This window comes from Panthera tigris, chromosome X (genome assembly GCF_018350195.1).
Source record: "Panthera tigris isolate Pti1 chromosome X, P.tigris_Pti1_mat1.1, whole genome shotgun sequence".
Taxonomy (NCBI): domain Eukaryota; kingdom Metazoa; phylum Chordata; class Mammalia; order Carnivora; family Felidae; genus Panthera; species Panthera tigris.
This window is the reverse complement of record NC_056677.1, coordinates 93988510-94132688: the sequence shown is the minus strand read 5'-3', so window position 1 is coordinate 94132688 and position 144179 is coordinate 93988510. Positions and strand designations below refer to the sequence as shown.

The 144179-nt window shown below is 38.7% G+C and overlaps 2 protein-coding genes and 1 non-coding gene across 4 annotated transcripts; 2 read left to right on the top strand and 1 right to left on the bottom strand.

Moving 5' to 3' along the window:
* The first annotated feature begins 29895 nt into the window (after positions 1-29895).
* On the top strand, positions 29896-129411 carry LRCH2 (leucine rich repeats and calponin homology domain containing 2). 2 transcript variants are annotated; one of them, XM_042974814.1, is made up of 21 exons: positions 29896-30247; positions 60919-61063; positions 65001-65127; positions 69950-70055; positions 70144-70280; positions 74412-74545; positions 81990-82077; positions 82387-82498; positions 82962-83059; positions 83157-83215; positions 85026-85133; positions 91025-91090; positions 98419-98467; positions 98546-98662; positions 105928-105972; positions 108239-108289; positions 110751-110808; positions 111572-111684; positions 111869-112006; positions 112153-112230; positions 126612-129411. In XM_042974814.1, the coding sequence occupies exons 1-21, from the start codon at positions 29896-29898 to the stop codon at positions 126729-126731; spliced, it is 2301 nt and encodes a 766-aa protein (XP_042830748.1). In that variant the 3' UTR covers positions 126732-129411. The 2 variants fall into 2 exon arrangements, with proteins under 2 accessions (XP_042830748.1, XP_042830749.1); XM_042974815.1 differs by lacking the exon at positions 108239-108289.
* LOC102966721 (protein SET-like) lies at positions 79690-80956 on the bottom strand. Its single transcript, XM_042974816.1, has 2 exons — positions 79915-80956; positions 79690-79728 (listed from the first exon to the last, which is right to left on the bottom strand). Exons 1-2 carry the CDS (start codon positions 80789-80791, stop codon positions 79700-79702), a joined length of 906 nt encoding a protein of 301 aa, XP_042830750.1. The 5' UTR covers positions 80792-80956; the 3' UTR covers positions 79690-79699.
* On the top strand, positions 108615-108743 carry LOC122235619. The gene has a single exon (XR_006213660.1). It is a non-coding gene; the product is annotated as a small nucleolar RNA SNORA35 (small nucleolar RNA).
* Positions 129412-144179: the final 14768 nt, after the last annotated feature.

Below are 144179 nucleotides of genomic sequence, written 5' to 3'. Positions count from 1 at the left end.
TATATATGTATACGTATACATATGTATATGTATACGTATACATGTATGTATACGTATACATATATATACGTATACATATATACGTATACATATATATACGTATACGTATACGTATATATATGTATACGTATATACGTATAATACGTACATATATGTATATATATGTGTATATATGTATATATACATATATATGTATATATGTGTATATATGTATATATATGTGTATATGTATATATACATATATATGTATATATATGTGTATATGTATATATACACATATATGTATATGTATATATACACATATATATGTATATATATGTGTATATGTATATATACACATATATATATGTCATTGAGTTTTCTCAAATCAGGATATACCCCATTTTTCATCAAATGCAAGATCCAGTTATTTTTCTCTAGCTTTACTGAGGTATGATGGACCAAAATTGTATATATTTAGGTTGTACAATGTGGTTTTTAAAAAGATAATACAACACGATGATTTAATATACATACACATTGTGAAGTGGTTACCACAATGATGTTAACTGATACATCCATCACTTCATAGAGTTATCATTTTTTTTGTCTGTGTGGGGAGAATACTTAATTAAGATCTGTTTACTTATCAAATTTCTGGTATACAGTGTGGTATTGTAAACTAGAGTCAGCATACTGTACATTAGATCTTGAAACCATTCATCGTGTAAGTGGACATTTGTAGCCTTTGACTCACATCTTCCTATATCCCGCACTCCCCAGACTCTGGCATCCACCGTTCTACTGTCTGGTTCCACGAGTTCAACTTTTTAAAGTTCCACATATAAGTAAGATTGTACGATATTTGTCTTTGTGTGTCAGACTTAACTTTACTTCGCATAATGCCCTCCAGCTTCACCCATGCAGTAGCATAAGTCAGAATTTCCTTCTTTTTGTATCGTTGAATAATATTCCATTTTTTACATATATTACACTTTCATGATCTCTTCCTCCATTGACAAACATTTAGGTTCTTTTCAGGTCTTGGCTCTTGTGAATAATTCTTTAGTGAATGTGGGTGTGTAGATATCTCTTAGAGATTTTTTAAAAAAATTTTTAAAGGGGGCGCCTGGGTGGCTCAGTCGGTTAAGTGGCTGACTTCGGCTCAGGTCATGATCTCGAGGTCCGTGAGTTCGAGCCCCGTGTCGGGCTCTGTGCTGACAGCTCAGAGCCTGGGGCCTGTTTCAGATTCTGTGTCTCCCTCTCTCTCTGACCCTCTCCCATTCACGCTCTGTCTCTCCCTGTCTCTAAAATAAATAAACGTTAAAAAAAAAAAAATTTTTTTTTTAACGTTTATTTATGAAAAAAACATTTTTTTCTAATGTTTCTTTAGTTTTGAGACAGAGAAAGACAGAGCATGAACGGGGGAGGGGCAGAGAGAGAGGGAGACACAGAATCTGAAACAGGCCCCAGGCTCTGAGCTGTCTGCACAGAGCCCCACGCGGGGCTCGAACTCACGGACTGTGAGATCGTGACCCGAGCCGCTTAACTGATTGAGCCACCCAGGCACCCTGTTGTTTATTTATTTTTGAGAGAGAGACAGAGAGAGAGACAGAGCATGAGTGGGGGAGGGGCAGAGAGACAGGGACACAGAATCCTAAGCAGGCTCCAGGCCCTGAGCTGTCAGCACAGAGCCTGACGCAGAGCTTGAACTCCTCGTGAGATCATGACCCGAGCCAAAGTCGGACGTAACCGACTGAGCCACCCACGCACCCCATCTTTCAGATGGTGATTTTATTTCCTTTGGATATTAACCCAGATGGGGGATTCCTAGATCATATGGTAGTTTTCTTGTTAAGTTTTTGAGGAACTTCCTTACTGCTTTCATAATGGCTGTACCAATGTAAGGTGCCTTTTCTTTTTTTTTTTTTGGAAGTTTATTTATTTTTTTACAGAGAGAGACAGCACGAGTGGGGGGAGTGGCAGAGGGTGAAGGGGAGACAGAATCCCAAACAGGCTCCACACTGTCAGCGCAGAGCCCAATGCGGGACTTGAACTCACAAACCATGATCGTGACCCAAGCTGAAATCAAAAGTTGGAGGCTTAACCCACTGAGCCACCCAGGTGCCGCAGCGTAAGGTACTAATTTTTCAATACGTTTTGAAAATAAGGAATATTTTTCTTTTTTTAAATTAAAAAAATTTTTTTTTTTTTTTTTACTGTTTATTTATTTTTGAAAGAGAGACAGAGCTTGAGCAGGGGAGGGGCAGAGAGAGAGGGAGGCACAGAATCCGAGGCAGGCTCCGGGCTCTGACCTGTCAGCACAGAGCTGCATGTGGGGCTGGAACCCACGAACTGTGAGATCATGACCTGAGCCGAAGTCGGACCCTTAACCGACTGAGCCACCCAGGTGCCCCAAGAATATTTTTCTCGAATGGAGTTATAGAAGTCTGTTCCCAACAGCAGAGCATCAATTCAAGCATATCCACGTTTTCCGTAAGATGGCACAGAGGGAGTCTAGCTGGCTGCTTCGCACGTCTATTCATGGTGGGGGGGAGGAGGGAGAACCACAATGCATTACAGCGTCTACTTATCGGGGGCTTGAGGGGTAATGTTCACAGTGAAATATGTGGTAGATAAAAGTCTCTTTTGGTATAAAGGAAGCATAAAGGATTGAATTATCTTAATGGCTAGGGTAATCCAGTTATAAAATCAGATGCATCCCCTGCTTTTACAGGGATAGGGCTGTAAAGAAAAACTGCGATGAATCACGGGAATCTACCCCCGAGACCAAGAGCACACTCTTATACACCGTATGCTAGCCAACTTGACAATAAATTATATTAAAGCAAAGAAAAATAAAGAAAAGAAAAATAAAGAAAAACTGAATGGCACCAGAGAAATGGACATACGGCTACAAACTGAATCTCTTACTTTATTATATCTCTTTATCAATTATCACAACTTTCATCCATTTTAATTTTTCCTTATGAGAGACATGTTGTACATGGCCTTGATTATAGCTCATTGTTACATTTTAACTTGACACCGTCTTTTAAATGGGGTGTTTCCGACTTAAGAACCCCCTGGTCCAATTATAAACATACTCAGAAATCACCTCTTACGTGGGTTATTTTCCTGAAAATATTTTCCCAAACGATTAATTTTATCCATTTGGTTTTGATTCTTTTATGTTTATTTTTTTTAATGTTTATTTTTTTTTAGAGAGAGAGAGACAGAGCGTGAGCAGAGGAGGGGCAGAGAGAGAGGGAGACACAGAATCTGAAACAGGCTCCAGGCTCTGAGCTGTCAGCACAGAGATCCTGATGCGGGGCTCAAACTCACGAACTGCGAGATCATGACCTGAGCCGAAGTCAGAGGCTTCACCGACTGAGCCACCCAGGCACCCCAAGGAGATATCTATTTTTAAAAAATATAGAATGCAGGGAGGCCCAGTGGCTCAGTCGGTGAAGCCTCCGACTTTTGATCTAGGCTCAGGTCATGATCTAAAGATTTGTGAGATCGATACCCGCATCTGGTTGTGTGCTGATAGCTCGGAGCCTGCTTGGGATTTTGTCTCTCTTTCTCTCTGCAACTCCCCCGCTTGTGCTCTCTCTCTCTCTCAAAGTAAATAAATAAACTTAAAAAAAAAAGAAATATATATATATATACTGAATATAAAATACTTATATAATAAGTACTATACTATATATACTATATATAAATATATACTAAATATATAAAAAGCATATATACTTTTTTTAAGTTTATATATACATATATATATATATAGAGAGAGAGAGAGAGAGAAAGCATTTCAAACCACTAAAAGATTAACATTTTATATTCTTAATTTCAATTTCAGCTAAATACATCCCGAGTTCCTGCCAGGTTTTACTCACACTAAGGTATATTCAAAAGCTGTTTCTCTGGGATTAGTCACATCTCACTGACTTCACTCACTGATTAACAGGCCGGGTAAAGGTCAGTTGCTTTCAAGCAGACCAATGAAGTATTTCCATGCATTTAACCAATTTCTCAAATTGTAATATGAAACCTGTCAAGGAAGGGTTATAGGTGGGAACCAAGACAGATTTCTTTAGTTTCAACCCACTACATTAAATTTTGCCTTACTTCAATTTAGTTAGCTTCTTAATGCTGAAAGAATAACCAAAAAAATGTTAGAAGTTTTGGAGTTGGAAATAGTCACTTTTAGGGGTGACTGGCTGGCTCAGTCGGTAGAGCATGAGACTCTTGGTATCGGGGTTGTGAGTTTGAGCCCCGCGTTGGGTGTAGAGATCACTTAAAAAAATAAAAAATTAAAGGGGTGCCTGGGTGGCTCAGTCAGTGAAGTATACTACTTCAGCTCAGGTCATGATCTCACAGTCCGTGAGTTCAAGCCCCGCGTCGGGCTCTGTGCTGACAGCTCAGAGCCTGGAGCCTGCTTCCGATTCTGTGTCTCCCTCTCTCTCTGCCCCTCCCTTGCTCCCGCTCTGTCTCTCTGTCTCTCTCTCTCTCTCTCTCTCTCTCTCAAGATAAATAAACATTAAATAAAAAAATATAAAATAAATGAAATAAAGAACACAAACAAAAAAGCCAGTTGAGGACATTAATAGAAGTTCTCCTATTCCTTCATTAACATTTCTATGATTACAGCTTCTATATACATTTTGTATTTTGTGAGCCTATTTTTTAAGACAATGTTTCTGAAGCCTTTATTTTTATATTAAGAAAACATTTCTGAAGGCTTTATTTTTATTTATTTTTTTTAAGGAAACAGGAGACTAGATTTCCAAACACGCTCCTATTTTTATCCTTTCTATATTACAAAGCTATATACTTTGTAATACTTGAAAAATCATTTTGCTGTGGACTTTAAAAATTGGCTAGTTTTTATATACGGATTCGGCTGATCATATGTTCCTAAAGGTATAGAATGGTTTAAATTTGTTTTGAAGTTCAGAAACTGAACATTACCTAAGGACTGTGGCTGACCCATTATATTTTAATGTGCAAGCCTTTTAATGATAAATTTCCAAACCACTCTAGGGGAGTTACCATGGACACTAAGAGGCACTCCACTGCCAAATCAGATGGATAGGAAAATGGTTCTTTTAATACATTTCAGGTATCTGTAGACTTCCAGAACTGGTTCTGTTACAAATAAATGGGACTTCGCTTGAATTTATCAGAGATTTTCTGACAGCGTTTCAGCTACACATTTTTGTCTTTCTCTCTTCTGCGCTCTACCTCAGTCTATATTTTATCTTTGTGAGAGACCTTAGAGTGAAGACACAAGATCATTTCCTGAATGTTAGTTAGCTTTGACAACAAGGCCTGTGTTCAGGATTGGACCGGCAGATGAGGGAAGGAGAGATTTGCTTAGTCGGTCTCCTCTACAGGGAGGGCTACCACATCTTGGGGAGACATCTTTCCGCCTATAACCTTTCATTTGGTAAGTGTAATCCTGCATGCGTTCTTGTTGTTGTGTTTTTGTGATTGTTGCTATACCTACTCTAAAATAATGAATTTACAATCTATTTATGCTCTTGGGAGGATCTTCTTTGATAGGAATTACAATGTCATCCAGTTGGTAGACTTATGAAGCCGGTTCTACTCTGAAAAGGTTTGACATGTTGAGGGAATATCATTATGCCATGTATTTTGCTTTCTAAAATCTCTTTTAATAAAATGTTATCAAATGAGTTTGGGGCAAAATAGGGTTGGCTCTCTCCTGATTATACAACAATTAGACATTTTTATGTATCATCAACTACGTCGGAAATATAATTAGATAAATTTACATTCACGTATTACAATGTTGCTTCCGTAAGAGTGTTCTAAACCTGATCTCTGGTGTTGACCTAACCAACGGACAGTCAAAAATGTCTATGTTTTCCTCATTCTAGTCATTTACTTTTACCTTCAGACAATTTAATTTTTTTCCCCAAACTTTTATTGCTATGAGGCCTACACAAATTCACATCCATTTCTATCAACCACCCCGTGGTCTCTTCTTAGAGGTTAAGCCATTAAATATACATAATCCAGGGAAGTGTTATATAACATTATTCTTTGTCTCACCACACCAATTACCTTTATTTAGGTCACTTGTTCAGAATTTCACCTATATCGGCAAGACTTTTGTTTGTTTTCCTCTCTACAGCAAATGCCCGACAGATACATTAGGAAAATAGGCAGACAGCTGGTAAACAGAACCATTCCCTGCCTCAGGGCTGAGAAAGCAATTGGCCAAATCCATCTTTCCCTAGTTTGATTCACGTCATCACTATTTCCAAATCTTCTGCTTTTGTTCTTTACGGATTTGAGCATCCCTAGTGTATACAAGTAGCTGAAACCAAACTTGTACTTCACCAGTTTCGATATTAGTTGAAAGGGTTCTCTTTTACTAATGTCTAAGGCATGGTTTCTTGGTTTGGATTGATTCATCTTCCTTTTATTTTTATTTTGTTTTTATAAAGTTTAAAAAAAAGTGTTTTTGAGAGAGAGAGAGAGAGAGAGGGGAGGAGGGGCAGAGAGAGGGGGACAAAGGATCCTAAGCGGACACTCACAGCAGGGGGCCATGAGGGGCTCAGACTCAGGAAATGGAGGTCATGACCTGAACCGATGTCCTATGCTCAACGGACTGAGCCACACAGACGCCCCTTTTCCCTTTATTTTTAATTACATCATATAACTCCAATTTAAAAGATTATTATGGGGCGCCTGGCTGGCTCCTGACCTCAGGGTTGTGAGTTTGAGCCCCATGTTGGATGTAGAGATTATTTAAAAATAAAATCTTTTAAAAAATAGATAAAGAAAAAGAAAAGATTATTATTATAAAGACTGTAAACAATGTATTTCCTAATATGCTGAATCATGAATTTTCAGCATCGGTCTTAATATAATATTAGACTTTTCAAAATAAAATTGCTATTAATTTTTTTGGTTTCGATGAAGTTAGAATCGCAGTTATGGAAATACAATACCCAGTTACGGAAATCTTTACCAGGTGTTGAGGAAACTGGCAATCTCAAGCAAAAGGGGAGAAAAGCCAGGGTCAGCCGTGTCCAGCCATGACGGTAAATTACATTAGACTCGGGTGATAAGGTGATGTTCCAGAGTCAAGAGCGGCAAGACATCATGATGGCAGTGACAACCATTATTCCTGGACCCTCACTATGTTTCGGGCTTTATATTTGTAGCGTAGTTCTCCCTTTCAATACTAATGACAACAACGGGATAGGTATGTGCCCAAATCCACATTTTATGGATTTGTTATTCAATCAACAAATATTAACAGAGTAATAATAATGTACCAGGCCCTGGGGCTGTCATAGTAAACAAGATTCTTGTCTTCATGGCGCTTATGATCTGGTGGTCATGAGCCACTTACCTGAGTCTTAGAGAGGTTGCATAAGTACTCAAGATCAGTCTGTGTGGCTGCGCATCCACACATTTACCTTCTACTTTATATGAATGATGGCGGTGAGGTAGTAATCAGAAAGTAGGTAATAGTCATAGGAAACATTGTGCCAGAGATCAAAGCCAGCTGGGCACTAGGTAAGCAAGTAGGGTTCCAGAACATTATTGCTGAAAGTCAGAGCAAGAGACTGTTCTGTGTACTAAGGAAATGATCAGAAAACCAAGTAGTCAAATGGGACAATGAGTGTATTTTTTTAAAAAAATGTTTTTAATCTTTATTTATTTTTAAGAGAGAGAGAGAGAGTCAAAGTGCAAGCAGGGGAGGAACAGAGAGAGAAGGAGACACAGAATCTGAAGCAGGCTCCAGGCTCCGAGCTATCAGCACAGAGCCTGAGGTGGGGCTTAAACTCGCAAACTGCAAGTTCATGGCCTGAGCTGAAGTCGGACACTTAACCGACTGAGCCACCTTGGCTCCCCGATAGAGAGTGCATTTTAACGTATACCAAACCATTATTAGAGTTCAGTGGTTCACAACTGGAGATAAAAAACAATACAAATGCATGAATAAAAAATCTGGACATTCTCAGTGCTCCTTGTAGGCTGTTTTCTCTCTCTCTTTTTTAATGTTTATTTCTGAGAGAGAGAGAAAGACAGAGTGTGAGCGGGGGAGGGGCAGAGACAGAGGGAGACACAGAACCCGAAGCAGGCTCCAGGCTCTGAACCGTCTGCACAGGGCCTGGAGGCGGAGCTCCAACTCACCAACTGTGAGATCATGACTTGAGCTGAAGTCGAGCGCTTAACCAACGAAGCCACCCAGGTGCTCTGTCTCTCTCTCTTTCTCTCTCTCTTTTAATCTTTATTTTAAGTAGGCTCCACACCCAGCATGGGGCTTGAACTCACAACCCTGAGATCGGGCTCTACCAACTGAGCCAGCCAGGTGTCCTGGCTCTTTGTTCTGTCATCTGTAGCTTAATTGTTAGTTTTCATAGGGATTTCTCCTAGATCTTCTCACTTTCTATACTCTCCCTGGGTGATTCTGTCTATTTCATGTGGTTTCAAAAGCTGATGACTTTCAAACCTAATCTCTGGCTCAGATCCCTCTCCTTCTTCAACATATCCAATTGCCTATTTTCTATCTTTATGTGGATACCTTATAGGCTGCTCAAATTCTCCATGTTCCAAACTGACCTCATCGTGTCCACCTTCTCTGCATAGAACCTATGGCCCTTATTTCTCTGTCTCACTGAGCAATGCTACCATCCATTCAGCTGCTCAAGCCATAAACCTAAGAACTGTCCTTGGTTCCTGCTTCTCCAGTCATCAACTCCTATCAAAGATAACTTATAGGGGCGCCTGGGTGGCTCAGTCAGTTAAGCGGCCGACTTCGGCTCAGGTCATGATCTCGCGGTCCGTGAGTTCGAGCCCCGCGTCGGGCTCTGTGCTGACAGCTCAGAGCCTGGAGCCTGTTTCCGATTCTGTGTCTCCCTCTCCCTGACCCTCCCCCGTTCATGCTTTGTCTCTCTCTGTCTCAAAAATAAATAAACGTTAAAAAAATAAAAAGATAACTTATAATCTTTCTCAAATAATTCACATCTCTTCATCTCCAATATCTTCTCACTGGTCTAAGCAATGTTGTCTTTCTTCCAAACTACTGAAGAAAGCCTTTTGTAACTGGTGTCCAGGCCTTTAGTCTTGCCTGCTCTCCAATATTTTCTGGGCACTAAAAAATATTTTTTGGTAAACTAAAAATTTGATCCTATTATTTTCTTTCTTAAAACCCTTCAATGGTTCCACATTGCCTTTTGGGATAAAATCCAAAGTCTTTATTATGATCTACATGGCCCAGAGAGATTTGGACCCCCTAGACTATTTTAGTCTCATTCAGATTTGGACCCCATATACCGTTTCAGTGCCAGTGCCCCCTGGCACTTTTATTCTAGCCATTCTGAATTGCCTTCATTTCCCTGAGTGGGTTTGCTATCTTCTGCCTCCTGCCCTTTGCATAGGCTCTTCTGTCTCTGGGCCTCGTTAAGGCCTGCCAATTGTTGAGCTCTTAGCTTAGATATTATGTCCTCCAGAGAGCATTCCCGGACTCCCAAATCCAGTGAGGTGCACCTTCTTTATGTTCCCTTACCACTTTGTATTTCCTCCATCACAGCACTTACTGCTCTGTAATTGTACCTTTACCCTGTTTTCTCACTACACTGTACATTCCATGAAGACAGGAACATTGCTGCCTGTTGACCATCGTATCTCTACAAACTAACACAGTGTTCAATTCATACCAGTTGCTCACAAGCAAATGCTAAATAAAGGAAAGATCAAAGAGGGGCACGCGGGTGGCTCAGTCAGTTAAGCTTCTGTATCCCCCTCTTGATTTCAGCTCAGGTCGTGATCTCATGGTTCATGGGATCTAGCCCAGCATCAGGCTCTGCACTGACAGCAAGGAACCTGCTTGGGAGTCTCTATCTCTCCCTCTCTCTCTGCCCCTCCCCTGCTCACTCTCTCTTCCTCAAAATAAACAAATAAACTTAAAAAAAAAAAAAAAAGGAGGGGCGCCTGGGTGGCTCAGTCGGTTAAGCGTCCGACTTCAGCTCAGGTCATGATCGCACAGTTCGTGGGTTCGAGCCCCGCATCGGGCTCTGTGCTGACAGCTCGGAGCCTGGATCCTGCTTCGGATTCTGTGTCTCCCTCTCTCTCTGCCCTTCCCCCATTCACACGCTGTCTCTGTGTCTCTCAAAAATGAATAAACGTTAAAAAAATTTTTTTAAAAATTAAAATTAAAAAAAATTTAAAAATAAAAAAAGGAAAGATCAAAGAAATCAGCATTATCAATTTTGGAGGCCATGGCATAATCTCACTAGTTTGAAGCTTTTTGCATAAATTTATCAAGTGCATGAGTTAGAAGGGGTTCAAGAAATCACTTTGTTCAACTTCCCACTCAATGTAAAAACCCTACGACATCGTGCCTTAAAGACAGCCCTTTATCCCCTCTATATGAACACTTCTAGAGGTGAAGAATACACTGATTTTCAAGAAAGTTACTCCTATTGATGACTAATTGTTTTTTTTTTAATTTTCCTCATTGTAAGCACTTCCCTATTACAGCTTCCATCCATAGTTTAAGTTCTGCCTTCTTGAGCAGCACAAAACTAATCTTTTCCTTTCTTGAGCAACTCAAAATTAATCTTTTCCTTTTTCCATATAAGAACCCTTCCAAGTAGGTGAAGGTCATCATTATGTACTTTCTAAACCATTAATTTTCAAGATTTAATGTACAACAGAATTGCCTGGGGAACATGCAAAAAATGTAGATCTCCTGGTCCTATCCCCAGAGACTCTGAGTCAATAGGTCTGGGATTGAGCTCAGGAATCTGAAATTTTAACAAGTATCCCAGAGAATTCTGATACGGATAGTCCATAGACTACTTGTCAAGAGACACTGCCTAGGAAAATGTATTTTTAAAAATTTCCAATAAATGGTGTTTATAAGACTTGGTCTTCAAAGTCACTAGATATTTGTGTCTATTCTCTTCAAGTGTAGCCCCCATGCTAGAACCAAATATTCAGGTATATTTTTTAATTTTTTTTACACTTATTTATTTTTGAGAGAGAGAGAGAGAGAGAGAGTGGGGGAGGGGCAGAGAGAGAGGGAGCCACAGAATCCAAAGCAGGCTCCAGGCTCCGAGCTGTCAGCCCAGAGCCCGACGCGGGGCTCGAACCCACGAACTGTGAGATCACGACCTGAGCCGAAGTCGGACGCCCAACCGACTGAGCCACCCGGGCGCCCCGGGTGTTTTTTGATTAATTAGAAGTGGAGCGAAGATATTATCTCCATTAACCTGCTTTATGTACCTTCTGAAACTGTACACGTGTCACATTATTGACTGTGGTTTTGTTGTTAGCTAAAACCTGTTAGGGCAGGAATGGATTACAGGGAATGGATAACCTGAAGGTCACAGATGAGAAAGAAAGAGAAAGGGGCACCTGGATGGCTCAGCCGGTCAAACGTCTGCATCTGGCTCTCGATTTCAGCTCAGGTCATGATCTTAAGGTTTGTGGGATCGAGCCCCGCGTTGGGCTCCACGCTGACAGTGAGGCGCTGGCTTGGGGATTCGCTCTCCTTCTCTGCACCTCCTCTGCTCACTCTCTTTCCTTCAAAAACAAACACGTAAACGTTAACAAAAAATGACAGAGGGAATGGGGTGAGATGACAGTAGATAAAGGCATATCCTGAAGAGGGGCAGCCATATATAGTATCCCGATAAAGGTGGCACACTGACTTCTCAGTAAGTCCACTTCCCCTGAGCCCCTGAGATTTCCCCCTGCCAGCCTTTTGCAGGAACTGCTGCCCCCGGTCACCTCCTGATCCTCTCTCTGGAGTCTCAGCAGATTAACAATCTGCTTTACGTCTTATGAGAAAGCTGTCCTTCTTGTCCGGCTGCCCAACCTCTTAACCCACAATAAGGATCACTATTCTGTAAGCAGCCCTGCCACATCAGAAGGAACTGGAACCTTGGCACACTTCTTCGGAAACATTTTTGATATCTCACAGACTACCGAGGGTACCTTGGCATATTTGTAAAAGATGATCTAAAACTCTAAATATAGCTATGAGCACAATTCTCCCACATGCATACAATTTGAATAGGTCTGGCAAGATGCTTTTAAGCTCATAAAAGTGTCATAGAATGTTATGAATTGGCTTTACATGCTTCAGTACACCCGGTGTACAGATTAGCACTTTCTGTTATGACACCCAGGCTCTGTGCTCTCTACTCCAGACAGCAGGAAAAATTTATGAGCCAGAAAACCTTTCTCGGATTTGGCCTTAGGGCAGTAAGCAGTGGAATTTAGCTGCTCACAAGGCTGGAGTCTGAGGCTCCCAGAAATCCAGGGGGGAACAGTCACATTGGGTGAAATTAGTTGTTAGCGTCTTCAGATAGAACTGGAAGGCTGAAAGGGACTTGGGGTTGCAAGCAACAAAACTTTGAAACATGGCAGCTTTGTGGAGAATGCAAGGATGGGGACATGATCTCAACTATGATGTGAAGAGAGGCGAGTTTAGAATGTGAGTCTGAGAAAAAAAAGATCTTTCTTTCTTTTTTTTTTTTTTTTTAACATTTATTTATTTTTGAGCTACAGAGAGAGACAAAGCGCGAGCGGGAGCAGAGAGAGAGGGAGACACAGAATCCGAAGCAGGCTCCAGGCTCCGAGCTCTCAGCACAGAGCCTGAGGCGGGGCTCGAACCCACGAATCGTGAGATCATGACCTGAGCTGAAGTCGGAAGCCCAACCGACTGAGCCACCCAGGCGCCCCCAAAAGATCTTTCTACTGCAGATGTTAGGATGAAGTGATTTCAATTCTCACATGCATATATGCATACCTCAAAAAGAGTTGGGACGGGGCGCCTGGGTGGCTCAGTCGGTTAAGCGGCCAACTTCGGCTCAGGTCATGATCTCGCAGTCCGTGAGTTCGAACCCCGCGTCGGGCTCTGTGCTGACAGCTCGGAGCCTGGAACCTGTTTCAGATTCTGTGTCTCCCTCTCTCTGACCCTCCCCCGTTCATGCTCTGTCTCTCTCTGTCTCAAAAATAAATAAACATTAAAAAAAAAATTAAAAAAAACAAAAAAGAGTTGGGACCAGACTCTTTTAATTTTTGAAAATTTGTTTTGAGAGAGAGAGCAAGGGCGAGTGGGGGAGACAGGCAGAGGGAGAGAGAGAATCTCCAACAGGCTCCAGGCTCAGCATGGAGCCCACTGTGGGGCTCGATCTTACGACCCTGGGATCACGACCCGAGCTGACATCAAGAGTTGGATGCTCAACCGACGGAGCCACCCAGGTGCCCCTGGACCAGAACTCGGTAATAACCAATTAGAGAAAAGCCCAGAACGTATTGAGAACAAAGTGAGCCGGAGGGAAGGCAGCTGATGAGAAGTTGAATAAAGGCTTTTTGGAAAAGCGATGCCTCAACTGAATCCTGAAAGATGAGTAGGCGTTACCCAGAGGAAAGAGTTCGGGGAGTTCAACTCAGTCAAGGGGAGCGGCATGGTATGTGGCAGGAAATTTAGGTAACCGAGGAGGACTAGACCAGAGCATGAAGTACAAAGCCAGTGAGTGGTGAGAGATGAAGCTGGAAAGATAGGCAGGAGCCAAATCATGAAAGGCCCTGTATGCTACGCTAAGTCTGCTGGACTTTCTTCTGTACACCGTAGGGGAGCTGGTAAGTGACCTTTTTGATAAGATGCTCTGGCTTCAGTGTAGAGAATGGAAAGGACCAGAGAGAGGCAAGACCAGAAGGAGGGCGACTAGTTAGGAGGCTGCTGTAATAGCTCAGGATGTTGTGACTAGGGTCTGAACGAAGAGGAAGCACTGGGGATGGCAGGAAGGGAATGGGTTTGAGTCTGAGAGAGACTGTTCAGACAGAGTTGTGCTGTCCTCGTTTTGTGTTGATCCACGCCTTAGTTTGACCCTGAGGTCAAAGTGGTGGATGTGGTGGCAGTAGAGAGAGGGTATGAAAATCATTCTGAAAACGTCCTTTTCAAAAGAAAAATATTCTCTTCTCTGCTCAGCCTGCAAGGGTAATCATTTGCCGACGATTGGTCGCTTAGCCTATCGTGGAGGGTTAATAACTAATGTGGTTCAGCCTGCTCTGGGCCATTGTGCAATGGGAATAAAGCAAGCTAAGGTCAGAGCAGGGGAGAAAGGTTCTGCCAGCTGTCTTTTCCTCTCTCCAAGTGCCCAAATACCCTCTGTGCAATCCCACAAAAAAAGAAACTTTCTGGGCCAGAAATCTGTTTATTTTACAAAGGAAGAGTCCGGAAGATGTATGGAATGCATTTGACAATGATATTGACTTCAGTACATACAGGAACAGTCACAAGAAATAACTAGGATAAATGTTAAATTATTAGGACAGTTATCACAGAAATTAAGTTTAAAACACCAGAGGAAGTTTTAGGGGCACCTGGCTAGCTCAGTCGACAGAGCATGCAACTCTTAATCTCAGGGTTGTGAGTTCAAGCCCCAAGTTGGGTGTGGGGCCTACTTTAAAAAAAAATACTAAAGTAAGTTTTAAAAATTATAGTCCAAAAGTTTAAAAAATTATAGTTCAATATATCCATTTAAAAATGAATCTTGTGGGGTGCCTGGCTGGCTCAGCCCTTGGAGCATGCGACACTTTTTTTTTTTAATGTTTATTTATGTTGAGAGAGAGAGAGAAAGAGAGAGAGAGAGAGATTGAGAGAATGGGGGAGGGGTAGAGACAGAGGGAGCAGAGAATCCGAGGCAGGCTCCACACTGCCCCTCAGAGCCAGATTTGGGGCTTGAACCCACCAACCTTGAGATCACAACCTGAGCCAAAGTTGGACATTTTACCAACCGAGCCACTCAGGAGCCCTAAGTATGGGACTCTTGATATCAGTGTTATGAGTTCAAGCCCCGTGCTGGACATAGGGCTTACTTAAAAAATAAATGAAAAAAATAAAAATGAATCTTGTTGTAAAAAAAAAAAAAAAAGAATAAACAGAATAAACAGTATATCAGATTATGAAGTGAGGTTACAATAAAACCATCATATAAAGCATGTTAATAAAACTGAACTCAGAATGCTTAATACTGAATAAATTAATCAGGAAGAGTTAGATGATAGATTATGCTTGAACAAGAATAGAAAAGATCCCAGGCTTAGATTATATACATGTGACTATGTAATTATTCTTAACTATGGATGTGAAAGGAGACTTAAATATTAGATCAACACTAGATATCAATCAAATATCAAGGAAACAAGGAATAGAACGGATGATGTGATGGAAATAAATGTCTAATATGTCTCCAAGTCTTGTTGAGTCCTCCTATAAAATCTCTCTTAAATTTGTCTCCTAAACATTTCTGACTACCTTAGTCTTCCAGAATAGTTAAATCTCTCTATACCAATTTTTTCCTGTTTAAACTCATCCAGTGTAATGATATCATATCCTCTTTGAGACATTTGTCTAATAAATCCAACCAAAACTGGGGCGCCTGGGTGGCGCAGTCGGTTAAGCGTCCGACTTCAGCCAGGTCACGATCTCGCGGTCCGTGAGTTCGAGCCCCGCGTCAGGCTCTGGGCTGACGGCTCGGAGCCTGGAGCCTGTTTCCCATTCTGTGTCTCCCTCTCTCTCTGCCCCTCCCCCATTCATGCTCTGTCTCTCTCTGTCCCAAAAAAAAAAAAAAAAAAAAGTTGAGAAAAAAAAAAAAAGAAATTAAAAAAAAAAATCCAACCAAAACATCTCTTTCTGACCTGAAGATCTTTTATAATCTAGTTCCATGCTACCTATGCAAGCTTATCTTTCATTCATTCCAACGTGCCCCCTATGGTCAGGCCACGCTGCGGCCTGTTCCTAAAACACGACATGCTCTTTTCTGTCTCTGTCCCTTCCTGAGGTGTAATACTCTGTCTGCTCTGTCTGCCCCACTGTCCTTCATGGCTCAGATCAAATTCCAACCCTGCCATGAAGATTTCCTTAACTTTCTTAGTTCTTTGATTTCCCATTATGATTATAAATGGAAACATATACCCTATAGATAATTTAACTATTATTTAACAGTGTATTATATGCAAGTCTTACTTCTTCAGCTACATTGTAAACTCATCAAGGGATATAATTCAATATTACTTCAATTATCCCAATTGGGTCCAGGCCATTTTCATTCTAACATTTTCACCGATTTTGCTACAGTACATATTTGAACTCTAAGAACATGTTGATTTCTTTCCTTTCCTTTCCTTTCCTTTCCTTTCCTTTCCTTTCCTTTCCTTTCCTTTCCTTTTCCTTCCTCCCTCCCTCCCTCCCTCTCTCTTCTTTCTTTCTTTTTTTCTTTCTTTCTTTCTTTCTTTCTTTCTTTCTTTCTTTCTTTCTTTCTTTCTTTCTTTCTTTCTTTCTTTCTTTCTTTTTTCTTTCTAGTAGGCTCCACGCCCAACATGGGGCTTGAACTCACAACCTTGAGATCAAGAGTCACTCTCTCCACTGGACTGAGCCAGCCAGGCACCCCCAAACATGTTGATTTCTTCCTTGTATGTACAAACATTTGATTCAGAATTACATTTCACTGACTGTTTTTGTTGAGAAAGCATATTAAGAGTGAATTCAATGAACCCAGTTTAAATCTTTGATCAATTTTCTATTAAATGCTATTAAAACATTTTAATATTTTTTGTATTTTTATTTTACTGAAATTTTAATCTTAAGCACTTTTTTCCATGTTCATTTTACAATGAACATTTATCAATTTTCACATTTTTATAGAGACATAATTGACATACAGTGAAGTACACATAATGAAAGTGTGCAACTTGATAAGTTTGGACATATGTACACACCCATGCAGCCATCACCATGATGAACTTGGTGAATATACCATTCTCTCATTCTGTGCTTCCTCTTTTCATTCCCTCAACAAGAATCTTTGTCTTTCAAAGAGCAGAGATTTATAATCTAGATAAGTTCAAATTCGTTAATTTTTTAATGGATTGTGTTATTGGTGTCACATTTAAGAAATCTTTCCCTAAAATCAAGGCCACAAATATTTCCTCCTATGTATTATTTCAAGTTTTAGGTTTTACATTTAGGTCTGTGATTCACTGTTGGTTAGCGTTTATATGTGATGTGAAGTGTGGATCTATGTTTGTCTTTTTTGCATATGAATATTATTTATTTATTTATTTATTTATTTATTTATTTATTTATTTATTTTTTAAGTTTATTTTTGAGAGAGGGAGAGAGACAGATGCGAGTGGGGGAGGGGCAGAGAGGGAGGGACAGGGAGAATCCCAAGCAGGCTCCGCACTGTCAGCACAGAGCCTGATGTGGGGCTCAAACCCAGGAACTTCGATATTATGACCTGAGTGAAGTCAGATGCTTATCTGAATGAGCCACCCACGTGCCCCCGCATATGAATATTTAATTGTGCTAGCAGCATTTGTTGGAACTGTCTTGTTTTCCACTTATTTGCCTTTATACCATTGTCAAACGTCATTTGTCCGTATATATGAGTTTATTTCTGGACTTTCTATTCTGTGCCATTAATCTATTTCTCTGTTTTTAAACGAGTACCACACTGCCTTGATTAGTATAGCTTTGTTTTGAATTTTGTTCTTCTTTTTCCAAATTGTGATTACTATTCTAGATCCTTTGCATCTTCGTATGAATTTGAGAATTGGCTTGCCAATTTCTACAAAAATGCCTTCTGAGGCTTTGGGGAGAATTGACATCATAGCAGTATTGTCTTCCAACCCTTGGAGTTGATATGTATCCATTTATGACGTATTTAATTTGTTTTAGCAGTAGTTTGTAGTTTTCTGTGTACAGGTCTTTCACATCTTTGTCAGATTTTCTATTCTGCAACTGTGTCAAACTCATGTATTTGTTCTTGTAGCTGTTTTGTAGACTCCATTGGATTTTCTGCATTGATGATCATATCATCTACGAATAAAGACTCCTTTCCAATCCAGATGCTTATCTGCCTCAAACTCTCCCTCTCTCTCTCCCTCCCTTCCTCCCTCTCTTCCTCCTTTCTTCCCTTCCAGCTTGTCTCCCACCCTCCTACCTTCCTGTCCTCTTTTCTCTCTCTCCTTCTCTTCTTTCTTCCTTCCTTTCTTTCTTTCTCTCTCTCTCCCCTCTTTCTTTCTTTCTTTCTTTCTTTCTTTCTTTCTTTCTTTTTTTTTTTTTTGAGAAAGAGAGAGAGTGCACATGAGCAGGGGAGGGACAGAAGGAGAGGGAGAGAGAGAATCTCAAGTAGGCTCTGTGCCCAGTGCTGAGCCAGACGTGGGACTAGGGGCTCCATCTCACCACTGAGATCATGACCTGAGTCAAAATCAAGAATCAGGCTCAACTGACTGAGCCACCCAGGCATGCCTCTTTCCTTTCCTTTCCTTTCCTTTCCTTTCCTTTCCTTTCCTTTCCTTTCCTTTCCTTTCCTCTTTTCTTTTCTTCTCTCTTCTCTTCTCTTCTCTTCTTTCTCCTTTCCTCTCTTTTCCTCTCCTCTCCTCTCTTCTCTTCTTTTCTTTTCTTTCCTTCTTTTGCCGTCTTACTCTGTCTAGAAATTTCAGTACAATGTTCAATGAGTTGGTGAGAGTGGGCATCCTTTTCTTGTTCCTGATCTTAGAAACAAAGCCTTCTTTCACCATCAAGTTTATTGTTAGTTGTAGGTGTTTCATAGATTTTCTTTATTCCAGTCGAGGAAGTTTCTGGAAATTCTCTCAAAGCAATAAAATTGAGCATTTGCAGGTCTTACTTCATTTGTGTCTCATACCTCATGTATTACTGTTTTTTGTTGACTGATATTCAGTGTCTTGAAAACTGTAGTTTCATATACTTTGTTCAAGTTTTTGGCTATTTCAGGTAGGACAATAAATCTGGTGTCTTTAGGCTATGTTGGCTTTAAGCAGAAGAACTAAGACTCTTTTTTCTTTTTTGCCATATATAATATAGTAAAGATATTTAAAAAAACTGAACATTCCCAGTACTGGCAAAATAATCTTACTTATATTGTTTTGACAATGTAAATAGGTACAACCTTTTGGGAAGCAACTTGTCAATATTTATTAAGAGACTTAAAATACTTCTACCCTACCATTAAGTAACTGAGTTTCTTGGAATCTAGTGTAAGGAAAAAATACATAAGAAAAGCACTTTATTAGTAATAATCTTAATAGCAAGGTTATGCATAATAAAGGAATATTGGTAAGAACCTAACATGCAATAACAGATGTACAGATCAAGCAGTATATGGTTATATAATATAGAGAAATATATAATATGCAGTATATAGTTATATCTGTAAAGAGGGGTGCCTGGCTGGATCAGTCAGAAAAGCATGCAACTCTTGATCTGGGGGCTGTGAGTTCAAGCCCCACATTGAATGTGGAGATTACTTAAATAAATAAATTAACATTTAAAATAATATCTGTAAAGAGTATATAATAATAAAAATGCTTATATCAATTTATAAAATAAATAAATACTATAGATATTTATATGTATCATAACTAATAAATAAAATAAAAATTTATGCCTACAGGAAAACCTGGAATCAAATGTATAAAAATATTATCACCAAATACATACCTTTGGTTGTCTCTGTGAACCAGGGCTAGGGGTAAATTTTCTTAATAATAATAATAATAATAATAAAACCTTTAACAAATCTGTTGTGATAATCTTGGGTTTATAGGATTTCAAAAGAGAAGACAGTCAATATAAGTCCATATAAGAAAGTTGGTTGATTTGAAAATTGATGGAAATTGTTAATGAGTAAACTTAATGATTTGATATAAATTAACCAGGCAGTACTTAGCAACTGGTAGTAACTGTTACGTGGAGATAACTTTGAAGGACTTAAGTAGCCAAAATTTTTTGGACTGAGAAGAGACACTAATGCAGATATTTTTCTGCCAGAAGTTGCAGTGGTTAAGAACTTAGGGTTAGGGGCACCTAGTGGCTCAGTTGGTTAAGTGTCCGACTTCAGCTCAGGTCACGATCTCGCAGTCTTTGGGTTCGAGCCCCGTGTCTGGCTCTGTGCTGACAGCTCAGAGCCTGGAGCCTGTTTCAGATTCTGTGTCTCCCTCTCTCTCTGCCCCTCCCCGACTCATGCTCTGTCTTTCTCAAAAATAAAATAAAACATTTAAAAAATTTTTTTAAAAAAGTGAACCTAGGGTTAGGAGTCAATCATATTCCAGTTCAAATTTTTGCTTTGCCACTTTTCAACTGAAACCTTGAACAAGTTACTTAATTTCTCTGAACCAGTTTCCTCACTTATAAAATGGGGATGATTTGGGCGCCTGGGTGGCTCAGTCGGTTAAATGTCAGACTTCAGCTTGGGTCAAGATCTCACAGTTCGTGAGCTTGAACCCCATGTCAGGCTTGCTGCTGTTAGTGCAGACCCCACTCCGGAGCCTGCTTCAGAGCCTGCTGTCTCCCTCTCTCTGCCCCACCCCTTCTCTCTGCCCCTCCCCCTGCTCATGTGCTCTTTCTCTCTCTCTCTCTCTCTCTCTCTCTCTCTCTCAACAATAAATAAGTAAGTAAGTAAGTAAATAAATACAATGGGTTTAATAAGAATGCCTACTCCACAGGACCCTTGTGCAATTAAGAGAGATCATTTACTAGGTATTACTAGCAAGCAGAGTATGTTAATGATAATGGCAATTATACTAGCAAATGTTGTTTGAGGACTTACTATGTGCTAGATACTCTTCTCGATGCTCTACATGTATTAAATAATTCTAATCCTCACAGTATCCCTGTAAGGTAGGTGGGATTATCATACCTGTTTTTCAGATAAGAAAAAGGGGACACAAAGAAGCTAAGGTACTTGCCCAAGACCACATAATTATTATTAATTAAAAAATTTTTTGTTAACATTTATTTATTTCCAAGAGACAGAGAGAGACACGGTGTGAGGGGGGAGGTGCAGAGAGAACCAACTGAGCCACCCAGCTGAGCCACCTGGGCGCCCTTACGTAATTACTAAGTTGTAGAGGAGTAGAAGCAGAAAGGCCAGTGTGAGGAGACTACTATAGAGAAAATAATGACTTGAACGAAGTTTATGGCGGTAGAGACGATGTTAGTATTCACGTAGTATGGTGCATTTATGGTTTTGCCAACCTATCAAAAGGCTATTGTTTATGACCGGTAGGAGAAGCCATTGCCAGCTCAGAAAATCTTATTTTATTATTTTATTATTATTATTATTATGTAGCTAAGAAAATTTTAAAAGCCTCTGGAACTGTATGTCTGTATCCTAAAAAAAAAAAAAAGGTTTTAATCTAAGTAGAAGTATTTAAGGTGAAGAGTTTATTAAGGAGTGTTCAACTTGCACAAAATAGAGAAGTCAATGAAGCCATCAAGGATAACCTAGCTGTTTATTCAGTAGTACCTTAGAATTATCTACTCCGTTATTGAATGACTATGGCTAGCTGTTTCGATAAAGAGACCTTTACAACCACAAAAGAGTGGGAAAGTGTGTTAGTTTTCTACATTAAGTACTCGTGTTAAAGACAGGAAGTGTAAAACATGAGGTCATCGCAACCAATATATTTTCTCCTACTTTGTGGAATCATACCATAATTGTAGACAAAGTACTTAAGCAGAAATAAATAGCTCTTGAGGGTTAGCACTGCCAACCTAAACCTATAATGTTAGTGAAGACTGAAATTTCTGACTGCCTCACCAAAACGAGACACGTCTAAGATAACTTGCAATATTTGATCATACCCTCTCTTGTTCAGGGAACACAGCTTTGACGCTTCCTTCCGACAACTTACAAGTAGGCTAACTGGGGTCATGATTATGGCAGTGGCCAAGAAGAAAGAGTCTTGGTGCCACATGGAGAGGAAAAACTGGAATTTAGGGTCATTTGTGACCCAGTTCTCACTTTAGAGCTTTAGGTTTATCAGATTTTAATTAATCTTTTAAGTAATCTCTACACCCAATGTGGAGCTCGAACTCATAACCCTGACTGAAGTCAAGAGTCACATTCTCTACCAACCAAGCCAGCCAGGCAACCCTAGAAATTTAGGTTTGTAGACTTAGTCTTTAAGAGGAATTTTGGGGTGCCTGGGTGGCTCAGTCGGTTAAGCGTCCAACTCTTGATATCAGCTCAAGTCATGATTTCACGGCCATGAGATTGAGCCCTGCATTGGGCTACACACTGAGCATGGAGTCTGCTTGGGATTCTCTCTCCCTTTCTCTGTGCCCCTCCCCTACTCTCTCATGCACGCACATGTGCTCTCTCTCGCTCTCTCTCAAAATAAATAAACTCAAAAAAAATAAAAGGAATTTCATCATCAAACCAAACCCCCCGCCCCCAACAAAAAAGCAAAAAACCCATGTAGTTTGGGTATACCGTCACCAGGTGATACCTCAGTCACAGTCCCAGAGAGATTTATGTCCTACATTTACGTGATCGAGAGAGAGGGAACCAAAAAACATAAACCCGTAAACCAGCCACTCTTCACATGAAATAAATGCTATGTATAATAATGAAGATTTGAACCCCCTCCCCCCCAATTTTTTTTAATGTTTGTTTATTGTTGAGAGAGAGACAGACAGAGCATGAGTTGGGGAGGGGCAGAAAGAGAGGGAGACATAGAATCTGAAGCAGGCTCCAGGCTCTGAGCTGTCAGCAAAGAGCCTGACATGGGGCTGGAACCCACGAACTATGGGATAATGTCCTGAGCCGAAGTCGGACGCTCAACCGACTGAGCCACCCAGGCACTCTTGAACCAAAAAATTTTTTGAGCCAAATTTTAAGGTAAACAAATGTAATTAGACTTTCGTAGATGTGTAGATGTCCAACTTGATTCTTCATCATTTCATCACAACCTTTTTTTTTTTTTTTTTTTTAAGTAATCTCCATGCCCATCGTGGGGCTCAAACTCATGATCTGGAAATCCCCACCTAATGCTGCACCGACTGAGACAGCGACCCAGCCAGGCGCCCCACAAGCTTCATTTAATACACAGATTTTGGGCCAAATGTGTCTATCTTATTCTATTTAAGGACATAAAGAATCTAAACCCTGCTGGCATTTATATTTTCTCCTGAGGTTTTAATCTAGCTTGATATCATAATTCCTTTAATATGCTTTACAGAAATGCCACTAATGTCTGTTTTTCTCTATCACAGGTATAGCCTACTTATAGGTAGCATGATTGTTGCCTAGGTTTTACTATTAGGAATTTGGATTTTGCTCAAAAAGGCCCTACTTCATCATTCTCTTTCACATAGTGCAAGAAGAAGAAGAAAATTATACAAGACAAGATTACCCAAAAGGCATATGGCATGTTTCCATGTTTATATATAAAGAGGAGACTTTCCAATGTAATACTAAAGAAGACTAAAAAAAAAAAAAAAAATCTTCCTCAACCTTATGTTTTCTTTTATTTTTTTTTTAAATTTTTTTTAATGTTTATTTATTTTTGACAGAGAGAGAGACAGGGCATGAGTGGGGGAGGGGCAGAGAGAGAGGAAGACACAGAATCTGAAACAGGCTCCAGGCTCTGAGCTGTCAGCTCAGAGCCCGACGCGGGGCTCGAACTCATGGACTGCGAGATCATGACCTGAGCCGAAGTCAGATGCTCAACCGACCGAGCCACCCAGGCGCCCCCCTTATGTTTTTTAATTACAGTTTTAATAATCTAGTGTGATGCTTTATATACTTTCTTTCGGCCAAGCTAAAGTAGCAAAATTCTGTGCTCTATGCTCTGTAGCTTTTACATGCTCCTCTAATAAGAAAGCTCTTCAGGATGTTTAACAGACTTGTGTCGCTTACACAAAACAAAATAAAACAAAACAAACAAATATATATATATATATATACAGAAAATATATATATACCAAAAAAAAAATATATATAGGCTTTTTATTTTTATTTATTTATTTTTTAATTTTTTTGTAATCTTATTATTTTTTAAAATAATGTATTGTCAGATTGGCTTTCATAAAACACCCAGTGCTCATCCCATCAAGTGCCCTCCTCAATGCCCATCGCCCATTTTCCCCTCTCCCCCCCCACCCCGCGTCCACCTTCAGTTTGTTCTCTGTATTTAAGAGTCTCTTGTGGTTTGCCTCCCTCCCTCTCTGTTTGTGTTGGTTTTTTATTTTTGAGTAAATTCTACCCCCAATGTGGGGCTCGAACTCACAATTCCAAGATCAAGATCAAGAGTCACATGCTCTATTCACTGAGCTGCATTTTAAGGTATATTTTTGAGAAGGATTTGGAACAGATATTTAAACTTTTTTTTTTTTTTTTTTTTTTTTTTTTTTTTTAAGAGGGAGAGAACGCGAGGGGCACCTGGGTGGCTCAGTTGGTTAAGTGTCTGGCTTTTGGTTTCAGCTCAGGTCATGAACTCAGTTTTGTGGGTTTGAGTCCCACATCCGGCTCTGTGCTGGCCTCGTGGAGCCTGCTTGGGATTCTTCCTCTCTCTCTGCCTCTCCCCTGCTCAGGCTCTCTCTGTCTCTCTCAAAATAAATAAATAAACTTAAAAAAAAAAAAGAGAGAGAATGAGTGGGTGGGGGAGAGGAGCAGAGGGAGAGAGAAAGACTCTGAACCAGGCTCCATGCTTAGCACAGAAGTCGATGTGGGGCTCGATCTCACGACCCTGGGATCATGACCTGAGGTGAAATCAAGAGTTGGGCCACCCAGGCACCCCTGGGACAGATATTTAAATGGATTTCATGATATCAGGTTAACATACTAGAAACCTAGAGGTCAAAATCTGGAGTTGCATTAGAGACATTAAACAGGAATTGGAATCAGGTTAAGGGATCATAGTGGTGACACAAAAGTTAGGAGAGGCAGAAATTTGGAGTGAGTTAACAAGGATATAACTTCAACAGCAGCACAGAGGAAAATGTCTGTTAGTGCTGGTGGCACAATAATACAGAAGAATTTAAGAATTGCCATGCTGGTAATTCATGGTTCACTCAATTCAGTGTTCTATTGGCAAAGTGAACCTAGAAAAAAGATAATAATAACCTTTATAATATGGTAGGTGTTTTATGTAATTTTCTCATGTAATCCTCACTACAATCCTATGAAACAGCTAATAATGTTATGATTTCTGGTCCTTAGATGAGGAGTCTGAAGCTTGAGAGGTAAGACTTGTCTATCTCATACCTTGTAAGTGTCATAGCAGGGATTCTGACCACGACAGAATAAAATAGTGCTTGTTGATGTCGACACTGAAGATCAGGTATGCAATAGCTTCTTTTAAGTAATAATGATCACTGATGCATTTGTCAAAATCTCTTTTGAGTTAATAAATATTAACTTTGGGATTAGAGAGTTTGTCAAGATCGGTTAAAGCAGTGCAAAGGGTTAGCTGCAAGGGTAGAAGCAGGGACAGAGAGGCAAAGGAGGATCAAGGATGTTGTAAATAGTGTGCTCTAAATTATGCTGAAATAAGTTAACGTATAGTCTTCTGAAAGTCCCTTACCAGAACAGGGATTTTGGAAGGGACTAAAGATCAAGTTACTAGAGAGAGGAGGACCAAGTGAGTTTCCCCTTTCCCCAAGTCGCCAATCATTTTAAGTGCACTTCTCAGGGCTTTCTCTAATTCAAGAGTTGTGCTGAGATTGGAGTGAGCAGAACTGCACATCTCGTTCTAGCTGCAGCTGTGAAGTAGTTCAGTACAGAGTATATTAATGGCTTTTCCAGGGGTGCCTGGCTGGCTCAGTCAGTAGAGCACGTGACCCTTGATCTTGGGGCTATAAGTTTGAGCCCCGTGTTGGGTGTAGAGATTACTTAAAAGTAAAATCTTAAAAAATATATCTTTGTTGATTTAAAAAATAGGTTGTTTTTTAAAAAAACTTTTTTAAACGTTTATTTATTTCTGAGAGAGAGAGAGACAGAGTGTGAGCGGGGGAGGGCCAGCAAAAGGGAGACACAGAATCCGAAGCAGGCTCCAGGCTCTGAGCTCTCAGCACAGAGCCCAACGCGCGTCTCGAACCACGAACAGTGAGAACATGACCTGAGCTAAAGCCGGACGCCTAACCGACTGAGCCACCCAGGCACCCCAAAAATAGGTTTTTTTTAGGGCTTCTGGTATATATCTTGATGATACCCGCCATTTCTTATTTTCCCTGAATTTGTCTATTTATTTATTTTAAGTAAGCCTTATGCCCCATGCAGGCTTGAATTCACAACCCGGGGATCAAGAGTCACATGCTCTCCCAATAGAGCCAGCTAGCCCCCTGCACCCCCTTCCCCCGAAATTAGCATGTAATTGACCTGATGTTTTCAGGGAACAAACTGCAGAGACTCACAGGGCTTTTTCTTGGCTTCTGATCAAGATTAAAAAAAAATTCATACTATAGTTTGGTCCATTTAATCCCCAGGTTCGTTGACTTGCTCTAGATCCTGAGATAAAACATATCTCACTTTTGATTCATTTGCAGACTGGTTAAGAACATCCCGTAGTCTATCGCAATGATCTTGTTCTCTAATAGAAGAATTTGGAGTTTTGGACTGTGCCTTTCCTCCTCCATACTGTTTGGAGATGTTGAGTAACTACCAATTTGTTTGGAATAGCAGTGACTCTAAACGGGCCTGGAATTTCAGAAGGTCCCTTTAGACTTCTCTTGAATACAATCACATTTGTCATTTGCCAGTGCTTTATTTGATAGAGGCTGCATATTTTGTTCAAAATCCCTTGTTTTCCTTCTGTAATCTTTGATATGTGTCATCTAGTCCTGGTGATTTATCAACATTTGTTTTCTTTTTTTTTTTTTTTTTAAGTTTATTTATTTGTTTTGAGAGAGACAGAGCTCAAGCTGGGAAGGGGCAGAGAGAGAGAGAGACAGAGAGAGAGAGAGAAAGAGAGAGAATCCCAAGCCGACTCTGCAGTCGGTGCAGAGCCGGATGTGGGGCTCGAACTCAGGAATCCCTGAGGACCACGACCTGAGCAGAAATCAAGAGTCAGACACTAACTGACTGAGCCGCCCACGTGTCCCTATCAACATTTGTTTTCTCAGTTTGGCTTGGATAATGCTGACCATTGACTGCAATTTAACCAATGGCTAACATGTCCATATCAGAAATAACACTGAAGTGGTAATCATTGTAAAATATTCTCTAGTGTAGACTGATACAAAAAAAAAAAAAAAAAAAATCATGCAACATGTCAAGTATCTCTTTGCCCACAATTATCAACAAATTAACTGATTTCTCCCTTGGCTCCTGTATTTGTATATTCCTTGTTATCTAGTTTTCTTTTTTGAGAGGGGCAAGGATATAATAAAGAGATTAACAGTTATTGAGTACCTAATGCTATACTATTACTTGCAGAGAAGAGTTGCTGGAAAAGCGTAATAGCTCTTAAGTAACCTTATTTATTCCTAGAACAATCCTATGTAAAGCACAGACTGTTTTATCTCATCCATAAAATGGAAGAATAATAGGGCTTATTTTACAGGATCGTTATGAGGGCTGAAGGGCTTTGTATATGTAAAGGAATGAGACCAGTTCCTGGTAAATAGTAAGCACCACTTTAAATTTCCTTCTCCTTGTTCTTCTTGTTGTCATTTTTTAGTGTCATTTTGCGGAAACTGAAGTACAGAGATTTTAAGTCACTTTTCTGAGTATTCCAGAGGCAGCTAAGTGGTTGGAACGAATTTCTAAATTTCATATTCTTTCCTCTAAACCTTCTCTCTCCTGTTAAATTAATGAAACAAGGAGGCCATCAGACTGAGGTGGCTCTAGTGTTAAGGCGACTTACTTAAGCCAGAATTTAAGCCTATAAATGCCTCAAGGTTATGAAATCAAAATGCTAAGGACAACCAATCACAAACAGCCAAGGAAGTTTTAAGTCACAGGCAATCAGATAATTTCCCTTCTCTGCTTCCGCATTTTTTCTACTTGTCTTTTCCCTGGCTCCTGTTGGCCGAGATACTTCTGGTGTGGTACTCTGCCTAATTTAAGTCGATGAGTGCTCAGATCAACTTTTAACATTTTAAAGTATGCCTCAGTTTACCTTTTAACACTCCTTATGGCCTTGATATTTGTGTGAAAGAGCTCTGGAATGTGTTATTTTGTCCGATTGTCTTGTATATCTAGCCAACTTTGCAGGCTTCCTGCTTTTTGTACTTAGACTCTCTTTTAATTCTTTGAAAGATAGTTCTTTTTTAAGAATTAATTTTTATTTATTTTTGAGAGAGAGAGAGAGAGAGAATGAGCGAGCATGAGTGGGGGAGGGGCAGAGAGCGAGGGAGACACAGAATCCAAAGTAGGCTCCAGGCTCTGAGCTGTCAGCATAGAGCCTGATGCAGATCTTGAGCCCATGAACCGTGAGATCATGACTTGAGCTGAAGTCAGAGGCTTAAGTGACTGAACCACCCAGGCGCCCCAAAAGATTATTTTACTTCTAAATTTGGTTGTACATGGCCATTTTCACTTGATGGGTATCCTGATCCTGAAGACCTATTTTTCCTGGAGTCCAATACATTGTTTTAAATAATGTCAAAATTCTTATTGGCTGATTATTAAGAGTTCCTTTCCTAATCTTTTCTCTGACTAATGACTTTAGTTTCTCCTCCTACCCTTCTTGATTCTGGAAGTTCTCAATTAATACTTGATTTGAATTGTGATATAAAGATGAGATATAAGGTACAGCATCCCTTTTGGACACCAGTGGGTTTAAATAATTTGATTTCACTCGCTAATTCATCGTAGGGTCTGATTCTCAGTTCTCTTCCTTCTGTGGGTCATGCATATGGCAAATGTAATTTCTGACAACATAGTTTTAATTAGCCTGTATGGCCACAAAGCAATTTAGACAAGTTGTTAATTTCTCCTGCATTTTTCCCCAAAGTAGAGCCAATGGCAGATAAACTTTTGTGGAGATAGCTCTAAGAAAATGAGATTGTTAGCAGATTGCTCAGATTGAAATGGATGTAAAAGATTTGCATTGGATATTCAAATTAATGATAACCGAATATGTCCAAACATTCTGATAGGGTTTTTTTTTTTTTTTTTTTTTTTTTGGTAACTTTACTGACTATTCATGAGAAAGACTTGAATACTCTGAGTGCAGGTAGAGAGTGGCCTGAATGGTTGGGTTCAGGTTCTAAGAATGACCTCCTAAAATCCAAGATTGATTAGCTTGTTATCTTCAGTGTTAAACCTACAGAATTCCACCTAAAACCAAAACCTTCATTTCAAAAATAAACTTTAAGGTTGTTTAACGATCAAAGAGTTTTCCATCAGCCATACTGACATGATGAGAAGAAACCTGAGATATTTTGGAGATCTTGGCACAACTTCAAAGAGTGATAGAACAGCATGCAGAGAACTTTTCCAAGTTTTGGAAGGCAGCAGTTTGGCTGGGACCCACACATACTTGAAAACATTTAAAAAGCCGTTTCCTATTTTGGAAGTCTAAATTATATGGCAAAATTCATATATGCTTAAAACTCAATTCTGCACCAGTTTTCCTCCCCAAATGCCCCTCCGCCGTTTCTCTCCGTGTCAACACTGGTAAACAATTCCTGAGGCATGTGCGGTAAGCGTTTCAATAAGGTGGCTGAGAGCCCTTCTGAATGCTGTTTCAATATATTCTGAAACGAATCCCTTTCACCCCGATCTGATATATTTGCCTTTGTTTTGCAGAGGGAGAAAGGTGAAGCAATTTCCAGATTTGGAGACCTACTGCTAACTGACCCGTGTTTAAGCTGGTGTCGCTTCGCAAGATTTTGGTACCCAAAGCAGCGGAACCGAGATTTAGCATCCTTCCTCTGAGCACACATTTCTTACAGCAAGCCTTCTGCACGTTTGAACACCGTCTCTTCTCTACCCAACACCTCCTCCCAGCCCGCCCCCTGGTTCCTTCCCACCCTCAACCTCGCCCCCCCCCAGCCGCCACCCCCCCAGCCTGCGCATGCGTCCTAAGAATCCCCTACACTCGCGGCACAAGCTGAGAGTATTGTCGGGGGCTATTCTCTCTCCCAGGAACATGGCGGCGAGTCAGGGAGGTGGTGTTAACAGTGGGGGCGGCGGTTGTGGTGGAGGTGGAAGTAGCGGTGGCGGTGGCGCAGCCGGAGGGGGAGGTGGCGGAGCCGGAGGGGGGGGAGGCGGCGGCGGCGGCGGGACCCTGGTGGTGCCCATCCCGGTACCGACTCTTTTCGGTCAGCCGTTCCCCAACGGGCCGCAGTGGAACCCGGGGAGCCTGCAGCCTCAACACACGGTGAGGAGCCTGGACCGGGCCCTGGAGGAGGCGGGCAACTCCGGCATCCTGAGCCTCAGCGGTAGGAAACTCCGAGACTTCCCCGGCAGCGGCTACGACCTGACGGACACCACCCAAGCAGGTGACAGGACGGGGTGGGGGGCGGGGAGGGGAAGCTGGGCTCGGATGGAGGAGGTGGGGGGAGTAGGTGGCTGCGTGGCTGCGTTGTTGGACTCTGCTGGTCTGGGCGGGTTCGCGGGGGCGGCGAGACTGACAAAGTCGGAGCAGCCTGTTCTCCTGAATGTGAGGGGGAGAGGAGGGAATGGTGGCGGGTGTGTGTGTGTGTGTGTGTGTGTGTGTGTGTGTGCGCGCGCGCGCGTGCGTGTGTGCTGATTGAAGGATGTATGGAAACCGGGCGGGATGTGAGGGGTGAAAGAGCATTATTGTTAAAGCGACTTTGTCCAGTAAGGAGTAGGGAGGGAGGTATTGACACCTTCCTTAATGCACTTCTTCCAACTCTCCTGGATGTTCCCATCTTTCCCCGGACGGGTTAAAAAAAAAAAAAAAAAGACAATACATAAAATCACAATTGTTACATATTCTTTAAAGGCATACGTGCCTGTAAGAATGGCATATTCCTTTTCGTAGTACAGCGACAGCAGCATTGCCACGGTTTTCTTGTGTTCTTATTTTGTGTGTGTGTGTGTGTGTGTGTGTGTGTTAATCATCCGAGAATATTCTTGCCTTCTTGTCACGTATGCCTGTAAAGACTGAGATTTTTCATTTTCCTGGTGTTGAGAAGGTAGTGGTGGTTAAATTAGTATTTGCTGCAGTGGCAAATGAAATCATCAATCACTAACGTGTCTGGTTACTAGGGGAAAGGATCCTTCTTTTGAGTTATGTTAAGAGTCCTAATTTTTATAGCAGAAATAGCCAAAACATTGAAGGGCATTTTTGAGAGACAGAATGAACTCTGTTCTTCAGGGAGTTGTGGGCTAATGGCTTATCATTTTGGTTGAGAAATTGGCTATTGTAATGTTCTTCGTACACTCTCTGGTACTCTTTGTTGTGGATGGCATTTTTTGTTATGAACATACTCTCTCTCCCCTCTGTCTTATAAATCAGTGCTGATTATTTTAAATGTGTTTTGGTTTGATGAAGGGTTTTTTGCTTTTCATAACCTTTACATTTGTTAGCTATTTTTGCTTTGCTGAAAGAGATCATGGATAAAATTATTTTAATAGATGTAATTTTGAAACAGTACAGCAAGTAAATTCGCCCATAATGAGAGGTAATAAAAGGCCTCTTATTTTCGGAGTAACACTATTTCAGTGTGTTCAGTTTCTGGATATTAAATTTAGATATGTGTTTGGAGGAGGGTGCAGAGAGGAGGAAAACCTAAAATTGAAGCCTTCCGCCCAGTGTTCTCTTAGGAATTACCCTAAGAACTCTGAATGCGTAATCGATCGCTGATTCTGTATTTTGGAAAGCATGTTTGAGTATTTACTCCTTCACTCTGAACACATTTCATAAACAATATGTTCACATATTCATGAATATATTGGCAAACTATTATAGTACTTGGTATGTTCTTCAAAGGCTTCAAGAAAAATGGTTTCAGACTGCATCATTATGAGGCTACACTGTTTTGCTTATTGTGCTTTATAACCTGTAAAGGATCTATCTGTAGGACAAAGTTGGAGCATCCTGGCTTGGCGTTCAGGGCTTTCACTGTCTGCTGCAGTTTATTGTTGCAACCTTATTACCCCAAACACTCCTACATAGAACCCTCTGTTCCGACCAAGTCAACTCCCTGTTCCTCAAATGTATTTAATGAATTTTCTGCCTCATGTTTGTTGAAGGTCACCCACATGCTTGGGATTTCTTCCTTTACTCCACCTATTTAGTTTTGTTCAAGCCCCAGCTTTTCCAAGAAGCTGTCTGTGACTCCCTGAGTCCATAGCAGTCTCCCTGTTTTTGAGTCTTTATGGTACTTACTGTCTTTACCACATACTTGCTAGTGCTGGCCTTAGTTTCTTTTTATGTTTGTGTCATGTGGTCTCTGAGAAGATGGGGAGCTACTTAAAGGCAGGGGATAGGTCATTTCCTTGTTTCGTCTTCTCTTTATATATTGCTTATATCGTACTTGATAATATTTTTCATACGCATCAGTATCATCTTGTGTGCTTATAATCTTTAGCTTTTAAGCCTTCAGTTGGTTTTCTTGAGGCGAGCTTTTAACACAAAGCAGAACCGTATTTGTCGTTGGCAAGCATTCATTTGTCATAAACTTTATTGGTGTCTACTGTAACACAGAGGGTTTGAGATGATTCCACCTCATTGTACTTTTTTTTTCAGTCGAATGCGTGTTCCTTGTGGGAACCCTTCCAGATTTAAATGAGAAATTTGTGAGTGACTCATTTGCCATTCATTTTTGACAAAATTCAGTCATGAACTATTTAGGGGCAATATTTTTGTATGTTAGGGGACTAGTATTCATTATGTATAAATGAAGGCGGGTACACTGAAACTGAAGAAGAATAGAGCACGTTTGAGATGATACATACACACATACACACGCTCATACATACACATATGTATACATACAGTATCCTCCGTTTGATGAAAACAGTTCTGTTTGTTGGTATTGTTACACTTGAAATGACTCTCAGTGGGATAATGTTTCAGAACCAAACTCATTAGTTAGGCAAGCATATCATGGTTTATTGGATTGGGAGGAGACTGGAGGAAGGGAAAATAGGTAGGAAGGTATTCTGTTAATCTAGGCGTGAGGTGGTGAGAATCTGGGGGTAAAACTAAATTGGATAAGAAGGGAAAATTGATAAATTTCAAAGAAAGCAGGGAAGGCTTTTTGTATCATTTTGCTGTTTCTCGCATATACATCCACAAGACAAGATAGACCTGTGGTTCTTCACCTGGGCTGCACGTTAAAATCACAAGAGAGTGTTTTTTAAAAACCCTGGGCCCCACCCCAGACCAATTAAATCAGAATCTCAGGGGCCAAGAGGCTCGTTTTTTGTTTTGTTTTTAAAGTCTTCCCAGATGATCCTAAAGTGTAGTCAAGGTCCCGAGAAACTCTAAAATAGCTCATTTTTAAGGTACTCAAGAAATTCTGTTTAAGTGAATGAGAACATGGATAAGAATGTAGTGACTAAACCAAAGTCACTTGTCAAGAGGGTCAAAATCAAAAGTAGGAGCTATGTATTCAAGATCTAGTTCAGTATTCTTTGCATTTTATTTTATTAGTTTTTAAATACCTAGGAATAAACTTTTCTTAATGTTTATTTATTTACTTGGGGGGCGGAGAGTGCGAGGGAATGAGTGGGGGAGGGGCAGAGAGAGAGAGAGACAGAGAGAGACAGAGAGAGAGAGAGAGAGAGAGAGAGAGAGAGAATCTCAAACAGGCTCCATCCCTGCTGTCAGCGCCGAGCTGCCTCAGGGCTTCATCTCACCTTGAGATCAGGACCAGAGCCGAAATCCTGAGCCGAAATCAAGAGTCTGATGCTTATATATGACTGAGCCACCCAGGCGCCCCTCAGTATTATTTTTATTAGACTTGGTGAAGCAGAGACACATTTTTTTCCCATTATATCATGCCTCTAATGAGTAGAAACTTACAAGAAGCTGTAGTTTCTTCAGTTTATATTTGCACTGGTTTATATTTAATACTGTTCAATAACTTTGCGTTAAGAAAATAGTGCCCCCAAAACACGTAGCGGCAAAATCTTGTTTTCTCTATTAATAGTCTTGCTGTGAGGGAAGATGGATAGTTGGTAGCCATTGACCAAGTTTGTTTTTGATGTTTCACTACCTTTTTTGCATTTCTGGTGTGTGTTCTTCACCTGGCCCTGCCCGCCTGCTCTCCTTGTTTCTTTTCCCCTCTTTAGCTCACTCCCCTTCTTCTGCTCTGATGTAGCCCAAAGCTAACTAATTATGCAGCCTTGTCAGGAGATGAATATTTAAAAGGGAGAGTTTGCTAATTTACTTGAATCTTCAATTGGTGGTTTGTGCTCCTGACCTTTTTGAATATGTCTGCCTTTGAGATTCTTCTTGGTTAAAGTCCTCGTCTATATAAAGACATAAAAACAGGGATGAGAAAGCTGGTAATCCATTTCAGGAAAGTAGCTGACTCTTGTTGTAATGTCTTGTCTTCCACGGTCTATAGGTAGACTTGGCAAGGCACAGGGAAATTACCTAGAACTTTTTCGTCTCTGTGGATACTGTGATAATTTGTTGACCTTAAGACAGCTTGAAAATTATTTAATAGCCACCCAAACAAATCTTGAAGCTCTTCATCTTTGACTTTGTCACCAGTGCTACAAATAAGTCTCAGCCTACTTGCAGCTGCTCCCCCTGCTTCTTCCTACCCCTTTATGTCCATAAACAATAGGTCTGTGAAACAGAGTTAGGAATTCTTACACGCATCAGATCGTGCTGTGTCCCGGTTGATCACATGTTTTCCTGTAAACCTGGAGTCAACTGTACTATTTCCTACATGTGCTGGTTCACCCCTTCAACTGCGGGGCATGTGGTGCATTGTATCAGGTTGTACCATGGAGCCAGATAAACTCTGCAGCATCTGATTGTAGATGAAGGTCCTGTCAGTGCATCCAGTGGAATGGACCTGCGATGGTGATTTTGTGGACTGATTCAGATATCTACTTCGCTTTATGTAATACGTGTCTTCCTGGAAAATTGGACGTGAAGCACATTTTTGACAGTTAACTCATCGCTTACTTGCTCTAGATTGAATTTGAGTTGCTGCGCCTTGCAGCGATTTATTTTATTCAGTGATGAATTCTTCTACAGCATAAATAGGTGCCCCTAATTGCTCTCTTTTGTAAGTTCACATTTTAAAATAAAATGTCATCTTAAATTGGAGGGTATGTTCGTCATTAAAATATTACCATTTATATAGTTCTTTATAAATTTCTAAGCGCTTTCATGTACATTATACTATTGTATCCTAATAATAACCCTGTGAGCTCGGCAGAGTATACATAGTAATTACTCCTTGTTGTAGTGAGAGGTTAAGTGATTTGCCCAAAGCGAAATGGCCAGCGTATGACAAAGTGTGGGTCAGAGCCTAGGTTTTCCGCCGGTAGCACTCACCATTCCAGTGTCATTTCCGTTGTGACACATTCTGCCTTTATAATAAAGCTCTCGTTCAACTAAACACTCTACTAATAGAGTATTTATTCTGGACAATGCTTACCTAACTTCATAGGTTATATAATTTTCGCTCGTGGAGCAGTGTGTTTTGTTCTGTGTCGCGTGATAGTTGCTTAGCTTGTCGCCATGCTTCTCTTTCTGACGGTTTTAGAAGAGATTCATTCAGAAAGCCTTTATTGAACTCCAACTTTGGAAACATGACTAGCCGGTACAAAAGAAAAAGACGTGGTTCTTGTCCTTGAAGGGTTTGTAACATAGTAGTTGAATGTGTACAGGACTATGTGTGACAATTATAAAAGAATAGGTGTGCCTGGCTGGCTCAGCTGGAGCTCCATGTTAGGTGTAGAGATTACTAAAAAATAAATAAATAAATAAATAAATAAACAAACAAACAAATAAACAAACTTAAAAAAGAAACTTACTAAAATATTCATAAAAAGGAAAAGAATTATATGAGAATATTCAAAATTGTATGCTTTTATAAAATCTACAAATAAGTGATGTGAAACTGTGTCATAAGGCTTCCTTTTAGTGGGGGTGAAGTTAGTTTGAGAAAGCTTCCTTTAAAGTTAGATGTATGCTGAATCTTGCGATAAACAATCAGCATGGGATCAAGTTATGGTTAGGTAGGAAGGGCAGTTGCAGAATTTCAGGGGACAAACTGTTATGAACACGGAGTTGAGAATAGACACTGCGTGTTAAGGGCAGATGTTAACCGAAGGTTTACTCTGTATTTTCGCAAACATACTAAGAGGCCGAGAGGAGGAAACTGGTGGAGAGTTCGGTGTTAAAATGCAGGAGGAGGAGGAGAGAGGACCTTTATTTGAGGGCGAGGGAAGCAAGAACAGGGTGGGGAGCTGTTAGCCATGGATCGGAGAAGTAGCCTGACTAAGGTGCAAGTGAAGTTAGATGTCTGGGGACGCTAATGTCTTAACTTTTAATCGTAAAGAACTGAGGCAGTGTCATCAGGGAAAAAGGTTGATGAGCGTAGGAAAAGGTGTTCAGTAGAGCATAGTGCTTTAAGGAATCAATTTGGAGAAGAAGCCACAGTTTAGAATTAGGACTGTGTGGTAAGCAGCTAAATTAGTAGCTTTTGGAAAATATGAGCTTATCATATTTTATGAAAAAATATATATACTCTGTGGCAGGTAAAAGAACAGAAGTGGTTGATCGGGATATTTCGGAATTGGATTTATAGGGACACTTTGCTTAAAGTTTAAAATTTAATACTTGGATTTAGATGATCTGTAATACAAACTCTGAAGCATTTATTTGTCATCAAAGCATAAAGTGGGACAAGATCCAGAAGTGTACGGACAAAATAAAAGATGATGCTAGGAATACTTTTCACAAATAAAATATATTTCACCAATGGAAATAATTGAAGACTTGCAGCTTATTGATTCCCTGGTACGTAGTGTTTGTTTAATTTCCAAGGCACTGTGAAACTGTGCAGAAGGGCATATCATTCTCCTAGATCATCCCAACAGCTCACTCTAAGGGATGCTTAAACTGTGTGATACCCACCCTTTATTCTACAAGGTTTTTATTTTTTTAATTTTAATTTTAATTTTTTTGATGTTTTATTTATTTTTGAGAGAGACAGAGACAGAACGCGAGTGGGTTGGGGCAGAGAGAGAGGGGGGCACAGAATCTGAAGCAGGCCGCAGGCTCTGAGCTGTCAGCACAGAGCCCGACGCGGGGCTCAAACTCACGAGCTGTGAGATCATGACCTCAGCCGAAGTCGGACGCTCAACTGACCGAGTCACCCAGGCGCCCCCAAAGTTTTTCATCATGACCTAGAGGGGAAATCTTTTAGTTCTCTCTGTTTTGTTACACTCTGGTATATTTGGGTACTTCTTGAATCATTTTAATACTGTGGAAAGTTTCAGAAAGTTTTGTCTGCTTCCCTTTATAGAAAGGAACACCTTACATTCCAGGGAACCATTTAATATAATAAAAGCTGTACCAGTCAGTTTTATTTTATTTTTTAAAAATGTTTATTTATTTATTTTGAGAGAGAAATAGAGGGAGTATGAGCAGGGGAAGGGCAGAGAAGGAGAGAGAGAGAGAGACAGAGAGAGACAGAGAGAGAGAGAGAGAGAGAGAGAGTGTGAGTGTATCCCAGGCAGGCTCTGTGCTGTCAGTGCAGAGCTGGACACGGGGCTCGAACTCAGGAACTGTGAGATCATGGCCTGAGCTGAAATCAAGAGCCGGATGCTTTAACTGACTGAGCCACTTAGATGCCCCTGTACAAGACAGTTTTATAATTGTAATTTAAGTTTATGTTTAGTCTCACTTAAAAACTAGTGCACTCAACTCTTCTAAAGGTCAAGTTTTAAATTTTAATCTTTACATTTCTCCTGTTTCAAATAAATTGTAAGTTGACAGCATTCCACTTACAGAATATCAGTGTCCTGTAATGGGTAAACAATGGCTGTTTTCTAATGTATTTTTTGATACGAAAAATTTTAAAAGTTGTTTTTTTCCAAGTAAGGACGTAAATCTAATTTTATGTACTCTTGTATGATTTTTGACAGAGATTTTTGTCACTTTACCTTTAAATTGATCACTTCAGTCTTTTTCAGTAGAATTTTATGCATAATATTAGGGATTCAAGATGGCAAAAGACAGAAATAAAATAACTGCATCATAAACTTTTATTTGAACTCTACGGAGACTAACCAGTTCTAGAACATTTGTGAATTTGGATTGCATTCAAAAATCACTTCATTAGATGGTTATGCCCCAAAGAGGCTCTAGAATGCACAGCCTAGAATTCTTCCTTTCTCTTTTTTTTTTAATCTTTATTTTTGAGAGACAGAGAGAGACAGAGCATGAGCGGGGGAGGGGCAGAGGGAGAGGGAGACACAGAATCTGAAGCAGGCTCCAGGCACAGAGCCTGACGTGGGGCTCGAACTCACGAAACGTGAGATCATGACCTGAGCCGAAGTCAGACACTTAACCGACTGAGCCACCCAGGCACCCCTAGAATTCTTCCTCTCTTAAAAAAGTAATTACAATATGTAAATCCTTAATACTTTGAGCTATTTGGTTGGGGATGTCTGTGTCAGTGGGAAATCAATTGCTTTTAGGGGTACCTGCCTGGCTCACTCACAAGAGCATGTGACTTTTCATTTTGGGGTGAGAGTTCGATCCCCATGTTTGGTGTAGTTAAATAAATAAAATAAATAAATAAAAACTTAAAAAGAAATCAATTACTTTTAAAGATATTTATAAATTAAAAATAGTAAATTGGACATAGATAACTTTTTTTTAAAGTTTATTTATTTATTTTGAGAGAGAGAGAGAGCTCAAGCCGGGGTGAGGCAGAGAGAGAGGGAGAGAGAGAATCTCAAGCAGGCTCTGTGCTGTCAGCGTAGAGCCTGATGCAGGACTTGAACTCACAAACTGTGAGATGACCTGAACTGAAATCAAGAGCCAGATGCTCAATCAACTGAGCTACCCAGGCACCCTGTGAACATAGATAACTTAACCTGCCTTAATATGTAAGAATGGATTTGTCATGGGGTACCTGGGTGGCTCAGTCAGTTAAGTGCAGACTTTGGCTCAGCTCATGATCTTGCGATTTGTGAGTTCGTGCCCCGCGTCGGGCTCTGTGCTGATGGCTCGGAGCCTGGAGCCTGCTTCCGATTCTGTGTCTCCCTCTCTCTCTTCCCATCCCCTGCTTGCACTCTGTATCTCTCTCTCTCAAAACTAAATAAACTTAAAAAAATAACATTTGTTTTTTTTTATTTAAAAAAAATTTTTTAAGTTTATTTTTTGAGAAAGAGAGCACACAAGTGAGGGAGGGGGCAGAGAGAGGGAGAGAGGGAATTCAAAGCAGGCTGTCAGCACAGAGCCCAATGCGGGGCTCGAACCCAAACTGAGACATCATGACCTGAGCCAAAACCAAGAGTTGGACACCCAACCAACTGAGCCACCCAGGTGCCCCAAAGGAACATTTGTTTAAGAAAAAAAAGAATGGGGTTTTCATATCTATTTTACCTATATGGACAAGATTGTAAAGTTGCTGCCTTAAAGGAATTTATGATTTCATAGTGCTATGAAATAAATACTTATTTGTACTCACGTATCTACTGTATAGGCTAGATCAATTGTTCTCAACCAGGGAAGATTTGCGGTAGAGTATATTTAGTAATATCTGGAGATGTTTTGATTGCCACAACTTTGGAATGCTACTGACATCTAGTGGGTAGAGGCCTGGAATCCCCTAGAGATCCTGTAGTGTATAGAGAGGACTGCCACAGTGCAGGTTCAAAGAGGGAGAGGTGACATCTGATTGCATTGGTAGAACATCAGAGAGGGCTTTATAGAGGATATTGGAGGTAGGGGAAAGGATCAGATTCTATAGTTACTCATGAAGAGGGAAACTACATAAATATTGACATCTTAGAGTCTCTTCAAACTCAAAATATATTTGAAAAATCAGCTCCTGGGGTGCCTGTGTGGCTCAGTTGGTTAGGCCTCTGACTCTTGATTTCAGCTCAGGTCAGGATCTCCTGGTTCGTGAGATCAAGCCCTGCTATTGGCACAGATCCCGCTTGGGATTCTCCCTCTCCCTCTTTTTCTGCCTCTGCCTCCCTCGTGTGCACGTTCTCTCTCCAAATAAATAAATAAACTTAAAAAAATAAGTTAAAATACCAACTCTTGCTATTGACCTTAGGCCCCCTGGTCACCCAGACCATAAACTTGGGAATGATTTTCGACTCTTCCCTTTCCCTTCTATATCTAGTTAGGAACTAAGGCCTGTTGGGCATGGTCCTTTGAATAGCTTTCAGATCTCTTTCCTTCCTGTCTATTTTCACCGCTATTGTTGTAATTCAGGTCCTCCTCCCCTCACCTTTAACTGGACTTATCAGCACTTTTCCTGAATGATCTCTCTCTGCCTCCTATATGCTTCAAATCCAATTCTTCACACTGTAGCCACAGCACTCTTTCGAATATGCAGATCTGATTGTCACTCGTAGCTGCTAACACACCTTGGAGCCAGTAAGCTGGCTCCGTAACAATACCTTGCTTATTCCTTGTCTTGAATATTTAAAAAAACGTTTAAAAAAGCTAACGCATACACTATGCTCTGTATGACTGGTAATTTTTGTATTACTTAATATTTATCTTTCATTGTGTGACTATACTATACTTTATTCACTTTCTCTCTGATGGCCATTTGGGTTGTTGCCACGTTTTTGCTCTTGTGAACAGTGCTGCTGTAAGTATTATTATGTCTCCTGTGGTGCACGTGCAAGAATTTCTCTTGCGTATACACTTGGTAGTGGAATTTCGGGGTTATGTGGCATGCCAGCGTTCGACTTGAGACACTGCCAGATTGGTGTAAAATTTACATTTCTTTTGGGGCTCCTGGGTTGCTCAGTTGGTTGAGCATCCAGACTCATGATTCAGCTCAGGTCATGATGCCAGGGGCCTGGGATCGAGCACTGTGTCGGTCTCCACGCTGAACGAGGAACCTGCTTAGCATTCCCTATTCTCTCCCTCGCTCCCTCTGCCCCTCTCCCCTGTGCATGCGGTCTCTTTCTCTCTCTCTCTGAAATGAAAAAAAATTACATTTCCTTCATCATGTATGAGAGAGCCTACGAATCCAGATCTCCAGCACATAGTATTGTCAGATCTACACATTTTGGCCAAATGAGTTTAAAATGGTGTTTCAGTGAAGTGTTTCTTGGTATACATTTTTCTGATCACGAGTGATGTTAACATACCTTCAAATGTCTTTTTGGCCATAGGTGTTTCCTGTACTGTGAAATAACTTTTTGTGTATTTTGCCCCATTTCTATTGGTTGTTTGTCCTTTTCTTACAGAATTCTATGAGTTAAAAAGAGTATTCCTTACACTACTCATTTGTCAACTTTGCATATTGTGAGTATTTTCTCCTAGTTGATCACTTGTCTTTTTGCTATTTTTTTAAATTGTTTTTTTAAAATTTTTAGAAAAGATTTGCTTATTTATTTATTTTGAGAGACAGAGAGAAACAGAACACAAGCAGGGGAGGGGCAGAGAGAGAGGGAGACACAGAATCCAAAGCAGGCTGCAGGCTCTGGGCTGTCAGCACAGAGCCCGACGCGGGGCTTCAACTCACGGACCGCGAGATCATGACCTGAGGTGAAGTCGGACGCTTAACCGACTGAGCCATCCAGGCGCCCCTCTTTTTGCTTTTTAAGAAGTCTTTTCATGAGCAAATGTTCAAAATTTTAATACAGTCAACTTTGTCAGTGCTTTATAGTTATTGCTTTTTGCGTCTTGTTTTAAGAATGTGTGAAATATATTCATCTACCTTTTTTACTAAGAGTTTTAAAGTGTTGTTTTGGATGTTTAAGTTCCTAATCAATATGGAATTGATTTTTATATAATAGAATGAGGTCCAGTTTCATATTTTAAGACACAGATCTTTTTTTCCAGATCTATCTCTGCTTACTCCTTTTCTTTTTAACATTTTCTTGAGTTATAAGTCACATAACAAAAATTCACCCATTTAAAGTATATAGATAGTATAAGGGCACCTGGATGGCTCAGTTGGTTGAGGGTCTCTTTTTTGTTTGTTTGTTTTTTAGTTTATTTATTCTTAGAGAGAGAGAGAGAGAGAGAGAGAGCACAGTAGGGGACAAGAAGAGAGAGGGAGACACAGAATCTGAAGCAGGCTCCAGGCTCTGAGCTGTGGGGCTCAAACCCAGGAACTGTGAGATCATGACCTGAGCCGAAGTCTGACACTTAACCAACTGAGCCACCCAGGCACCCTGAGCGTCCAACTCTTGATTTCAGCTCAGGTCATGATCCCCGGGTCATGGGGTTGAGCCCCGCATTGGGCTCTATGCTGAGCAAGGAGCCTGCTTAAGATTCTCTCTCTCCCTCTCCCTCCACCCCGCCACCACCCCTGCATGCACGTGTGTGTGCCTGCAAGCTCTCTTAAATTAAAAAAAAAACAAAATAAAAAAAATTACAGTGTATAGTTTATTGATTATTAGTTCTGCACCCATCACTACAGTGTAATTTTCGAATATTTCCATTGTGTTCCCCCAAAGCCCCATAACTATAAGCAGTCCCTCCCCATTACCCTCTCATTCCCCTCATCCAGACTTAGTTAACCGCCTATCTCTTTTCTGTCTCTATAGAATTAGCCCATTCTGGACATTTCATATAGATTGATTCATAAAGTATCTGGCCTTTTGTGACAGATTTATTTACCATAATGTTTTCAAAGTTCGTTTATGTTGTAGCATGTATCAGTACTTCATTCCTTTTTAAATCTGAATAATATTCCATTGTACATTTTATTTATCCATTCATCAGTAGATAGACAATTGGATTGTTTCCACTCTGGCTGTTTATTATAAATAATACTGCTGTGAACACTGATGTACACGTTTTTGTGTACATGTCTGTTGTCACTTTCTCGTGTATATAGGTAGGAGTGGAATTCCTGAATCCCATGGTAATTCTATGTTTAACAATCTGAGGAAATGTTAAATTGTTTCCAAAGTGCTAGCACCACCATTTTACATCGTGAGGGTTCTAATTCCTCCACCTCCTGGACAACACTTGTTATTACCTGTATTTTTGTTGACAGCCATCTTAGGGTGTGAAGTATAATCTCCTCATGGTTTCGATTTGCATTTCCCTAATAACTAATGCTGTTAAGCATCTCCTCGTGTGTATATCTTCCTAATGGAAATATCTATTCAGACTTTTTGCCCGTTTTCTAATTGGGCTGTCTTATCTTTACTGAGTTATAAGAGTTTTTATTTTTTTAATTCCGTACATAAATCCCTTAACAGATATATGGTTTGCAAATATTTTTTTCCTATTCTGTGGGATCTCTACTTTGAAACACAAAATTTTGAAATTTTGACAAAGCACATTTTATCTATTTTTAGTTATGTTACTTGTGCTTTTGGTGCCATACCTGAGAAACCATTGCCTAACCCAAGGTTATGAAGATTTACCCTTATGTTTTTGTTTGAATTTCATAGCTTTAGCTTTTACATTTAGGTGTATTGTCCATTTTTAGTTTTTTGTGTATGGTGTGAGATCAGGGTCCACCTTTATCCTTTTGCATGTGGATATTTGGTTGTCCTAGCACCATTTCTCGATAATAAATTTCTTTCCTCATCCACTTGTCTTGTCACCTTTGTTGAAAATCAGTTGATTGTAAATGTAAATGTTTATTTCTGGACTCTCAATTCTACTCCATTGATCTTTATTTCTGTTTTATGTATATATATATATATATATATATATATATATATATATATATATATATATTTCTGTCCTTATCCCAGTACCACGCTCTCTTGATTTCTGTAGCTGTGTAGTAAGCTGTGTCTGAAGTTTTATAACCAGGAGGTGTGAGTCTTCCAGCATTGTTCTTTTCCAAGATTGCTTTGGCCGTTCTGAGACCCTTGCCTTCTTGTATAAATTTTAGGATCAGCCTGTCCATTTCTTTAGAAAATGCAAGTTGGGATTTTGATAGGAATTGTGTTGAATTTCTAGATCACTTTGGGGGAGTTTTACTGTCTTAATATTAGATTGTCCAACCTGTGAATATTCATGTCTGTAAAAAATTAAAAAAAATTTTTTTCCTAAAACGTTCATTTATTTTTGAGAGAAAGACACACGGCATGAGTAGGGGAGGGGCCGAGAGAGAGGGAGACACAGAATCCCAAGTGAGCTCCAGGCTCTGAGCTGTCAATACAGCTTGAACTCACAAACCACAAGATCATGACCTGAGCTGAATTCGGACCCTTAACCGACTGAGCCACCCGGGTGTCTCAGATGTTCATGTCTTTTGACTTATTTATAGTTTTCATTTCTTTCAACATTCCTAAGTTTTTATTTTTTTTGGATTTTACTGTAAAGAGAATTTTTCTTTTTTAAAGTGTACTTGTCATAGAATATTAGATTAGTTTCAATTCTACAGTGTACTGATTTGACATTAATAAACATTACAAAATGATTACCATGATGTGTAGTTATCATCTGTCACCCTACAAAGTTATTACAGTACTATTGACTATATTCCCTATGCCACACTTTACATTCCCGTGACTTATTTATTTCATAACTGGAAATTTGTTCCTCTTAATCCCCATCACCTATTCTGCCCATCCCTCCTCCCACCACCAGTTTGTTCTCTGTATTTATGTTTGTTTTATTTGTTTTGTTTTTTAGATTCCAAATATAAGTGAAATCACAAGGTATTTATCTTTTTCTGCTGACTTATTTCACTTACCATAATACCATCTGGTTTCATCCAAATTGTTTCATATGGCAAGATTTTTTTTATGGCTGAGTAAATATGGAAATTTTTCTTAATTTTGTTGTGGGGATACTCATTGCTAGTGCATAGAAATATAATTGGTTTTTATATACTGACCTTTTATCTTGCAACCTTGCTGAACTAGTGTCTTCATTCTAATAGTTTTTTAATGGTTCAGTAGGTTTTTCTGTATACAAGATCATGTCATCTGCAAATAGAAATGTTTTACTTCTTTTTTTTTTTTTTTTTTTTTTAATCTGGATGCTTTTTACTTGTTTCTGACTTAATTGTCCTGGCTAGAACTTCTGGTAGTACAATGTTGAGTAGAAATGGTAAGAGTGGAAATTCTTGCCTTGTTCCTGAATTTAAGAGGAATGCAGTCAGTCTTTCACCATTGAATATGGTGTTAGCTCTGTTTTTTTCATAGATGCCCTTTATTAAGTTGAAGAAAGTGCCTTTTATACCGAAGTTTTTGAAAAATTTTTTAAATCACAGTAGGGTGTTGGATTTTTCAGATGCTTTTTCTGTGTCTGTTGAGATGATCACATGGGTTTTGTCTTTTACTGCATTAATATGGTATACTTACATTGATTGTTTTTTTGTCTATTATACCCCCCTTGCATTCCTGGCTTACTGCTCTTCAAGTTAGTCTTTTTTTTTTTTTTTAATATTTATTTATTTTTGAAAGAGAGAGAGAGAGAGTGTGAATGGGGGAGGGGCAGAGAGAGAGGGAGACACAGAACCGGAAGCTGGCTCGGATCTGTCAGCACAGAGCCCAACATGGGGCTTGAACTCACAAACCGTGAGGTCATGACCTGAGGTGAAGTCAGTCGCTTAACCGACCGAGCCACCCAGGTGCCCCTCAAGTTAGTCTTATACTGCCCCCAGACTCCACAGTGCAGTCTCCCAAACTACATGCTGTTCCCTGACGGTATCATGCACTTCTTCTTCTTTTTTTTTTCTTTTTAAGTTTCTTTTGAGAAAGAGCACGAGCGGGGGAGGGGAAGAGAAAGAGGGAGAGAGAGAATCCCAAGCAGGCTCCACGCTGCCAGCACGTTAGCCCGGTGTGGGGCTCAAAGTCACAAAACTGAGATCGTGACCTGAGCTGAAACCAAGAGCTGGACACTAAACTGACTGAGCCACCCTGGTGCCCCATATCACAAGCTTCTAGGTTTCCGTGTTTTTACCACCTACTGTTAAATGTCCTTCTCCTTCTTTTCTACCTTGTGAATTCCTATTGATCTTTTGTATCCCAGATCAGGTCTTTATTTGTTTCCTGTCCTCTCATCTTCCACATATAGTGATTAATCTATACTTCTGTTATAACAGGTGTGATCCTTTATTGCAATTAATATATTTCCTTTGTTGTAGCATTCACCATCAATTTAATAACTTTTCTGGAAAGAAAACTTCCACAATAAGCACACACGTGGATTTCAGAAATGTTAACATTAGAACAAAACGGGCATTATAAAATCAAAGAAATACGGCATTTGTTTACATTTCCTTTTACTGATTTTGGAGTTATTTGAATGTAGTTACTTTGCTGCCACTCCAGCACTAAAGTAGAGTGTGTGGTGCATAGTAGGTGTTTAACACATTTGTTCAATTAAGCATACTTCTTACCCTGAATGCCTTTTCAGTTCTCCCATAATTTGTCTCTTTCTTTTTCCTCTATATTTCCCACTACGCATCTGTGTACCCTGTTCTCCAGTCAGATTGGACTTCTCATTGTCTCTCTGATGTTGTTTTAATTATTTTGTTATTGAGGTACCTGGGTAGCTCAGTTGGTTAAGTGTCCGACTTCGGCTCGGGTCATGATCTCGAAGTTCGTGAGTTCAAGCCCCGCGTCAGGCTCTGTGCTGACAGCTCAGAGCCTGGAGCCTGCTTCAGATTCTGTGTCTCCCTCTCTCTCTGCCCCTCCTCCAGTCACGCTCTGTCTAAAAAAATAATTGCTTTGTTATTATTAAAAAAAATGAAAAACTATTAGAAGAAAAGAAATATGTTTATTTTTTATTTTAGTTTTTGAAAGTAGGCTCCATGCCCAGCGTTGGGCTTGAACTCACCACCCTAAGATCATGAGTTGTGTGCTCTGCCGGCTGAGCCAGGCAGTCACTACAAAAATAAGTTTATTATTGCTTCATACGCAGAAATATGATTATTTAATTTTTAACTATTGAATATTAGCTATAGTTTTTTTAAAGTTTATTTCTTTATGTTTTTAATAACCTCTAGACCCAGTGTGGAGCTTGAACTCATGATCCTGAGATCAAGAGTCATGCTCTTCCTAAAAAAAAAAAAGTGTATTTATTTTATCTATAGTTTTTGTATATTGTTATATTGTAGCATGGGATATGTTTTTATTTTATAATAATTGACTGCTTTTATTTGTTTGTTTGTTTGTTTGTTTGTTTGTTTATAGACTGTATGACCAACATAGGGCTTGAACCCACGATCCCGAGATCAAGAGTTGCATGTTCTACCAAATGAGCCAGCCAGGTGCTCCACAGAATAGTTGACTACTTTTAAATATTTAGGTTAACTAATAAAATTGATTTCTGAAAACTGTGGTAGACTCTAAGTCTAAAGTTCTCTTTTGGTCAGCAAAAGAGCGGGATGCAGGATTAAAGTGAGAGATGGCTAATGTCTGGAAAAAGACAAGAGCCCCAAATAAGGGTCCTTGCTCTGTATTTATTCAGATCAGAAGGCTTACAAACGTGATGGGCGTGCACAAAGAGACAAAGGAACAGTGAACATTAACTTGGGGACATGAGGGAAAAGGGGGGTTTTGAAGATACACGGTGTTTGGGGTTTGGGTCAGTTACAAAACAAAATCCTGGTGCCCGGCAGATGGGCAGATGGTTGTTGAGGGCAGACAGGTGGTGCTGTGCTTGTTTATCTTAGCTAGCCTAGGGGATGAGACAGATAGGGGGAATAACCTCAGGGTTAACAAGGCACCTTTTCTTTTGTTAACCATCTCTTCTCTTTGGGATGCTTCGCCTGCAGCACAGCGGTCCATAGTCCAGTTCATCAGTTTACCTAACTTGGCCCTTCCCTCCTGTGAAAGCAGTAGTACTAAATTGCTATAGTACTAAATTGGGGGGCATTTTGGCCCCGCATGCCTGATCTGGTTTACGTCATATACCTTTGTATTGGGAACCTTTGCGCCTGTTCCTATTTTGGGTTTTTGCCCCTCTCTCTATTCTGGGGGCTCTGCATCCCCTCTCTATTTTGGGGTGCCTTTACACCTCCCTGTTCTTAGTGTGCCAATCCGGTTTGCCCAAACTCGGGTGTGAGCATCCTATGGCTTTGTATTTCTTTGTGCCTTGTTAACCCATTGGTGTTAGCCCGGGGGATTCCTAAGCCCAGCCCCCACAGAAAATATTGAATTATAAAATGTTTTGAGGATTATTATGTTGGTTTAACAAATTCTGTTTTGGAAATTATATTGGTAGATGAAGTCCCGTAAAAATTGGGAGATAAATGCACATTTTATGATTGGATTTAGCAGTTTTCTTGGTAGTATAGCTCTAAATTGTTTAAAACTATATTTTTTGCATGTCGTGGTCTAGTACTCTGTTCTTACATGATTCGTCTGTCGTCTTCCATTGGCCTTAGGCAAAGCTAAGGTCTACACTTACGAGTTGCAAAGTTTATCATCCTCAGTAGGATCAGAGCTTAAAGGCCCTCATAAACAAGTCTTTATATGTTCAGTGCTTCTCTTGTAAAAAGCCTCATCACCTCATCGTTGAATTTTCTCAACGTTTATCTGTGTGATGTTGCCATAAAAGTCTTCCCATTATAGTCTATTGTACAGTCTTCTTCCAAATTGTTCTTCCTGAGTCTTCCTTATGCCAGTGTTCATTGAAGAAAAAATTTTATAACATTTTTTATGACGGCCTAATAGTCTATTGTATGAATGTACCGTATTTTATTTAACCATCTTCTACTGTTAGAATTTTAAGTGACTATTTAATGTGAGTAGACAGCCAGGTGCAATTGTATTTTTGGCTTTAAATTGCTTGCCCCGAGAGGAATTTAAATGCTTTGAGGGCAGATACAAAAATTCCCTATAGTGTTTGGTTCGGTGTTGTGCTTCTCTGCAATGTTGTCAGATTTCTGGATTTATAATCGTGGGAGGAGCGCGTCATGGTATATTCTTTTATGTACGGACTTCTTGTTCTTTTTTACTAAAAACTAGTGGATTGGCTCTGCCACGGTACCTTGGTGATCTTGCACGTTTCCTCATAGTCCACATAGGCCGGGCTCAACCACGGTCTGACCCATATCTTGGGGGAAGACTCCTCCCCGGTACAGGGCACAGAGACAGATGACGTGAGGTCATTTCTTATCCACCTCCCTATCTCGTGGGAGTTTATTATCTTCTTCTCTCATTTTGGGACGTTGGACATCCAGGTATAGCTGTGAGCATAAAAGTGCAGAGCTGCAATCCAGGCTAGAATTGACATCTCGAGAACGGGCGGCCCACTGTGCCTGTGGTCTGTCACTTGGTCCCTCCCTCCAGTTTGGTTGTGTCCTGTAGGACTTGAGACGTGGGGGACTGATAGCGTTTCTACGATGCTTTCTCTGTTAGCAATAAACTGCCTGTGAATTCACTCGGTCTTACTGGTAGCTGCCAGTGTGCTGCTCTGTAGGCGTTGCTTGACCACTTACCACGAACGGATGGAGTCTTCTTTGGCCTGGTTTGTGGAATTTGTCATTACTTTGTAATTAATGTGCTGTAACTTGCTTTTAATTTCCGCATGCAGGGGTGCCTGGGTGGCTCAGTCGGTTGAGTGTCCGACTTCGGCTCAGGTCATGATCTCACGGTCTGTGAGTTCGAGCCCTGCGTCGGGCTCTGGGCTGACAGCTCAGAGCCTGGAGCCTGCTTCCGATTCTGCGTCTCCCTCTCTCTCTCTGACCCTCCCCTGTTCATGCTCTGTCTCTCTCTGTCTCAAAAATAAATAAAAAAAAAAAAAAAATTAAAAAAAAATTTCAGCATCCGATATTTTAGTGCTTTGTTGTGAAACAGCTCAAGTAAGCATGATCTTTGCTCTCTAAATATAGTACTTTTTCTTAAAGAGCACAGTATACTGCCTGTAAAATTCCTCATAATCTGGATTCATCAAAGATGAAGCAGTTAGTTTTATTTAGGATGGTTTTGTATCTATTTAGCTTGCTCTTGGATTTGTTGTTGTTGTTGTTGTTGTTTTTAACCCTCCTCAAAGACTACCTTTTTTAAAAAAGATAATTCATTAGCCATTCTTTTGACACTTGATCTTAATCAAAAGGCTGAGAAGCGGTCATTAGCCTCTTTTTTTTAAGTTTATTTATTTATTTTGAGAGAGACAGAGTGTGAACAGGGGAAGGGCAGAGAGAGGGAAAGAGGGAGAATCCCAAGTAGGCCCCGCGTGGTCAGTGAGCAGCGCCCGACATGGGGCTCGAACCGGTGAAACCGTGAGATCATAACCTGAGCTGAAATCAGGAGTTGGTCCACTTACGGGGCACATGGGTGGCTCGGTCAGTTGAGCCTCTGCCTCTTGATTTTGGCTCAGGTCATGGTCTCGTGGTTCATGAGTTTGAGCTTTGCATCTGGTTGCATGTTGGCGGTGTGGAGTCTGCTTGGGATTCTCTCTCTCTCCCTTTCTCTCTCTCTGTCCCCACCCCTGATCTCTCTTTCTCTCAAAATAAAAAGATTAAAAAAAAATTAACAAAGAGTCAGATGCCTAACTGACTGAGCCACCCAGGTGCCCTTAGGACTACTTTTTTTTTTAAGTTCATTTATTTATTTTGAGAGAGAAAGTGCAAGTCAGGGAGGGGCAGAGAGAGAGAGAATCCCAAGCTGGCTCTGCATTGTCAGCACGCAGCCTGTTGCCAGGCTTGAACCCATGAACCGTGAGATCACAACCTGAGCCGAAGTCAGAGGCTTAACCAGCTAAGCCACCCAGGTGTCCCCCCCCCGCCCCACCACCCCAGGACTGCTTTTTGAAAGTAAGCTCTACTTTATGAGTACTTTTTGAGCCCAATGTGGGGCTCAAACTCATGACCCTTTTTAGATCAAGAGTCACATGCTCTACCTACTGAGCCAGCCAGGTGACCTCCCCCGCCTCTTTTTTTAAAGAACTACTTTTGTTTTGGAATCCAAAGCCTACTCTTCTGGGGAGTCCATTTGATGCAGACTGTTCTCTTATTACATTAGATTTTTCTTTTCTCATGCAGTAGGAAGCTACTAAGGTGTCTAAATTAAGACAAATAAAAAGTATACTGTATAAACATATCCTATCTCTCTGTCTCTCAAAAATAAATACACTTAAAAAAACAAAAGAAAAGAATTGACATGAAAGCATGATTTTGCCATTAAAAGTTGCATACTTCCCTGGTAATTTAATAAATTATGATGTTTAGTAGAGTGTCAGTATAACATGACTCAGCGTCATGTTATAGATGATAACGTGTGATAGATGCTTTGTAGGAGGTTGTGGTAGCAGGACCAAGTTGTGTCCCATCAAAAGAGAAGATTATATATAATACCAGCCTACCAAGCCTGTAACTGTCTGCACATACCATTTTAATGAGTGGGATGTATATGGTTAGAATTCAGTTTACCTTGTGTAGTCAGTCGAATACCTTTAAAATAGTATAATGTTGTGTTTTTCTTATAACAGAAACGTTTATTTATTGTAGAAAACCTGGAAAATAAAAGCATAGGGAAGAAAATACAAAATACTCCGCATTCCACCAACCTTGAATAAATATTAACATTTTGGTATATTTACTTCATACTCCCACACTCCCTACCTTTATATGTGTATGAAGGAGCGTATAAAAGGTACTTTCTAAAAATGTACCTTTTTAAAGGAAATGGTTCATACTGTGTATACAGTTTGATATTTAAAATGCTCTAGTTCTTTTGTGAGTATTCTTATTTTCGTATTAAGGAATTAAATTAAATTAATTAAATTAAATTTAATTAAGATTAAATTAATTAAATTAAATTTAATTAAAATTCAATTAAATTTTTAAAGGCTGCAAGATCTTCTACTTTAAGGATATACCATATTTTACTTAGCCTTTACCTACTGTTGGACATTTAAGTTGTTTCTAATTTTCTACTGTTTTAAATAATCCTTAAATGTACATAATTTCCTTTTTTTAATTAAAAAGTTTTTTTAAGTTTATTTATTTTGAGAGAGTGCGGGGAGGGGCAGAGAGAGAGGGGGACGGAGGATCCAAAGCGGGCTCTGTGGTGACCGCAGACGGCCCCATGCAGGCTTGAACTCAAGAAATGTGAGATCGTGACCTGATCCGAAGTTGGACGCTTAACCGACTGAGCCACTCAGGTGCTGCCAATGTACATAATTTCTTATGTATCTTTATTTGGTTTCAAAAATTGCTAGAGGTTGATTTCTTGGATCAACGGGTATGAACATTTTTCGGGACCTTGATTCGTATTGTCAAATTGCCTTCTAGACAGGTTATCTCATTTTGAAATCCCATCAGTGGTGTATGGAAATGCCTTGCCAATACTGAGCAATACCTTTAAAAACCTTTAAATTTGATGAGTGAGTTATGGTATCTTATTCTTTGCATTTCTTTTGATTGACAGTGAGGTTGAATGTATTTTCATGGGCATCTTGGTCATTGATAATTTTTCATTTTTGATTCTGTTTATATCTTTGGCCCAGGTTTTACCTATGAGCTATTGGAATGTGTGTATACATATATATACACATTGCTTTTTTTTTTTACTTCAGTTTTCCTTTCTTGTTATGTCACTAAATCTAGAAATCTTTTCATTTTTGAATTATTCCCTTATTTAATGCTTTGAAAGTCCTTCCCCATTCTAATAGTGACTATTCACTACAGTGTTTTTCTGGTTTTTTTTCTGGTTCATTTTTATCTTTTTCCTCCATCTGGAATTTATTTTAGTAAAAGTTATATGATGAGGCTATAACATTTGTCTTTTGAAAATAAAGGTTTTCCAAGAACCATTTAATAAATAATACTGCATAGATTCATAATGCCAAATTTACAGTAGAATAAGTCTTCATAAGGTTTGAAGTATAGTGTCATTTTTAAACATTACTTTGATGTTGGAGTGTCATTGCACGGTTAATTAGTCGTTATTTCTTGGCGAAACTAAAACACTTCGCAGGATTTCCTACAGATAACTGCATGGAGCTGCCCCCTCCCTTTTTTTTTTTTTTTTTTTTTTTTAAAATAAAGTCTCATACTTCCACGTGGCCTAATAGTTGTATGACTCACAGTCCTTTTCTCACTGAGCATGCATGTAATCTACCCTCTGGTTAGCAGCTGTGGTTTCTCCTTGTAGCATCTGTTTTTGTTTGCACCCATACTTCTCAAAGTGCCTGTGCTCAAAAAGAGCTTTCCAGTGTTGGTTGCTGTAGGCCAGTGAGGTCTGCCTGTTATTGTTTCTCGTAATTGTTGGCTTTAAAGCATTTTTCCTTCGTTTTTTTTCACATATCTACTTGACCCCTTTTTTTTTTTTCTCTCCACTGTACTTACGGTTAGCAATTTAACTCACCACGGAGCTTAGAAATTCTGTTACCCATACGTCTTACTCATTCAACAAGGCTTCAGAGTTTTAGATGGACTTTCCATTATCTTGTCCCGAATGACAGCCCAACACCCTTCTAGGGAATACTGAATCAAGAAATCACCTGTCTTTGCAGAGGGCATCTGTTGAAAGCAGATGCCAGAGCCACGGGGTTGTCATTTCCCATCAGGCTCCAACATCAGAGTCTCTGATACTTCAAAGACACTCTCCATTCTTGCATCAACAGACAGCTGTGATGCCTCCTGGTTTCTTGTTGCTTTTGTTTTTAGTCCTGACATTTCTTCTAGATGGAAAAAGAGGTAAGGAAGCATTCATATTTGAGAGCATATTAATGAGATTTTACATACTGTAACTGCTTACATTTGAGTAATATCAGTTACCAAAGGGCACAGAAAATTTCATTTTAAAATTTTCATATTAGGATACATGCTTTTGGGTTGGTTGATTTTTATCCACACCCTAAAGACATAGAATTCTGGTACATATTTTCCATGTCATAAGAACTGAATATAATGATCAATTCCTATCATTTTATTTTGTATCTTTATTAGCATATATATATATATATATATATATATATATATGTATATGTCACTAAGCGCAAGTTGGTAATTTTCCCTTCATTTCTATTGTTTCTTGGGATTTTAGGTTTTTCATAGAAGATTCACTCCTTTCCAGTATCTCTGAGTGAGTGAGGAATAGTAAATAAGTGACTTTGGCGATGTTTTATAGGTAGTAATCAGTAGAATCAGAACATTCAGATCCAGTTTAGTGCTCAGCTGCTAAATAGTGGCTACCTTTCCCTTTTCATGCTGTCAGTCTTTGTGTGAACTTTGAGATATACTCCACGAATGATATAGTACTGGGCTCACCACAACAGCTTTATAAAAATTACAATTTGAGTAGACTAAGTGGGTGTGATTCTTTTTGCATAGCTTCTTTCAGTGAGTTGTTATTATCTAAGTAGATTACATTTGGTGCTAGAGTGAAACAATAATTGGGATTACTTAGGGTTGGTGTCTGACTGGGCTTTTTACCTACCTTAACACCTAGTGCCTAATTCATAGTGCTTAAGAGAATTCTGTTTGAATAAATGAGTCCAGTCAGAATGCTGCCCAGGAAATAAAGAGAATGGGGCTTAGAAGGTGAGGATCAGGATTTGCCTGCCTCTATCACAGGCAGTAAGTGCAGGACGACCGCGAACTTGAGAATTAAGGTAATAGTTTTACCTTGTATAGTCTCTGTGGTGAGGCTGCAACTTCAAATCCCTGCTTGATAAGGAATGTACATGGTACTATTGGGAGATAATTTTCCATGGGCTTCATGTTTCTGCACAGCTTGTGAATGAGGCACTAACTGCTCTTTGTTCAGGACTGTCTTTTGGAAAAATGAGATAGTTTCTCTCTGCAGAGCAAAGGACAGTTGTGCTTAATGTCTAGTATGAAGATAATGCCTCCCTTTGAACAAAGTGCATGCATGCTTACTGTCTATTATAAAAGATTTGGGTTCTCCCAGCTCAGAGTTCCTCTCCTATAACACGATATACTATGTGGGTAAGCATTCATCTGTACTTATCTGTGTTGCCCTGGTCGGATTTGGGAGGCAAGGAGAACTGATAAAAATATGCTGCTTCTGCCACCTGTGAGTAATAAAGTCCTTTGTCTCACAGGAACCTCCTACCTTCATCCAGCATCCTTACAACTATGTTAGGCTAACTCGTTGACTTGCAAGTAGGATAAAGCCTCAGATTCTTCAGAGTTTTTGACAGGTACTCAGCCGACTGGTTTTGCCTATAAGATGTTACTTACCTTTTGAAGAAACTTGTTTCATTTTCTTTAATCCTTGTTCATTGGATTGGTTAAAAATACTGAAAAATTAAGTAGAGTCCACTCTTCAAGGAGTCAAGAAAGCTATGTGTTGGCTCAGACCAAACACTTCTGAATTGGTAAATTAGGAACAGCTGAGAGCTTTATAAAGGTGTTCATTATTTTCTTAATTAAAAATTGGACTTGAACTAAGATTTACATACTGCTTCCTATTGTAAGAAGTAACCTAACCTATGAATGTGGCTAGGAGATTGAGAATTTCTCTGACCCTGCTTTCTGATTCCAGTGGAACAGAATATTTGAAATCTGGGACATGAGGTCATAATAGTGTGTTGAAGGAGTGGAAATCCACACATAGAATGTGGGCTTTGAAGTCCCATCTGAGTTTGGAACCCTGGTGCTGTCGGTTATTACTAGTTTTTTAACATTGGGCATGCCATTCAATCTGTTTTTGATTCATACATATAATGTGGAATGATAGCTACCTCACAAGGCTGTTATGAGGATTAAACATAATTATGCAAGGCCTCTAGTATTCTCATCTAGCATATGCAGGGTGTGTGTGTGTGTGTCAGAGAGAGAGAGACAGAGACAGAGAGAGACAGAGAGAGAGAGAGAGAGAGAGAAATAGTCACCCCAGTTCCACTTAGGTTATTGTTGGTGTGAATTTTGAGTTCTCATTTCAAATTATTTCTCCACTTAATCCTCATGTTTCTTTAAAAAAATTTTTTTTTATTAAGTAAACTCTGCCCCCAACGTGGGGCTCAAACCTATGACTCCCGAGATCAAGAGTCACATGCTCTGCTGACCGAGCCAGCCAGGTGCCCTCCTCATGTTTCTTTAAGCAGAAAATTCTATGATGATATCTCTGTTAATGATGAGGGTGTGTTCCAACAACATGCTTCATTATTAGATTATTTTTCCCAGAGGTAGAAATGTGTCAGATTTTCAGATATTATCTAGGATTCTTTTAATAAGAGGGGCTATAGTAATCTATATTATTAAATATCACCTAAAGAAGACTCATGCATCTTCGTTTAAATTTCAACAATTTGTGACAAAAACCGTACACTCTTGTACATGGAATAAGATTAAACTATAATTAGTATAATTACTATGGTATAATAGTATAATTTCTGAAAGCCGTTTTCTATACCTTGGCAGAAATGCCAGCCGGTGGGCCAGGAATGGCACTGGCTGGCATATGGACCCATCTGTGGCTCTTGTGGCTGCAGCTTGGGGGACAGCAAACAGATTTCCATTCCATCTGACTCCTTTCCTTCCTTCCCCTGGCTTCCTTGACCTCTGAAGCCCAAGAGTGATACAGGACATAATTTAGATCAGATTATGTAAAATGACCTATTAACATCTCTAAAAGGCTCCTCGCAGTTTTACTGGGAGAGGTTTGAAGGAAGGCAGGAAACAGTACACAGCAGTCTGTCTGCTGTTGAGTTGTTGCCAATACTGCTTGGTAATGATTTATGATTAAAACCAAGACAAAAGAAAAATAATTCAGTGGCTATAAAGGTGCTTATCTCCAAGGACACTAATTAACTGAGATATCACCTTCCTGCTTAAGGAAGAAAAAATGTGCAGCTATTTCATTTAGAAAAGAAAAATTGCAGGCATTCTCTCATTACTTCTGATAAACTATTTTGATGAGGAGTGTGTTAGTTTCCTGTGTCTGCTGTAACAAATTACCACGAACTTGGTGGTTTAAAAACGGCAGAAGCTTATTTTTTTTTACAGTTCTGGAGGCCAGAATAGGAAATGAGTCTTATGGGGCTAAAATCAAGATTTCAGCAGTGCTGTTCGCCCTCCAGAGGCTATACAGGAGAATTCTTTCCTTGCCTCTTGCAGCTTCTGGCGGCTGCTGGCATTCTTTGGCTGCATCGCTCCAATGTCTCTCTCCATCTTCCCACGGCTTTCTCCTCTTATGTGTGTGTCCAACCTCCCCGTGCCTTCCTCCTATCAGGATGCCTGTGGGGGAAGTTAGGGCCCACCTGGACAATCCAGGTTAGTCTCCTCAGTGCAAGACTCTTAATTATATCTGCACAATGTTACCGCGTAAGCGTTCACAGCAATTAGGGCCTGGTGTCTTGGAGGGCCACCATTCAACTCACTTCAGGAAGATACGGAACGAATTTTAGTTTTCTTTTGTGTGTGGGGGGTGGGGGGGAAAGCACGAACATCTTTATAATTATCTTTTCCCAAGTCCCGTTTACCCCCAAAGAGGGCAGGCTTTAAGGCTGTTGTGAGATGAACGTCCCCATAAGGAATAAATTAACAATTTGTTTTCTCGTCTTTGGATGGAACCGTATTAAACACGATACCAATTCTGCATGTGTTTCTTGAGTATGTTCGTTACCAGTCATGTTAGTCTAGGTGCCCAACTGTACGTGTTAATTAAATGATTTTGAATGTTGTAAAAATTCCTTTATGTTTTCATTGTACGTCGCAAGATGAAAAATTTAGAAGTTAGAATTTTATCCATTGTATCTATCTAAAAGTCCATTTGTACTTTTTTGAAGGAAAATGTGAGCTGCTGTTAGTGTGTGATATTTCAAGAAATTGAGATACAGATTGTTTTGTGTTATTCCCTATCTTTCTTTCCTTGGTTGTATTTTTTTCTTTTGACATTGTTATTCTGTTTACCGAATTCCTAGAAAGGATGTTTATAGAGATTTAAAATCTGAAAAACCCTAGAACAAGATATTCTTAATTAAGGGCTTGATAATGGCTTGAGTTTTAATTTTGAGTTTATTATGCTTTATTTGATTTCACTCAATTAAATTAGAATAATTAATTGTAATTTTAAGTGGTGTTTACTAAGCAAGTATATTAGCTCATCCAGAAAATAGGTTATTATTGCAAATTTAATTAAATTCCCTAAGGGAACTCTTAATATTACTTGGTAATTTAACTAAATAATCTTTTTTTTTTAGAGGGGAAAGAACATAAAGCCTCACACAATAATATGTAACTTATTAAAATAATGTGTTCATAGTATTTAAATTATTTTATTAAAATCATTGTTTTTATTAATACTGATATTTTGGCTTTTTTATATTGTCAGGAAATAAATGTACACTCATTTTATTTCTCTTATGTTTGGGGCTACAGTTACGCATCAGACCAACGGTTAGCTTGTCTGCTGATAAAACAAATCAAGAATAGGATTATGATAGCTTTTACCTTGTAGCTGAACAAATAGTAATTTTGATATTTTTTTCCTGGCACTTTTTAGAGCACTCTTTCTCTTGACCATTATTTTTAGTCTTCTCTGCTTGCTTTTCCCCCCTCTACTCAGCCTGTAAATATTGGCTATCCTGATGGCCCATTCTTGAGCTTTTTCCAACTCAATACTCTGATGTTTGGTGATGTCTTCCATTTCTATGATTTTATAGTACTGACCACGTTCCCACCACTTTCAGTTTTATATATCCATCCCAGACCTCATTTCTGAGATCTATAATCATCTGACTAACTCCTCCATTGGATCTTTCAGATATCTCACATTATACAAATATGAAATAGAATCTTCGATTCTAACCTCTGCATCAAAAAACAAAATAAAACTTCCACCAGCAGAAAACCAAAAATCCTGTTCTACCCCCACGTCTTTTATTAAGTAGCATCATTTTTAGTTGCTTAGGCCAGAGTCCTGGATATGCCATCCTTGATTCTTGCCTCTTATGTATCCCACATAGACAATCACTTGCCCAATCCCTGTTAAGTACTAATGCCAAGATATATTTCAAATTCTACCTAATTTTCTTATCCTTATTCTTGCAATCTTAATTGAAGCTTCCATCATCTATCTCTAGGACCACTGTATTATTTATGGGTATATAATACTTACACAGAATAATGAACTAGGCAAAGTTTGTTTTTAGGATTTAAAATTAATTGTAAACAGTAATTTTCAACTCCTGGGATTCTGAAGTTACAAGAGCAAGAGGTAGAACCCTAAATGTAAAAGAAACATCCTAAACTAAAGAAATAATGAATTCATTTGTCCTCCATGATGCTTGGGTATCCAGAGGAAGTAAGCCAGGATATTGAGAAACTTCTGTTTCAAGTTCAGATTTTGGTTTCTAGTAATTCTGTCTATCCTTTTATTTAGTCATTCAGAATCTTACGGTTGTAGGAAGAAGTTTCCAAATTAATCCTCAAATAATCATAACTAATGTTTTCTTTTGCCTATTATAAAATTTTACATTAGGTGAGTACGTGTTTATACACACACAAACATATATTAATACATGTATATTAATATTCCAAATAGGAATCTACTGTATTGCTAAGTAAATGGGTCTGATTCTTCAGAGTGAGGAAGTTGAGCATTGATAGGAGGCTGTTCTTCTCATGAGGGCAGATCACATGCTAAATGATACATGGTGGGTGAAGGTACACTATCGATGTTCTCCCTGACACAGATAAATAATATTCTTATGTTTTTAACCAAATAAGTATAATGAATTAATGTAAGCAAAGTGAACTTCTCTGATGAGGTAGCAGTGGTTCTCAACACGGGTAGGGGGGTTTGAACCCCAGGGGACATTTTTTGGCTGCCATGATCAGATGGTATTAATGGCATCTTATGGATAGATGCCAGAGATGCTGCTAAATATCCTATAACACCCAGGATAGCCTCACACAACAAATCGTCATGCCCCCTAAAAGGTCAGTAGTGCTTCACTTAAGAGACGCTTTTAGGGTATTTTTTTCAACCTGCCACATGATGTCCTAAGTTTTTTTCAAAATGCCATTTAACAAACCTTTAAAGGAGGTGTAATGGTTATAATAATTCCATGATTTTATTTTTGTGAAAATTGAAATGAATGGAAGTATATTTGTGTGTATGTGGAATAATTTAGGAGAGGAAGGAATCAAGAATGAATACCAGGTGTGTGGCTTGTGCAACTCAACAGGAGGATGTTGGTGACATTACCTGAGATAAGAGAAACAGATGTGAGGAAGAAGATCTTCACTTCGGATTTTTACAGAATCTGTACAGATTTTGTAGAATTTGAGGTGCTTGAGAGTTATCAAGAGAAGTTCTGACGATCAGAACATAGGTGTTGAGACAGAGCTTTAATTTGAAACTTGTCGGTATATAAAGATTATTTTGGCCCTGGGACTGGGTGGAATCATCCGCTAAAGTGTATATCTTAAGATGGAGAGAATATCTTGTCACAGCTCTTAGGAACATCGACGTTTACAATACAGACAGGGGAAAATCTAGCAAGAGACTAATAAGTAGCCAGAGAGATGATAAGAAGTGATGCAGAAATGTAGGCTTCTAAGCCAAGAGAAGGGAAACGTTTCCAGGTGGATGAGTCATTAGTGATATGGAGGCTGTTGGTGACCTTGATGAGCATGAAAGTGGAATAGAAACAAAATTACAGTGGGTTGAGAAATGCATGGTAAGTAAGAAATTTAGATGTGTTGTAGATTTATGTAAGTTTGGCTGTGAAGGAGGAAGAGGTGGAGGAGGATGTGGGATCAGCGGAGGACGTTTTGTGTTTTTGAAAGGATCGGAGAGAATTCTTCATTGGAATTTTAAAAGATAAATTTTAAAGCTATCAAAGCATATCAAGTACAATTTGTTACTCAATAAGCTTTAAATGAGTATGTTTCTACATGGCTTTTTTTTTGCCTTTTTGGATAATATTTTATAATATTGTATGTATGTACGTATGTATGTATGTGAGCTCTACACCCAACTGGGGCTTGAACTCACAATCTTGAGATCAAGAGTCGCATGCTGTACCGACTGAGCCAGCCAAGAGCCCCATATTTTATGATATTTTAAATAGTTGCTTAGATTCTAAGTGATTCAGCAAGTATGAAAATAATTCTGTTAATTGTTAATAGATACAGGTTTATGTTTGATACTCAAATATTACTTTTTTTTCCAGATCTTTCGAGAAATCGTTTTACAGAAATTCCTTCTGATGTTTGGTTATTTGCACCTCTTGAAACATTAAATTTATATCATAATTGCATCAAAACCATTCCTGAAGCTATCAAAAACCTGCAGATGTTAACATACCTTAACATTAGGTAAGGAAACCTTTTTGTTTTTGTAGATTTTGTTTTTTATTACGGTTCTAATCCTTTCCAGTAACAAAGGATTGTGTTTGGTTTGGCTGTGTAACCCATATTTATTTCAGCAGTGTCTTACTTATATTTGTTACGTGTTCACATTACTTTATAGGTTTTTGGTCTTGTTCTTGAGAGTAGTGCTTCTCAACCTTTAACCTGCACAGGAGCCACCTGGGGATTAAAACATCTGATTATCTGCATATCTAGTGAGCCCCCTGGTAATGCCAATGCCTGCTGGTCCTTATCACTTTGGGTAGCAAGGCTTTAGAGCAGAAGTATTTTTCTGAAACCATAGCACCACACTACAGATTTATTCATATGCATCCTCAGAGTGAAACGTTATTATTATTATTATTATTTTTAAGTTTATTCTTTATTTTGAGAGAGAGAGAGCAAGCACGAGCAGGGGAGGGGCAGAGAGAGAGGGGGACAGAATCCCAAGCTCAAAGCCCGATGAGGCGCCTGAACTCACGAACCATGAGATCATGACCTGAGCCGAAACCAAGAGTTGGGCACTTAACTGACTGAGCCACCCAGACGCCCCTTAAAGTGAGCCATTATGAAGAAACAGTTCTTGAGCTCTGTTTTTCACACTCTTGTGAGTTCTTGTTGCCACTTTAAGGATGGATGGATTGCGATGGGAGCGTTGGAATGTTAGGAAGTAGATAACGGTTGATGTTAATAATGCTTACCGTGTGCCAGACATTACAAATATGTTATCCATGTTACATCATCTCCTCAGCAGCATTTTGAGAAAGGTACTATTATTATCCCTGCATTACGGATGAGAAACTGAAGTGCAGAGGGAAACTGTATGCCCAGAGTCATGTGTGTGTGTGTGTGTGTGTGTGTGTGTGTGTGTGTATAGACACACACACACACACACACACACACAGCAAGTGGTAGAGCCAAGATTCAGATCAAAGCAGTATGACTGTAGAACTCTCTTTCTTAGCTGTTACCCTCTATTTATATCAGTCACCATTCGATAAGTATAAGAAAAAGATTGTCCTGTCAAATGAGTGACATTGAATGGAAACTGGTATATTGTGTCTTATGCTTAAGATCATTTTCGGGGCGCCTTTGTGACACGTGTGACTCTTGATCTCGGGGCTGTGGGCTTGAGCCCCATGTTGGGTGTAGACATTATTAAAAAAATCAAACCTTCAAAAAAAGTAGAATCATTTTCTTGCGTTCCTTTTTTTTTAGTTGTAAGGGTCATTTCTTCCCCCTCCTTAACAAAATGACCTGTCTAAATTCCCATATAGGGAAGTGGGAAATACTAATACATATAAATAATAATGCTCCTTCCTTGCTGCGATGTACTAATCCTTCTGTATGTCTCCCTCAGTGACGTCATCTAGCAGTACTTACTATTTTAGCTGAAACTTTATACTTGAAAGTGTGTGAGAGGAAATTCCTTTCATAGATGTAGTCATTTGGGTTGCTCTTTTCTAATTCTCTAATATCTCCTTGGCCTGGCTTGGGGGAGAGGTTTGAGGCAAGTAAGGCCTTAGTTTAAGTTTTGTCTCTGTTTTTGTTTCAGTTTGCTCTTTTATGGAAAAAAGTAACTTGTCAAAAATTGAATTTCTATTTGAATAGAAATGTATGGCAATCTTAAAATAGTTTCACTAAAACTTTCTCTGATTCTTTGCTGTTTTGATCTCTAAAAGTCACCTCCCGATTTTTATGTGTAGTCACAAACAGTTTTGAACAAACTTGATTGAAATAACATTAGTCCTTGTTTCTGATTTCTTTTGTCTCTAAAACATGGCAAAAAAGTGAAGATTAATGACTTATTAGCTGTGTATAAAGAAATTCGACTCTGGAGAAAGCTGACTGCTAACTCAATGAACCTTCTTAAAGGAGGAAAATAGGCTTTTTTTTTTTTTTTTAAATAAGCTCTAGGCCCAGCGTGGGGCTTGAACTCACAACCCTGAGATCAAGAATTGCGTGCTCTACCCACTGAGCCAGCCAGGTGCTCCCCTCCCCCCCCCCCCAAAATAGACCAATTTTTAACTTTTTTTGGTCTGGGGAAGGTTAGAATGAGTTTGTATGTGCTGTTATTTTCCTCACTTACTTTTTTATTTTGGTGAAAATGCCTTGAGAAACTTGTAAGATGCTTTTTCAGCTCTCTTCCTGTGTGCTCTTCCCTTTTTTAGAAGAATTCTGTAGGAAGATCCTTGTGTGCTCCACAAGGGCACCTTCCCAAGGATTCTATTTGATCCTGAAAGTGTCAAGAATTGTAACAAGCTCCTGGCATATTTGACATTCCAGCAGCCTGGCCAGGATTGCTGGTCTAGGGGCATTGTCTATTTTTTTAAGTCTGTTCCTTGTGATTAAAGCCAATCTAGTATTTCTGGATGTCCTCTGCAGGCATAACATGGGGAGGGAGAGGTCCTGATGTTCTTCCTTGGGCTGCCACTGGGTTTTTGTTGCTGTGTATGTTCCGCACAATGCTAGGTACAGGTCTATCACTGCCACTTTGAAAAACAGGAAAAATAATCGCTTATTTTTATGAATACTTGTTAGTGTGTAAATGTAATGGTATACTTTATATATTTTTAGTAGGGGGATTGTCTTAGTCTGTTTGGGCTGCTATGACGGGATGCCATGTACTGGGTGCCTTGTAAACAACAGAAACTTATTTTTCACATTTCTGGAGGCGGGAAGTCCAAGGTCAAGGCACCGGCAGATTTGGTGTCTGGTGAGGACCTGCTTCCTGATTTCATAAACGGCCGTCGTCTAGCTGTCCCCACTTGGCAGAGGGAGCAAGGGAGCTCTCTGAGGTATTTTTTTTATAAGGGCACTAAACCCGTTCATGGGGGCTCCACCCGTATGACCCGATCACCTCCCAAAGGCCCTACTTCCAGAGACCATTACATGAGGGATTAGGTTTCAACATTATAATTTTGTGGGGAACACAAACATTGAATCTATAGCAGGGATCATTTGGGTCTGCATTGGTATGTGAATTTGACCCACCGTATGTACGTTGAGGGGAAGGACCCCAGAGCCTTACTGCCCAGATTTGAATCCTGGCTCTCCTATTTACCAGCTGTGTGACTTGGAGCAGTTTGCTTAATCTCTTTTTGACTGATTCTTCATCTGTAAAATGGGCATCGTGATATTCTCTCTCTTCCTAAAGCAGGTTGTTGTGAGGGTTAGCGAAGTTAACTCATGGGAGGTACTCCGACCGTGGCCCGGCACGTAGTATGTACTCAATAAATGCGAGTTGTTGCTATATTTAGGTTAGTTGTTGCTAATGTTAGTTGTGCTGTATCCACAGAGATAGGAATGTTCTGTCAGCTTTGATCCGAGATAAAGGTGTGGGTGGGCCCTTATACCATAAACTCATAAGAAAAGGGAATGGATCAGGGTTACTACATGTTTTTGAACATGTAGCCCCAGTCATTCTTTTATAAACATTTTAACGTGGTGGCAGGTGCAAACTTATCCTTGGGACTTTTCCTTAGATAAAGGTATGGAGGTATTGAATGCGGTGAAATGAGACCAGAGAACAAGGTTCTGGCATTTTCTAGCGCAGAAGAATGATTCTGGGTTTTGAGACCTGATGGCATGTAAGACAGTATCATAGGTGACAACACAGGCTTTGCAGTCTCTTGTGACTGGGCAGGTCACTTAACACAGTTGTAACGTTTGTTTTCTTATTTGTATAATAGAGACAGTACTGCTTACCTGCCTTACGGGGTTGATGTGAGTAGTAAAGGAGATACTACATTTAAGGCTTTTAGTATGATACAGAGTAAGCACTCATTAAATGATAGTTTTTATTTGGTGAAACTTTTTATTTACTTTTGAGGTGATTTGTTCTTTTTCAACAGAGCAGAAATTTCAGACATATCTCATAATGAGACTCTCTTATTCTTTTCAGTCGAAATCTTTTGTCAACATTGCCAAAATACCTATTTGACCTTCCCCTTAAAGTTTTGGTCGTCAGTAATAATAAACTGGTATCCATTCCAGAAGAAATTGGGAAGTTAAAAGACTTAATGGAATTGGTGAGTAAAACCGTTGTATTGATCGTGTATAATAATATATTGTGTGTAACATGCATAACATGTATTTTGGAAGATTGCTTTTTATGGAATTTCAGTGTAATTTTTTAAAAAAAGAATAACTTGGTATGTGTCTGTGTTCACCGTAGTAAAATTTTGAGATCCCATTGCTTATGTCTGATTTTAGCTCACAGCCACATTAAGAGCCTGGCTGTTTCTCAGTCCTAGTGAGGTCAGAAGGTTTGCTTATAAGCTTTGAGAAATGCTTTTCAAACCAGTAAGCATTTGTCTGTGCATTTTGGGGGCAGTAAAGGTCTTCGACCGGGGCTGCTATGAAAGCCTCAGAGAAAGGGAATAAAGGAAGAGAGTGTAATGCCTGCAAAGTAGAATGAACAAAATAACTCTCGCGTTTCTATATTCTCTTGTGATTTTACAACACTTTTGGGACCAAGATAGAAAGAGGCCATTGTGTACAACTGATTGTAGAAATAAAGGAATAAAGTAATTACCTTGTACAGGACATTTTAGGTATTAAAGGACATTGAACTTTGACAGAAACATAATTATCTCCTCAAAACATTGGCCCGTTTTCTCATCTTTCTGTTACTTTCCGGAGGGGCCAAGGGCAGGCCAGGATGGGCACTTTGGCATGATTATTTTGAGTTAAAAGCAATCCATCCAACAGATTTAGGAAAAGTTCTTTAGTCCCCCACCTCAACTGTCTAAATTTACAGTGGAAAGGAGAGCCTGTACCAGGATAGGCACTATTAACAGAGGTTCCTCTTTGCCTAAGAAAGTTATTTGAATAATCCAGCACACTTTGTTTTCCAAACATGTCCTCTCACCTTCCTGCTAATAATGCTCTTCCTCCTTTGTATCCCCAGACTCTTACCCCTCTCCTTAGCTCAGGATGTCACATAAGCCTCTTCTTGCCTGTCTTGGGAATTTCATGTTGGTATGGATTCTCCGTACTTAAGAAACGGGATTTCATTTTCTCCTGTTAATTTGTCTCATGTCCGTTTGATTCTTAGTCCGTCTAGAAGGACTTTGAAAGGCATTTCTTTCTCGCCAATGCTTCCACCTCACACAGTACAGCTTGCTGTTTATTTCTATTTTTTGTTCTGTCTGGAGTAATGCTTTCCTGATATACGGACATTTTAAAAGTATTCTTAAGTATCGGGGTGCCTTGGTGGCTCAGCTGGTTAAGCGTCTGACTCCTGATTTTGGCTCGGGTCATGATCTCACCGTTTGTGGGGTTGAGCCCCACTTCAGGCTCTGCGCTGACAGCACGGAGACTGCTTGGGATTCTCTCCCTCTCTCTCTCTCTGGCCCTCCCCCCCTCGTACTCTGTCTTGCCCTCTCTCTTTCTCTCTCTCAAAATAAATAAACGTTAAAAAAAACAAAAGTATTCTTAAGTATGACTTTATTATGTGTGGAGGGCCAAAAGTTTTTTTGAGGAACTTATCCATGATTCTTCAGTGGCAAATTAATGTGCAAATAGAATGTTATGAACAGACGTTTCGGGAACGTCATCCTTTTATTTCTTTTATCCAGTAATGAATACCTGCATGTGCAATTATAACACAAGGAGACTTGAACTTAGTCCTGTTATGTTTTAGAACCATAGAATTTTAACCACTTGCTAGCATAGGAATCCCCAACACATCTAGTTGTACGTTTTCAGTGGTGGATAAATCTTGTGTGTGTGTGTCACCGAGGCATCCTTTATTCTCTTTTGCAAAACTCCTATTTGTTATCTTTATTATTTTGAACTAAAATACACGCCCCCTATCACTTTTATCCATTGGTCCTGGGACTACCATGTGAAAAAGTATAGATAATGACAACTTTTCTTCCCTTCAAGTATTTGTAATCTGTCATGTGTTTACTCTCCCATTTCACCAAACTCTAAGGCCTATTTTTCTGTAGTTTAAACATCTTTATTACTTTTACTCCTTTCTATATTTTCTGTATTTCTGTTCTTCATTACTTTTTATTTTTAGCTATTTAAAATTTTTTTTGGTAACATTTATATATTGTTGAGAGACCGAGCATGAGCAAGGGAGGGGCAGAGAGAGAGGGAGACACAGAATCTGAAACAGGCTCCAGTCTCTGAGCTGTCAGCACAGAGCCCGATGTGGGGCTCAAACCCACTAACCGTGAGATCATGACCTGAGCCGAAGTGGGACACTTAACCGACTGAGCCACCCAGGTGCCTCACTATTTTTAGCTATTTTTATCCTGAAAACGTTTCCCTTTATTAAGGTCCCTTTTAACATTATACTCACAAATGAACAGAAGATTCTAGATGTGATTTAACAAATTCATAGTAAAAAGGGGACCAATATTTAGCTTGACCCAGACACTGTTAATATTTCTTTTAAGTGTATTTATTTTGAGGGAGAGAGAAAGAGAGAGTGTAGTGAGTGAGGGAGGGGCAGAGAGAGAGGGAGACAGAGAGAATCCCAGACAGGCTCCACGCTGTCAGCGCAGAGCCTGAGGTGAGGCTTGAACTCATGGACCTTGAGATCATGACCTGAGCTGAAGTCAAGAATTGGACGGTTAACTGACTGAGCCACCCAGGTGCCCCTAGGTATTTAATATTTCTAAAGATTTTATAAATATTGTACTTTGAGATTCTGTGGCTGTGTAATTTCTTTTTCTTTTTTTGTCATTTAGTTTTGGCCCTATGTTCTAAATTATATTACATGAGATGGTTTTGGGATAGATAAAATTTTAAGAATATTTAGGATTTTTAGAATTATTCTAGTATTTTTAGTTATTAAATAGAATATTTTAAAGCTACTACAGATTGTATTTTACTAGACACTATAAAAATATCATGCTTTTATTTAAATTCTTGAAATCAGTAACAGTGGATAGATAGCATTAAGATGGCTAATTGATAATGGTAAATCACGTAATGAGTTTGTGGGTAGTACCTGTCATTGGAGTATTTCCCGTGACACCGTTCCGCAAGAATGTGGTGGCCAACTATAGTGCGATTCTATAATTAAAAACCTGGGAAATCTTCTCAGGTCTCCAATCCCCGCAGAGCATTTTGTAGAGTACCTATTGGTGAGTGGGTCAGTTTTTTGTGTTTGGGTTTATTTCTTCTGGGCGGCTATCAAATTTCAATGGATTTTTTTAGATAGAACTCTCCAGTATTGGATACTTTTTGCAGGAAACAATAGTATTAATTTAAAGGACGTTTTCTCCAAATTTGATTATCTTTCATTTGGATAATAGCCTATTCTCACCGTAGCAGCAAAGGTCCTGTCAAAATAGAAGTCAGATCATGTCATACCTCTGTTTATAAGTTTTTGGTTCCTGCCCACACCTCTCCGAGTAAAGGCCTAAGTTGTACCCCTCCCCCCAGTTTAGTCTCCTGCTTGCCCGCTTTCTTCTAGCGACACTGAATTTCTTACTGTTCTTTAGTACAAGTCAGGCATGTTTTGCTTACGAGCCTTTTTACATTTATCGTTCCTTCTTTTTTTCCTTAAGTTCCTTCTTTTTTGCCTTTCTTATATATTGGCATGGCCCATACTTTCAGCTCTGACAACACTGCTCAAATACCAGCTTCTCCATGAGACAATCTAAATTCAGCACTTAGAACCTGGTTTAGCAAATAGTATTTGATGAATAGATATTGTTGAATGAAGGTGCCTTAGGTATAGTTTGAAAGAAGTATGTAGGGTACATTTTTTCTTTTTTTTAAGTTTATTTATTTATTTTGAAATACAGCGAGAGCACGAGCGTGTGAGCAGGGGAGGGGCAGAGAGAGAGAATCCCAGGCAGGCTCGGGTGCTGTCAGCACGGAGCCCGACTTGGGGCCAGATCTCACGAATCGTAAGATCATGACTTGAGCCGAAATCAGGAGTCAGGCACTTGACCAACTGAGCCATCCAGGTGTTCCGGGATACATTTTTCCAGTCGTCTTAGCTCTATTGGATTTTTCCCTGCGTGGCTTCAGTATTCTGAATTTACCCTCTTGCCTTTTTAATTTTTGATAAAACTGAATATATGTGCCACTCTGTTCCCTTCAAGCTAATATCATTTCCAGTGAACGCTGGAAATTGGAAGAAGCTGCAGAAGAATGTGAATTTCATCTGCCGTGTGTCTGGAATGATTGCTGTATGAGCTCACGCTGCAGATTTTTCTTTGAGGGGAGGAAGAGAGCACAGTTACTTTCAGCTGTCTCCTGTTATGGGAAAGTGGTCTCATTTACCTTTAAATCAGGAACTTGCATTTTAATTTAACCCTGAGACATTTCTGATTCAGATCTCCTGGAAAGTCTTTGCGTTATGATGTGAGCCACAAGATTTTGAGCTTGTAACCCCTCATATTTTGTGTCCCGTTGAGAAAGAGGTTTAAATTGATTCTGACCATAGCCTTTGGTTCTCCAGCTCACGTCTGTAAATCCTTGACTTTCTCAGCTTCTGTCCAACAGAGTAATTCAAAACTACCATAATTGACAGATTATCAAAGCGATTGATGGTTGTTTTTTATTTTACCTCTGAATGAGGAGTGCCTGGATTATCCTTACTTCTGGTTTTGGCTGGTGAGAGTAGTCTTCAGCTGCGGTTTTCAAAAGGCTGAATTATGTAGTCCTAAGTTATTATTCACAGTTTTGCACGGAAAAATTTAACTGTGCTACCTTGACTTTATGATGAAACATTAATAGAAATCTGCCAGATAATCCATTTTCAGAGAAACAACATTTGAGGTAGCTTTTGCTATTGGCCATGTGCTTTAATTTGAAAATGGAAATATGTCTGTATTTCTCAGTTAGTTTGTTATCATTTTATTTTCTTACTTTCCTTAGGATATCAGCTGCAATGAGATTCAGGTCCTTCCCCAACAAATGGGAAAATTACATTCACTTAGAGAGCTAAATATCAGAAGAAATAATCTTCACGTGTTGCCAGATGGTAAGATGCTCATTCTTTTTACTGAAATGAACAAGAGAGCAACTATATGCAATTTAATTTAATTTAATTATTTTTCATTTCTGAACAGAATTAGGAGATCTTCCCTTAGTCAAGCTGGATTTCTCCTGTAATAAAGTGACCGAAATTCCAGTTTGTTACAGGAAGCTGCATCATTTGCAAGTAATGATTTTGGATAACAATCCGTTGCAAGTACCACCAGCACAGGTTTGTAATAAAAATACAGTACGTGTTCCTTCTATTTTTCTTCATAATTATCAATCAGATTGCTAAATCAGAAAGCATCAGAATTAGGAGTCAATTCGTTGTTGAGGCCTTATTGGCCAAAGGAGTTTTTCTGCGAAGTGACTTTTTCACTTGGGTAGGAGTTTTAGTTTCGCTTCTGGAGCACAGAATTTAGAATGCTCGGATACGTAATTCTGTTTGTCAGCGTTCCTTTAAAAACATAGACTGTGGAGGGTCTCTACCTCTATCCTACTCGGGTATGTATCTACTTGACTTTCTGTTGTATGATTGATTGGAACGCATTCTCAACACTGATAGATGGAATCCTAACAGAAAGAACAAGATACAAGTGGAAAAGAATTAATTCAGCCTTTTAGTTTGAGGATTCAATCCATATGGAATCTACTAAAATGACAGTAAAGGAATGTACCAAGATATAAACCCATAATAAGGCCAGAGAATGAGAGGGAAGAGGGCAGCAGGGGAGGGATGGCAACAGAATTTTGGAACACGGAAGATAGGTGAAATAGTGGGAACTGGGGTCTTTACTTACACTGGCACGAGAGGATCTGGCTGAGGAGGCACATGGCAGTGAGATGCCAGCAGGCGCTCTGCTCCAGAAGAAGGGTTGCCTTTTTCTTTCTACAAAGGTACATTCCACTCATTCCAAAGAGGATGCTTTTTCTAATTCAAATGAAGGCTGCCTGGTGTCCTGGTAGTAGCTGCCTTAGCAGCGCAGGGGAAAGCTGGAACTTGGGTCTGCTATGGGAGAGGGCAACACGAAGAAGGTTGATTTACTTGCTGTGTTAGGCCTGGGAATGGCTTGGTACTGGAGGAGAGCTGTAACTGAATAGAAGGATGAAAGACTGGAACTGTGAAAGTCTGTAGAATGTCTGAGGCAGTGCTGTCCAGCAGAACTTTGTCAGCTACAGGAACGTTCTGTGATTTGTGCTGTCCAGAATTGTTTTTAATGTTTATTTATTTTTGAGAGAGAACGAGAGAGAGAGGGAGAGAGAGAGAGAGAGAGAGCGAGCTAGCGGGGAAGGGGCAGAGAGAGAGGGAGACAGAATCCAGAGAAGGCTCCAGGCTCTGAGCTGTCAGCACAGAGCCTGAAGTGGGGCTCAAACTCATGAACCGTGAGATCATGACCTGAGCCAAAGTCAGACTCTTAACCGACCGAGCCACCCAGGCGCCCCCTAAGGAGCCTAAATTTAAATTTAATCTTATCTTGATTAATTTTAGATGAAATAGCTTCATGTGACTAGTGTGACTGCCATATTGGACAGTACAGGTCTTAAGATTTACACCCTCAGATTCTTGCCCTTAGCTCTGTAGCCGCATGCCTAGCCCTCACTTGCCTTAGCAAAAGCCTGCGGTTTATTCTACGGCGTAGGTAGATTCTCTCAGATTCTCTTCCATAACTCAGCAGCCAAATGTGTATCACTGTTGGCCTCAGCAGAATATTTTCTTGTCATAATACTGTATTTTGATTTAATGAGAGATTGTGACATAGGTGTAATAATAGCAGAGATATTTCTAGTGCTTACTGTGTTCCAGGCACTATTGAAATGCTTTACATGCATTAAATTATTTGATTCTTATAGTAACCCTGTAAAACAGGTACTATTATATCTCATTTTATATATGAGGAAACAGAAGCGTAGAAGTTATGGGACTTACTTATTCAATGCCACATAGCTTGCGTGGGTACAGCTGGTTCCAAAGCAAGGCAGTCTGACTGCAGGGTCTGTGCTCTGACCATTAGGCTATACTTCTGAAGGAGGAAATAAATTGATGGGGATTGAAGATGGGAGGATGGTATGGTGGCGGTGATGATATGTGATAGTGGTGGGCAGTGGTAATGTGAGAAATCTGAGTCCTCATTTTCCTTAGTAAGACCTCAATAAATAACATCTATAGCTAAGAAGTAAAACAGAACCGTATTACTGATATATATGAAGGCAAATAGCAGAAAACCACTCGAAAGAGTTGGTATGTGGGGACTAAGTCTTGGAGATTGAAAGGAGTGAAATGGGGGATTAATTTTTCGTTACCACTTTTGTAATTCTCTTTGATTTTAAATTATGTATGTGAATTACTGCAATAAAAAATTTACAGAAGAAAAGAATTCACCGGTGTTTAATTTGGTAATGAAAGATGATTGTTTTTTGGTTTATACAGATAATGGGATATATTTTAATTGGTAATTATTTATATTCTAATAGCTCAGAAGTTTTTCCTTTTAAATGAGGTTTTTCAGTGGTCAGGTCTTGTATCTGTTACAATTATCTAAGAAACATTCTTTATGCCTGGAATGATAATTACTGTTTCATGTACTTTTCTTACTGGTTTTTTTTTTTTGTTTGTTTCTTACCGTTTTCTTTGTTGATTATTTTTTGCATGTTTGTAGGTTATGTAAGACCATCCATAAAACAAAGCATTGTTTTTAAGATTTCACTTTCTAAGTAATCTCTACACCCGATGTGGGGCTTGATCTCACAACCCTGAGATCAAGAGTCCCATGCTCCACCGACTGAGCCAGCCAGTCCTTCCAAAACATTTTTGAATCAGTTATAAAAAACTGTTTGTATTTTTTATTTGTCTTTATTTTTTAAAATGTGTGTGGTGTGTGTGTGTGTGTGTGTGAGAGAGAGAGAGAGAGAGAGACAACGCACAGGAGAGGAGGAGGGGCAGAGCGAGAGAATCCCAAATAGGCTCCACGCCAACAGCGCAGATCCAAATGTGGGGCTCGTACTCATAAACCATGGGATCATGACCTGAGCGGAAACGAAGGGTTGGAGGCTTAACTGACTGAGCCACCCAGGCTCCCCTAAAAATTTTTTTAAAGTAAGCTCTCTACACAATGTGGGGCTTGAACTCAGGACCCTGAGATCAAGAGTGGCACGCTTTACTGACTGACCAGCCAGGCACCCCATGATTACAGTTATTGAGAAATATTTATTTGATATTTTTCATGGTGACTGAAGTTAACTTACCGTTTTCTTACTGCTCATTGTCTTTTTTATGTAAAATACTTTCTTTCACATAGTATTTTACCCCTCATTATTCCTCTTCTCCACCACCAATGAAAGTAACTTTTCAGGACAATATTTTAGTTGAATTGACCATTTGAAAAATTATTTTATTCTAACTGGCCTGCTATCACACCTTTCAACAAATTCATTTTTCCTATATTTATATTATTTTGATTAATTTTATTCCAGTGTTTGGACCAAAGAACTTTGTGGTTCTGATAAGATTACTTTAAAGAATTACATGGGTTATTATTATTTTTTTTCTGTTCTCATCACTACGGTGAATATATTTCTTCTCACTTTTTTCTAATAAAAACAACTTTTGTGAGGGACGCCTGGCTCAGTCGGTGAAGCATCCAACTTCGGCTCGGGTCGTGATCTCGAGGTTTGAGTTTGAGTCCTGCATCGGCTCTGTGCTGACAGCTTGGAGCCTAGAGCCTGCTTTGGATTCTGTGTCTCTGTCTCTCTGTGCCCCTTTCCCGCTCTCTCTCTCTCTCTCTCTCTCAAAATAAACAATAAAATAAAATAAGCAACTTTCGTGAATTATAGATTTTATATTATTTAGTGGTTTGTTGTACTTTTAGCAAGAAAACTTTAGTCATGTACAGAAAAATTAACTTATAAGTGGCAGTAGACTTTTAGTTGGTATTGTCAGATTTTTTCATAAACTGTCAGAAGTACAAATAATTCAGATATGTAAAGTTTCTATTGTGATTGTGATGTTTCAGCATAATTTAAGATTATTAAAATATATAAATAGGGGCACCTGGGTGGCTCAGTTGGTTAAATGTCCAACTCTTGATTTCAGCTCAGGTCATGATCTCTCAGTTTGGTTAGTTCGAGCCCCACGTCAGGCTCTGTGCTGACCCTGTGGAGCCAGCTAGGGATTATCTGTCTTCCCACTTTGTCTCTCTCTCTGTGCCGCCTCCTCTCGTATTCTGTCTCTCTCAAAGTAAATAAACTTAAAAAAAAAAAAAAAATATATATATATATATATATACATATAAATAAATTGGTAGGTGACATTAATATTTGGACCTATATAACTAAATCTACTTTCTCAATTATTTATTGACAGATATGTTTAAAGGGTAAAGTACACATATTTAAATACTTAAATATCCAAGCATGTTGCAGAATGGATAAGAAACCAGATTCTCTGGATCTTCCATCACTGAGTAAAAGGATGCCCTCCCAGCCTCTCACAGACAGGTAATGTAATATTCGTAATATTCATACAGTCTCATTTCATGATTGCTGTCTTCTCTGTAGGTAAAAGATACAGATTCATCTTGAGTGTACTGAATATATTTAGGTTGATTGGCCCAGGATTAAAATCAACAGTTGACTGAAGTGAAATAGCACCATCATAGAATTCTGTGATACTAGAATAAATTTGGGATTTTCTCAAAAAACTAAGTATTACTAGTATTTTGGTAGCAAAATGTAAATGTTTGACTTTATATTACAGAAACACTAATTTCTCAGTCCTTGGCAACTGTTAATTTATTATGATAATCCCTCTATTGTACTAACTAGTATTGTAATAACTAGTAGAATTTGATTTGGGGGTGAGACATTTTAGGGTACCTTTCTTCTTTTCTTCATATTCTTTATGTCTGGATTAAGGATGACTTATCACTGATATTCTGTACGATATTGGTGTTTATCTCCTCGTGAGATTTTGAAATGGTAGATTTGACTATCTGTTTTTGATTCATCCTTTCGGGATATCTGAAAGATGTTATGAAAATACAGTTCCACCAAGTAGTATGGAAAATAATGTGGAATGGGGTGAGACTGCAGAAAGGGAGACTACACTCCTGCCTGAAATGTTTAAAGGTTTGTCATTTTATTTGTGACAAAGTTTAGATTAATTGGAATGGCAGTATATTAAGTAGTGTTTTTGAATCGCCAAATGGGATGTTTTCTAGAATATTTCTGTTGCCTCAGTAGAATTAAATATTTACACATTATATTTAATTCCTAAAGATTATTCTGTTTAATATGAATGACAATAAACCAAACAGTTCTATAAAAATTAGGCTTTATTCGTATTGTGATCTCTATTAGTTTGCTTTACGTTTATGTAAAAATGAATTTTCTTTAGTAGTGACATTGATTATATTAATCATTTGTTTATTGTACCAATATCAGTTGAAACAAACACCAAATAGCAGTCAGATGCCTGCTGGCAGGTTCAGGGTGTGTTTTGTTGAATGGCCTGTACCTTGGTGTCGGCCCTCATGGAGCCCACAGTCTAGTGGAGAAGGAGCCAGCCAGCAAATGAAGCAAAGAAACCTAATACACATGCACACATACGACTTCAAATTGTGGCAAGGGCTACAAAGGAGAGGAACATGTTTCAGGAGTGTGATCAGGGAATGTCGCTTTGGGAAGGTGAGGTTTTAAGTCAAGACTTGAAAGGAGAAAAGCTAGCTGCGTAAAGACTAAGGGAGGAGCATTTCAGGCAGAAAGAACGACAGGCACTAAGACCCGAAGTTAGGAAGAAACTCGGTGTGTTACAGAAACTGAAAGGCCAGCACGGTCGGAGCAGAGTGGCTGACGAAAAAGACGTCCAAGTTGATTTTGGAGAAGTAGTCAGGCCTCAAGTCACGTGGGGGCTTTGGGGGCTGTGGTGTGCAGAGTTTGAATTTTACTTACGGTGCAGTGGGAAGTCAGCAGACAGTTATGAGCCGCGGAATGACATGATCTGGTTTATATTTAAACAGCTATTTTGGCTTTTGAAAGGAGCATAGATTGGAAGTAAACAAACGTAGAAGCACGGGGACTAGTTAGGTTGTTGAAGTACTGCCAAGAGATCAAGGGGTCTGGAATAGGGTGGGTACAGTGGAGATGAAAAGGAGTGGAAAGAACGGAGATATATTTTAGAGATGGTCTCTAGCACTCGTGTCCAATAGAAGTGGAATATAAGCCACATGTGTAATTTTACATTTTCTTGTAATCCATTAAAAAAAAAAAAAGCAAAAATGGGGCGCCTGGGTAGGCTCAGTCAGTTAAGCGTCCGACTCTTGATTTCGGCTCAGGTCATGATCTCACGGTTTGTGAGATCCAGCCCCTCTTGGGATTCTCTCTCCCCCTCTGTCTCTCTCTGTCTGACTCTCTCTCTCTCTCTCTCAAGATAAATACACATTAAAAAAAAAAAGTAAAACTGAAACAGGTGAAATTAATTTTAATGTTACTGAACCCAGGATATCCAAAACCTGTAATTACATGTTTCAACATGTAATCCCTATAAAAAATGGAAGGTTTTTCATTCTTTTTCTGTTACATCATTGAAATCTGGTGTGTGTTTTTCATTTATAGCACGTTCGAGTTTAGACTAGCCATATGTCCAGTGCTCAACAGCCATATGATGGTTAGTGGCTACTATAGGATAGTACAAGTCAATTGAATCTACTTATGAAGCGACTCTCAGGCGTGCTAATTTTCTACTCACAGCCTGTTTTGAACTACTTAGAAAATTCCTGTGTGCACTTTCCACCTCTACGCTTATGCCTTTGTCTCTTTGAGTCTTACTACCTAGAATAGCCTTCTGTGCCTTGGCGATTTTGTAAAGTATTTATTCTACATAGATAAGCATTACAGTGGTTAGGTATATCAACTTTTGCAGTCAGGCATCATATACCCATGAAGCCCTTCTCTGACTCTTGATAACTTCGTGTCCTTGTGTCATAATGTCTGTAGTCCTCAGTGTTCTTACATTTGTAAAAAGGAAAATAATCATATGGATGCTGTCGGGATTAAATTAAATAATGTATATAGAGCACTTAACACGTCTTACCCATAACAGTTCCTCAACTAATGCTTATTGTTATCATTGTCAACTATCACAGATACGCATAGATTTTAGTATAGTACACGGATGTATTGTGCAGTGGCGTCAGGTGGATTTTGCTTCTGATCATGGTTTAACCTCTTAATTCTTCTTTTGCCTGCATAAGTTGTTTACTCTCTCTGAGCCTATTTCTTTATTTAAAATGTTAACAATACCCACTTCAAAAGCTTGTTGTGAGAATTAAACGTGTACTCGGCAACTAGTTCAAGACATGATATTCAGTAAGGGTTCTGTTTTTCCCCCCTGGGAGGGTAACTTTTAGAAGTTCTGTTCTCATTTATGAAAAGAAATGATGCATGAATTGCAGAATGTAAGGATTATAAATAAAATATGTGTACCTGGCACAGTAGCTAATAAGGACACTCCATAAATGCTAGCAATTATTGCCTCTCTTCATCCTTCTAGACTAAGCTCCAAAGCCACTTTCTTGGGTGAGGCCCTTCCTAACCTTACCAAGGAGAATTAATTGATCACTCTTTTCTCATGTTACTTGATATATTTACCTTTGTCATAGTCTTCAAAATATATAAACACACTTCCCCTCCGGGCTGAGAGCCCTTTGAGGCCAAACATTTGTTTAATTCATCTCCTATCTTTTCAGGCATTCAGCATAGTGTCTGACACTTGGTAATTGCTCACCTGAGTTTATTTAATTTTTTATACATATATAGTTTTAAATATTTATGTTCCTTTATTGGAGCAAGGTTCCTGACCCGTATACACTGATGTAGTACTTACTAAACATGACCTGTGCAGAAATTATACGTGCTATCCATCTAGACAGGTTTTCATTGCCCTTTGCCTATCGATGGAATCGTTCCATTTATAAAGTTTCACGCATCAGAAAACTTTGAATTTGACCTGGCTATCCACGAATTCCTCTCTGAAAAAGTTAAGTGGCATTTAATTTTAGCTATCATCCTTTACAGCATGAAAAAGCTTATGCATTAGGTAGCTTCCCAAAATGTTAGCCTGTGCACAATGGCATTTAGCGGAGCCGAGCCGGTCATTCTCACCCAGATTCACACAGACAGGCCTCGCTTGAGAGCTATGCGCGAAATAGCTAGTACTTTGAGACGAAAGTACTCCTGAGTTCACCACCAGCACAGACTTCTCTTGAGAGTCTGTCTTCTCGGCCACATCTCATAGTGCCAATGAAGACAGGCCAGCAACCGCCCTTCGTGTAATTCGGCATTAGAGCACCAGGTCTGTCTGACCGCGGTGGCAGGCACTGTGATTATATCCAGGTAAATAAAGGCCCATTTTTAAAAACGCCAATTTGGGATACAAATCAAGGGCACAGCATAATCGGAACTGACTTCTGAGCAATCTGGTACCCCAACTGAGGTGGAAGATTTCAGAAGCTGATGGCAAATCGTACCCATTAATTCAGATCCCTTTCTCAGTCCACACAAGCCCTGAGGTCACCCGGCAAAGTGCATGTCAAAAAATACGGAGTCAGGGTGACCAAGTTTGACAATACATTATATGACTCAAACTTGGAAAGTCATAATGAAATACATCTGTTCTGAGAGAAAAGCATCAAATCCTTTTTGTAGAAGTTTAGTTTTATTGTAACAAAGCAACTTGTACACGTTTAACGTTTAAAACTGAGCATCATCTTTCCAATGAAAGAAAAAGATATTTAAAAATAAACAAGAACAAAATTCCAAGAGAATGTCAATTCTAAATAAGATCCTACAGGTTCTGCCGACTCTCCTGGCAAGTGGCAGGGCTCAAGTCATCATCAGGAGAGAATTTTGTTGTAAGAGTGTCATCTTCAGCTGCAAGGATGTCTGTTAAACATCACAATTATAAACCTGCCAGAGCAGAAGCCATGTGGTCAAAATGCCCGCTCAACCCACCCAAACATCTCACCCTTTGCTGACCTTCTCTAATCCTATTTTTTAAAGGTTTCTTTCTTTTTTTTTTTTTAAACAAAAAAGTAGACAGATAATGGTGGTAAATGCTAACTGTCCATATTCACAGAGACACAGTGTACTACTCTCTGAGCCCAGTATACAGAGAAAGGAGGGAAAAAGCTAGAATTCTATGTACTACTACACAGGGGCCTAAACACCCTCCAGCTTCCAGCAGAGCTAAGGGAGCAGAAGGGTTGTCTTTTTTTTTCCCTTTTTTCCCCACAGATCATGGCAGTGCCGATTCCATAAAGTTTTTGTTGAGACGAAATTTTTAAAGGGATAAAAATGAATTTGGAACAGAAAGGGGTAGAGATTCTTTTCCCAGTGTATTCTGCTCAACGTATTCCCCCTCCCCCCCCCCAAAATAAGTAGAGAACCATGGCATAAAGGGAGAGAAAAGAGACTTGAAAACATAAGGCAAACGAGGGGCGCTTGTGTGGCTCAGTCGGTTAAGTGTCCAACTCGGGCTCGGGTCGTGATCTCACGGTTCGTGGGTTGGAGCCCCGCATCCGGCTCTGCGCGGACAGCTTGGAGACTGGAGCCTGCTTCGGGTTCTGCGTCTCCCCCTCTCTCCGCCTGTGGCTCTCACGCTGCGTGTGTCTCTGGCTCTCTCTCTGAAAAACAAACAAACATTTAAAAAAAAATGAACACAAAAAACAGGGCAAATGAGCACAAGAGGAGGAGAAGGGCGGGGGTGGGGGGTGGGGGGCGGGGGGGGGGGGGGAGACTGCAAGTTGCTCCCAGAGACTGGAGAAAACTGAAAAAGGAAGGTTGGCATCCATCCGCGTTCCATTAGTTACCTTCGTCGTCTTTCGGCTCGCCTTCCTCCCCCTTATCGTCACCTTCTTCTTCCTCTTCCTTCTCCTCTTCTTCTCCTCCTCCTTCCCCTTCTTCTTCTTCTTCCTCCTCTTCTTCTTCCTCCTCCTCTTCTTCTTCCTCTTCTTCCTCCTCCTCCTCTTCTTCTTCTTCTTCTTCTTCATCTTCTAATTCATCATCATCATCATCCGTATCAGGAAGCAAGTAGTACTGCAGTGGATTTGGCCAGATATCATCTTTGATGAGCTCGCCTAACTCATCCACGTCTGCATCAGGATGGTCAGTGAACCAGGCGAAAAAGCTCTCAGGTTCCTCATACTTTCTCTTCCTGCTGCCCGTGTTCGGTGCCTGACTTGAACGTTTCGTCAGATCCTTTCCAGATTTCCATATGATTTCGGTGGACTTCAAAGATGCATCACCACTCTCCTTCACGTGAAATTCCTTGGAGAGAACTTTATTTTCGAAGTAAGGGTTTTCATCAAAATATAAATCTATTTTGTAACCTGACTGGATATCTTCAAATTCTGCCACTTCAACTCTTGTCAGATAATGCAGCGCCTCTTCATCCTCCTCCCCAAGCAGCGCAGACACTTGTGGATGGTTGACGAATGTTGTTACCCAAAACTTTGGGATTTTGGCGATCGCTTCCGACCTCTTCTGAAAAAACGGCTGGCGGAGTTTGTTGTATTTTTCTTCGATTTTCAGGATCTCCTCGCTGGCTTGTTCATTAAGTATGTCGATTTGACTCTGTATTTCATCTATATGTTCAATCGCTTCTTGCTGTTCTTTTTCTGCGGTCTCGCCGGACCCGTCGTGGTTGGAGTTGAGCTTTTTACCGACTTCGGCCGCCGGCTCCCACATGGTGCTGCTCCGCGGTCGCGGTCGCGGTCGCAGGGAACAGGAGAGAAGGGAAGGCGAAGGGGGCAGGCAGCGGCTTCCCCTCACGCCTCACGGGCGCTCGCTCGTTCGCTCTATGCGACCTCCCGGCGTTCAGCCGTCTCCTCCCGGCGCGCGGTCGCTCGCTCTGCCTCGTGGCTCGCGCGCGCGCTTCCTGACGACGTCACGGCCTGATGACGGGGGGGGGGGGGGGGGGGGGGGGGAGTGGGTGGGGCGTCGCGCGGGCCCCGCCCGGCCTTCTGCGTACAGAGGGGAGGAGGCGGTGCACCTATATTGCTACATTCCTGGAAAGTGTACGGATCGGCATTTGGGGAAGAAATAAGAGCATCGTGACTAAGATCAGAGACTTCAGTGTTAGATAATCTTGGGATCACATTTAAGCCACCATTTGCAAATTGCGTGTCATGGAAAAGTTGTTCAATCCCTCCTGGCCTCAGTTTTCTCATCTGCAGAGTGAGACTGCACCACCAACCTGCTAGAGTTTTCACAAGGCGTGTGTGAGGTATTGTCTTTAAAGCACTTAGCTTAATTCCTGGCACATAATAATTGGTCCGTATGGAGTGTATGCAAGGTTGCACGTATGTAAATTTGCAAATTAAAGCGAAAAATACCTTGCAACCTGGGTGGCATACTGTTGTGTTGTGTAATTCCGAAATTTTCAAGGACAGCTCTGCCAAAACAATTGTTTATTCAGTGCTTTGCATACTGTTTTTTTTTTTTTTTTGCATTTTCTCTTAATTATCGGATGGGCATTATTTATAAAGCGAACGCATATTTTTACAGCTAATGAAGAAGAAACTATGAAGTTAAAAACATATTTCAGTGTTCTATGGTAAAATTTGTTAAAGCAATGAGAAAAATAGAAAGGGCTTTCATTAAGAGTATTTTTTAGCAGGACTCTGCTTTTCTGAATCTCTCAGGAGAAGTAATAGTTTATTGTTAACAATTGACACTTTACAACAGAGCACATGAAGGGAAAATATTACATGAGGGATATGAATAAAATATTTTATCAGATGGTTTCTGATACTTTCCCTTCATGTCCTTAAGGATCTTAAACATCAAGAGTATATATTCTGTATTATCTAGGGACATTTTAGGTCAAGTCTGTATTGATTTAAGAAGAAAACCCTAATTGTCCTTAGAATTTCTATTTCCATAGTATGGAAGATTTTTATCCAAATAAAAATCATGGCCCTGACTCTGGGATTGGAAGTGATAATGGAGAGAAACGATTATCTACAACCGAAGTGAGTCTTTTCTATTGCTAATCTATTTTATTTATAAATTTTGTTAGAGTTTTGAAATACATAGACACTTGTGCACACTTGATTTATTTTGCTTAAAAATACAATCATTATTGCATTTAATGACTTCAGATGAAAAAAGGACACGCACATTTTTAGAAGCAGAACAGGAAAGCTTAACATATTAATTTTTGGTTTGAGAACTGGAGGTGTAAAGCAGATACTCTACACGTCTTATGTGAAATTAAAATAACCTAATCCTTATTCTATGTTTCAAGTGCCTCATTTGTACTTTGTGCTTATTCCTTTCAGCCATCAGATGACGACACAATCAGCCTTCACTCTCAAGTCTCCGAGTCAAATAGAGAACAGACATCAAGAAATGACAGTCACTCAGTTGGAAGCAAACCTGATTCTCAGAAAGGTAATTCATATGGGTGCCTGCTATTTTATTTTAATTTTTTTTAATGTTTATTTGTTTTTGAGAGAGAGAGAGGGAGAGAGAGAGCATGTGCATGTAAGTGGGAGAGGGGCAGAGAGAGAGAGACACACACGCACGCACACACACACACACACACACACACACACAGAATCTGAAGCAGGCTCCAGGCTCTGAGCTATCAGCACAGAGCCTGACGTGGGGCTCAAACTCACGGACCTCAAGATCATGACCCAAACTGAAGTCGGATGTTCAACTGACTGAGCCACCCAGGCACCCCTATTTTTATTTCATGTATATTGCCCTTAATCAAAAATGCATTTCGAAAAATTACAATGTCTTTGGCCACCTCTTTTATTGAAAAAATATACTTTTATTCTAAACACTACAGTATGAGAGCATACTGCTTACTATTTATATTTTCTAATAATTACTAATCTATACTTAGACCAGGAGGTGTATGATTTTATTGATCCCAACACAGAAGATGTAGCAGTTCCTGAACAAGGAGATGGACATATTGGATCATATGTCTCTTTCCTTAAGGTAAAGAAAACTTTGAACAAATATTAATAACATATTCTCCTTTATCTCACAAAAGTACACCACACAGATTTAAAATGGTAACTTTCTTTTATGTAAGGGAAAAGAAAAAGCTCCTGAGAAATCTCAGAAAAATGAAGAATTGGGAGATGAAAAAAGGTAAGCATACACGAATCCTCCAATTGAAATGTAACTTATACACGAAACATTTGTCTGCATTCCTCAATTAAACTGAAGATGATAGTAAGCATTTAGGCTGAGTGTAGTATATACATCCCCCCCACCACCCTGGCTAAGAAGTGTAATAATTCTATTATTACCGAGGACGACTGTACCTTCACATTCATTGCTTCATTTGAGCTATTAAGCAACTCTTGAAAATAAATGATTTTTTTTTTTTTTGCATCATTTGGCCAATAAGGATATAGACCTGGAGTTTCAAATGTCTGGAACTGAGATGTTTCAACTCTTTGTCTACTACACTTTCCATTTCATCAGACTGGTTATAGTAATTTTAAGGGTATCTACTTCTGTTTTATGAAAATAATGCACTTGAGATCTTTTCTGTATCATCTTAGGAAATGATGGAGTGTGACCTGCCACATTCAGTCACTCCTTAAAGTTGCTTCACAGCTGTAGGAAGGAAGGAAGGAAGGAAGGAAGGAAGGAAGGAAGGAAGGAAGGAACATTTGTCGTATACCTACCATGTACCAGGATCTGTGCTGTGTGCTTTCCCGTGTTTCTTATTTATTTATTTTTAAAGATTTTTATTTTGTTTTAGTAATCTCTATACCCAGTGTGGGCCTCGAACTCATGACCCTGAGATCAAGAGTTGCGTGCTCTTGCAACTGAGCCGGCCAGGTGTCCCAAAGATTATTATATAGTTTTTTAAGTTTTATTTATTTTACCCAACATGGGACTCAAGCTCATGGCCCTGAGATCAAGAGTCTCGTGCTCTCCCAGCTGAGCCAGCCAGGTGCCCCTCATGTTTCTTACTTAATCTTCACTAAATCTTGCAGGGTTAATGCTATCCCCATTTTTACAGATGAGGAAGATGAAGCTTGGGAGACTCTAAAGTTTCTTGCCTAGAACCACTTAGATGGTGTCCACTAGAACCTACGGTGTGACCCTAGCTGTTTCTGATCTCCAAGCTTTTCTCTTTTCTGTCCATTGTGCTTCCTCCAAATGACCTCGTTGGTAACTTTTTAAGCAATCTTGAATTAATCATCTCTGGTACCCCATAAGGAGGTACGTTGCTTTGTCGTACACTCTTTATATGTCATTCTTCTCTTACTTTCTCGCTTTATCTCCTGAAGATCTTTGCCTAAACTTGAGGGTCACAGTGGCATACAAGATATGGTGAAGATACAGAGTCTTAGGGTTTGATACTGCGTTGTAAATGAAATACCTTTGGGATAAAAATCACTGGAGTTTGGAGAACAACTTATTTAAAAATTCCTTTGTTCTCTTTGATTAAAAATTATGTATTTTAATGAGCATTTTCCTGCAAATTCGCCAGTCTTACTTGGACCTGTTTTGCATTTCCTCTACTTAAACATCTTACATAGAGACTTTTAACGTCACGATGAATAAACTGCTAAACTGATAACATTTGATATTTATAAAGACAGGCATATAGGGCTCTGGAGTTCTTATTACACTCAAGACTGGGGAGTATGCGTTGTTAAATTATACATTTCAGAAATTACAAAACGGTAATACAGTTTACTTTGTTAGCCATTTATTAATATCACCAGTATGACACATTTCCTATTGACTAGAGGTTAGGTATGTTTTTATATTCCTTAAATATTCCTTACTTCTTGTTTTAATGTTTCAAGTACAAGGACATTAGGATTTTAGCTTTCAGTTGATATTAAAAACGAACAAATGGTTTCTGCTTCTGGAAGCTGGCATAAAATGTCATCTGCCTTACTTTCTGGATAACCATGTTTGTGTCACCTTTCAGACTTGGGAAAGAACAGTTACTTGCAGAGGAAGAGGATGATGATTTGAAGGAAGTAACTGATTTGAGGAAAATAGCCGCTCAGTTATTGCAGCAAGAGCAGAAGAACAGGTATTTTTTTCAGTAATGAGATTCAAATAGGCAGACGTTATAATCATCAAATGATTATTCAAAGATTATCAAATGAAGTTTCCAGTAAACAATAGGACCATTTAAGATCTGTGTCAAGGGGCTATTAAAAGACACTAGGAAATACTTAGGAGAGAAGCGTCCAGTTACACCCACAATTAACAGATGGTTTATACCCACATAGTCATTTTATTTAACTACTGTGTAGGTGTCTCTTTTTTAGTCCTGTGTGCTAAATAATAGTAACTGATTTATTTGTTGATATTCATTTTAGCTCACAATAGCCTTAGATACGTTATAAGCATTTTTCCCCGTGTCATGTGTGTGTAGTATGCTTTTTATGAGATTCCAGATTACTTGGGATATGCGTAAACTCCTTAGAATTGAATGGACTTACATAATTGTTGATTAAATCGGCATTATGGTTTGAAGGTCACAGGTTCACTTTGGTCTGCTTCTTGGTCAGGGAGGGTTTCTCCCTCTGGCTGGACTTTCTCCAGATACACGTGCCGTTGGCCATAAGAAAGACGTTATATGAAGGAGTATGAAATGAGTGCGAGTCCCTTTTTAATCACAGAAGTTCTGCGTGCTGCTCAGGGTCAGCTCTTCGTGCATCTGCATGATTTAGTTTAGTTTTGAAATGATAAAGAAGATCTGAGTGGTTTTTTGCTTTGAGAAAATTAAGAGGATAATTTTGGTACATTTGTGGGTAACTAATGAGTATTTTGTTTTTCTTAATCAAAACAATAAATGTTTGTGGCTCACGTGACCGTGTTTTAGGATGTTTAGCACTTAAGTATACTGGCATTTGCTTAGATAGGCTTTGAAGAATAATGGCTGTTAAGACTTAGCAAATTGCAGATGTGTGGTTTTAAGGGCCACTATGTTTTTTAAAATAATTACTAAATATTTTTTGGGCGTGTGTGCAGCTACTGCATTTATAGAATTAAAAACCATACTAGAAAATATCACTCATCCTTATTCCTTCTATATCTAACGTATCCTCATTCCCAGTTCACGTTTTTCTTTTACCATAACTTTCTATCACCCTTTTCTGTGACATTTATTTTCTAATCTCTTCCTATGATTCATTTCTAATGGGCCTCTTTTTATACTGGCTACTTGTGAGTGCTAGTGTATGTTTTTCCCCTTCCAGTATAATCCGAGTATTGATCTCCCCCATGGTTTAAGAGGTTGGTTGAAGCAAGCCATCACCTGCTCTGTGTAGCTTAAGAAATAGTTGGGTTTCTATCTTTTGTACCTGGCGGGTGAAATGATTGTATTTATCATTATGAGCAGATAATATTGATTTTGAAAGAACCCACGACAGTATTTCTCTGATTGTGTGAAGAATAGCACCAGAGTACATAATTTTAGATTCTAACATCGTCCTATATATCATTTCTATATTTTCCAGTTTTCTACTACTGTATTAGTTTTTAATCTATTCCTATGACTTGAATTACTCTTTTTAGCATAGAAACAACATCAAATGATGTTTCCTAGGGTTTTTTTGTGTGATAGTTTTGTAATCTGTACAAAATAGCACCTAGCACTGTGCCTTGTACATGGTAGGTACTCAGTAATATTATTAGTTAACTGATTGCTGGAAGATGAGGTAAACAAATGTAAAGCTAATAGGAACTATTAATTTAGTGATGTTCTTTCTAAATAACTTATTTTTTTAGATGTGTGCAAAAGCAATTTATGTCTGATGTTTCTCTTCATCTCCCTTTTCAGATGTTAGCACGTAGGAGTACAGATTTTTTAAAGATAAACGTTAATGTGCAGTGACATTAATGTAATAATTATGTCTAGCTTTGGAAGGCATTAAAATATTTATCATATCTGGTCATAATGTAAGGAGCACATTTTACTTTTGAAATGTATAATTTATAAACAATTTTAATTAGATCCTTGGCCAGTTCTGTTAAATTGATCTCAGAATTTTTTTATGCTAACTCTAGCATTTTCTCCACTAAATAATCTCTTCCCTTTTTCTAAAGTATGTTGCTATTGCTCACATCTCTTGGTATAGATAATTAAAATTTTTGTTTACTATTACAATACTTGAATTGGAGTGAGTCCAAGAAAATCAGAAGTAATCTTCTATAAGGATATATCCATCCCTTAGAGGATTTGATGTTATTTACACCTTCTCTGGTTGTAGATTTCTCTTCCATACTGCATTGTAGATTCCAACTTTATTAATAAAGAATCTGAAATGCTATTTAAAATTGCAGATCAACCAGGAGTTATAACCTGTCTCTTTAGGTTGTAACACAGTCGTTGCAATGTTTTTGTTTGTTGTTTGTCACGATTTAAAATAATTTATTTAGAGTAAGGTTACCCTCGCATATCAGGAAGTACCACCTCGGACTCCTGTTTTGACTGTATACTACTTAGATGTTCTTTAGTTAGCTACTAGTTGAAGGTAAATGCAGTGGTAGCTCTGAGCTGAAAGAAGCCATGTGTGCACTCCCAAACTAGAGGCTATTAAAAAGCTGCTTAGGTTGGGTTCAGCGATGATTTTCTTAAAGCAGCTTTGCCAGTTGTTTAGTTCCTGCTACTTTTAAAAATGTCTTTTATTCATTACACATGTTTATACTAGTACTAGGTGGATGAAGCTACCCTAGGAAAATAACAAGAGGGTATTGCACAGAATTAATAGTCAAAAAGAGTGGGAAAGGAGATCGAATAGACTATCAAGTAGATAACTGGTACGTGTTCAAAGTCTGAAGCCTAGTTTTTAGAAGACGGTTTCCTCTCTGAATTGCATAGGTTAAGCTACTTTGTATTGGCAGTTTACTGTTGAGTTTTTAGAAGCTCATCTTTATCCCCCTTATCAAAATACTGGATTATTCCTACTTGTATTTGAGTGTATTGAAGTCCCTCTGAATCAGTGAAGCTGTCCATATTAAAATAGCTATTCTGCAAGTGTTTAAAAAATGTTTTAATTTATTTTTGAGAGAGAGAGAGAGAGAGACAGAGTGACAGAGTGTGAGCAAGGGAGGGGCAGAGGGCGAAGGAGACACAGAATCTGAAGCAGGCTCCAGGCTCTGAGCTGTGAGCACAGAGCCTGATGCAGGGCTCAAACTCACAAACCATTAGATCATGACCTGAGCTGACGTCGGACGCTTAATCTACTGAGGCATCCAGGCGCCCCTATTCTGCAAGTTTTCAACATTCGCTGTAATTTGGGAAATTAAAAAAAAATACTATTGCCTTAAAAATTATCTTAATGTTCTACCCTAAATTACTTAGCTAATTCTTCAAATTTCCACCAATCCTTCTTATCTATCTTATTATTAGAGAGGTGGCTACTGTTATTTTTCTTATACAGATTTTCATATTATGTGGCTCTATAATAAGTTGACGTTTAGCTGGCTCCTTAGAATTTGCTTGGTTATCATCATAGAGAAAGGATTACAATATATGCGGGTCTTTTGCAATGAATAGCTTCAGTTGACCGGTTCCCATTGCATGTTCATTCCTTTTAACTTGTATGCTATTTTCTATTATATCTTTCTTTTTAATAATTATGTTATTTGCCATTAAGTGTGTCCTGAGAGTTTTCACTTATTGTGGAAAGATGTACTTCTGAGTACTATGTGATACGGCTGAATAAAAAAAAAAAAAGCAATTTTGAAACGTTCTATTGATGTATAACTAAGGATCATGGAAAGGAAAATCAGATTTTGAGAAGTTCATTACTTTGGTTTGGAATTTTGAAATTATGTACATAACCAATTTCATGGGATTTTTTTTTTCTGACCATACAAGTAGTCCAGTGTTAACCTCTAGCTTGTTACACAACTAATTAAGTAGTTCTCTCAACCCTTGAAATCCATCCATTCTTTCTTTTCTGTTTGCTTTACTAATGACTTCCCCTGTCCTCTCCCCCTAATCTTACCCCTTCCGTCTTTTGGTTTGGGTGATGTACGGGAGATGTGAATACAGACGGAGGCCTTTATGTTCTAGAGCATCGTTCAGTGAAAACCTCTTCCAGAGGACCAGAGCAGCAGGGCATGCATCAGGGTGTCTATAGAGTTTGTGGAAGCCTTAAGTGTTGAGGGGCCAGGTGGGTACAGCTGAATTTTAGTCTTTTACTTAAAACATAGTACTGGTAACTGGATTAGGGAAATGTGTTAATAATCTAGAATAGATATTTAGATAAAGCAGATGTTTATTATTATTATTATTTTTCAATGTTTATTTATTTTTGAGAGAGAGAGAGAGACAGAACATGAGCAGGGGAGAGGCAGAGAGAGGGAGACACAGAATCTGAAGCAGGCTCCAGGCTCTGAGCTGTCAGCACAGAGCCCGACGCGGGACTCGAACTCGTGAACCGGGAGGTCACGACGTGAGCTGAAGTTGGACAGCTTAACTGACTGAGCTACCCAGGCGCCCCAAGCAGAGGTTTATTTTGACCTTTAATATCACAGAGTAAAACATTAAATATCCACGTACAAACAAACATTTACATAGGAGAATTCTTAAGTGTATGAAACACGTTTTATAGGTAAGTAGGTCTCAACTGTTTTTTTTTTCTCCTCCAGTATGACTCATATGCATCAGTGATCACAATGCTAGTAAGTGTGGTTTGAGGAGAATTCAGAATTTACTGTAGTGAGGGCATAGTAATATGACCCCCCCCCGTTCTGCCCCCCCCCCGCAATAATTCTGACACTCACCCCTCAGGATAGTTCTCACTGTTATATCTCTTTTTTAAAAATCACTCTTTAAAAAAGTATTTCTTCTTAATAGTCTTGGGTATTTTTTTACCCTGATTCTTCTGCATTTGGGGATTAAGTGCAATTTTAGTTACATGCCCATACTACGAAGAATAAAGATGGCATTAATCTCGAAATTCTTTGGTGCAAAGCTACACTCCTTTGCCTGTGTTCCTTGTCCTTTGCCTCTCATGTGACTTTCCCCAGGGGAGCTTTAATACATCCAAGCTAGTGAGGAACGCAGGGTCATAGAAATTGGCTTCTTTATGTCAACCATCTTTCTATAGTTACCAACTTATCTTTAGCTTATGATCTATTTTAGTAGTTCATATGTAGTTTTAATTTTTAAGGGTTTTCTCCTGTATATTTTGATAGTTGACCTCCAAAAAGTTTTGAATAAAAGATGTATTTTATTCTTTAGAAGACTAAACTTTAAAATTGAAAAGTTACATTTATATCTATGGTAACTAGATAAATATTAAGAACTATTAAATATGTTGGTGCCCTATGCTAAAGAAATATATTAATTCATTACTTTTGACTTTGAGAATAATATTCAGAATTCTATAAAATTATGGACAAATAGTTCTCTCATATAATGCTTTATCATTCTTTTTCTTTTTTGTTTTCTTCAAATACCATTTCATTTGGGTATTAAAAATGTAATAAACTTGTGTTTGTTTTTTTTTTTAAGAATGGAACTTCAACATGGCTTTGCCTTTAGAATTAAGATGTATTTGGCTCTTAGCAAAATAGTCATCTGTTACCTCAATATAACTCGTGTCATTTGCTGTGCTGGGAAAATGAAATCAATCATGATGGCACCTAAACAACCTGCATCTGTTTATCTTCTGTCTCGGCCAAAAGTTAGATACACAGGGCAATAGCATGGTTAGAAGATACCCAAACTTAAAGAAAGGGTTTATGAAAGAAGATGCATGGAACAGTCGGTGAGCTTCATTCCCTAGTAATACCCAGTGTGCTTATAGGCATTAGATCGAAATAATATTTAACGTTGTTTTTTAGCAGAGATCTTCATGGACCAGATGCAGTTTATTAGGGAGATCTATTCTATCGTGTGCAAAAAAAAAAAAATACTTTTCGATGTATTTTGAAATTAATGTATTGCTTTACTTCTAGGATTCTTAACCATTCAACTTCTGTCCCAAGAAACAAGCCAAAACAAACTGTGGAATGCGAAAAGAGGTATATAAATATCTTAGTCCTTATATTTAGTATTGTATAACGAAACTTGATTCTCTAACAGTGATGTTCCCATGTGTGGGCTTTAATTGAATAAATGATATAGATTTAATATAACTAGATAATTTAATGGGGAAATGTGTTTACAGCACCAGTTGAATTTACTTTTGATATAAACGAATCCAAAAATGCTAATTTGATCTCTTTTTGTGCTCATACCTGCATTCTGTCTTGGTGATAGAATCGTTTATTCATTTATTAATTCAGCAAACCATTTATTGGATTACTATTACTGCCAGGAATAATGTTTTTCTTCACCATTGTGTTTATTCTCTGTTACTGTTCACTTTTTCGTTTCATTTCAATTGGGTTTTACTAAATTCTTCTACATGAATACAGGGTCTAAGTTAATATATGTGAATTCCACAGAACTAGAAGACTTTGAAAGTTTCGATTTATTCTTTATGGCGGTTTGAAAATTTGCATCAGGCTCAACTCCTGGGTCATTCCCCCAGGAGTGTAGAGGTCCAAGGCTAGGGGTAGGCTGAGTATTGAAATACAGAGAGAGCGAACATTTCTTGAATGCTTGTTATATGCAAACTGTTCTGATGTGTTAGATGTCTTCTCTCATTTAATCCTCTTTGTGAAGTTCGTTACTGTTGTTACCCCATTTTGTAGGGGAGAAAACTGAGGCTCAGAAATTACCATAATTTGCTCAAGGTCACACAGCTAGTAAGTGGTACAGTGAAGATTCAAGCCCAGGTTGTCTGGTTCCAGAACCCCTCCTCGTAAGATATGGTAACAACATTCAGCTTCCTCGAGGTTCACACATCCCACTGATAACTTTTCCTGGATACCTCACGGTCTAAAGTGAACTTACTTTTTCCCCACGTGACTGCTTCTCATAGGGTTAGCCTGAATGAATGTGTCACTACTTAGTCACCCCAGCCAGCAACTTTGAAATCATCGGAAACTTCTCTCTGTTAGGCACCCCTCCCAATCTAGTCAATCTTCTAGTCAATCACAGAAAATTCTAGCTCCTTAACATCACTTGCATCTATCCCAACCTCTCCATTCCTAGCACAGTGGTGTTGGTTTAGGCCCCATCCTTTTCCTCCTGGATTACTGCAGCAGTCACCAGTCATCTCCTTTCTTCACTTTTGCCTACCTTTAAATTTGTCTTCTGCACTGATGTAAAGAGTGATGGCTCTAAAACCGTCTAACTGTGTGCCTCCCATTTATTATTTTCTACTGGTTCTTTATAACTTTCAGGAGAAAGTTGAAAATGTTTGACTTAACCTGTAAGATTGAAGGGAGTTTCTGCCTACCTCAAGAACCTTATCATGCGCTTTCCCACTGGCACCTTTTGCCGTTTGGAAGGGTGCTTTTTCTTCTTTATTCTAGCATGGTTTCATATATCTGTGTTCTATATCCTGGTTTCTCTACTGGGATTGCCCTTCTTTTTTTCACTTGGGCTTTCAGAATTCTGAGTTCAAGTGTGAGATGACTTTTTTTTAAGTTCGTTTATTGATTTATTTATTTAGAGAGCATGAGTGATCTGGGGAGGGGTAGAAAGGGAGGGAGAGAGAGAGGATCCCAAGCAGCCCCCATGCCCAGTGCCAGACCCACCGCGGGGCTTGATCTCACAACTGTGACATCATGACCTGAGCCAAAATCAAGAACTGGATGCTTAACTGACTGAGCCACCCGGGTGCCCCTAAGATGACTTTTTATACTCCAGTCTAGAAACATTCCTCTACTCAAATTTCACTTATTGGATTTAACCCACTCCCTCCCTTTTTGAAAACCGATTGTGTTTTCTTACACATGCTTGCTCTCGTAAAGTTTGTGTCATCACTTTCCCTGTCACTTCCTTTCATTCCCATCTTAAGCTTCCTCCCCAGGTTCCTAACATTCTCTTGAGAAAGCCCCAGTTACTCGGACCTCAAAATTGTGATGTGTAATCCTGGCCTCTCCTTCAAAGAACTGTTACTTCTACTTTCCTCATCTTCAAAACACTCAATATTTTCTTTTAATTTTTTTTAAGGTTTTATTTATTTTTGAGACAGAGAGAGACAGAGCATGAACGGGGGAGGGGCAGAGAGAGAGGGAGACACAGAATCGGAAGCAGGCTCCAGGCTCCGAGCCGTCAGCCCAGAGCCCGACGCGGGGCTCGAACTCACGGACTGCGAGATTGTGACCTGAGCTGAAGTCAGACGCTTAACCGACTGAGCCACCCAGGCGGCCCTCAGTATTTTTTTTAAGAACAAAAAATAATTCAAATTTGTTCCTGATTATAAGATTAGTGTAGCTTTTCTGTTGAAAAATTATGAAATTTAGCAAACACATAAATAAACACCACCTATTGTCCATCTCTCTGGAGATGACAAGCTATAGTACTTTGGTATTTTTCCCTTGAGGCCCTTTTTTCATCTGTGTGTGCGTGTGTGCACACACCACAGAGTTGTATGACCCGGTGCCTATTGAGCACCTCTACTTAGATGTACAATAGGCATATGAAACTTAATTTTCCAAAACCACACTCTTAATCTCCCTCCTTGTACCTCTTAAACTTGGTTTTCCTGTATTTTTTTCCCGTTTCTGAAAATGTCAACTCATCCTTGTAGTTACTCAGCTCAGAAACCTCAGAGTCAACCTCGTCACTTTCTTTCACACACCATATCTAATCCACGAGCAAATCTTGTTGATGCTACCTTCAAAATATACCCTGAATCCGATCCCATCTTGTCACCTCCACACCTACCACCCTAGCCCTGGCCTTCTCTTACTTCATTTATTACAGTAGCTTCCTAACAGTTCTCCCGCCCTTGCTTTCCTTTAGCCTGTTTTTCAAAAAAGCATCAGATCGGTATTTTTTCAAATGTAAGTCAGATCACGTCACCCTTCAGAAGTCATTCTTTAATGACTTTCCGTCTCATTGAGAATAAAAACCAGAGCCCTTTGAGGACTCGGAAACCTCTAACATCATCTGGCTCCCTGTTGTCTTCCTCTCTTGCCTCGGTCTTCCTAATTAGTTAGTTCTTCTCTAGCTCTGCTGGCCTCCTTGTTGAATCTCAGTATACCAGGCATTTTCCACTCCTTCAAGGCTTTTGCCTCTGCCTGGAATGATTCCCCCCCCAGGTAACCGTATAAGCCATATGCTCTGCCGTCAGGTTTCTGCAGCAGCAGCAAGGGGTTCCCTGAACAACTTAAATAAAAGACCATGCCTCTCCCACTTCTGTCTCTTTATCCATATCTCGGGTTTATTTTTCTCCACAGAACCCTCTGACGTTCTAAATTTATACTTTTTTACCATCTGGCATCCTGAATGTGTATTGCTTTATTTGTTCATTGTTTGTCTTCACTACCCCACCGCCCCCTTGGCACACTACAGTGTCAGTCAGCTTTATCAGTTGTTAGAGAAGACTATTGAAATCTCCAGCACAAATCGGGAATTTGTCTTTGAAGTCCTATCATTTTTCCTTCATATGTTCTGAGGCTTTTATTAGCTGCATAAATGTTTAGGGTGAGTTTATACGTTGGTCATTATGAAATGGCATTTTTTATATCTCTGGTAATGTTCTTTGCTCAGAAGTCTACTTTTCTGATATTATATAGTCATCTCAGCACATGATACATCTTTCTCCATCCTTTTATTTTTTTGAATTTTTTAAAAATGTTTATTTATTTCTGAGACAGAGAGAGACAGAGCATGAGCGGGGGAGGGGCAGAGAGAGAGGGAGACACAGAATCCGAAGCAGGCTCCAGGCTCAGCTGTCAGCACAGAGCCCGACGCGGGGCTCGAACTCACAGACCTTGAGATCATGACCTGAGCTGGAGTCGGTCGCTCAACCGACTGAGTCACCCAGGCGCCCCTACCATCCTTTTATTTTTAACCTGTTTGTGTTTTTGTGAAGAAAGTGGGTTTCTTATAGTTAGCATATGGTGGCACCTTCCTTTTTTATCTAATCTGACAGTCTGAATTTTAATGGCAGCGTTAATATTGCTCATATTTAATGGAATTATTGGTATTAATGGATTTAAATCTATCATCTTGTAATGTGTTTAATTTTTGTCTTATCTGTTGTTTGTAGCCATCTTTCTTCTTTTTCTCTTGTCTTTTAAATTTTATTTGAAAATTCCTCTTTCTCTCCTTCATGGGCTTATTAGCTATAACTTTGTTAACATACGTTAGTTATTATTTTGGGGGTTACAGTATAGTATTTGAACATCTCACAGTCTATCTCCAAGTGCTGTTCTGCCATTTCATACATTGCATGACTTCGCAACAGAATCCTGTTTCTTCCCTTCTGGCCTCTGTGGTGTTGCGGCTACACATTTGACTTCTATACGTGTCATAAGCCCCATAATACATTGTTATACTTTTGCTTTAAATAGTCAGTTATTTCTTTAAAGAGATTTAAATAATCAGAGTAATGCCTTTTATCCTTACTCCCTTCGTCACCATCTCTTAGTGCCCCGTGTTCCTTTGTGTTTCCATGTAGTGTCATTTTCTTTGTACTTGAAAGAGATGTTGTACTTGTCATCTCTTGAACTTTGATTTTTATCTATTTTATGTCCATCACGTCTGTACTTAACATGTTTAGTCTTTTCCTCGAGCTTCCTGAACATGACCTGATTGAATTTTTGGTTGAACCGTGAACTTCACCTTCTTGGGTGCTGGATCTTAACAGCATTGCTGTAAATATTCTGGAACTTTGTTCTCGGATGTGGTTAAATTACTTGACAACAATTTGATATTTTGGGGACTTGGTTTTTATGACTTGTTGCGTGGAATCAGTGTGACATTTAATTTAGTCTAGGGCCAGATTTGGCCCCCTAGTGGGGCAAGACTTTCTTAGTACTCTGGCTGATGCTCCATCAACTATATGCTTTTCCGGTCTGGCTTGTGGGAACCCGTATCGCTTGTAGTCCTCTGTGACTCTGAGAACTATTCTGTCGAATCTTTCTGGTGATTCATTCTTTTGCCTAGTATAAGATCAGTGATCAGTACTCAGTTGAAAATTTGAAGATTTTGAAATTTGAAAATTTGAAGAAAATTTGTGAGAGTTCGTAAGTTCTTTCTCTGCGTGTTGCTCTTTTCTTTATTACTTTGTCCTGTTAATTCCATCTACCTCTTTCACTCTGGGTCCCAGCTCGGTTTCCTTAATTCACGGATACCCTTGGGCCGTGCTTTAGTTCTTCGTCTGTGGGCTGAAGCCTGAAGCCTGGAAGCTCTCTTTCTGCAGCAACCTGGCACAGTTGTGGGGTTTGACTTGTTTGTTAGCCATCTGTCCAGGAAAAAAAAAAAATGTCTTTTTTTTTTTTTTTTTTTTTTGGCCTTGCCTGATATTCAGGATCTTGGAAGGTAGAATTTTATATATCTTGTCTGTTCTTTTACTGTTTTTAGTCAGGGAATAAATCTGATCACTGTTACTTCTGTCTTGGCCAGACACAAAGTATAATTCCTACATTTTGTGTGTTTTGTCAATATTTAGTTTGCTTCTTCATATACCTTGTCTGTCCCAATGTTTAAAAACTTCTACTGCCCATATTTTTCATATACTTGTGATGTTATCTTTATTTATATTTAAATCTTTTAGTCATTAATTTGGTATTTGATAAAAAGCAAGGTATCTAGTGTTTTTTTTTCCTCTCTTGCTCCCTCTCTCCTTTTTTCATGCCCTCTCCTCCTCCCCTTCTGTTTTTCTTTCTTTCTGTGTGTATTTTATGATTGGTTAACCAGTTGTCTCAACACTATTTGCTACATAACCTATCATTTCTACGGTGATTGTAAATTTCATATTTTTAAATCAAAAGTTGTTATATTTGTGGTCCTGTACTTGTTTTCCCCTGGAAAATCTGGATCTAGTAGTATTTAATTACTCTAATTTAATAGAATATATGTAATTTCCTAGTAGGGAAGTCCCTTTTATTATATAACTTTTCTCTTCCTGATCATCTGTTCTTCCAAATTAACTTGGAAATTCTTTCATCACATTTCTTTATTTAAAAAAAATTTAATGTTTACTTTTGAGAGAGAGACAGAGACAGAGACAGAGCACAAGTGGGAGAGAGACAGAGAGAGAAAGGGAGAGGGAGACACAGAATCCGAAGCAAGCTCCAGGCTCTGAGCTGTCAGCACAAAGCCTGTGGCGGGGCTCGAACTTGTGAACCACGAGATCATGACTTGAGCCAAAGTCAGACCCTTAAACCACCGAGCCACCTAAGCGTCCCTATTGCATTTCTAATACAAGCCCCAAAATACTTTCTGGTTTTTTATTATAGTTCATTTCAGGTGTCCATTAATTTGAAGTAAAAGTTACACCTATAATACTTAGTCTTTCTGTCTAAGAACTTTCCAGTTATTCAAGTTCCTTACTAGACATTGGTAGTTTTTTTTTTTTTTTCCATGTAGGTCTTATGCATGTTTAAGTTCAGTTTCTTCCATATTTTTGCTTTTCCTTCCTTTTATGAATGAGTTTTTTCCTAATATATTTTATAGCTTGTTATAATTGATATATGAGAAGGCTGTTAACTTTTGTATATTTTTTATAACTGGTAACATTCTCTTAGTAAGAATAGATTTTACCTCCTTTGGATAATTATGTTTTCTATAAATTTTGAAAATTTATTTGTTTCTAATTTTTACATGTTTCTTTTCTAACTGTACTATAGAGAAGTTCTATAACAGTGTTGAATAATAATAGCTCTTGTGGGAATTTTGTTTGTATATTTTTTCCAAAGGAACTTCTTGTTCAGAGTGGCTACCTAACAACAGCATGTGTGGTTTACTGTTCCCCACAAAAATAGATGAAAAGAATTACTGCCATAGCCCCTGTGTGTCAGAATGAAGGGTTAGAGGTTCATAATCAGTAATTCAATAGTCAAAAAAGAATTGCTCCCCTATTCTCTTTGGCATTTAAACAAAAGACATTTGTATAAAGAAATTACTCCGTTTCTGTTTGTTTGTTTGTTTGTTTGTTTGTTTTTGGTAATGGTTTAATACAATAAACATTCTGTGTTTTCATTGTTTGTCTAGGTGTCTCATGTTTCTTTTGGCCTCTGAAAAGTCCTTAGAGGAGTTCTGTGCGTAGGATGATATTAAGTAAACTCGTTTTAATGTTTTTTAAAGGAATATAAGTGATTGGGAGCTTAAATATGTTTTTGTCAGCTAAGTTTTATGTTATTAGTTCAAACCATAGACATGGGTAAATTCTTTAGATTTCTGCTACAAAAAGAGAGAGAGAGACAACTTTATAATGCTCATAATAAATACTTAAGGGTAATTCTAAAGATTTTAATATATTAAGGCATCTTTAATTTTGTAGTGTCTCAGCAGATGAAGTTAATTCACCGTTATCACCTCTCACATGGCAGGTAAGAGGAAAATGAATTACTGTTATATCTAATATTTTGTTCTCATTTATTTAGTTAAAAGAAATTGTCTCATTACAGCCTTTAGAAAATCAGAAGGATCAAATAGATGAACAGCAGTGGCCAGAATCTCAACCTATAATCTGGCAGAGTGAAGAAAGGAGGCGGAGCAAACAGATTAGAAAAGAATATTTCAAGGTACTTTATTGAATTGCAAAATTTACTTCGTAATTATTAGTTTTGATTTTATCAGTTTTGTGTTAATAAGGTAGAATAGAACTCTAGTTACATATAGTAAATATGTTATTTTGTCTTGATTTCCTCCATGCAAGAGTATAGATACTATGATCCAGTTAAATAGGTAAAATTTCAATAATTCAGAATAACTAAGGATGAGTAGATCAGTCTGAATTGTGATTTACCAAATACTTGACAAGAAAGATGAATGGTTGCTATCCTGCTAATTGTAGCAATATGTAGTCATGTTTTAGAAGAATTACTTAGAAAAGGTCTTTAATTAGATTTGTTTCAGTATGTAGTTCACACATATTTGCAATTAGCATTTAACTGTTTCTGTCTAAATAAATGCTATGTACATGGCTCTTAAAAATGCCTGAAAGCGTTTGTCCCTCATTTTTTCTTCTTGCTACCTTAGTAGATTTCTTAAGATGATCTTTTATCATAGATAAATTTGGAAAGCTTAGACTATCTGAATTCTCTCAGATTTCTAGTTTAGGAGTGTTTTAATGAAATTTTACTGGGTATACCTTTGTAAGTATTGTAGTATTACTCGTTTGTGGTTAAAGTCCGCTATGTTTGTAGATGCCTGTGGAATTAGCATAATATTCAGTACTAATCAGAATCCATTATTGGAATTTCTGACTCAAATGAACAGTGCAGGGAAGCTTCCTGCCCCATGAATAGCGAATTCTGTTGTCTTTGTGTACCTTTCTGTTTCCTGAAGCCTAATTTTTATCTAATATAATCATTTTATGTAAATGACATTGCTCTATGCTAATTGGTAGGTAATTTGAAGTTTATATCACTAATGGGTAGGATTATATTTCATGTTTTTCTTTGGTAGAAGTGGTTATCTATACACATTGATCTGTTTCCTTATATGGGAGTATAACGTATATGGAAGTAGTATTATATGACCAAAACAGAAACGTTACATGTCATAACAAGTTTCATCTTTCAACAAGTAATTACTGAATCTTTTTATTGCGCTTCATGTTACCTGGTCAGTGTGAGAGGTAATGAAGTAATAAAAAACATAGGGAAAAAAGGAAAAACACTCTAAAGTAGAACCCTGATCAGTAATGGTGTAAGTGTGTTTATCCCATGTCTCTACAGATCTGCAGTTATATGTACATTCTGACATTGATTTTAAAGTCTCCTCTTTTAGTTTATAGGATCTCGAACAAAGGCACTCAATACAATTTGTTAGTAGAGAAAACCTGATGAATGAGTGATGATGTGGGGGAAATTTTGGTATTTCTGGCTAAAGAATGAGATTTTGATATTTATTTGATCTACTAGTAAAGTAAAAGCATATAAATTCTGACAATTTATCAGGACTCTTGCACACCATGTACTAAGTGCTTTGCACTGTTCTAAGTACTTTACAAATATCAACTCATTTAATATTCATAACAATCCTGTGAAGTAAGTACATTATCGTTCCTATTTTACAAATGGAGAAATTAAGGCACAGAGAGGCTAAGTAATATGCTCCACGTCACTTAGCTAATAAGTAGCTGAGTCAGGATTTGAACCCAGAGCCTATGCTATGCTGTCTGTTTATCTACTGTGGATCGCCTAATATCAAATTAAACTTGCAAATCAATACAGTTTCATTGTTTTAAAAAATATTTTATGGTAACCCAACTGAACTTTTTAAAAAAAATTTTAATGTTTATTTATTTTTGAGAGAGAGAGACAGAGTACGAGCGGAGGAGGGGCAGAGAGAGAGGGAGACAGAGAATCTGAAGCAGGCTCCAGGCTCTAAGCTGTCAGCACAGAGCCTGACGTGGGGCTCAAACCCACAAACCATGAGATCATGACCTGAGCAGAAAGAAGTCAGACATTTAAAACTTACTGAGCCACCCAGGCGCCCCCAACTGAACTTCTCAATAAAGTCTTAATAGAAGCCTCAGTGAGCTCTTTAAAAAGTTCTTTGAGTTAATAGCATCATTTGTTGATAAGGATTTTATTTTTTATGGCTTAAATTATCTCCTGTAATATTTCTCTTTTGTAAGTTGCTAAGAGATCAAATGAGATAATATTTGAAATGTCCATTACATTATTATCTTTCAACAAATGTTAATGTCTTCCACTTTAAAATAAAGTGGGCGCAAAGATAAGTTTTAGTGACTGGGAAATTTTAAGGAGATATGTAGTTCTCCTCAACAGTCAGAAGATGTCAGTGTTAGGACACTGCAAAAAAATGGAATGTCAACAATTTTTTTCCTAAGATGTTAAAAAAATATATAAACCCTGAGATAGTTTCTAAGGCAAAACCATTATTCAGAATTGCCAGGATTTTCTTGATTCAAACATCATTGATAGCTATGAAGTGTCTTTATTTAAAAAAACAATTTCTTTTAATCACCCATCTCCCAGGAATCAAAAGGGTTATTCATAGGATACAGCACTGAACTTAATCTGGATTTATAGTTCATTCAACATTAAAATGCACTACTCTAGAGATTCACAGCAAAATATCGCCAGGCTCACTCAGTGATGGCCCCTTTAGCTTTTCTGTGTTAATGAACATACAGAGCTTTTGTTGCCACTTTATCCTAAGACATATAAATGGCTAAGCCACAAGGTTTCTTTATGTTCCATGGTAAATTATTAATGGTGTTGTTATTCAGTATATTTATTGAAAGCGTTTGTGTGGATGTTTGTTGTATGTGGATCTCTCCAGTTACTGCTTCCTAGTTGCCAAGACTGAATTTGGGTAGTAAGGTTTTTCAGGTAAGCCCCTGAAAGTAAGTAAAAAATGTTTCAACATATTAGCCAGATTATGTGAACAAGAAGATAAATTGGGTCAGATTATATGAGTAAGTAAATCACTACAGCAGAGTGATACTGACTAACCCTTCTAGGCTCCCAGGCCATTCTTGTGTAGATTACTAGTCTACTAAATCAAATTTAGTGTCCTTATTGCCAAAATAAAGTCACTGCATTTTTCAAAGTAAAGGTATTTCAGGAAATATATTACCTTATTAAAAATCATTTCCAAAAAGGCAAATGTATTTTACACTTTACAGAAACGTGTTAATCTTTTTAATGAGATATACAACAAAATATGAACATCTGATTTTTTGATAAATTACATTAATATAAATTAGTAGCTTTAATCTCTTCTAAGAATGATAACACATGAATTTCTGAATGCATTTGATGATTGATTTCTAAACAAAGAAGTTATAATGCATTACAGTAACTGTAACATATCAGTTTTAAGGATGATTTGATTTATCGAAATGCCATACATATTTGTCTTCAAAGGTATCTTACTACTGTTGCGATAAAACATTACAGTGACCCTTAAAATACGTATCTGATTGCATAAATATAGTATAATGTTTGAATTTAAAGGCTAACTCCAAGGAAAATATTTTTGTATATTTTCTATGATCATGGTTAATTTTATACTGGGATGGGGAAGCCAGTTGGGTTTGTGAAATAACCTGATTTGTTCCGAGTTCGAGTTTGTGCACTAGTTACTGTCTCTCCTGTGAAATTAACTTAAATTTCAAAAGTGAATCGACCTTTTTGTTTCTCTGGTTTGTAAACAGGTCTTTTATTACATTATTTGAATTTAGATATAGTAAGCTTCAGTTATTCAGACTAATTGAGGGCAGCTGCGTTGATTCAGTACAAGTTGGACTTCTAGAATATTTTCAAATCTGTGTATATATTAGGTTTGGGGTTTTAGGACCTTCAGATCTGTGCAGTAATGCAAACTAAGTAGTACCTTTCTGTGTTTTCATTTGTAATGAAAGGTTTTCATTAGAAGTATAGTTGAGTAGTAGGTAATATTATTACTATCTGTGTTCTTGACTTCATCATCCTCTGTTTCTTTCCTTTATCAATTATTCACTTCTCTACATCCTTTCTATCTCTTTACTTTCCATCTTATAAATGTGCTTAGACCTCTACAGTTATCCCTAATTCCCCTTGCAGCTGTTGCCTTATCTTTTTTATTTTAGGGCCAGACTTTCTTGACTCTCTAGTATCAATAACAGAAAGCTTGGACATTTTAAGAATTTTTTTATTTAAACTAATTTTTTAATGTTTACTTATTTATTTTGAGGGGGAGAGAGAGAGATAGAGATAGAGATAGAGATAGAGAGAGAGAGAGAGAGAATCCCAAGCAGGCTCTGTGCTGTCAGTGCAGAACCTGACATGGGGCTCGATCTCATGAACCATGAGATCACGACCTGAGTTGAAATCAAGAGTCAGACACTTAACTGACTGAGCTACCCAGACACCCCAAGTTTGGACTTTTAAAAAATGTCAGGCGCCAGGCTTCCCTACTTCTCTAAGTCTTACTACCTTCCACAATTCACTCTTCTCAAGTAGCCATACTGCTACTCTTTGTTTTCTGCACAGACTGAGCTTTTTTATTCCTCTGTGCTTTCCTTCTTCTGAGAATGCCCACTAGCCCTTTTTATTCCTGGCAAACCTTTGCTAATCATTCAGGATTTAGAGATGGAAGTATAGCATAGGGGTTAATATCCTTGGCTTGTCAAATCAAACCACTTTAGTTCCAGTATTTAACTTGGAGATCAGCTAACTGTGTGACTTTGACAAATTACCTAACCTTGCTAAGCTTAATTTTTTTCTATCCTCAAATGACTCGAATAGTGTCTTCCTTTACAGGATTATTTTCACTAATGAATTACTTAATAATATAAAGTGCTTATTAGAAAAGCACTTGCCACAGAGTATACAGTTAATAAAAATTAGCTTATTATTCACTCAAATGTCATTCTTTTGTTTTAGTTTTTGTTTTTGCAGGAGTCATCTTCTATCGGGTATTCATTCTCAATTAAAATATGAAAGGTTGCAGCAAATTATCAGGGGTGCCTGGCAAAGAAGGTCATGGTCAGGAAGGCAGGAATCCATACTGGGCCTTCTTCAGTGGTACTTGTGTAGCTGCTTATGTTTGAGTGTCCTTGTATGAACGGCAGTAGTTGAAAAGCATGTAAGATGCCAGCGACATAGAAACCCCCACGATGCGCCCTTTCTTCGCATTGACATACTTGTGGTACTGGTAGTAACCTCTTTGAAACCCTCCCAACAGTGCCTTTAGGGGTGAGATCCTGCATCAGTATTCAGCTTGGCAGCGGCTCCGTTTTGACATCCATGCGTCTCTTCTCCGTTATTGCTATGACTGACACCATCTTCAGGTCCTGGGGTCTGCTGTGCAAATGTCACCCTTTTGTTAAAGTAGAATAGGACCAAGAATACATGCTGCCAGTGAGCATTGAGCCTAGAGATGGCAGATAGGTCTGTTCGCACATGCCGGCAGCCTTCAGGGGCTGTCTCTGGAACATCGGGTTGCAAACATATTGAGACTATGTCTGAGGTCAGCTTGAAAAAGCACCCTGGTAGGTTAGTGGTGGTTGTCATAAATCACTGGAGAGACAGTGGAGGAACTTAGGTCTCGTATTTGTAATCCGTAATAGTGCTCGTTCACCAATCTGTGGTTGAGCTATCAGGTAGGTTATCTCGTTTCCCAAGAGTTAGGGAATTAAAGCTGCGTAAGTAAGGGGTGCCATTAAATAAAACTTGGGAGTGCCAGGCAAAGAAATTTGCAAGTCGGTTTTCCAATAGGAGAGTCCTGAGTTGCAAGTGGTATTTCGAGTGTTTAATAAAAATTTTTTTTTTAATGTTTATTTTTGAGAGAGAGAGAGAGAGAGAGAGAGAGAGAGAGAGAGAGAGAGAGACAGTGTGAGCAGGGTCGGGGCAGGAAGAGAGGGAGGACACAGAATCCGAAGCGGGCTCCAGGCTCCAAGTTGTCAGCACAGAGCCGGACGCCGGGCTCAAACCCACAGACTGCGAGATCATGACCTGAGCCGAAGTCGGACACCTAACTGACTGAGCCACCCAGGCGCCCCAATATTTCAAGTGTTGTAATCTGCCACTGATTTACGAGATTATTTGTGGTGAGGAGGACTTAGAAATAAGAACACTAGTGGTTGTCATACTGCATTTCTTCAATTCTTGATTGTAAAAACAAGCACCTTTTCACATAGTAGCATTTTTTACTTTAAGCATATTACCTTTGCGCCTCAGTATAAGATGCAGATAATAGTATTTACTTGAGGGTGGTTACGATGATTAAATGGGATGATACATGTAAACACACTTCTTTCAGTACTTGGGCTATAGGAAGCAGTAATATTAGCATTAGCTATTATTGCTACTACTGTTATTGTATAGTCAATATAAACACCTAGTGTGGTATTTTTTCTTACCTGAAATCAGTAGGCTTCTTAGCAATAGGTTGCATTTTTGGTGAAATTACAGACAAAGTGTGAGATAATGGGGGCCCAGGATAAATTGGTAGTTGTAAGAATTCAAATGTTTATTTTTGAGAGAGAGAGAGAGAGAGAGAGAGAGAGAGAGAGAGAACAAGTGGGGGAGGAGCAGAGAAAGAGGGAGACATGGAATCTGAAGCAGGCTCCAGGCTCTGAGCTGTTAACACAGAGCCCGACGTGGGGCTCAAACCCACAAACCATGAGATCATGACCAGAACCAAAGTCGCACACTTGACTGCGACTTGACTTGACTGAGCCACCCAGGCACCCTGGTAGTTGCAAGAGTTCAGAAGAAGTAAGTCTGAGAGAGATTATGGAAAGAATTGACAATGATGTCTTGGATATGGTGGGTTAAGAAAAAGGGAGAACTGGGGCGCCTGGGTGGCTCAGACGGTTAAGCTTCCGACTTCAGCTCAGGTCACGATCTCACGGTCCGTGAGTTCGAGCCCCGTGTCGGGCTCTGGGCTGATGGCTCAGAGCCTGGAGCCTGCTTCCGATTCTGTGTCTCCCTCTCTCTCTGCTCCTCCCCTGTTCATGCTCTGTCTCTCTCTGTCTCAAAAATAAATAAAAAAAAGGTTAAAAAAATTAAAAAAAAAAAGAAAAAGGGAGAACTTAAGACAACCTTCAGATAGCAAAACTGAATGGATGGGAAATGGATCAGCTCAGGAAAGAAACGTTACTAGATATATAGAACAATGCCTTGCACATAGAAAGCACTGTATGCTAGCTATTAGTAAGCGCCAAGGACTATTTAACTGCTTATATATCTAAACTTGGTATCAGATAATTTAACAAAAGTATCAGAGAATTCAATAAGATATGAATAAACCTCACATAGCATTTACTAGTAGAGAGTTCGTATGTTCAAAGAAAAGTAAAGTATATGTTTTAAATTTTTTTCAGTATAAATCATCAAGGAAGAGTTCAAGTGGCAATGAAAACGATGAGGTGAGAAAAGAGGGTAAAGCAATTCTTTAAAATGTTTACTTTTCATATGTAGTTGGTTCAATGAAAGTAAAATGTAATCCATCTGTCAGTTTGTTAGTGATTTAATGCGTGGGTTTTTTCTAATAATACAAACAGAGCATCATCATGCAGTTATTGATTTAATTATGTAATTTCCGTGTATCTTTTACCTCGAACGGAATTTCTGATAGTTCAGTTCTTTCTTTTTAATGTTTATTTATTTTTGAGAGCGAGACAAGTGTGAGAGCAGGGGAGGGGCAGAGAGAGAGAGAGGGAGACACAGAGTCAGAAAGAAGCAGGTTCCAGGCTCTGAGCCGTCAGCACAGAGCCCGACACAGAGCTCGAACCCACGAACCACAAGATCATGACCTGAGCTGAAGTCAGACGCTTAACTGACTGAGCCACCCAGGCGCCCCATCTAATAGTTCGGTTTTAGAATTTTATTAACATTTACCTTTTACATTTTCTCATCTTTTGTCTCCCTAAACCAACCTTGTGGTCAGTTGAGATTCTTTTGGAATTTGTTAATCTTTTTCTGCAAATTCTGTGTACTATTTTAACATTTGAAATTAGATTTCTATGGTTTGTGCCTTATTATAAATTTTTCTACCTCACCATTTTAAGTTATGCAGCAACCTAGCATTTTTGGAATGACACAGTGTCATCACCATAAATACTTCAGCTTTGGGTATTTTTGGTTGAAGGGATTGGTATTAATTTGGTGTTGAGTACTTGGCAGGGCTTCTGAATACTTCAATTTTAAGAAATGGGACCACACAGAAAATGTTTGCTGAACCCTGAGCTAGACACTCAGCTTGGCTATTGTCCCTGTCCCTTTATATTTTATATCCACTCTGGTCCTGCCTACCTCAATACCTAATCACTTAGCAAGACCTACTTTTTCTTTTTGGTACTGAAATGTTTTGAATACATTCCCCACCTGCACTTCTGCTATTTCTGCCCTGGTCCAGGCCCTTAACAGTTTCTGCCTGTGCCACCACAATAGCGTCCTTGCTCTCATCCCTTTCTCCAGTCCATTTTCCTCCCTGCGGCCACAGTGACTGCTCCAAAGAACACAGAAATGTGAGCAGGTTCTCTCCTTGCTTAGAAACCTTCAATGCGTCCCCATCACTTAGAAGGTAAATTCTAGGGCCTTCCTGATCAAGCCCCTGTTTACCACACCAGCCTCTGCTCATGATGTGTCCTGCTTTCTCTCGCTTTCGTTGTGCCGTCCAGCAGTATGAACTGCTCACGGGTTTTCTGCCTCATCCTTTCATTTTTGCTCCCATGCCTTCGTCCTTGTCCTCTCGTCTTGGAATGTTGTTCCCTTCCTTCTGTTTCTGGTAAACACCTACTCAGTTTTTTACTTTCCCAGGAAATTTGCCTTTCTCCACCACCCCTACCATTTCCCCAAGTGCCCCTCATCTGCGTCTCATAATATGCCGGGCCATGGTGTCCTCGTACTGAGAAGGTTGTATTGCCTGTACAAATGAATCTATTTTCCCCCTAGACTGAGAGATCCTTGAGTGGATGATATTTTACTAAGTTTTAATATTCCCACTGTGTAGCACAGTGTCTGACATACAGTAGGTAGTCGGTAATCTTCTGTTGAAGGAAATGATGATGTCCTATGGTATGCATATTCAAGGTTAAATGTTAAGATTTTTCAATTTGGTTGCTAGTGGTCATTAAAAAAACATGGACCATTTAATATTAGTTTAGGCAGGTAAATCTTTTGTATTTATTTCTAAGCCTATAGTAGATACACGTAATTTTCCAGGTAAATGTTCTTATTTGAGGTGATGCAATTTTTGCTTGCCTCCACGTACTTCTCTCAGATTGTCGCGTATTGTTGGCATTTTGAATTAATCCTAATATATGGATCTCTTGTAAGAAATATAGAAAGATTTTCCTCATTTGTGTTACTTAAAGGACATAAATTCACAGGAATATTTGATATGACTAGATAGTGCTTCTGATACCTTAAAGTGCTTAAGATTTTATTGATCTAGATTTTGGTTCAGTGGGTCTAGGGTTGGCCTGAGATTCTGCATTTCTAACAGGCTCCCAGAGGGTGCTGATGCTGTTGGTTCACCGACCACACTTTGAGTGGCAAGGTGGTAGATGGTATTTTCTAGATTCTTCCTTTAGCAGTGGATCAGAAGCAATTTTCAGTTTTTCTTTTATATGTCTAAATCATCATTTGTATTTTAATTTCATCTTTCATCTTTTTATTTTTATATTTTAGCAAGACAGTGATAATGCTTATATGTCACCACAATCTCCAGTATCATCTGAGGTACAAGTTCTGTTTTTATATGTGTTTACATAGGTTTCTTTCTTGTCTCTTCTCTGTAACCTCATCTTTCTTTTTTTTTTTTTTTTGAAACAATACAATTTATTTCCTCATATTAAAAAATCCACAGTAGGTTAATTTGTACAAACCTAGTCTGTAAAAAAATTCTGAGGACACCATCTTTTGTACAAATGTTCATAATAATAATTGGAAAATGCCTGTAGAGCACAGAAAAGACTTCCCTTTATAAAATTCTGTGTTTTAGAATTCGTCTGTATTTTGAAATGAGAAGAGCAACTTTACAATTTTAAATTTGAAAGAAGTACGTCAGCATTGTGCAATGACCTTTGGTTTTTCTCATAGCCACTTAGGTCTGAAAGCAATGCAACAGAAACTTCCTTTTTCCACGAGAAACATCCCTGCGGTGGGTTGTTCCTATCGACAGGAGGGTACACATTTCCTGGCATCTTAGACCTAAGGGCGAGCCTGGGGAAGGAGGGGTGGATGAAAGGTGGGGTTTGTGAGATCTTACCCAAATACTCTAGTGGTTTGAATGATTGGTTCTTCTAATTTAGTGACACCTATTGCTTTACAACAAGAGATAAACGAACAATTCTAAACAGTATCTTTGCCACTTCAGATGACCTTATTTAGTATTATAAAAGTGTGTTGGCATTGGTAAATAAATGATTATGTATTCATTTGGTGAATTCGGAACTTTGTCTAAATGTTTGGGTCATCCATATTCACCATATAACTTTGGTTAATTACAAAGGTAGTGTTTCATTTTATATAGGTGGTGTTAGTTTTTTTAAAAAGCCCGGATCATTTGTCTGTTGTTTTGGGTGAGTTGCATTATAAAACTTTTAAATGGACTTGGATGTTAGTTTTATAAACACATCTCTAAATTATTTGTATGGCAGGTAGAATGGTTTGCGTTCTTTTATAAAGTAATTTAAGTTAGGGTATCGTAAAATTAGTCTTTGTCACATGCTTTTGTTAATCCTTTCTTTTACTTTCAGTTATAAAAATGTAAGCATATAAGTGACTGGTTGCCTGGTTGCTTTATGATTTTATGATATGCTCATGGGGAGAGAGTATTAGTGCCAGTTTTCTCAGATAAATTATATTGCTTTTATAATACATTTTGCTTGCATTTGGATAAATGAAATTTGGGGGAATTCATAATACTTTTAACCAAAATAACGAACAAATTGTGAGGCCTGTGGATGGATAGGGTGATGAATACATGTGGTGGTGGCTCAGTTAACATTCAACGTGAACTGCACGTAACATACTAATCAGCAGAAGATTCAGAGAATCACCGAAATTCTGATAACTTCCATTTCATCTGTAAAACAAAATGGTAAAAACATTTAGTATATTGCTATACTATTTATTTTCATTTTCGTTTTTTAAAAAATGTTAAGGAGGCTCCATGCACAACGTAGGGCTTGAACTCATGACCCCGAGATCAAGAGTTGCATGCTCTTCCGCCTGGGCCAGCCAGGCGCCCCTAGTTATAGTACTCTACTTTTAACAGAGTGCTTGCCTGTACACCTGAACCTAGAGCAGCCCCATGAGCTGAGTATTATCCTCATAATTTTATAGCTGAGGAGACTGGTAACCTTTGCCAAAGATCCCAGTCAGTAAATGGTAGGGAAGCGACCGAGGCCCTTGCAGTTGTTCCAAGTGTTAAGTAAGCTGCTGCTAAAATTATTTTCTTACAGCTGTACAATTTCCAGAGTGCTTTCTTTTAGTTATCTCAGTTAATCTTCACAACAGTCTTCCATTTTAAATGTGAAGAAATAGTCACAGAGAAATTAAATGTTTTGCTAAGCTTTCTAACTCCAAGCTCAGACGTTAACAACATACCACAGTTCTTTCCATAGCATACCTCTGTGTGAAATGCACTTGGAAACAATGAACCTTAAAATAGAAGAGATGATAATTTGTCATCTGTTGGTACCACCTGTCATTCCCTATTACTGTGAACGTGTAGATTTGCCTCAGATTATCTATTCAATGTCAAGTCCGTAGTAGACACTTAGTAAATGTTGCTAATTTCGCTTATTTCTTCATTGAAGCTTACTTCATTTTTTTCGGAGGCTTTAATCCGGTTCTTCATTCAAAAAATACCTATTTATTTTATGTAATTCAGTAATTTTTAATTTTCCTTATACTATGAGAGAGAAGTATTTAAAAGCTTATGCAGGCAGATCAATTAGCAAATATTTGTAGGTCTTTTAAAAGTGAAATGTATCGATTTGAATTGAAGTGCAGTTTACCTTTCTGTGCTCCACTAATCATGGAAAAAACCAAATACTTCTAAAATTGAAACGGATACAAATAACTACCTTGGTTATTTGGAAAGAGAAGTGGTTTTATTTATTTATTTTCTTTCTTTCTTTCTTTCTTTCTTTCTTTCTTTCTTTCTTTCTTTCTTTCTTTTTTTTTTTTTTAGGAGTATGATAGAACTGATGGTTTTTCACATGGTCCTTTTGGCTTGAAGCCTAGATCAGGTAAATATATATTCTGCAAATAAAATTTGTTGGTTATGTATGAAACTAGAGCTTTCCTGCTTAAATGGGATTGATTCCGTAGTTTTAAGTACACATAGATTCTTTCCCCTCTCCTAAAAGTAATTTTCTCTTAACCTTATTTGTCTTTCCAATTCCCATCCCCCATTTCTTTCTTCCTCTTTACCTTCAAGCTCCTGAAACCTCAGCTTTTTGCCTTAGATATACTGCAGTCTTATTTCTACTCTACTGTGACTGCTCTTAGAATGACCACTCTGCCAGCAGACCAAACACTGTTTGAAATTCTAGCACTCCATTATATTGTGGTTTTAAAAAGGGATCTTTTCGCATTTGGCAAGCCCAAAAGAAAATGGATCCATGTTACTTGGCAAGGTATTGAATTATAGTTTTTATTCCTGAATAACTGTATTGACCTTCAAGAATAATTTCCTTTTTCTTTAAAGATAATAACGGCTGATGTATGTTCAATAACAATTTTTAACCTGGATCATAAGTTTCTAATAACATGTGTTTAAATAAGAACATGTATGGGTGGTAGAAATTGTTACACTTGTCTTCCCTATTGCTTTCAGTTATGCACATAAGTAGATTTCGATGATATTCTACAAAAAGTATTTAGAATGTATTGAGTGATGGTGTTTTTTGTAGTTTTGTACTGATTCTTTTTCATCATGCCTCTTTCCCCACTGCTGGTTGCTTCTTCCTGTTAGCCTTGTGATAAGCTAGGAAATGTCTGTTTTTATAGCTTTTAGCCGCTCATCTCGTCAGGAATATGGGGCAGCAGATCCAGGATTTACAATGAGAAGAAAGATGGAACATCTCCGGGAAGAACGAGAGCAAATACGACAACTTCGCAACGTAAGCGAGATTGACCTTACAGATTTGCTTTGCAGAAATGAGTTTAACTTGGAAAATTAGCAAGCTAGATGCATTTTATTTGCAAAGCTTTTTAAAATTTTGGATTCTATAATGGTTACTGATACAAATATATAGCATTTATATTTAGATAGAATATCTGTGATTTATACCCATTTCTTTATAGAATCTCGAATCCAGGTTAAAAGTCATTTTGCCTGATGACATTGGAGCCGCACTGATGGATGGGGTTGTTCTTTGCCATTTAGCCAATCATATAAGGCCACGCTCTGTAGCTAGTATTCACGTGCCGTCACCAGCAGTGGTAAGTTTCTTCAGTAATTCTCTAAAGGAAGATAGAGCTTCTCAAAACTGTCTTTAAATAATACACGTCAGTAAATGTAATTTTTAGTTTTGATTAATTTTTGTATAAATGTGCCTGAAAAATACCTTTTTCCCCTTACTTCACAGCCTAAACTGAGCATGGCAAAATGTCGAAGAAATGTAGAAAATTTTCTTGATGCATGTAAAAAGTTGGGTGTCTCACAGGTAACTGTTCTTTTTCTAACAAAATGATCATTTAAATATTAACTTATGTGCATACCAGGGTTCTTCTTCACAATAGGAACAAATAATGCTTTCTGGACATGAAAATGAATACGTTCTCTTGGTACCTTTTACCGAGTTCCAGCTTTAACCGTAGCAGCTGTCTAATGAATGTTTTAAAGCTGCTTTTAAAGTCATTTATAAAATAGCTACATATATGGAAAAATGCAGTAAGCATACATATCATTGAGAAAACATAACTTAGTGGCTATATTAAAAGTTGATTGTGATGCAGTTGCTGCTTTCATTTCTCCTGCTGAAACACATTTGGACTGCTTTGTAAATCCATGGGTAGACTCTCATGAGAAGATTTGCATTCAGGGTGAACAGCGTTTTAAACTTCAGAATGTCGAATTCTACATATTAGTAACATATCATGACAATTTCTCATGGGACAAACTTTGTCTGAAATTTGTAGAATTTGGCTTATGTTTCAGGTGATAATTGCAGTACTATAAAATTAGCAGTTAAAGTAGTATTGTAAATGTATAATGAAAACAAATAATTAAACTATTACTTTTTTAGAAAACATCATAGGCCCAACATCAAGATGATCAGGTGTTGAAAGGACATGGTGTTGTTAGCAGATCACAGTATAGTTGTGATACTTTTCCCTTTTATTTTATTTATTTAGTTTTTTAAATATAATTTGTTGTCAAATTTGCTGACATCCTTTTATTTTTAAAAATTCATTTTTATCGAGATGTAATTGATCCATAACATTAAGTTTGGTGTGCAGTGTGTTGATTTGATACATTTATATATTGAGTTGTGCTCATTTAGCTCTTTTTACCAGTGTCCTAATAATCTTGTCTACAGATTCCACTTTAATCTCTTTCCTCAAGTGAATAAATATAATTTATATAGAGAGAATCAGTTGAATTACCCTGTAATTTCGAAACTACATGCTGCTGTTCTCTAATTACATCTTTATGCTTGACATGATGTCTTAAAATTTTAATTCTTAAACATTTTTATGTTCTTCTTTGTACGCTTAATCTCTTATTGAGAAAACAGAAAAATTAGGAAGTTTTGTTTTTTTTTTTTTAATTTTTTTTTTTTTTTTAATTTACTTATTTTTGAGACAGAGAGAGACAGAGCATGAACGGGGGAGGGTCAGAGAGAGGGAGACACAGAATCTGAAACAGGCTCCAGGCTCTGAGCTGTCAGCACAGAGCCCGACGCGGGGCTCGAACCCATGGACTGTGAGATCATGACCTGAGCCGAAGTCGGCCGCTTAACCGACTGAGCCACCCAGGCGCCCCAGGAAGTTTTGTTTTCTAGTTAGGATTACATTATATATATTTTTCTGTTTTATCATTTTTAAGAGTTTTTGGGGGGAGCATTCTCAATAAACATTTATCGAATGAATGCACATTTTACAGATGAGTAAACTGAGGCACAGGGAGGTTAGAGAACTTGTCCAAGGTCTCATCTTTAGTGCACAGTGGGGCCAAGCTATGAACCCAGGTGATCTAACTTTAGAACATATCCTCAATCTTGGATACTCTCTATTTGTGTGCTTTTATATGAAAGAAAAGACATTGCAACATATTCCAGATACCTTCTTGGTACAGTAGGCAAGAAGCATCAATTAGGAAGGTCTTAACGGAAACTATTCTACTTAGCATAGTCTAATACTCTCTTTCTAGCTTGTTTTAGGAAAGGGTTAGTAACCCACCCATGCTACAACAAGAGGGACTTATGGAAGGACCAGTTATCAACTCCCATTTTCAAAACTTCCCAGCTACTGGTATTGGGGAAAGAGTTTTATCATTAGCTTCTTGTTTTTCCTTGACTTAGAAATTGTAATATAGAGTCCGTTTCTTCATTTAGTGTCTTTTATTTCATTTTAATGTACTTTTGTATTTTTGTATTTTTTTTAGAGAGAGGGTGCAAGTGAGCCAGGGGCAGAGAGAGGGAGAGAGAATCCCATGAGGGGCAGAGAGAGAGAGGGAGAGAGAGAGAGAGAGAGAAGTGAGGCTCACCCAAAGTTGGGCTCAAGCTCATCCGATGTGAGACTCTAATTCACGAACCATGAGATCATGACCTGAGCCGAAGTCAGATGCCCAATTGACTAAGCCACCCAGGAGCCCCAAGAGATTTTTGTGTTGTAATAGCTTTTTTGAGGTATAATTGACATACAATAAAGTGCATATAGATAAGCTATACAGTTAAGTAAGTTTTGACATGCATACACCATGAAATCATCACCACAGTCAAGATAATGAGCATGTTCATGACCCCTAAAACTTTCCGTGTGTCCCTTGGCAATCCTTTTTTCCGTGGGTAACCACTAATCTGCTATCTGTTGTTATAGTTTAGTTTGCATTTTCTGGGGTGCCTGGGTGGCTCAGTCGGTTGAGCGTCCGACTTCAGCTCAGGTCATGATCTCACGGTTCGTGGGTTCGAGCCCCGCGTCGGGCTCTGTGCTGGCAGCTCAGAGCCTGGAGCCTGCTTTGGAGTCTGTGTCTCCTTCTCTCTCTGCCCCTCCCCTGCTCATGCTTTGTCTCATTCTGTTTCTCAAAAACAAATAAATGTAAAAAAAATAAAAGTAACAAAAATAGTTTGCATTTTCTATCTAGAGTTGTATATAAATGGAATGATAGAATATGTATGATTTTTTTCTGGCTTTTTTCACTCAGTGTAATTGTTTTAAGACTCATCAGTGATGTTGCATATATAAATAGATCATTCCTTTTTATTGCTGAGTAGTATTTCATTGTGAACCACAATTTGTTGGTCTATTGACTTGTTGATGGTCATTTGGATTGTTTCCAGTTTTAGCGACCACTGAGACAAATAAGACTGCTATGAACATTTATACACAAGTCTTTGGATATATACATACATTCTTTAATTTGGGGTAGATACCCAGGAGTAACATGAATGAAACATATGGTAGGTGTGTACTTAACCTTACAGGAAAGTAAAAAACTGTTTCCCAAAGTAGTTGTACCATTTTACATTCCTGTCAACAGTATATGAGAGTTCTAGTTCCTCCATATCCTCAACAGCATTTAATATAGTGGTTTTTTTTTCTTTATTTTTTGCCATTCTGATAAGTATGTACCAGTTTGTCAATGTGGTTTTAATCTGCACTTCCCTGAAGGCTAATGATGTTGATCATCTTTTCAAGGGCTTATTTGCCATTGGTATGGCTTCTTTTATGGCGTATTCTATTATAGTCTTCTATTATTTTAGTCTCTTTTTTCAAAGTTTATTTATTTATTTAGAGAGAACGCATGCATGTGTGCACAGGAGAGGGGCAGAGAGAGAGAGAGGGAGAGAGAGAATCCCAAGCAAGCTCTGCACTATCAGTGACAGAGCCTGACGCGGGACTTCATCCCAGGAACCGTGAGATCAAGACTTGGGCCGAGATCGAGTCAGATGCTTACTCAACTGAGCCACCCAGGCACTCCTCTTTTGTCTGTTTTTTAATTGAGCTGTTTTCTTGTCACTGAGTTTGAGATTTCTCTATAAATTATGAACTAAGTTCTTTACCAGATATGTGATAAACAAGTATTGTATCACAAGTCTTTGGCTTATCTTTTCATTCTCATTAGAGTATCTTTTTTTAAGTTTATTTATTTATTTTCATAGAGAGCATGAAGGGAAAGGGCAGAGAGGGAGGGACAGAGAGAGAAGCTCAAGCAGACGCCGCGCTGTCAGCATAGAGGTCAATATAGGGCTTGAACTCAAGAACCATGAGCTCATGACCTGAGCCAAAGTCGAGTCAGACGCTTAGCCAAATGAGCCACCCAGATGCCCCTCATTATAGTATCTTCCAAACAGCACAAGCTTTATATTTTTTGAAGTAAAATTTATCATGTTTAAAAATTGTGCTTTTTTGGGGCGCCTGGGTGGCGCAGTCGGTTAAGCGTCCGACTTCAGCCAGGTCACGATCTCGCGGTCCGTGAGTTCGAGCCCCGCGTCAGGCTCTGGGCTGATGGCTCAGAGCCTGGAGCCTGCTTCCGATTCTGTGTCTCCCTCTCTCTCTGCTCCCCCCCGTTCATGCTCTGTCTCTCTCTGTCCCAAAAATAAATAAAAAACGTTGAAAAAAAAATTAAAAAAAAAAAATTGTGCTTTTGGATTTGTATGAAACCACAAAAGACCCCGAATGGCCAAAGAAATCCTGAAAAAGAAAAGCAAAGCTGGAGGGGGTCACAGATCCAGACTTCAAGCTGTATTACAAACCTGTAGGGACCAAGGCAGTATGGTACTGGCACAAAAACAGACACATAGATCAGTGGAACAGAATAAAAAACCCAGAGATGAATCCACAACTATATGGTCAACTCCTCTTTGACAAAGCAGGAAAGAATATCCATGGTATGTCTTTTGATTTCCTTGTGGTGTCTTCAGTTTCCTTCATCAATGTTTTATAGTTTTTGGAATACAGATCTTTTACCTCTTTGATTTGTTTATTCCTGAGTGTCTCGTGGTTTTCGGTAGAATCGTAAATGGGATTGATTCCTTGATTTCTCTTTCTGCTGCTTCATTATTTGTGTATAGAAATGCAACAGATTTCTGTATGTTGATTTTGTATCCTGCGACTTCAGTGAATTTGTGTGCCAACTCTAGCAGTCTTTTGGTAGAGTCTTTTGCGTTTTCTACATAGATATCATGTAATGTGCAAATAGTGAAAGTTTGACTTCTTCTTTGCCAATTCGGATGCCTTTTATTTCTTTTTGTTGTCTGATTGCTGAGGCTAGGCCTTCCAGTACTATGTTAAATAACAGCTGTGAGAGTGGACAGCCTTGTCTTATTCCTGACTGTAGAGTCCGTTTTTCCCCAGCGAGGATGATACTAGCCATGGGTTTTTCATATATGACCTTTATGATGTTGAGGTACGTTCCCTGGATCCCTACTTTCTTGAGGGTTTTATCATGAATGGATGCTGTAGTTTGTCACATGCTTTTTTCTGCGTCTGTTGAGAGGATCATGTTGGTTCTTATCCTTTCCTTTATGAATGTGGTGTTTCACATTGATTGATTTGTGAATATTGACCAACCCTGGCAACCCAGGAAGAAATCCTACTTGATTGTGGAGAATGGTTATTTTAATGTGCTGTTGGATTCGCTTTGCTAGTATTTTGTTGAGAATTTTTGCATCCATGTTCATCAGGGATATTGGGTTGTAGTTCTGTTTCTAATGGGTTTGTCTGGTTTTAGAATCAAGGTAATGCTGTCCTCGTAGAATGAACGTGGTGGTTTTCCTTCCATTTCTATTTTTTGGAACAGTTTGAGAAGAATAGCTATTAACTCTTCTTTAAATGTTTGTTACATTTCTCCTCTGAAGCCATCCGATCCTGGACTTTGTTTGTTGGGAGAGTTTTGATTACTGATTCAATTTCTTTGCTGGTTATTATTAGTTTGTTCAAGTTTTCTATTTCCTCATGTTTCAGTTTTGGTAGTTGATATATTTCTAGGAATTTATTCCAGATTGTATTCCAGAATGTCCAATTTGTTTACATATAATTTTTTGTAATTTTCTCTTATAATTCTTTGTATTTCTGTGGTGTTGGTTGTGATTTCTCCCCACTCATTCATGATTTTATTTATTTGGGTCCTTTCTCTTTTCTTTTTGATAAGTCCAGGTAGGGGTTTATCAGTTTTATTAATTTTTTCAAGGAATCAGCTTCTGGTGTCTTTGATCTGTTCTACTGTGGTTTTTTGTTGTTCTTGTCCTTCCTTCTATATCATTTACTTCTGCTCTGATATTTATTATTTCCTATCTACTTGCTTTAGGCTTCATATGTTGTTCTTTTTCTAGCTCCTTTATGTGTAAGGTTAGGCTGTGTATTTGAGATTGTTCTTGCTTCTTGAGGTAGCCCTGTATTGCTGTATACTTCCCTCTTATGATCACTTTTGCTGCATCCCAAATCTTTTGGACCATCTTGTTCATTTTCATTTGTTTCCATGTGTGTTTTTTATTTCTTCTTTAATTTCCTGCTTGACTTATTCATTCTTTAGAATGATATTCTTTATCCTCCCATGTATTTGTGGTATTTTCAAAATTTTTCTTGTGGTTCACTTTCAGTTTCATAGCGTTGGGATCTGAAAATATGCATGGTATGATCTCAATCTTTTTGTACTTGCTGAGCCCTGATTTGTGAACTAATACATGATCTATCCTGGAGAATGTCCCATGTGCGCTTGAGAAGAATGTATATTCTGTTGCTTTTGGATAAAATGTTCTGAATGTATCTGTTAAGTCCATCTGGTCCAGTGTGTCATTCAAAGGCATTGTTCCTTGTTGATTTTCTGTTCAGATGATCTGTCCATTGATATGAGTGGGGTTTTAAAGTCTACCATTATTGTATTATTGTCAATGAGTTCCTTTATGTTTGTTATTAATTGTTTTATATGTTTGGGGTTTCAAGTTGGGGACATAAATATTTACTTGTTAGATCTTGTTGGATAGACTCCTTTATTATGATATAGTGCCCTTCTTCATCTCTTGTTACAATCTTTAGTTTAAAATCTAGTTTGTCTGATATAAGTATTGCTACTCTGGCTTTTTTGTTTTGATGTCCATTTGCGTGGTAAATGTTTTTCCCTCTGCTTACTTTCAGTATGCAGCTGTCTATAGGTCCAAAATGGGTCTCTTCTAGGCAGCATACAGATGGGTCTTTTTTTTTAATGTTTTATTTATTTTTGAGAGATAGAGACAGAGCACGAGTGGGGGAGGGGTAGAAAGAGAGGGAGACACAGAATCCGAAGCAAGCTCCAGGCTCTGAGCTGTCATCATGGAGCCCAACACAGGGTTTGAACCCACAAACTGTAAGATCATGACCTGAGCCAAAGTTGGACACTTAACTGACTGAGCCACCCAGGCGCCCCTCGATGGCTCTTGTTTTTTATGCATCCTGACACCCTGTGTCTTTTGAGTGGAGCATTTCGTCCATTTACATTCAGAGTAATGATAGATAGGAATTTAGTGCCATCTTATTACTTGTTTTGTCATTGTTTCTGGAGATTTCCTCTGTTCCTTTCTAATCTTTGTTGCTTTTGGTCTTTCTTTCCCACTCAAAGAGTCCCCTTTAATATTTCTTGCGGGGCTACTTTAGTGGTCACAAACTCTTAATTTTTGTTTGTCTAGGAAACTCTTTTTCCTTCTTTTCTGATTGATTGCCTTGCTCGATAGAGTATTCTTGGCTGAAGATTTTTCCCATTCAGCACATTGAGTGTATCATTCCACTCCCTTCTAGCCTGCCAAGTTTCTGTAGAGAGATCTGCTGCTAACCTTATTTGTCATCTCTTGTAAGTTAGGGACTTCTTTTGTCTTCTGCTTTTAGGATTTTTTTCCTTACCTCTGTATTTTGCAAATTAATGATATATTTTGGTGTTGGCCTGTTTCTGTTGATGTTGATGGGAGTTTTCTGTGCCTCCTGGATTTGGAAGTCTATTTCCTTCCCCAGATTAGGGACGCTGTAATTTCCTCAAATAAATTTTCTGTCCCCTTTTCTCTCTCTTCTTCTGGGTGTCCTATGATATGAATGTTAACTACACTTCGTTAAGCCACCGAGTTCCCTAAGTCTACATTCATGGTCCAAGATTTTTCTTTCCTTCTTTTGATCAGATTCATTATTTCCATAATTTTGTCTTATATGTTGTTCATTCCTCTGCTTCTTCCATCCTTGTGGTCATTACTACCAGTTGGTTTCGAATCTTGGTTATTTCACTTTTCATTTTGGCCTTATCAGTTTTAAGCTCTTTTATCGCTGTGGTAAGTGTCTCCCTGATGTCTTCTATGCTTTTCCCAAGCCCAGCTAGTATCCTTATGATTGTTGTTTTAAATTCTGGATCAGGCGTATTACTTACATCTGTTTTGATTAGATCCCTGGCCATGACTTTTTCTTATTCTTTCTTTTGGGATGAATTCCTTTGTCTTGGCATTTTGTCTAGGTTTCTGTCTTCTTCTGTGTGTTAGGAAAGCCTGTTATGTTCCCTGCTTCTGAGGTTAATGGCTCTACGAATAAGAAATCATAGAACATCCAGGGCCTGACGCTTCAGGAAGTGTCTCTGGCGTATGCTGCATGTGCTCTGCTGCCGCGTTATGACTGCTGTATCCCATCCGTTAGTCCTCTGTAGAGTTGCTCCTTGCCTGCAGTGGGGGAGTGTTTGGACCTTGGCCAGAGCGTGGCGAGTTCTATCTACATGTGCTTCGGTCTGCTTGTTAACAGACCTGATGCTTTTTCCACTAGAGCTGAAGCCTTGCAGATCTTTATGGTCAGTAGATGTGGTTTGTGCAGGGTTTTGTGCTGGTCTTCTGGGGGAGGAGCCTGCTGCATCAGTTCTCAGGGATGTTTGCCTGGAAAAGCAGTACCAGCACAACGAAGGGTGGCGGGGCTTAGTGAAAGTAATTTCAGCAGTGGGTGTTGGCACTGTGCTGTTGACTGAAGTTAGTCTATGCTGAGGGATGGGAGAGGGAAGTGGCACCAACCAGCTCCTTTGTCCCCAGAGAGGGGTTTATGCTCACTGCTGTCAGGGAAGCCCTCCCAGAGGAGCTAATAATTTCCCCTCGTGTGTCCTAGGTGTTTTTCAGATTGCTGTTTTCACAGTATGTCTGGATTGTTTGCCTGCCTGGAGCAGTGGAGTGCACTTTGGACTCTATCCCAGCCAGGCCCACTGAGTTTAAGACTCTGAACTTTAGGGACCCAGGTATGGGGGGGGGACCTGTGCCGGTCTTCCTGGGGAGGGTCTTGCTGCACTGGGATTGATGCAGGTTTGACCCAGAAGGGCAGGGGCCAAGTGTGCTAAAGAACCATTGCCTAGGTTGGCTGCCCTCAGTGGGTGTCTCTGTGTCTATGCTCAGGGGGCAGGGGTGGGAAACGGCGTTCACTGGCTCCTTTGTCCCTGGAGAGGAAACTCCACCTCTCTCAGATGTGCTCCAAGAATGGAGAACTGTCTCTGCCAGTGCATCTCAGGCAATCCACGTGTCACATGTCTGCCCCCGGGTTACCTGCCTATCTCCTCTTACAGGAGCACTGCAGCGCTCTCAGGGCTCTAGACCAGCTGTGCCACAGACCTCTAATACTTCAGTCTTTGAGCCCCACTGGGTGCGAAAACTCATGGAAATCAGCCTCTCTCCTTTTCCCAGTCAGTAACTTTGGAGAAGTGTTTTCCTTATGCTACCCCCTGTTGTGCTTCTCTCTCTCTCTCTCTCTCTCTCTCTCTCTCTCTCTCTCTCTCTTTTCTCCACAACCAGGGCTCCCTCCCCTCTGCAGCCCTTTTCTTCCCCAGACCATAGCTCCGTGCCTCCTACCTTCCATGATGTGGCCCCTTCTCTCCCTTTAGTTGTGCAGTTTGTTCTGTCAGTCCTCGGATGGATTTTTTAGGTATTTGGAGTGATTTGATGGTTATCTAGGTATGTTCCAGGGATGAGGGAAGCCTAGGGTCCTCCTAGTACTCTACTATCTTAGCTCCTCCCCTAGAATGTTTTATCATCCCAGAAAGAAACCTCTTACCCATTAGTAGTCTCCCTGTCCATACTCCCCACCCCCAGCACCCCATTCTGTTTCTATGGATTTGCCTATTCTGGACATTACGTATAAATGAAGTCCTACAATATGGGAGCTTTTGTGTCTGCTTTTTTCATTTTGTATAATGTTTCCAAGGTTTATCCGTGTTGTTGTGTAAAGTGGTACTTTATTTATTTTTATGGCTGAATATTTTATTGTATGTCTAGGTTACTGGGTCACTAGGTTCTTGGCCTGGATGCAGCAATGAATTAGGGACCTGAGACCAGAATAGGGAGATAGAGTTTATCAAGTAGATAAGTATAGTACACTTTTAAGAGTGAAAGCAGGCCCCTGCCTGAGTAAGAATGGCAATGGACCTGAGAAGCTCTAGCTACAGCCTTATAAGCCTGCTTTGTTTACATATAAATTTGGCTTTGATTGGCATTTTTGATTGTCGGCTGCTGATTGTGTAACATTTTGGCTTCTGTGCATTGTGCCTCCTTATGATGCATTCTGTTATAATTGTATTTATTTATGTACTGCATATTCAAGAGTTTTAATGGGCTTTGCTGTGACTTTAAGGTAACCTAAGGTGACAGGGGATAGCACAAGGCAACCTTTTGTGTGCTTGCTCCGTTCTTAGAAGTCCCTTTGTGCCTTTTGAGCCAACTCTGTGGCTAAGCCTTTCCTGCTCTGTTAGCCCTTAGAGGTGGCTCTGAAGGTGTGGCTGTTAACCTTTGGGGGTGCCTCCGAGGGTGTGGCCAGCACCAGTTTATCCCTCCTGGCTGATACCTCCTAACTAACTGACTAACATTTATACCACATTTTGTTTACAGTTCATAAGTTGATGGACGTTTGGGCTGTTTCCACTCATTGTTTATTATGAATAATGCTGCTATGAACACTCATGAACAAATTTTTTTTTGAACACTTGTTTCAGCTTTCTTCATTCTATACCTAGGCCCCAAGGACACAGTTGAGGGTGGGAAAGAGGAGGGAGCAGGCAGAGATTCTCAGAGGAGCCGGGGAACGTCACATCATTTACTGTGCTTGGGAGAGGTTCACAGCTGCTGCTTTCAGTTTCTTGTGGCTGATGCCTGTGTCGCCTCCCCTGCAGCATCCCTGTGCCTGGTCAGCTAGGGACCCAGTCCTGCCATTGCCTCGGGAGGGATTGGGCTCTGGGCTCGATGGGGGAGCCTGGGATGCAAAGGCTGGAGGATCCCATTGCCTCACCCCGCACCCAGAGTTCCTCCAGAGCTGAAATGTGGATCTGACCCATTTGCCACCCCTGACTGTTTCTGGACATCCAACACAATCCCCAGCATCCACAGCTGTGCAGCTGGATTGGGGGCCCTCACCCTCTAGGGGAAGTTGACAGTAAGCTAGCATAGCTCACTGGATGTGGGGCACCCACAGCCATTGTGGTTTTAATTAGCATTTCCCTAGTGGCTAATTATGTGGGGCACATTTTCATGTGGTTATTGACTATTTGTAGACATTCTTTGGAGAAGTGTCTTTTCAAATCCTGTGCCCCTTTATTAATTGGATTATTCACCTTTTTATTAATGAGTTGTGGGTGTTTTTTTTCTATATTCCAGATAAAAGTACTCTATGAGATATATGCTTTGCAAATGTTAGCTGTTGTTTTTCTTTATAGATGAACTGTATCAGGTTGAGCAAATTCCTTTCTATTCCTAGATTGTTGAGAGTTCTTATCAGGAACGGATGTTGAATTCTGTCAAATGCTTTTTCTACAACCACTGAGATGATAACATCCTTTTTCTTTCACAGTATTGTGACTTAATGGTGGTTGATTTTCAGATATTAACTCAAACCTAGATTTCTGGGATAAACCCTCTTGGTCATCTTAGATTTTGTTGTTGTTTTGATATTGTTGAACTCAGTTTGCTAAAATTTTGTTTAGACTTTTTACATCTATGTTCATGGGGATATTGGTCTTTAGTTTTCTTTTCTTTTAATATCTTTTGCCTGGCTTTAGTGTCATGGTAATATTGACCTTAAGAAATAGGTTAGGAAGTATTCCCTGCTCCTCACTTTTTGTGAAAATTTTGTGTAGAATTGATCCTATTTCCTTTTAAAACATTTGGTCAGATTCTTTAATGAAACCAGCTGGGCCAAAAGTTTTCTTTGTGGAAAGGATTTTAACTACAATTCTAATTTCTTTAATAGATACAAGGCTATTCTGGTTTTCTGTTTCTTCTTGCATGAGCTTTTGGTATACTGTGTGTCAAGGAATTTGTCTATTTCATGTAGTTTGTCAAACTTATTATTATAAAGTTGTTTATAATGTCCCCTTATTATCAGTTTAGTATTTGTAATATCTCTTCTGATGTTACTTCTCTTATTCCTGATGTAGGTAATCTGTGTGTTTTCTTTTTTCTGATTAACCTAGCTAGAAGCTTATGAATTTTTAAAAATTTTCTCAGTGAACTAACATTTGGTTTCACTGATTTTTTTTTTTTGTCTATTATTTTCTGGTTTTTATTTTATTGCTTTCCTCTCTCAACTTCATATGTTCTTTCTTTCTTCTTGCCATCGGCTTAATTTGTTTGTTCTTTTTCTAGTTCTAAGGTGGAAGCTGAGGTCATTGATTTGAAACCTTTTTTTCTTTTCTGACATTTCAGTGATTATTTGAATAAATAAACAAAACATTGGGAAGGCAGCAAATGCTATTGTGAAAATGGAGATAAGAAGATAGTTTTTGAGAATGCTTCTGATAAATGGGATTATTACCAGTAGTGTTTGGTGAACGGTTTATGGGAATAAGGAAGAAAGAAAAGACTATTAGGATTCCGAGGTTTATATTGAGAGAAATTGAATAGTGTATTACTGACGTAGGTACAGAATATAAAAGGACAGTTTAACTTAGTGATGATGTAATTCGGTTGTGGACAGATTGATTTTGATCTGCCTGTTAGACATCCATTTGGCTGTCTCATGTTCATATTTGTATCTGGAGCTCAATAGAGAGGTCATGGCAGGAAATAAAGATTTGAAAGTCATCAGGGTGGAGGATATAGTTATTACTGTTTGGGAATAGGAGCCTAGTCTTGCCAAGGCCCCCCATGTTTGAAGAAACAGTGGATTTAGAAAAAAATGTAATGTTTCTAGACTTGTAAGATACTGTGCTCACCAAGTGTATAGTTATGGACCAGATGGGTCCTGTCGATGGTCTGTTTGCCTCCCACGCTATCCATTACTAGCTTACTTTCCTGAGATGAATGTGTGTCCCAGCTGAAGCAGTGGACTGCCCTGTTTCTTCAGAAATAGCTACCAAATTTATTTGGTTAACCCTTGCAATTTTGATAAGGCTTTGAGAATACCAAAGAGAAGATATAGTACAAAAGAGAAGAGAGTGAAGACAGAACTCTTGAAAACATCAAGAATGCTAGAAGAGGGACAACCTGGCTGGCTGAGTTGGTAGAGAATGTGACTCTTGATCTTGGGGTGGTGAGTTTGAGCCCCACGTCGGGAGTAGAGATTACTTACAAAAAGGAAAGAAGTTAGAAGAGGATCAGCCAAGGCTAATGAAACCTAATGCAAAGCTGCCTTAAGGTCAAGTGACATGTGATGTGCTTACAAGAGGAGGCCGTTGCTACTTCTCAAATTCTAGACCACTGAACTAAGAAGCAACAAAGATCACTAGCAGCTGGAAAGAAGTAACAGTAAGACAAAAAAAAAAGTACTGAATCATTTCATATTTTAGAGACCGTGGAACCTCAGAACTGGTAGAATGAACGAGAGAGGCCAATTTTGTACAGGACTGAAGAGTTTACACTCTTCAGTTTGTTTCTTACACAGTCCTTTCTTCAGGTTGAAGAAACTGAGTCTCTGGGTAGTTTTGAGTACCTTTAGTACTTCGTATGCATGGCCCTTAGATTTCCTGACTGGAAATGGAGTGCTCTTTCTACTCCAGCACAAGAGCTTAGGGAACTTCTAGCATGACTGTCTCACTTTAAAATATTCGCTTATTTATGTGGATCAGATCAACCTCCGATCAAAACAGAGCCCGTAAAATAGAATCCCATACCCTAAAAGTCTATCGAAAGAGCCATTTGAGAATTAGAATTTGTACAATGAGATGCCACCTGACCGCCGTTAGAATGGCTGTTGTCCAAAAGACAAAACGTTGATGAGGACGTGGAAAAAAGAGAACCCTTGCGTCAGGTTGATGGGAAGGTAAATTGGTGCAGCCCCTGTGGCAAACAGTATGCAGGATCCTCAAAAATTAAAAATAGAAATACCATATGATCCAGCAATTCTACTTCTGAGCGTTTATCCAAAGAAAACAAACATACCAATTCAAGGGGATATTCACACCCCTGTGTCATTGTGGCATTATTTACGATAGCCAGGATATGGAAGCAACCGAAGAGACCGTTGGTGGATGAATGGACACAGATGTGGTATACGTACAGTGGAATACTACTCAGCCATAAAAAAGAACTAAATCTTGCCATTTGTGACTTGGATGGACTTTGAGGGAATTATGCTAAACAAAATTAAGTCAGACAGAGAACGACAAATCCTGTATGTTTCCACTTACATGTAGACTCTAAAAAAAACCCAAGTGGACAAACAAAATAAAGTGTACATTATAGATACAGAGAAGAGAATGCTGTTCAAATCATTATGTTTTACACTTGAAACTAATATAATGTTACATGGCAATTACACCTCAAGAAGAGAATAAAAAGTTTAGAATTTAATTAAAATTGCGTACTTTCTACTTGAAGTTTTACAAGACACATGTTTTAAAAATCCAGTTCTAACTTGTTCAGGCTTTACTGCACTATTAAAAAACAGATGTTCTGATATCATTTATTTTGTTTTTCAGGAAAGACTCTGTTTGCCTCATCATATTCTGGAAGAGAGAGGTCTTGTGAAAGTTGGTGTCACAGTGCAGGCTCTTCTTGAATTACCTACAACCAAGGCATCTCAGCTTTCTACAGCTTGATGTAACACTTCAAAATTATAAGTGTATAGTTTCATTTATTTGAAGTGATTTAAAAAATCTCAAATTCGTGATAAGAATGTCTAATCAAAATTAATAATTTTATTAGGTCAATCCATAGGTTAAAAAAAATCATGTTAAAACATCAAAGTTAAATTTCGAATTGCCCAAACTTCTTTTGGGGGAAAAACTGGATTAACTTAATAAGAGTTTTTGATAAATTCAAATTCTCTTTTTACTGAGTCAGTTGATAACCTTCATTATTTTTCAAAAACCAGATTGATACTAAATTTAAGATGTGGTTTCAATTTAATAATCACATTAGGTTTACTTTTTTATATCAGAGCATACTAGTAAACACCTGGATGAGGTAATCATTTTTTTACCGATTTAAGACTATTCTATATTTGAGTTATTTAATACACTTCTAATTCTAGTTTATACACAGTTTCTTCAATCTTTGGTCTTAGTTTTCTAGAAAAAAATGAGTAGAAAATGCAGAACTCTGGCTTTATATTAAATTCTTTTAGTATTATAGGTTAGTGCCAAAATATTTTCAGTTGTACTGTAGACTGTTTACATGTGAAGTGCCTGTGTAATTGATGACTCTTACATAGTCTTAAGCATTTTTGCAATTTCTTTTTATGTATTAATGGAATCAATGGAACTTTAAAATATTTTAGTAGATTTTGTAAGGTCAGTTATATGTGAGGATTTAAATGTGCCTCACACGGTGACATTTGTGGTTTTTTATTTAGTCCATTGCCGTTTTCCTTAAATTGGTTATGTCATGTTGTCAAAAAAAAAAAAATGTTAATATGCTTAATTTATGCTATTTAATTTTGCAAAACTTAATCATCTTTTAATATGTATTATTTGAAGAGTATTTTATTTCTGTATTGAAAATGTTACACAAAGCAGTAAGGTTTTTGAGAAGTAGCCAAGTACTCATTATCAAGGACACTTTGATAAAACTGCCAAAGTTTGGATCTGTGTCTGGACTTGCAGTCGGCATGCTGCCATTAGTTGGGTTTTGTTTTGTTTTGTTTTGTTTTGTTTTGTTTTTCAGATTCATAGAGCAGCAATTGAAGAATAGGTGTGTATTTGGAATCTGGCCATTTGTGGATCCTGTAAATCTTAGGATCCTCAGTGAACATGATGTTGAATTAAACACAGACCATTCTATAAATATTTTCCTAAGTATGCTATGTTACCTAAAGTCCTTGTTTAGTTTGGAGCTGGATAAATTTACGTTGGTAGGAGTGCAGGAATTTTTCAAAAACATTACTGTAATAACTCAGTTTGCTATAGAAAAACCTTAGTATAATTACTTTTGCAGTAGCCAAGCAAGTACCATATCTTAAATATGTGATTATTTGCACTTGTTACCTCTTAATATGGATGCAACTTATTAAAAGTGTTGGCCTGGGTATTTCAAAGGGTATATATAAAAGGTAAAAACTAGTGTGCCAAATGGGTATAATAAGGGTTGGTTTCGAAACAACTCTACTTTTATTGATCAGTTGGCAATGAAGCCATATAATTACATTTTGGCATTAGAATACACATGTGTTCTTTACATTCCCCAAGTGTGAAATTGGAGCTTTTAAAGAACTAAAGCTTCTTATAACTGTAAGGTTTAAAATTAAATTATTAGTAATTTATTACTTTAAGTATTTCAGCTAATTAGTTCCTATTTTTCAGTTGGATCTAAAAAAAAACTTCATTGGCATAATCAATCTCCCTAGTGAAAACTTGAGTCATAAAGGTAAGAAATGGCAAATAAATATCTCAAGTTGATAGTTTTTATTGTACAAATCTGCCAATGTTACAAATCAAGTGACCATTAAGAGCTACAGCAATCATGCATACTGCTTTCATAGTTCCCATGCGGTAGGATTCCTCTTCTCAATCAGTCTAGATGTTAATTATTTTACAGGTATTTTCCTGTTTCTCATTGAAATGATAGGCCATTTCCTTATTGCATTTCGCTTACTCGTCAGTTATTGCTTTAAAGGGAAAATACACCAGAACCTCACTTACAGCATTCTTCACCGCAAAGCAAAATTCCATTTAAGATGGGTCCATCTGAGGTTCACATCATGTCAGTCTATTTACTCTAGTGCCAAAAGGCGACACCACCTCTAAGTCAGTTCCTCAGCATAGTCCCCAAGGACACATTTTATCAAGGCTCTGATGTATTTCTTTTAGTAGTTTTTAAAATAAGTGTAAATTTTATTCTAAATGGTTTTTATGGTTATTTTATATTTGCTTCATCACTTACTGAATTAAGAACGATTATAATTATTTGAATTGGATTTGTGATTTGAAGGGGTTAAATAAGTCAAGCAAATATTTCATTAGGCCCTAAAAAATGTAGTAGATAGCTACTTCTGCTAAATTTTATTACCGTATGGCACAAGAAAGAAGTGATGTTGGATATGTTAGAATTGAAATAAGGAGTAAAAATGCATTACCATTTGTTTAATAATTATCTTTACAGAATGCTAGTTTATCGACTTTTCTAAGTGAATTTTTTGAAGAATTCAGAAATCTTTGTATTGGTCACAGATCTATCATAATTGATTTTCTGATGCATTTAAAAATAAATGGAACACTAAATGTATATTACCGATGCAAACTGTGGATAAAGTTGAATGAAAAAATTAAAGTCTGAGATTTCTTTTCTCTCTCTTTACTTCTTCTCCCAACATCACAGCATCCATCTATCCTAGGTATTTGATAGCTTGTGTCTATATTCTCTACTATGGAAAAATAGACTTCAAGAGGATATTTCATGTAAGTTGCTTAAGAGTACAGATTCTCTTTACAGTTCCTAAGATACCGTCACAAAATAAATCACCTTTATATAAGTTAGACTCTTTAGATACACAAATGTCAGATAAACTTTTACGCAAAATAAAAGATAGGATATGTGGTTATTTATATTGTAGAATTTAGTGTGAGGTATATGATTGAATTACCCTTAAGCAATTTGATAAAAAAAAAATCTTTCATTTTCAAGTAATTCCAGTTTTTAAAAACTCCACCTATTTCATTAAAATGACTGTCATTTATTCATAATTATTATTCATCCTACTAGTGGAAGCTTATTCAGGTAAATATTATTATTAAAGGTGATATTGCCCCTGTTTTATAGTTACCCTAAAGTCTGAGATTTAAAGATGTGCTTAAGAAGTAAGTAAACAGTGGGGTGCCTGAGTGGCTCAGTCGGTTAAGCGTCCGACTTCGGCTCGGGTCATGATCTCACAGTTTGTGAGTTCGAGCCCCTCGTCGGGCTCTGTGCTGACAGCTCAGAGCCTGAAGCCTGCTTTGGATTCTGTGTCTCCTCCTCTCTCTGCCCCTCCCCAACTTGTGCTTTGTCTCTCTCTATCAAAAATAAATAAATGTAAAAAAAATTTTTTTTGAAAAGAAGTAAACATTTAGCATAAGTTGTTAAAAAAGTATCCTAACTTTATCACAGAATTTTGAATTGTCTTTATTTGCTTTAATAAATATTGATGTTATACATAGAGTGCTTCTAAGGTTCTCAGGAGCCTGTCTCAGCATCCAGAGTGCTCTAACAGACTGGGTGCCCTTTGATACATTAATGTATATTAAGTTAATTTGGAAATGCCTAGATGTCTTCTCTTCCTTAAGGCATAGTCTTTTTTATTTCTGCATTTTAAAACATGAAAAAAATCCCTGTGCTTATGGTGTTAAAATAGCTTAGATTTTCCACAGAAAGAGGTAGAGAGTGTGTGTGTGTGAGTGTGTGTGTGTGTGTGTGTGTGCGCACTCACGCACGCACGCACGCACGCACGTGTTAAGCAAGGCTTTGTCTATTGTAGCCAAGGAGAGTCTTACTGCATTGGAAAATCAGAGTTTTTACAAGCTGTGAGAATTCTGACATCAGTAGTTTAGGATGGGAAGTTGCTGACTGAATCATTTGAAAGTTACCACAATTTGTAAAAGAGAAGATTCTTTAAAATTCTTTAAATTTTTTCTTTTAAAAAATTTTGAAGAAGCTATTGCAGCCTATTTTCTTTGATTCTTAAATACATAATATTATCCTGCCACTTGAAGATTAAGGAAAGTTAATCATTTTTACTGTATGCCATTAATATTCATCAAGGGTCTACCTAAATAAGCAAAAAATATATTAGGTATGTACATATGTAAATATATAAATAGAAATAGATTTTTCAGATAGCAAATTGAATTTTCTAGAACTTTGTTCAGCTACCTCAGTCACTTCTAATGCAAAGAAATAACAAGTAATGCTGTATAATTTATGAAGTAATAATATTATTCTATAGGACAGTGATTCTGAAACTTTAATATGCATGTGGAGCACCTAGTGACCTTATTAACCAAATACCAATTGATTCAACAGTTCAGGGGTGGGCTTTCAGATTCTCCATTTCTAACAAGCTCCCAAGTGATGCAGATCTTGCTGGTTGAGTGACCAGTTTTAGTAATAAGGCTTTGTGGTTGTTCAAGCTTTATGTCAGTATCAGTTTATTATACAATAGTTCGATATTTTAAGTGATGATTCAAGGTCTTGGTAACAGGTACTTAGCATTTTTTAATAGGTATCTATTCTGAAATGTGTTCTACTTTATTAAGAACTTTTGGATTTTCTTTTATGGTTTTATTTAATTATTTTCTTAAGTTTTTATATTAATTTCAGTTAGTTAACATACAGTGTTGTATTAGTTTCGGGTGAACAATATAGTGTTTGAACACTTCCATACATCACCTGGTACTCATCACGACAGGTGCATTCCTTAGTCCCCATTGCCTATTTAACCCATTCCCCACCAACGCTTTCCCCTTCTTTTATGGTTTTAAAAGGTGTGCTTAGGGCGCCTTGGTGGCTCAGTGGATTAAGCCTCCAACTCTTGATCTCGGCTCAGGTCATGATCTCTCAGTTCATGAGACTGAGCTCTGTGCTGACAGTGCAGAGCCTCCTTGGGATTCTCTGTCTCCCTCTGTCTCTGTCTCTCTCAAAATAAATTTTAAAAACTTAAAAAAAAAAAAAGAGATGTGCTTGATGCTCTGATTAATACTATTTTTTAAATTTTCTTTTAAAATCTATTTTAAGCACACATGACCATGTGATTTTAGTCACATGAAGAATAATATAAGTATTTATAAAACTCAAGTTCATACAATGTTAAATTAGCAAATATTAACACAAAGCATGTTCCTCTTTTGGAATGCTTAGGAAGAAAACTACACTTACTTTTCATGGTGTTCATGTTAGTCCATTCTCCTCTTGCTAGGCAGAAATTCTTGGTTTCAAGTTCAAAGCATACTTACTCTTTCAGGCTACCATGATGAATACAAAATTTGGGCCCCATACAAATACATACTTAATTTTAAATATTTATAATTTTTTAATGCTTATTTATTTTTGAGAGAGAGAGAGAGAGAGAGAGAGAGAGAGAGAGCCCTCAAGTTGGGGAGGGGGCAGAGAGAGAGGAAGACGCACAATCCGAAGCAGGCTCCAGGCTCTGAGCTGTCAGCACAGAGCCCCAGGCGGGGCTCAAACTCACAAACTGTGAACTCATGACCTGAGCTGAAATCAGACGCTTAACCGACTGAGCCACCCAGGCGCCCCAATTTACGGTTTTTTAATTAGAGTTCACACTTTCAGTTACAGATTACATCCCTTGTGAACAAATGGAAAAAGGTATTTATTTATTTCATTCCTTTTTTAAAGATGTTTATTTATTTATTTTTAGAGACAGAGAATGAGAGCATGAGCAGGAGAGGGGCAGAGAGAGGGAGGGAGAAAGAATCCCAAGCAGGCTCCATGCTGTCAGTGTGGAGCCCATCGTGGTGCTTGATCTCACAACTGTGAGATCATGACCTGAGCTGAGATCAAGAGTTGGTGGCTTAACCGACTGAGCCACGCAGGTGCCTCTATTTCATTCCTTTTTTTTATGGTAAAGTAAGTTATATTGACTTAAAACATTTGGAATCATTTCACTTATTTTAGTGCCTCCCAAAGCATGTGGTAAATTGTCCATTAAAAATCAAATTAAAATACAAGTTAGCCTGAATTACCAAGGGCAGCTGAATGTCTTCTGGGGCAAGATGACTCATTTACTCTGATGAAAATATGGGAAGGTTAATAATTAAATATAAAAAGGGAGAGCAGAATCATGTGAAACATTGTACTAGATGCTTTTTTATTAATTGAATTACAAAAAATGAAATCTATATACTTTTACTGAAGTTTGTCTCTTATTCATAATCTTTAAAATTAAGATTGAGGGGCACCTGGGTGGCTCAGTTGGTTAAGCGGCCGACTTCAGCTCAGGTCATGATTTCGCGGTCCGTGAGTTCGAGCCCCGCGTCGGGCTCTGTGCTGACCGCTCGGAGCCTGGAGCCTGTTTCGGGTTCTGTGTCTCTCTCTCTCTCTGACCCTCCCCGTTCATGCTCTGTCTCTCTCTGTCTCAAAAATAAATAAACGTTAAAGAAAAATTTTTTTTAAATAATAAAAGTAAGATTGATTTAGTGTTAGAAATTAGTGTTATGGTGTAACCTAAATTATAAAATCGTACTTAATTGCATATAATCATGCTTATTAGTGAAGAAACAACATCTATGCCGTATACATTTTTTTAAATAAAATGTACAAATATACCAAATGTACAAATGTACCGATATACAAAGTACTGGTATAATTTCTTGTTATTGTGTGCCACCAAAATTTCCAGGTGTTTTATGTAATAAGATAAGAAATAGTTCATGATACACTCCTAGGTATAATCATAAAAAATTTAATTCCATAAAAGCTTTTACAATTTGTGTACTGCTGCTGTTTCATTCTTTATACTAGGAAGCTGAGGCCCAGAATTATAAGACAGAGAGCCCCAAATAAACTCATACCTATATGGTTAATTAATCTATGATAAAAAAGGGAAGAAAGTACAATGGATAAAGGACAGTCTGTCTTCAACAAATGGTTTTGGGAAAAGTGGGCAGCAACATGTAGAAGAATGAAACTGGACCACTTTCTTACACCAAACACAAAAGGAAACTCCAAATGCATTAAAGACCTAAATGTGTTAGACATAAAACTATAAAACTACGAAATGAAGAAATAGACAATAGCTTCTTGGACACCGGCCTTAGCAACATATTTATGGATAGGTCTCTTTAGGCAAGGAAAACAAAAGCAAAACTAAGCTATTGTGACAACGCCAAAATAAAAGACTTTTCTACAGTGAAGGAAACCATAAAAATGTAACCTACTGACAAGAGAAGACACTTACAAATGTCCAATAAGGGGTTAATACCCGAAATCTGTGAAGAACTTATACAACACTAAAAAAAGCCCTGATAATCCAATTAAAAAATGAGTAGAGATTGATAAATTTTTTATAGATTATGATACTAACACTTTATCAGATATGTTATTTGCAAATATCCTCCCATTCCAATGTTTGCCTTCTAGTTTGTTGATGGTTTCCTTCGCTGTGCAGAAGCTTTTTATCTTGATGAGGTCCCAATAGTTCATTTTTGCTTTTGTTTCCCTTGCCTCAGGAGATGTGTCTAGTAAGAAGTTGCTATGACCAATGTCAAAGAGGTTAGTCCCTGTGTTCTCCTCTAGGACTTTGGTGGTGTCCTGCCTCACATTTAGGTCTTTCATCCATTTTGAATTTATTTTTGTGTTTGGCATAAGAAAGCGGTCCAGTTTCATTCTTCTGCATGTTGCTGTCCAGTTTTCCCAACACCATTTGTTGAAGAGACTGTCTTTTTTCCATTGGATATTCTTTCCTCCTGCAAAATCTGTAAAGAACTTATCAAAGTTAGGATGCCTGGGTGGCTCAGTCAGTTAAGCATCCAACTTCGGCTCAGGTCATGATCTCGTGGTCCATGAGTGTGGGCCCCATGTCGGGCTCTATGCTGACAACTCGGAGCCTGGATCCTGCTTCAGATTCTGTGTCTCCCTCCCTCCCTCCCTCCCTCCCTCCCTCCCTCCCTCTCTCTCTCACTGCCCTTCCCCACTTGTGCTCTGTCTCTCTCTCTCTCTCTCTCTCTCAAAAATAAATAAACATTAAAAAAATTGTAAGAACTTATCAAAGTCAACACCCAAAATACAAATAATCCAGTTAAGAAGTGGGCAGAAGACGTGCATAGACATTTTTCCAAAGAAAACATACAGATGGCTAACAGATACATGAAAAGATGCTCAACATCACTTATCATCAGGGAAATACAAATCAAAACTACAATGAGGGACGTCTGGGTGGCTCAGTCAGATAAGTGTCTGACTCTTGGTATCGGTTTGTGAGATAGAGCCCCGTGTTGGGCTGCACGCTGACAGCACAGAGCATGCTTGGGATTCTCTCTCTCCCTTTCTCTCTGCCCCTCCCCCATGCTCGCTCTCTCTTTGTCTCAAAATAAATAAATAAACTAAAAAAAAAAAACTGCAATGAGATATCCCCTCACACCTGTCAGAATGGCTAAAATTAACACAGGAAACAACAGATGTTGGCAAGGATGCAGTTAAAGGGGAATCTTCTTGCACTGCTGGTGGGAATGCAAACTGGTGCAGCCACTCTGGAAAATAGTATGGAGATTCCTCAAAAAGTTAAAAGTAGAACTACCCTACGGCCCAGTAATTGCACTCCTAGGGATTTATCCAAAGGATGTAAAAATGTTGATTTAAAGGGTCACATGCCCCCCAATGTTTATAGCAGCATTATCAACAGTAGCCAAATTATGGAAAGAGCCCAAAGGCTCATTGACTGATGAATAGATAAAGAAGTGGTATATAATATACAATGGAATTCGTACAAGAGGATCACTGTTTCCCTAGGTTTTGGAGATCATTCAGTGCTGCGTTCAGTGAATCTTAAGTGTAATAATTTGTTATGTATTGTGCACAGAGCATAAGGCAGACCCTTTAATCCAAAATTCCTTTACTAGCTATGGAACTTTGTGCTAACTTAACCTGTCTATATGGCTAGTACATGGAGTAGATGAAATGGGAATTGTGTAGATTGCCCAGCATAGCTCTTACGTGACGTAGGTTTCCTCCATTTGGATATTAAATGTGCAGATGGCCAAAGATATTTTGTTGAGAAAATTATATCATAATTCAGATGTAAGCTTTATATTGGTTGGCCACAGGATTGCCTGTAGGTAGGTACCAAACTTCCTTTATGGGTATCGTCTATTTAAAAGTCTAACAGGGGGCGCCTGGGTGGCTCAGTCGGTTGAGTGTCTGACTTCGGCTCAGGTCATGATCTCACAGCTCGTGAGTTTGAGCCCCGTGTCGGGCTCTGTGCTGACAGCTCGGAGCCTGGAGCCTGCTTCAGATTCTGTGCCTCCCTCTCTCTTTGCCCCAACCCACTTGCGTTCTGTCTCTGTCTCTCTCAAAAATATGTAAGCATTAAAAAATTTTTTGAAAAAGAAAAAAAAAAAGTCTAACAGTTGCTCAGTTGAAATTCCAGGTTTGCACTATAATGCAGAAGAGATTGCTTTAAACCAGAAGGTCTGATTATCTCCTTAGCAACAAAGTAACTTTAATATGATTCCTGCCATATTAAATACTTCATTTTGGGGTGGAATGCTTTCTCAGTGGTCCAACTAGAGGTAATGTATACAAATTATAAGTTTTTCAGGAATTTAAGTTCATCCCCATATTTTCTTGGTTAATTTGCTTCACACTTCATTTCATAAGTAGAAATGATCAATTGAGAACTCCCTAATCTTTCCACTTGCAGATTGAACTACCCTTAAAACTATTGGATTATTCAGGACTCTTACAATGGAAGATGTGTCTTTCCACTTAATCAAAGGCCACGTATTATCTGAAGGAAAAAAAAAACTGTACTCTGCTTTTTTTGTTAGTTAATTTTCTTGCCTCCACCTTGATTGTTACTATCAAGATAAAAACACATGCTATTTGAAAACAATCACGAAATCCCCCACAGTACTCCCAGCAATTGGCTGCTGTTTCTGCTTGCCTACAAACCCAAATCTCTTAGAAGACTCCTTAAGCTGTCTCCACTTCCTCGCCTCCCATTCATCCTTCAGTCCCCTCTATTCTTCCCTACCTCCCCACCTCACTGACAAGGATTGCTCTTGCTAAAATCGCCATGATCTCAGTGTTTCCAGATATGGTCAGTTCTTTATTCTCATCATCTCTTTCGACCTCTCACCAGCTTTCCTCATTGTTGGCCTCTCCCTCCTTTCAACATTGCCTTCTCATATCTTCAGGACACTGTATTCTCCCAGTTTGCCTCCGCATTCCCCTGGCTACTCCTACCCTACTTCTAAATGAGTGGTTCTCAAACTTCAGTATACACTACGATCACCTTGGAAGCTTGTTAAAATGCAGATTCTTGGGCATTCTCAGAAATTCTGATTTAAGAGCTCTGAATGAAGCCTAAGAACCTATCTTTGACCAGTACCCCCAAAGATTATGATACGGATGGGTCGTAAATCTCGATTTTGAAAACCTTTGCTCCTTAGGTCACATTCCTGTGCCTTCTTTCTGTCTACTCTTTCTCTTTTGGAGAACTCCTCCATTTCTAACTATATCAATGCTTCTCAGCCATAGCTACAATATAGAATCACCTAGGGAGCATTTAAAAACTTTCAGTGCCAATTACAGACCACATAGACAAATGCTGGGAATGTAGCTTAGACTGTAGTATTATTAAAAGCTTCCCAGGTTATACTCCTTTGCAGCCAGAGTTGAGAACCGCACTATTCTGTAGACTTAGAACTTTTATCTTTGGCTTAACTGTTTCCTGAGTTTCAAACGAATGTATCCAGTTGCCTACTTAACATCATATTGTAGTATCTCAGACATCTCAATCCTAAAATAGCCAATAACGAACTATTGATTTTGAGGGTTCCTGCGTGGCTCAGTTGGTTACGCGTTCAACTTTAGCTCAGGGTCATGATCTCACGGTTCATTAGTTCGAGCCCCGTGTTGGGCTCTGCACTGACCGTGCAAAGCCTGCTTGAGATTCTCTCTCTGTCCCTTCCACACTCACTCTGTCTCAAAATAAATAAACATAAAAAAGAACTTTTGATTCTGCACCCTGGCCTCAAACACATTCATACCCATAAGAATAAATATTAATATCATCCACTCAGGTGCTCATGATAGGAAACTGGGTGTCATCTTTTTTAACTTTATTTTTCATATTCAAATCATTTGTAAGACTTGTCACTTTTTTTGATAAACCAAATTGAAATTTCATTTGTTTATGGGGCACCTGGGTGGCTCAGTCGCTTAAGCCTCCGATTTCAGTTCAGGTCATGATCTCACAGTTCTTGGGTTCGAGCCCCACGCCAGGCTCTGTACTGACAGCTCAGAGCCTGGAGCCTCCGGATTCTGTGTCTCTCTCTCTCTCTCTGCCCCTCCCCTGCTCACACTCTGTCTCTCTCAAAAATAAATAAAACACTTTTAAAATTTCATTTATTTATTAAAAATTATCTTAGGGGTGCCTGGGTAGCTCAGTTGGTTAAGCATCCGACTTCAGCTCAGGCCATGACTTCATAGGTTGTGGGTTCGAGCCCCGCGTCGGGTTCTGTGCTGACAGCTCAGAGCCTGGAACCTGCTTCGGATTCTGTGTCCCCCTTTATCTCTGACCCTCCCCCGATCATGCTCGCTCTCTCTCTCTCTCTCTCTCTCAAAAATAAATAAACATTAAAAAATTTAAAAAATATATTTTAATTTGAATAATTGAATTGTGCAATAGTTGCAGATGTATGACATAGTGATTAACGTTTATTTATTTATTTATTTATTTATTTATTTATTTATTTATTGGAATTGCTGTGGCCGAGGTCAAAGAGGTTGTGGCCTGTGCTCTCCTCTAGGATTTTGATGGTTTCCTGCCTCACATTTAGGTCTTTCATCCATTTTGAGTTTATATTTGTGTGTGGTGTAAGAGGGTGGTCTAGTTTCATTCTTCTGCATGTTGCTGTCCAGTTCTCCCAGCACCATTTGTTGAAGAGACCGTCTTTTTTCCATTGGATACTCTTTCCTGCTTTGTCAAAGATTAGTTCGCCTACAATTATGTTTTTATAATAAAAGGACAGATTCTTTAGAAAAGGAAGGATTATTTGTCAAGATGGAGTTTTCAGACCTGCTTGCTTTGGATCACAGGGACAAACTTGGGAGGCAGAGACTTTCTTATTGTAACACAATGGCAATATTCATTTATATTCCTTCATACAGAGAGAGGGTTTTTTTCAACACCATGGACTAAGTAATCCATTATTTTTCCTTTGATTTGTGGTGCCATCTTTGTTATTTAAAAAAAAAATTTAATGTTTATTTATTTTTGAGACAGACAGAGACAGAGCATGAACGGGGGAGGGTCAAAGAGAGAGGGAGACACAGAATCTGAAGCAGGCTCCAGGCTCTGAGCTGTCAGCACAGAGCCCGACATGGGGCTCAAACCCACGGACCGTGAGATCATGACCTGAGCCAAAGTCGGACGCTCAACTGACTGAGCCACCCAGGCGCCCCATCTTTGTTATTTTAAATTGTCACATAAACACGTGTCTATCTCTGTGCTTCCTATTTTGTTATATAGGTGTATTTGACTGTTGCAATAGTATTACGGTTTTCTAAAAAGTAAAAAAAAAAAAAAAGTTATTATGGCACTTTCTTCACCCTTCTTAAGGTTGACATAACAATGCGTGGACCTTTATTATACTGTGTACATTTTTAGGACATTTATTTACTTTCTTAAAAAAACGAACTAGAATTTTAGTTGAGATTACATAAGATTTAAATATTAATTGGGGATAATGGATACATTTGTAACAAGTCATTCCAGCCAGGAGTATGGAATGTATGTCTATTTGGCTTTTCTGTGTCTGCTATTAGAATTTGTCATTTTCTCCATAGAGACCTTTGGCCTTCCTGATTAAGTTAATTCCTGGATATTTTATGATTTTGATGCAATTGCGAGTGGTACTTTTGAAATTATATTTTTACTTAGTTATTGCGGACATGGTAAAATGCTCTTTAGTTTGTGTTTGGAAATCTTGCTTAAGTCTTCTTAGTTTCAATGACTTGCTTATGATACTGGTTCTTTAATGTAAATGATCATATCATCTTCAAATAATGATAGCTTTCAGGTCTCCCTCTAAATCCTTAAACCTCTTATTTCTTTGTCACCTTGGCCAGGACCTGCAATGTATGTTTTATACTATGGTGATAGCTGGCTGTTTTGTCCTCATTTTAGTCTTGACAGAAATGAATTCATCTTCTTCCATTAAGGGTAATGTTTTCTGTACGTTTTTGAACATGCTATCAAGTATTCTAGTTTTCTAGACTTTAAAAAATAACCATAAGTAGATGTTAGACTGTATTAAATATTGTTTGCATCAATTGTAATTTAGTCCCATAGTCTGTTTTATGGCAATTGACATTAATAGGTTTTCTGACGTTGACTCAACCTTGTGTTGATGGGATAAATCCTCCTTGATAACGATTGCTTTAATACCTCATATTTCATTTGGCCTGCCCTGATATTACCCCTGTGGTCGCATATACCTGCTCTCATTACTGTAGTACAATAATTGTTTCAAGGAGATGCAGAGTAGAGGCAAAACCAAAACATAAGCCTCTTTTTTTTTTTTTTTTTTTTTTTTACCAACTATTCCTTTCACTGCAGCATCTAGGTAACATTGGTACTCGACTTCAACTAGTTCAATTAGTTTTTTGGGTCTGTATTTTCCTCTCAAGTTTCTCTAGAGTTCATTTCATGGAAGAAGTTAGTAACTGTGCTAGTTTTCCATCATTGACAGAATTTTTAGAAGTCTTGCTTACTGGCTGAGCCGCCCAGGTGCGGTGACCCTTAGGTATTTAAAAAAATGTCTTTTGTTTAATGTTTTATTTTTGAGAGAGAGAGAGAGACAGAGAGAGAGAGTGGGCAGGAGAGAGGCAGAGAGAGAGGGAAGCACAGAATCTGAAGCAGGCTTCAGGCTCCAAGCTGTCAGCACAGAGCCCGACGTGGGGCTCGAACTCACAACCCGCGAGATCGTGACCTGAGCCGAAGTCAGGTTGGACCCTCAAACGGCTGAGCCACCCAGGTGCCCCAACCCCTTAGGTATTTTATATATAAACTGCTATTGAGCCAGATTCCCTTCTTCTGTATTTGTACAGTTTAGTTTTTGAACTTTTATAGTTTTTCTCCATTCATTTTATCTTGTTAGTTGTCAGACATTTCCAAATTGTTTTGGAGTCTTGATTCTGCATTCTAACATATTAGCGGTTACCCCTTCCCAGTTTGATAAGCATACATTTATATCCATCTAAATCTGTATAGATTGTGTTTTTCAGTGTTTTATTAATGTATTCTGGTTGAGACCTTCTTCACAATTGATAATAATCGACGCTATCAAAGTACTTTATCAACTAGATATAAAGCATTCCAAAATCATCTAGGCCAGTGCTTCCCAAAACTTTAATGTGCACACAAATTGCCTAGGAATCTTGTTAAAATGCAGATTTTGGCTCAGTAGGTCTGGGGAAGAGCATGAGGTTTTGTATTTCTAACAAGCCTTTGTGTCAGGTTGATGCTGGTGGTCCGTGGAACACAGTTAAATAGTGAGGACTCTAAGCACATCTATGAATAACTTTTTCAGGCATAAGATACATTATGAACAGGTTTCCCCCCCCCCCTGATTTCCTTACCTGTCAAGACCAGGGAAAATAAATTCTCCATAAACTGTCGCAAGAAGCTGCGTGCTAATCTCTACATGTTGCCGAGGCTCCTGAGGACACTGCTCTGAAGATGCCATTTTTGGTGACAATATTAGTAATGAGTCTTATTTTGGACCAGCAAGGTTTTTGCCAGGTTTTCAACCTAGCGACAAATGAGACCAGAATACTGTGAAACTCTCATTCACTTCTTTCCATCTACTCACCTGCATGTTTCTGGGCTCCTGGCTACGACTGAAATGTGGAGGAATGCTTGATATACAGAGAAGATTGATTAAAAATCATGTAGGTATGGAAACCAATTTGACAATACATTTCATATTAAAATAATAAATAAACATTACAAATTTTTAAACAAATAAAGAATTTTAATAATTAATTAATTAATGTGAAAAATGATCTGATAAGAGGATGAAAATATTTCACTGAGGAAAGCGTCTGACGTGGTTAAATGCACTACCCACAAATATAGTTCTTCTTAATTTAAATGGTTACCATAAAAAAAATCATCTAGATAATGGTAAGTAGGTGCTTCTGAATTGTTTCAGGGTACTTATAAACAGTTTCCATTCAGGGCTACTTTTAGTTAGCTTAATTTATTTCAAGTATTTATGAAAAAATATTTGCCAAGAAAAAAATAGAACAAGCAAAATTTTGTCTGGCATGTTAGTAACAGTGCCATCCAAATACCTTACTGAGATGTAAATGTTTAGAATAGTACTTCAAGATAACTGTTTCCTGTGTTCTTATAAATGAAATGCCATGAGAACCACCCACCTCCTGAAAGTTAATTAAGAGTGCTGGGTTAAAATATTTATATTGCTGAGCTGATAATTAGGAATCTATAGGTACTAACCAGTCTGAGGGTTTCTGACAAAATTTGTTTTGACAGTTGCATAGGACTTGGGGACAGGAGATGAAATATGAGATTTCTCAAAGTTGGTGTTCTAAAAGGATAGTGTAACACGAGGCCAGGACTTCAAAAAGTTTTGTGATGTACAAACAAGGACAAGGAAACATGCCTAGCTTGACTTTGACACTGAGTGAGAAGCCAAAAAAAGTAAAAAATACAAAGATGTCCCATAAGTATAACCTCAAATTAACCATCGCCAGCATGGGCTCAGGATTTATTACATGTTTTTGTGCATGTTTTACAAACCTCATGCATAGAATTTAATGAACGTGTACCCAGATTGGTAGTGTTTCCAGCTGACTGAACGGAGCAAAAGCATGTCTCCTGGAGGAGTACATCTTCGACCTCAAATTTCCACACGTGTTCTGTAGAATATGAGCTCACAATAAAATTTCAAAACATCCCACAAAAAAAAAAAAACAAAAGCTCAGCAGAGATAACAGAAAACAGACTTAAGACACGAAAAGAGTTTAGACATAGGGTAAAAGACTTATGAAAATGTTTAAAAAATTAAAAATGGAAATGGACAGATTGGGTAAAGGGCAGAAGGCTATAAAAAGGATGAAGCATATTTTTTAAAATAAAATTACCTAGAAATTAAAGTTACAGTAACTAAATTAAAATTTTCTTTTAGCATTTATTCATTTTTGAAAGACAGAGGGAGACAGGGTGCAAACGGGGGAGGGCTAGACAGAGAGGGAGGCACAGAATCTGAAGCAGGCTCCAAGCTGTCAGCACAGAGCCCCACGTGGGGCTTGAACCCACGGACCATGAGATCATGGCCTGAGCCGAAGTTGGCTGCTCAACAGACAGAGCCACCCAGGTGCCCCTATTGTAACTAAATTTAAAGACTTAGTGATCAGATTTTGTAACATATTGGAAGCAGCTGAAGAGAGAATTAATGAAGAAATTACCTGAAATTCATCCTAATGAGACAAAAGAGAAATTAAGACATGGAAGATAAAAGGGAGAAGGTCTGATCTTAGTGCAATGGTGTTTCCAGAAGGTGAGGTGAAAGAAAGTGGGTGAGAGGAAGAAACATTTGAATACATGAAATCTGAGATTTTGCAAAATGGAAGAAAGACAACAATTCTTAAAGAACACCCATCTCAATTAAAATAAAAAAGAGATCCACACTTACAAACCTTGTGGTAATACATAGAACACCAGAGGAAAAGCAAAAGACAAAACACCTAGAGTGAAAAGAGCTACAAAGCATCAGTGATTAGCTTAATTGCTTATTTCTCTAATACAGCAATGAAAGGTAGAAGGCAGTAGAATACTATCTTCAGTGTCTGATAGTCATTATCAACTAAGAACTATATACTCAATGAGACCATTTTTTAAAAATTCTTATTTTTGAGGGGTGCCTGGGTGGCTCAGTCGGTTAAGTGTCCAAGTCTGTTTCGGCTCAGGTCATTATCTCATGGTTTGTGAGTTCAAGCCCCACATCGGGTTCCATGCTGACAGTGCAGAGCCTGCTTGAGATTCTCTCTCCCCCTCTCTGCCCCTGTCTCTCTCTCTCTCTCTCTCTCAAAAATAAACAAACTTAAAAGAAATTATAAAAATATTTATTTTTGAGACAGTGCAAGTGGGGGAGGGGCAGAGAGAGGGAAAGAGGATCTGAAGCAGGATCTGTGCTGACAGCAGTGAGCCCGATGATGGGGCTCAAACCCACGAACTGCGAGATCATGACCTGAGCTGAAGTCAGACGCTCAACCCACTGAGTCACCCAGGCGCCCCTGTGAGACCATTTTTTTAAAGGCTAGGACAAAATGATATTTATAGACACGTGACAAGATTATTTACCACCCAT

What these genes read in the sequence shown, in the direction of transcription:
- LRCH2 (XM_042974814.1), top strand. Translation starts at nt 29,896, where the DNA reads ATGGCGGCGAGTCAGGGAGGTGGTGTTAACAGTGGGGGCGGCGGTTGT. An exon ending in AACGATTATCTACAACCGAA is followed by an intron (nt 82,078 to 82,386) that starts GTGAGTCTTTTC and finishes TATTCCTTTCAG; the next exon opens with CCATCAGATGACGACACAAT. An exon ending in GAATTGGGAGATGAAAAAAG is followed by an intron (nt 83,216 to 85,025) that starts GTAAGCATACAC and finishes GTCACCTTTCAG; the next exon opens with ACTTGGGAAAGAACAGTTAC.
- LOC102966721 (XM_042974816.1), bottom strand. Translation starts at nt 80,791, where the DNA reads ATGTGGGAGCCGGCGGCCGAAGTCGGTAAAAAGCTCAACTCCAACCAC. An exon ending in CGAGCCGAAAGACGACGAAG is followed by an intron (nt 79,729 to 79,914) that starts GTAACTAATGGA and finishes TTTGTTTTTCAG; the next exon opens with AGAGAGAGCCAGAGACACAC.